Source organism: Arvicola amphibius, chromosome 1 (assembly GCF_903992535.2).
Source record: "Arvicola amphibius chromosome 1, mArvAmp1.2, whole genome shotgun sequence".
Classification (NCBI taxonomy): domain Eukaryota; kingdom Metazoa; phylum Chordata; class Mammalia; order Rodentia; family Cricetidae; genus Arvicola; species Arvicola amphibius.
Genome location: NC_052047.1, coordinates 151786219 through 151894641, shown reverse-complemented (window position 1 = coordinate 151894641; position 108423 = coordinate 151786219). Strand labels below are relative to the sequence as shown.

The window sequence follows — 108423 nt, the reverse complement described above, 5'->3', positions numbered from 1 at the left end:
AAACATTCTGCCTTGGAGAGAGGTTCATTGAGACTTAGGCTGGATAAAACAGAGCTTCTCAATCTGTGGGTCGAGAGCGCTGTGGGGACAAATGACTCATAGAAGTTACATGACAGCTTTTTCTTTTTTTAAAAGTTGGGTTCCTGCTTGTGTGTGCAGTGCTGAGTTTCTCACAGGTGACTTTATTTTTTATTTTTGGTTTTTCAAGACAGGGTTTCTCTGTGTTGCAGTCCTGGCTGTCCTGGAAGTCACTTTGTAGACCAGGCTGGCCTCGAACTCACTTAGATCCTCCTGCTGTATCCTTATTTGATTTGTACTTGGTTCCTTACCTGGGCAAAAGTAGATGTTTGTTCAGGACTTTCCTGAAATAATGTCTTACAGCAGTCACTGAGCTACAGTTGCAAAGCCACGATACATTTTGTTTATTTGTCTGTTTTGTTTTTTTGAGACAGGGTTTCGCTGTGTAGCCCCGGCTGTCTTCGAATTTAATATGTAGGCCAGGCTGACCTCAACTCAAGAGATATGCCTGTTTCTGCCTCCTGAGTGCTGGGATTAAAGGCATGTACCACTATACCTGCTAACAGCTTTTATTTTATTTTTTTAATAGAAAGTAAATATATTTGTCCATACCAAGAAATATGTAGTGCAAATAAATAACATTGCCATTGCATTTTTGCAAATTTTCTTAATATCTGTCTTAAAAGCTAGGCGTCATGGCACGTACTTTTAATCTCAGCACTCAGGAAGCAGAGGTAGGCAGATTGCCGAGTTCAAGCCCAGCATGGTCTAGAAAGCAAGTTCCAGACCAGTCAGGGCTACAATAGAGACCCTGTCTCAAACAAACAAACAACAACAAAATGATAGCTAGATTCTTACATCTGTTTCTGAGCTATTATGAGTTATTGCTTGGACTGAAGCATGCAAAGAAAACCCGATCTCACAGATAGGCAGCTGGATCATGAATGTTTCTTCCTCCACACCACACTTGGAGAGCTGTTCTAAGCTCTGAGGTTCCATCTACACACTTTTTAGTGAAGACATGATGGTCTGGCAATGCTCTGGATTTTTTGGTCAGATTAAATCTGAAGTAGAATATATATTAGTCAACAACACAGCTTTGGAACAGGTCAGTTGTTCATAACCTGAACACTCAATTTGGTGTACAAAGTAGGTTCCAGGACAATCAAAGTTGTTACATAGAAAAACTCCTATCTCAAAACAAACAAGGAAATAAAGCAGTCTTCAAATATTTGCTCAATGAATGCACCAAATGCATTTTGCCGTGTAGCTTTGGCTGTCCTGGACCTTTTGCTTTTCTATGCACTTTGTTTCAGCTTTCTTTAACAATTAACTATTTTTTAGTTTTTGTTTTATGAGACAGGGTTTACACACACAGTCCTGATTTTCCTAGAACTCACTATTTAACACTAGGGTAGCCTCGAACTCACAGATATGTCTGCCTCTGCCGGGCTTAAGGGGGTACGGCATCAAGCTAGGTCTATAGTAAGCTATCTTTTTGTTTGTTGGTAGGTTTGGTTTGGTTTGATTTTTCGGTAGAGTTTCTCTGTGTAGTCCTAGCTGTCCTGGAACTTGCTTTATGTAAGTGGGAAGTCTGAGCGCCAAATGCGCAGGCTTGAGGGGCGGGGCTTCGTGGATCCGTCCATGACGTTAGGCTTCATCAGAACCGCGGAAGTGGCTGGGACATATGGGCGGGACATCTGCAAGTGTTTCCGGAGAGGCTGCTGCCTGCCGATTTCGGGACTCTGAGCTCCAAACTTCTGCAGAAAATGTTTTATCACGTGAGTTGGACGCGGGATGGAGGAGAGGGCCGGGGCAGGAGGAGCCAGGAGACCGGGAAGGGCTGACTAGTCGCCCCTTATTCTCAATGCGGCTGACTGAGTCTCCATCCCACTTTGTCTGCAGATTTCCCTAGAGCACGAGATTCTGCTGCACCCACGCTACTTCGGTCCCAATTTACTTAACACGGTGAAGCAGAAGCTCTTCACCGAGGTGGAGGGGACCTGCACCGGGAAGTAAGTTTCGCTCTCACCTATCGTCTGCTGGATGCACGCACAATGACTCTAGCCTGGAACCCCTACCCAACTTCTCAACGGGCATGTCACTCATTCTGAGGAGCCCTTTCACCCATCCAGGCGCCCGTGGTAGCCAGTTTTTGCCTGCTTTGGGCCCTCTGCAGAGTTGGGTAACCAAATTTCCATCCTTTATGTGAGCTCAGATAGTTATGCAAATGTTTTTGGTTTTTGAGGTAGCTTCATTGTGTAGACCAGGCTGGCCTCCTCCGACTCAAGAGATCTGCCTGCCTCTCAGTGCTGGAATTAGAGGCTTGTGTCATCGCCACAGCTCGTTTGTATTTATTTATTATGTAGTGTTCTGCCTGCGTGCCAGAAAAGGGCACCAGATTCCATTGTAGATGGCTGTAAGCCACCATATGGTTGCTGGGAATTGAACTCTGAAGAGCTGAGCTCTTAACTGCCGAGCCATCTCTCCAGTCCATCCCTGTTTGTAGTTTTTTGAAACACCTGTCTCACCATGTTGTCTCAGCCTGGCCTCCGACCCTGACCAATTAGTGCTGAGATAATAGGGATATGTCAGCCTTCTTGAACATTTATTGTACAAATATGAGAGCATCATTTGCTCTTACACATACTGATCTTGGCCATTGAGCTCCCAGAGCAGAAGTTCCATCACACATACACAGACACACAGATTCATGCTGCTGATGGTTGTTAGAGGATCTTCACATACACAGACACACAGACTCATGCTGCTGATGGGTTGTTAGAGGATCTTCACACACAGTAGCTCTGCTGTTTCATTCCTCTCGCAGGTACGGCTTTGTAATTGCTGTCACCACCATCGACAATATTGGTGCTGGTGTGATCCAGCCAGGCCGAGGTTTTGTTCTTTATCCAGTTAAGTACAAGGCTATTGTTTTCCGGCCCTTTAAAGGTGAGGTGGTGGATGCTGTGGTCACTCAGGTTAACAAGGTAAGAGCATTCATAGATAGGTTGTGGGGTAGTCAGTCCCCAGTTCACTTACTGATTGTCTTAAATCTTTTGTTGTTGTTATTAAGATTTTTTTTTTTTTTTTTCGAGACAGGGTTTCTCTGTAGCTTTGGAGCCTGTCCTGGAACTAGCTCTTCCAGACCAGGCTGGCCTCAAACTCACAGAGATCCGCCTGCCTCTCCTGAGTGCTGGGATTAAAGGCGTGTGCCACCACTGCCTGGCGTTATTAAGATTTATTTATTGAGGCAGGGTTTCTCTAGAGCCTTGGCTTTCCTGCCGCTCACTTTGTAGACCAGGCTGGCCTTGAACTCAGCAATCCGCCTGCCTCCGCCTCTGCAGGTTTTAACCCGACGTGGGCTATAGGGCTATAGAGTTGAGACTCTGTCTCAGACAAAGTGGGAATCTGGGATATTGTTCAGTGGGCAAAGTGTTTCCTGTGCAAGCATGAGGACTTGAGTTCTGATCCCTGGTACCCTTGTAAATTCAGTCTTAGTAACATAAACCTGTAATCCTCCCTATTTGGGAGGCTGAGACAGGGATCACAAATTCAAGGCCTGCCTGGGCTATAAAGTAAATGCAAGGTTAGCTAGTTCAAATTAGTGATACCCTTAATGTTTATGTCTTAAACATAAAAGTTTTTGAAAGCTAAGGATTATAGCTTAGTGGTTTAGAGCACTGGTTGCTCTTCTAGAAGACCTGGGTTTGATTTCCACCACCCACATTATGGCTCACAATCTTCTGTAACTCTAATTCCACAGAATCCAACAACTTTTTCTCCCCTTCATGGGCACTGCAAGCAGGCAGAATATTCACACACATAAAAATAATGAAAAAATAAAAAACATGTAAAGATGTTGTGGAACATTTGTATACTGTGAAGATGCATTGCTGTGATTGGTGTAATAAAAAGCTGAATGGCCAAAAGGTAGGCAGGGAGGATAGGTGGGATTTCTGGGGAGAGAGAGGAAGAGGAGGAGGAGGAGGATGTAGGCAATCAAATTATGCCAGCCAGACACTAAGGAGACATGGAGGGAGTCGGACATACAGAACGAAAGAAAGGTAAAGAGTTATATGGTAAAATGTAGGTTAATAAAAATGAGTTAATTTAAGTCATAAGAGCTAGTTAAAAACAAGCCTAAGCGTCAAGGTCGTGGTGGTACACATCTTTCTTCCTTTCCTTTCTTCCTTTCCTTTCTTCCTTTCCTTTCTTCCTTTCTTTTCTTCCTTTCTCTCTCCTTCCTTCCTTCCTTCCTTCCTTCCTTCCTTCCTTCCTTCCTTCCTTCCTTCCTTCCTTCCTTTCTTTCTGTGCACACCTTAAATCCCAGCACTCAGGAGGCAGAATCAGGCAGAGGCACGCAGATCTCTGTGAGTTCAAGGCCAGCCTAGTCTAAAAGTGCATTCCAGACCAACCAGGACTGTTATACAGAGAAACTCTGTCTTGAAAAACAAAACAAGCTTAAGCTAAGACTAAGCTTTCATAATTAATAATAAGTGTCTGTGACATTATTTGGGAGCTGTCTGGCAGGACAGAAAAAGACTTGTTACATAAAGAAATGAAAGATTGCAGTGTGAAAGAGAAATGAAAATAAATGCTACAAATTCCTACGATGTTAGGAAACATGAATAATATGATTAGACATCAGCTAAAGGTGAGAAAATTAGTCCCTGAAAGCCTTTGAAGTGTGATCATTCATTTTCCTCCTAGGTTGGACTTTTCACAGAAATTGGGCCTATGTCTTGCTTCATCTCTAGACATGTAAGTCAGTATACTGGGTGGGGTCCAAGGAGACATAGTCCTGACTATCGTCTCTTGACAAAGCCATTTGAAGTGCTAATCTTCATGTTAATTTCCTTTTCCTTCTAGTCCATCCCATCGGAGATGGAGTTTGACCCGAACTCCAACCCACCTTGTTACAAGACAATGGATGAGGTGAGTGAGGGAAGAGAGTCGGACGCACTGAGATTGTGAGGTGAGTGAGGGAAGAGAGTAGGACGTGCTGAGACTGAGGTGAGTGAGGGAAGAGAGTCGGACGCGCTGAGACTGTGGGCCTGAGTACGCCTGAGTACATGGTTCTCCCTCCACAGGACATTGTGATTCAACAGGACGATGAGATCCGCCTGAAGATTGTGGGGACACGTGTGGACAAGAATGACATTGTGAGTCTCTTGCCTGACTTCTTGCCTTTACGGGGCAGGCCTGGAGCTATTTGGTTAATTTTATTTTTGAGGTAGTGTCTTGTTGATATAGCCCGAACTGGCCTGGAACTCATAATCCTCCTGCCTCAGCTTTTCAAATGGTTGGATTATAAATAAGTCAGTACTGTCATTCCCAACTGAGAGCTATTGGTTTCTTGTTTTCTTTCTTTCTTTTTTTTTTTTTAATTACTATTTCTGTGCTATTTTTCCCTGAAAAGGGGGATTGATGATAGCCTGAAGTGGGGGGCAGGTGGGTAGAAGATATTCTTGTGCCTTGGCCTCACCTCCCTTTTTACCGTTCTTCCTACAGTTTGCTATTGGCTCTCTGATGGACGATTACTTGGGTGAGTGTCTGACATGGGTTCTGGTTCTATTCTCTGAAGAAGGGGTGTACAGGAGAGGGGGCAACTGTAGGATTTAATGTCTCAAAGACGTGTAAGTTCTCATCCTATTCTTTTGGAAGTCCAAGACATATGTCCTTGGGGTGGGAAGTGGATGGTTTTGGCTGACAGAGAGCTTGGTGTCTAACTTATATGTTTTCCCTGATTTATCATAGGACTCGTGAGCTGAGTAAGGGAGCCTCCAGCCTTGTTTGGTCCTGATTTAGAGAATGTGACTTTCCTGCTTGGTACATTGTCTAGAGGTTCAGTCTGGCCACTGTTATGGAGGCAAAGAAGGTCTCTTGTCCACAGAAGGCTGTGGGTACTTCTTCCAGCTGAGCTGTGTTCTCAAGACTTTTTACTCTGTGTTCTAACCATAAAAGGTCTTTGGTTCTCATGGAATTGTTGTCTTCTCTTGGTCGGAATAAGAGCTTTAGTATTGTTGTTATTTATTTGCTTTAGAGATGGGTTCTCAAACCTGTGCTAACCTTGAACCACTGTGTATCCGAGGCTGTCTTTGAATTCCAGGTGTAAGGACTACAGGTGTACAAGATCATTACTGGCTTATTTTAAGGGCTGTGAATCCAGCTGCTCAAAGATTGCATCTTACATAATATGGTCCCAGTGTTGTGTTGAGGTTCAGAAATTAAAGAGCTGATGCTACTTGGTGTGGTGACTCATTTCTTCAATATCAGCTCTAGGGAGGCAGAGACAATCAGGTCAAGAAGAGTTCTAGGCCAGCTAAGGCTACACAGTGATACCTTGTCTCAATAATAACAACAATAACAATAAAAAAGTAAGTAAATTAATAGAGAGCTGAAGCATCCAGAATGAGGTCAGAACACGGCAAGAGAAAGGCACCACAATATGGTTCCCTTTTCCCTTTCCCTTGTCTATCACAACTCCTGGACCAAGGTTCTGTAGTTTCTTGCCACCCTTCATGTTCTGCTTTATATCTAAAATGTTCTTAATTGGAACTGGGCGTCTGTCCACTTTATATAGTGAGATTCTGCCTCAAAAGAAAACAAAACAACGGCTAGAGAGAAGGATCAGGGATTAAGGGCACCCTGCACCTACATGGCAGCTCTCAACTGTTTATACCTCTTGTTCCAGGGGATCTGACACCCTTAGACGTACATGCAGGCAAAACACCAATGTACATAAAATTAGAGTAAAAAAAAATTATTAGGGGCTGGAGAGATAGCTCAGTGGTTAAGAGCACTGACTGCTCTTCCAGAGGACCCCGGGTTCAATTCCCAGCACTCACTTGGCAGCTCACAACTATCTGGTTTTTTTTTTTTTTTTTTTTTTTTTTTTTGGTTTTTCGAGACAGGGTTTCTCTGTGGCTTTGGAGCCTGTCCTGGAACTAGCTCTTGTAGACCAGGCTGGTCTCGAACTCACAGAGATCCGCCTGCCTCTGCCTCCCGAGTGCTGGGATTAAAGGCGTGCGCCACCATCGCCCGGCAGCTCACAACTATCTGAAGATCCAGATGTAGGGGTTCTGACACCTTCACACCAATGCATATAAAATAAAGTTAAATAGACCATAAAAAATATTTTTAAAAAATTGTTAAACCAGGTGGTAGTAGCCAGGTGGCGGTAGCGCACGCCTTTAATCCCAGCACTTGGAAGGCAGAGGCAGGTGGATCTCTGAGTTCGAGGCCAACCTGGTCTACAAGAGCTAGCTCCAGGACAGGCTCCAAAGCTACAGAGAAACCCTGTCTCGAAAAACCAAAAAAGCAAAAGCAGGCTGTGGTGGTGCACATCTTTAATCCCAACAATCGGGAGGCAGAAACAGGTGGATCTCTGAGTTCAAAGCCAGCCTGGTCTACAGAGCAAGTGCCAGGCTCCAAAGGTACACAGAGAAACTGTGACTCAAAAAAAAAAAAACCCCAAACTATATGTGTGTGTATTAATTATTAAGACAGATGTTCTTTTTTAATATTTATTTATTATGTGTGCAATATTCTGTCTGTGTATATGTCTGCAGGCCAGAAGAGGGCACCAGACCTCATTACAGATGGTTGTGAGCCACCATGTGGTTGCCGGGAATTGAACTCAGGACCTTTGGAAGAGCAGGCAATGCTCTTAACCACCGAGCCATCTCTCCAGCCCCAAGACAGATGTTCTTATTTAAAATTTTTTTTTTCTTATTTTTTTTTTTCTTTTTTATTTAAAATTTTTATAGAATTGTAGGTTCATAGCCAAACAGTGGTGGTACACACCTTTAATCCCAGCACTTGGGAGGCAGAGGCAGGTCTCACTGTATAGTTCTGATTGGCTTGGAACTTGGAGATTTGCCTGTTTTTGTCTTCTGAGTGCTGAGATTAAAGGCATCTGCTACTGTGTCTGACTTTGATCAGTGCTAGGGAAGTCTAAAAGTTAGAATGTCAAATTGTTTTGTCATTTTAAATATTTTATTATCCATATATTTATGCATGTGTGTATGCAAGAGTGCAGGTGCCTGCAGCAAGGCCCAAGATGTAGGACTCCCCTGGAGCTGAAGTTGGAGGTGGTTGTGAACCACTGACATGCATGTTTGGGTAGAGTAGTAAGTGCCTTCTCCTGAGCCATTTCTGCACCCCATTGAAGTTAGCACCTCCTGAACTGACCCGGGAGAGTCATAAAGTGCTTTGTGCACAAGGATACAAATTCCTTCAACACATTATTTCACAATTCTATGATAGAGACTTACCTTGCTTTACAACCTGGTGAAACTGATCGGAGAGGTGAACTAATGTGTCTTAAGGGCACACAGCTAATGATATAATGTCTAAGGGCACACAGCTAATGATATAATGGAACTATGGATTTTTGGTCTTGAGATAGGATCTCACATTAGAACCCAGGCTGGCCTTGAACAGATTCTCTTGCCCATGCTCCAAAGGTTGTAATTACATAAATACACCACCATGCCTGGCAAGTGTTTAAAATAAAGCAATTTTTTTTTTCCTTTTGGTTTTTGGAGAAATGATTTCTCTTGTGTGGCCTTGGCTGTTCTTGAACTTACTCTGTAGACCAGGCTGATCCTGAACTCAGAGATCTGCCTGCCTTTGCCTCCCAAATGCTGGGATTAAAGGTGTTTGCTGCTGCTGCCAGCACCACCTGGTTGAAATAAAGCAATTTATTCTTTCCAGGGCTAGGTATTGGGGAGTGGGAAAATGCTTCGGTGCTGGGGACCATATTGGCAGGCCAATGACAGTGACTGAATGAATTCATCAAAGACCAGACTAATAGAAACGGAGGATTTAATGAGAGATGCCACCAAAGCTGGGGTGGGGGAAATCAAGGATTGCATCTGACACAATGTGTCCGTAATGTTAACTGGGGAGGGAGGGATGAAAAGCTCTTTACAGGGTTTAATGGAAATTTCTTAGGCCTGATCAGCTGGGACACCTACCTGTGGGGGCTCTTACTTGGTTAGGTGACACGATATAGCCCCGAGGACTGACTTACAGTACGGGATGCCTGCTTTTGGGACTGGTCATCTGTCTCAAGGGGAGGAATGTGCTATCAGAGGTCAGACTTGTGGAATACATCTGGTCATTAAAGGGTGGAATTCTCTATGATACCAGGATGCCCTAAGATAAAGTGTAGCCAGGGCTTGTTAAAGTTAATGGTTTCTCAGAAGGAGCAGGACCCTTACCCTGAGCTCAGACCCACTTTAATGCCAAGGTAGCTTTGTTCTGAGGACGGAATGGCTCAGCAGTGATCCATCCCAGATGGCATTCACAGTAGCCTACTCTTTTCCTATGGTAATGTGGATCTCATTGCTGCCATCCTGAGCTCTTGCTTCTACTCCAGTTGGGAGCATATATAGAGCTTCACTAGATATGATATTGCCCTGACAGGTTTGGGCCTTCCTCCTCCCTCTCCTGCCTTCAAGTTGTCAATAGTCGTTTAGACTTACAAATGTGAGCAGTATCGGCCAGCAGCCCAGCCCAGTGCTAATGAACTGATAAACTAAGGACTTCATAGATGGACAGACCCTTCGGTGTTCAAGCATGGAAACCACACTGCAAGTCAATGTAACTGGGAGAGACTCAGCAGGGTCAGTAGCTTAAGGTGGAGTTGCCATGGCAACCCCAGTTCCATCCATCTGGCTTTCACAGCTTGGTTCCAGAGGATTTTCTTTCCCAAGCAGCAGTATTGAGCCCTGAAAGGAAGAGGGGTGAGTGTGTCTGTCCAGGTTCTCATGCAGGAGTTTCTTCTAGAATTAAAAAACAAGGGACAGAGAGATGGCTCCGTGCTTAAGAGCTCTTGCTCTTGCACAGGACTTGAGTCAATCACCAACACCATGTTGCCTGCTCACGACACCTGTTACCATTTCCCTGGGATCTGACTCCTCTGGCTTCCTGGAGCACAGTCTCCACTCATGTGCACACATCTATACACAAAGAAAAATAGCGGTAAGTAAATCTTGGGGTTGGAGAGACGGCTCATCAGTTGAGAGTACTTGCTCTTCCAGCTTTGTTTGTTCTCAGCACTCACATGTTGACATAGCTCCAGTCCCAGGGATCTGATGCCCTCTTCTCACTTCCTCAGGTACCAGGTACACACATGGTGCACAGACATACATGCAGGCAAAACACTCATGAAAAAATAAAACTTAAATTTTTTAAAAAAATTCTTTAGTAAAGTGCTGAGGATGTAACTTAGTGGTAGAACATTTTTGTCTAGCAGATGCAAGTTTGATCACCTGAACTGCATTAAATAAATAAAATTTATTTTACTTTTTTTTTTTTTTTTTTTTGAGACAGGGTTTCTCTGTAGCTTTGGAGCCTGTCCTGGAACTAGCTCTTGTAGACCAGGCTGGCCTCGAACTCATAAAGATCCACCTGTCTCTGTTTCCCGAGTGCTGGGATTATTTTACTTTCTTGGGGCTCCTATATCTCAGGTGAGCCTTAAACTTGATATGTAGCTGAGGATAATACTGAACTTGTGATTCCCTCACTCTCGCCTCCCAAGTGCCAGCATTACAGGTGTGTATCACGTCGCCCAGTTTATGTCCCACAAGTAGTAGACAAGTACTTTACCAGGGCCTGAGACGATGGTGAAATAAGGAAAATAATTCATTGCCTGACGTCCTGAGTTCAATTTTTGGTCCCTCCTTGCTGTGATGGGAACCCAACTCCTGCAAGTTGTCCTCTGACTGGCAAGTGTATGCACACATAAAGATTCTTAAAAAAAAAAAAACCAAACTTTTCGTTTGTTTGTTTGTTTTTTGAAATAAGGCTTCTCTGTATAGCCTTGCCTGTCCTAGACTCACTTTGTAGACCTGGCTAGAATGGAACTCACAGAGATCCGCCTACCTCTGCCTCCAGGGTGCAGGGATTAATCACCACCACCCGGCAATTTCTTTTAAAAGTTCAGAAACTGGAATGGGGTGTGGTGGCACACACTTTTGATTCCAGCACTCCAGAGGCAGAAACAGGCCTATGAGTTTAAGGCCAGCCTGGTTTACACAGTGAATTCTAGGACAGACATGTACATAGTAACACCCTGTTTTAAAAAACCAATCCCCCCAATAAAAAAAACACTAATAAAGTTGGGTGTAAGGGCCAGTAGCTGAAATCCTAGCACACTTACAGTGAGAAGAGAGGTGAGACTGGCCACCCAGAAGCTTGGGACTAGTTAGCTTGGACTTCATCGCCTAGAAACAAGATCCTGCCTCAAAAGCAAGGTAGAAGAGGACCAAGTCTGGAAAGTAAACTGACCCCCATGTGCATGCACTCTGCCTTCCACTCACATACACAAGTTTTTAAAACTTCTACTGTTTTGGGATGAAATAAAATTTAACCTTTAACTTTGCTGGATGCTTTCTTTCATTAAAGTTTGGGAGAAAAACAGCAGGGCGGGCAAACTAAGTCTCTGCAGCTGCTGGGAGATGATGTTCAGGAAGAAGAAAGAGGGCTATACCGTTTTTAGAAAAAAGCTGGCTGGCTGGGTGTGGTGGCACACCTTTGACCCCCAGCCTGGGGGCAGGATAGAGGCAGGCAGAACTCTCTGAGTTCAAAGGAGGTCCAGGACAGCTAGGGCTACAATACAAAGAATCCCTGTCTCAAAAAACCACCCCCCACACTCAAAATCAAACAAACAAACAAAAGCAAAAACAAAAACCTGGACCTGGCAGTGGTGGCGCACGCCTTTAATCCCAGCACTCTGGAGGCAGAGGCAGGTGGATCTCTGAGTTCGAGGCCAGCCTGGTCTACAAGAGCTAGTTCCAGGACAGGCTCCAAAGCTACAGAGAAACCCTGTCTCGAACAAAACTGAAAACAAAAACAAAAACAAAAAAAACCTGGCTGGTTTAGCAATAGAGGTTTGCAAACTGCTGCGAATTCAGGGGTGGAAATGGTCTTCAGAGAAAGAGTGAGAGTGTCCGGAATGCCAGGACAATGACACAGAGATGGGGGGGGGGGGGGGAGGGAGGGAGGAAGGAGGAAGGAAGAGAGGGAGGAAGGGAGAGATTGGGTGTGGGAGAAATTACAATTACTGTGGGCTGGTTCAGCAGTGAAGACCAGTAAGTAGGCAACTGTCTCTGTTTTGAGAACGGATAAAGTTAACCTCCAACTCTTCCTTTACAGGTTTGAAATTGGTAATCCTGTCTCATCACCATTTCCTCTTTTACTTGGAGTGGGGTGGTTTGCTGGGTGAAATTCACTGTTTATCAATTGAGACTTGCTGACGAACCAAGTACGCGGAAACAAACCTATACGTTTTACTTTTGGGGGGACTTGTGAGAAGGATTGCTGGGGGACAGCATGGTCTACATAATGAGTTCCTGGCAAGGCGAAAGAGCATCGTAAGATCTTTTCCCAAAGGGAAGGGGGTGAAGGGTGGGGACATTGAAGAGAGAACACACAGGAACTGTCCCAGCAGGAGTTTAGGAAAGAGCTGTTAGCGCAGTGTATGAGTTGTAGCCTATAATATGGACGATAAGGCACGAGTCAGGAGAATGGGGACATGAGCCCAATGAGCAGAATCCAGGGATTATTGGAAGTGTCTGGCCCAGCCAAAGTACCATCTTTATTTTCATTTATTTATTTATTTCTGACTATCCTGGAACTCACGCTATGAAATAGGCTGGCTTTGAACTCACAGAGATCTGCCTATGGCTGCCTCCCAAGTGCTGGGATTAAAGGCGTGCGCCACCAAGGCCTGGCTGTACCCTCTTTGGGTTTTTCCTTCTCATGATGTTCCTCTGGGCTGGCTTCAGACTCACTGTGTAAATCAGACTGGCCTCAAACTCATAAAAATGCTCCTGCTTCTGCTTCCTCAGCGCTGAGATTGAAGATGTGTACCATCACACCCGGCCAGAAGTCTCTTCTGTCCACAGGGAACAGCGACTGTGAATCCCATCTGTTCCTGTAGCAGTTGCTGTTGGAGGTATTATTGGAGGGATGGAGGTATTATTGGAGGGATAATAGAGAGAGGAAAGCTAAGTCAGGCACCAAAAGCCTAAAGGTTTACTCTGATCCGAAAAAGTCTGCAATAGCAGGCTCAAGGCCCGGGACGAAGAAGGCTATCTCTCTGGGAACTATGTAAACCAGGGCACACTATCTAGTAGCCAACCAAGAGCTGTCGCTTTAAGAAGCGCCACCCACGTGACCAACGACGGCTTAGTGCCTTCAGCGCTCATTCACACTGACCAATCTTGAGGCGGGACGCCCATTGGTGGGCGGGAAACTCAGGAGGAGGCCACCGATTGGCTCCGCGTTTTGAGGGCGGAGTCTGGGCTCCGAGAGAGGGAATTAGCCCGAGCCGGTGAGTAGAAGCTGCCGCCGCCTCTTCGGCAGGCGCCCTCGCAGCGCCGGAGTCTGCAGGTGAGCAGGCCTTGCTGGGGTCCAGGGCTTCGCGTCCCGCGGTGGGCTGCTCACCAGCCTGGGAGCCGGCGGGGGCCGCCCTCTTCATCGAGCACGTGACACAAGTTCCGTAACCCTTGACCTTCCCACTCCACCCCACGCCCTCCGGATCTGGGATGAGGTAAGGTGGATTGGAGGATGCGCTACTCTGAGGTCCTAGGAGGTCGGCTCCCACGCTTTCTGGGCAGAGGGACTTGGAACTGAGGATGTGCAGGACAGGAGACTGAGGAGTGGGAGACCCTGGTCACAGACTGGACTTTGTGAGGTCCCAATAGGGGGACATAATAGAGTAACTCCCTCCTGGTTTTCCACATACCCAATACTGAGTGCTCCCATTTTAGAGATGGGAAAACTGAAGCATATTCATCCAGTGGTGCATCTAATTGTGGGACTCCAAATCCTTGGGCTACTAAGCCAGGCCTAGTTCAAACACAAGCCTGCTTCTTGTAAATATAGTATTCTGAGTTATTTTTCTACAAAGATTTGAGCCCCTGCCATTTAATTACTCAATGCCTACTGGTTGGCGTTGGACAATCCAGGTAATCTCTCTGAGATATGGCTTTTGTGACTTTGTGAAATGAACAAAATGTATACTGTATATATCTCATTGCTAGACATTAGATATATAGGTTAGAATGAGGTCATAGAGTGATGCTAGCTGGAAGCCACATTTATGTGCTTAAAAAAATAGCTGTGCTGGAGAGATGGCTCGGTGGTTAAGAGCACTGTCTGCTCTTCCCCAGGACCCGGGTTCAGTCCCCAGCACTCAGACACTGCAGCTCACAACTGTCTGTAACTCCAGCTTTAGGAAATCTGGCACCCTCACACAGACATATATGCAGGCAAAACACCAATATACATAAAAATAAATCTTTAAATGCCCGGAGTGGTGGTGTACACCTTTAATCCCAGTACTGGGGAGGCAAAGGCAGGCAGATCTCTATGAGTTTGAGGCCAGCCTGGTCTACAAGAGCTGCTTCCAGAACAGGCTCCAAAGATACAGAGGAAACCCTGACTCAAAGAGCCAACCAAACAGAAAAAGCAGTGAAGAATAACTGTTTTTTCTTTTTTTTCAGCAAGTGTTAATGAGGGCAGAGTATGTGCTGACATTGCTGCTGGATGCTTGGGCTGCAAAGGTGAGCATACAGACCATGGTCTTTGCTGGTGTGCAGCTCAGTCTGCTGGGGACCACATTCTGGCCCACAGCACCCCCTCATAAAGAGTGGGAATGATGGTAAAAAGCCATGTGTAGTGAGCTTGTAACCCAGCCCTGTGCAAGCCAAGGTGGGTGGCCTGCCAGCCTGCTAATCTGTGGGCCTCAGGTTCCAGGGAGAGACCCTGTCTCAAAAAACAAAGTGGGCAGCTCCTCAGGAGGAGTGATAACTAAGGTTGTCTTCTGGTGTGAACTCTGCAAACACATACCCACAAAGTTGTGAAACTGTGTAGATACAGACTGTTTAACGCTAAGGCTCTGCCACTGAGCTATATCTTCAACCTTCTTTTTAAATTTTTTTATATTTTTCTTGAGACAGGGTTTCTCTGTAACCCTGACTGTCCCTAGAATTTGTTCTGGCTGTGGACCAGGCTGGCCTCAAACTCAGAGATCTTCCTGCCTCTACCTCCTGAATGCTGGGATTAAAGGTGTGCACCATTACTTCAACTCCAGCCTTCCTTTTATTTTGAGATAGTCTGAGTTGTTTGGGTAACCTTGAACTCATTTCATAGTTATGGTGGACTTGGAACTATCCGTGCTCCTGCCTCAGAACTGCTTTAAGGACAAATGACGGGGATATTTACACAACCTGAGCAAGTGACATTTGAACATTGATGCGAAGGGAATAGGTGATGGATCACTCAGTTAAAGAGATTTAGGGAGGAGAACAAAGAAGGGGGAGTGACGCAAAGAAGAAACAGAATGGACTGAGGTCCTGAAATAAGCACATGAAAGGTAGTAGGATGTTTTGCAGACAGCCTGTGTGCAGCCTTTCCAGCTTGGGCCAGTTTTGTTCTTTTTTCCAAAAGCAACGGGGTCGGGTGGGGACTGGGAGGAGAGTGATGGGGGCTACATGCATTGCCCATTGGTTTTAGAGATGAAGAATGATGAATCTTTGCTGGAGTCCTGGGAGCTTGTCTGGGTGGATCATCTTGGACCTGGCCTTGTTGAGCCTCTAAACTCCCTGTTTGTGGATTGTAGAGCAAGAGGAGCAGGCACGGATGAGAGAGGGACTCTTAGAGATAATGGACAGGTTTTTTGTTGTTGTTGTTTGTTTTTTTTGTTTTTTTTTTTTTTCAAGACAGGGTTTCTCTGCAGCTTTTTTAGAGCCTGTCCTGGAACTAGCTCTTGTAGACCAGGCTGGCCTCGAACTCACAGAGATCCGCCTGCCTCTGCCTCCCGAGTGCTGGGATTAAAAGCGTGCGCCACCACCACCCGGCAATAATGGACAGTTTTTAACCCTTCCTTTTGTTTCCACTTCCAGCTCCACTGAGACCATGTCGGAGAGAGAAGAGCGGAGGTTTGTGGAGATCCCTCGGGAGTCAGTTCGACTCATGGCAGAGAGCACAGGGCTGGAGCTGAGTGACGAGGTGGCAGCTCTGTTGGCTGAAGATGTGTGCTACCGTCTCCGAGAGGCCACACAGGTGCTGCTTTCAGCTCTCCTCAGCCCTTCTCCCTTTGTTCTTCCCTGTCACCCCCTCCCACGCTGGCTGCTTCAACGAACATATTTTAGGTACCTTGTGTTTTGAGGTTAGGAGATAGTCTAGATCTTTTAAAGAGTCCTTATCTAAGCCAGGCAGTGATGGTGTATGTTAGACTAATTAGAATCATGTTTCAGGAGGCAGAAGCAGGTGGATTTCTGAGTTGGAAGTCACCTTGGTCTACAGAGTGAATTCCAGGACAGCCAGGGCTACACAGAGAAACACTGTCTTGAAAAACAAAAACAGAAGACAAATGAACAAAACGTTTTCTAGCCAGTTAGTCATCTAGAGAAGAAAACACTAGGGGCTGGAGAAATGGCTTAGTGGTTAAGAGCACTGACTGCTCTTCCAGAGGTCCTGAGTTCAATTCCCAGCAACCACATGGTGGCTCACAACCATCTGCAATGAGATCTGGCATCCTCTTCGGGCCTGCAGGCATACATGGAGTCAGAAAAGTGTATACATAATAAATAAATAAAATCTTAGAAAAAGAAAAAAAGAAAAGAAAACACTATCTGAGCACTTTCTTTTGGCACTTCTTTACAGTGTCCTGCCGCCTAGGCAGAGTGGATAGATAGCGACACTCTGCACAGGAGACACTAAGGCACACAGCTGGGTCGTGGTGAGAGAAAGTTTTGCAAAGGCTGAGCTGGAGAAACCAGACTTCCTGATTGCTGGTGTGGGGTCCTCTTTGTTCAATCTAAGGCATTTCCTTTGGGGGCTCCTGCACCTGCTCCCTGACTCTGGCTTCTGTTCATCTCCTCCCAGAATAGCTCTCAGTTCATGAAGCACACCAAGCGGAGGAAGCTGACAGTAGAGGATTTCAACAGGGCTCTCCGGTGGAGCAGTGTGGAGGTGAGTGGAGTACGGCCACAGAGGGCTCAGGTGGCCTGCGGCTACCTCACCCCTGTTGAGATCAGGGCTGGCAGTGTTGTGAGACATGGAGACAAACACACAGTGCAATAGGTCAGGTGCTGGACCCAGACCAAAGCAATGTGAGTTCTGAAAGAATGGAAAGGCCCCTGGGATCCTGGACAGTGGGGAATGATTCGTTAAAGAGACAGAGTTTGAGCCAGGCCTTAAAAGAGTGCTGAGGAAATTGAGCTTGAAGTACTCCAGAAATAAAAAGGCATGCTGGGTAAGGAAACAGCCCGAAGAAACATGGGGTATTAACCTGTGTTGGTGTAGTTCTGGGTAGAGTTGTTTGGCTGTGAGTGAGAGGGACTGACACCTTAGTAGGGTATAGAACCCTTACAGTTAAAAGAGGAAGGTAACATCCAGCCCTTGTACCTGGTGAGCTATAGGCAGCTCTGAACCCCAGGCTTCTCTATGTCCTGGGACCTAGGGACTGTCCTCCAGCATAGGCTTTCTGCCTCGATCAGGAGCGCCCCATCCTGGCCGGCTCTTGTTCCTTCACTGGATTGACTCTGGTTGCTAATCTTCTTTCTCCTCAGGCTGTGTGTGGCTATGGGTCCCAGGAGGCACTGCCCTTGCGCCCTGCAAGAGAGGGTGAGCTCTACTTTCCAGAAGACCGAGAAGTGAACCTCGTGGAGCTGGCATTGGCTACCAACATCCCCAAGGGCTGTGCAGAGACAGCAGTCAGAGGTGGCTGCTAGGGTCCTTCTTGGGCTTGGGACAGGAACTGGATGGTCTGAGTTGTGCTGATGGGCCAACTTTTAGGAAGGGTGGAATTTGGAGGGGCAGAATCCCAACTGACATCCATCTCTTTCCCCTAATTTTAGTTCATGTCTCCTATCTGGATGGCAAAGGAAACCTTGCACCTCAGGGATCAGGTAAATGGCAGTGTGGAGAATGGGCTGTCCTGAAGAACTCTGTAGGAGTGATGGGCATCTGTACCTTTTGGTCTGCATCTGCCAAGCATTTCCAGATGCCTGCCATGTTCTAAAGGAACACATGCGTTTGACCAGAGGCAGGACCCAGACCTATTAGCACCCATAATGTATGTTAGAGGCCAAGACAGAAGTCTGTGCTGTATTCTGAGGTTCCCAAGAAGTGCCTCACTTCCAGGGTACACTGAGCAGAGCTTCAGTGAGCCTGAGTCATACGCAGTCGCAATCGGAGCTTTAGAACTGAGCAGGAATCTGTGTGGCAGAGGGTGGGTGGGAGTAGATAGAGCTGAGACAAGTGGAGCCTGCCTAATCAGAGTGCACTGGGAACAGCTGGTGTGCCTGCACCTTCTGCTTGATTGGGTCCCATGTGGGTGGGGGTGGCAGGTTGAGGAAGCCTTGAGAAGGCTGTCCCTTCACCTGTGACCACTTCCTTCTTATCTCGTCACAGTGCCCAGCGCAGTGTCTTCACTGACAGATGACCTTCTCAAGTACTACCAGCAAGTCACACGGGCTGTCCTGGGGGACGATGCGCAGCTGACGAAGGTGAAACAGTGAAGGCGTAGAGTCAGAGTGTTAAGTCCCCATGACTGTCAGTTGTCTGGTTCCTGTCCTCTGTAGAGGAACTGCTTGCTGTGCTGGAACCCATGCTCTAGTGGCATGTGTCCTCTGTGTGATCCCCTGCTATGCCAGTCCTAACTCCTTCATGCTCTAGTAGAAACCGTTGTTCCCTGGGCAGTGGGCAGCAGAGCAGGTGCTTTTAATGATTGTATTCCCACACCTTCATTCCTGATTCCCATTTTTTGAAGTGTCTATTGATCTGGAGCCAAATGAGGCATTTTATTTATTTGTTTGTTTGTTTTTAATATTTATTTATTATGTATACAATATTCTGTCTGTGTGTATGCCTGCAGGCCAGAAGAGGGCACAAGACCTCATTACAGATGGTTGTGAGCCACCATGTGGTTGCCAGGAATTGAACTCAGGACCTTTGGAAGAGCAGGCAATGCTCTTAACCACTGAGCCATCTCTCCAGCCCTATTTTTGTTTTTTTTGAGGCAGGGTTTCTCTATATAACAGTCGTAACTGTCCTGGAACTAGCTCTTGTAGACCAGGCTGGTTTCTAACTAATGGAGATCTGCCTTCCTCTGCTCCCTGAGAACTGGGATTAAAGGCTCGCACCACCACTGCCCTGCTTTATTTATTTAATAATTATTTTATTTTGGTTTTTTGAGACAGGGTTTCTCTGTGTAACAAGTCTTCACTGTCCTGGAACTCTCTTTGTAGACCAGGCTGGCCTCGAACTCACAGAGATCCACCTGCCTCTATCTCCCTAGTGCTGAGACTAAAGGTGTTTGCCACCATGCCCGTCTAGGCATTTGTTTTTCTGGACTTGGTAAGAAAAGGAGAAGTTTAGGTCCATGTCAGGTGCCTCCAGGTGCCCATCCAGGCCTGCTCTCAAGCGTAGTTCCTGGACTGCTCCCTGAGCTGCTTCTTTAGCCTCTGGACATCCCCGGAGGCTTTTCTCTCTGGTCCACAGTCAGATGAGGGAGGGCTGTGGTTTGCCCAACCATGTGACTTTTCTGTGTGACACGATCCTCACCTTCACATCTGGCTGCTGCTATTTCACTTAAAAAACTAGAAACATTGTCACCATCCATTTCTGTCCTCAGAACTTGGCTCCTGGGCTAGCCATGCATTGATTAGCTTCATTGATTAGCATGTGCAAAGGCCTGGATTGGAAGTCCCAACATTGTTAGACAAATATCAGAAACAGGCATGGTGTCGTGGGCATGTAATCTCAGCACTGGTAGGAAGATTGCAAGTTTTAGGCCATGCTAATGGGTACTTTATAAGACCCTGTCTCAGTAGAGAACAAAGGGAAATAAAACCTTAGCTCTTGCTTTGTGTCTTGGTCACTCATGGATGGCATGCTTTCCCTTTTTCTATTAACAGATAGTATTGTTGTCTGTGTCAGTAGGTTTCCATAGGTTAAAACTGATGGAATCCCTGCATCGGGGATGCACCTTTAACATGATAACACGTGGTGTAGCGCTAACCCACCAGAATGGTGGCTCTCTTTTACTGGGGTGGTTCCTTTCAGGTCGCCCTCCAGGACCTGCAGACAAACTCCAAGATTGCTGCACTCCTGCCTTACTTTGTGTATGTGGTCAGTGGGGTAAGTGACCCGTTTTCAAATGAAGATGGCCCTGCAGTGCTTAGGGCTCATAGCAGATGCTGTCAGAATGGCAGGCTCCTGTCTCTCTGTGTCTTTCTAAGCCACCCGCTTTTACCAACAGGTCAAATCTGTAAGCCACGACCTGGAGCAGCTACACCGACTACTGCAGGTGGCACGGAGCTTGATACGGAACCCACACCTCTGCTTGGGGCCCTATGTCCGATCCCTGGTGGGGAGTGTGCTCTACTGCGTCTTGGAGCCACTGGCCGCCTCCATCAACCCTTTGAATGACCACTGGACTCTTCGGGATGGGGCTGCGCTTCTACTCAGCCACATCTTCTGGTAGCCACTGGGCTTGCAGTGAATAGAGGATGGGATGGCTTACAGAGTCAGTTGGGCTGTGGTAGGAAACTGAAGCCTCTGGCTTTGAGATCGAATGTTGAGTATAGACCCTTCCCTTAGAGCCCTAGCCGGCATATCATGGTCCAGTACAAATATACTAAGATATTCATCTTTTGTCCCTTGGATACTTAGTCAGTCAAACCTGGCAGCCTGTCCCAGAGTGCCCTACAAATGCTCAAGTCATTGTGTGCGGTACCTCATTTCCTTTCCTGACTATTGCTCCCACAGGACTCATGGGGACCTTGTAAGTGGCCTCTATCAGCAGATTCTGCTATCCCTGCAGAAGGTCCTGACAGACCCTGTTCGGCCTCTCTGTTCTCACTATGGGGCTGTGGTAGGGCTGCATGCTCTGGGCTGGAAGGTGAGGACCTGGCTTTTCTCACACATCTTTGACAGTTGCCATGTATGTTAAACAAATAGCATTCATGTATATTTTTATTGTAAAAGTGGTGTGTTTGATGCAGCTGTGTGTTGAGACCTTGCCTTGGGCCAGGTTTATCGTATACCTTAACTGTGTAAATGTGTCATCCTTTCAGAACTCCTGCTTGGTGGTCTCTATAGTATGCTCCTGTGTTTTTAATGAATTCCTGCTCATTCCCTAACACCATGTTAGGAAATACCCTCATTTTCTTTGTTTCTCTCTGCTTTTCTCTTTGGGTTTTTTGTTGGAGACAGTGCTTGTTTTGTTGCCCATATTGGCCTTCAGTTTGTGATCCTCCTGCCTCAAGCACCATGCTTTTTTTTTCCCCCTTGAGACAGGGTTTCTCTGTAGCTTTGGAGCCTGTCCTGGAACTAACTCTTGTAGACCAGGCTGGCCTCGAACTCACAGAGACCCGCCTGCCTCTGCCTCTGGAGTCTGGAGTGCTGGGATTAAAGGCATGCGCCACCACTGCCCGGCTTACAGCACCATACTTCTTGACCATGTCATATTTTCATATTTACTTTTTTTTTTTTAATCTCCTCAGTCTTTTAGGTGCTTTCATGGTTGCCCTAAGGAGAACCAACACACTTTATTTTTGCAGTGTTGGCTGTCAGATTCTGGGTCTTGTTTACAGTTTGCAGGTGTCCCCCATCTCCCTTCCCTCCACTCTTTTGTTGTTTCTTCCCAGTTTCTTGCTGTGGTGCTGCTTCAAGGGGGCTGTCCCTGTTGGTATATAGAAATACAGTTGAGCCGGGCGGTGGTGGCACCCGCCTTTAATCCCAGCACTCGGGAGGCAGAGGCAGGCGGATCTCTGAGTTCAAGGCCAGCCTGGTCTACAAGAGCTAGTTCCAGGACAGGTTCTAGAAACTACAGGGAAACCCTGTCTCAAAAAAACAAAAAACAAAACAAAACCAAAAAAAAAAAAAACAAAAAAAAAGAAATACAGTTGGTATGTGTGTGTTTTAAGATCAAGGACAGTTTTATTAGCGTTTAAAAGGAAAATATCCTAGGGCAGGCCAGCTGGAAATCTCAGATGCTTCCCAGATGTGGAAGATGAAGAAGAAAAAACATGCCTGGTTCATGCCCTTATACCCAGCACTCTCTGTGAGTTCAAGGCCAGCCTGGTCTAAAGGAGCAAGTTCCAAAATAGCCACGGCTATTTTTTTTTTTTTTTGGTTTTTCGAGACAGGGTTTCCCTGTAGTTTCTAGAGCCTGTCCTGGAACTAGCTCTTGTAGACCAGGCTGGCCTCGAACTCACAGAGATCCGCCTGCCTCTGCCTCCCGAGTGCTGGGATTAAAGGCGTGCGCCACCACCGCCCGGCAGCCACGGCTATTAATACAGAGAAATCCCCCCTTGAGCTAAACTGACAGTGGTAGGTAGTCACATGGTAAGGGAGGGGTTTTAGAGAATAAGGAAGTCCAAATGATCAGAAAAAGCATGTTCTAGCCAGCATTTCAAAATAATAGTGCTAGATACAAAACAAACAAACAAACAAACAAAAAGGTGTTTTGGCACCACCTTTAATCCCAGCAGAGGCAGGCAGGTCTTAAGGACTGCTTGGTTTATAGAAGCAAATCCAGGATAGCCAGGGCTACATAGAGAAACCCTTTCTTGTGGGGGGAAAATTAAAAAAAAGAAAAGAGGGAAAATTGCACCTTGGTCCCCAGAAAAGTGGGCAGACTCAACAAACCTCATGGTGAGGCAGCTCAAGACGGCCACTTTTTGTGTTTGATCTACCTACTTCCTTAAACTATCACTGCTGATTCTTTTTGGGTTTTGAGACAGTTTCTCATTTAACCCAGGCGGAACTTCATATGCGATCAGAGGATATGACTTGAAACTCCTAATCCTGCTTCTCCTTCTAGTCCTGGGATTACATTTACGTGCCGTTCTTTCTTCTCGTCCTTTTATTGTTGTGGTGGAGGGGCTATGTGTGGACATGGTAGGTGCTCTGTGCAGCTGACTCTTCCCTCGCCTTTCCTGGTCTCTGGGATCAAGCTTGGGTTTCCAGAGTCACACAGCAAGGACTTCTGCTTGGGTTTCCAGGATCACACAGCAAGGGCTTCTGCTTGGGTTTCCAGGATCACACAGCAAGGGCTTCTGCTTGGGTTTCCAGGGTCACACAGCAAGGGCTTCTGCTCTTTTTTTTCTTTTCTTTTCTTTTTTGCATGAATTTTGAAGCTGCGTGCTTCTACTCTGAATCGTATCTTTGGCCCTTATTTGTTTATTTATATTTAAAATTTGGTTTTGTTTTGTTTTGTTTTTCAAGACAAGGATTTCTCTGTAGCTTTGAACTCGCTCTGTAGACCAGGCTGTTCTGAAACTGAGAGCAATCCATCTGCTTTTGCCTCCTAAGTGTGTGGCTTAAAGTTGTGTGCCACATCTTGTTTGGTTTTCTTAAAACAAGGGTCTCAAGCTGACTTTGAACTTTGGTATATACATGTTTATATATAGAGAGAGGCTAGAGGTTTATGTCAGGTGTCTTTTACAAATTGTTGTCCACTTTAACTTTTTTTTTTTTTTTTTTTTTTGGTTTTTCGAGACAGGGTTTCTCTGTGGCTTTGGAGCCTGTACTTTAACTTTTTTAATGAGATGCAGGACGGTTTCTGTTATTGAAGCTGGAGCTCACCAACTTATTAGACAAGATGCCAGCAAGCCACAGAGCTAGAATTATAAATGTGCATGGCTGAGCCTAGTTTCTTTTTACATGGATGCTGTGAATCTGAACTCAGATCCTCATGCCGCCGTGGTAAACTTTTTACCAACTGAGCTATCTCCCCAGATCCATAGCCAGGAACTTTATTCCTCCCACCCCAAACTCCCCAAGTGCTAACATTAACAAGTGTGAACCAACATGCCCAACCTAGATTTTTATTAGTAAGATATCTTTACATTCATAGGATAAACTCAGTTTAGTCGTAATTTAAGAAGCAGAAGTTTTGCCAGGCAGTGGTGGTGCACTCCTTTAATCCCAACATTAGGAAGGCAGAGGCAGAGGCCTCAGAGTTCGAGGCCAGCCTGGTCTACAAAGTGAGTTGCAGGACAGCCAGGGCTACACAGAGAAACCCTTGTCTTGAAAAACCAAAGAAATAAAAGAGAAAGAAACAAAAGTTTCTATTGGTTTAAACTGAATTTTTATTTGCTGATTTATCCCAGGTTGGCCTTAGATTTGTTTTGTAGCTGAAGATAATCTTGAACCTTCTAAATGCTCCCATTTTAGGATTATAGGCATTTACCATCACACCTAGTTTATGGAGTGCTGGGATCAAACTTAGGGCTTAGAACATGTTAGTCAAGCACTCAACTAACGGAGCTACATTTTAGCTCCTTTTTTTTTTTTAATATTTATTTATTTATTATGTATACAATATTCTGTGGAGGGCACCAGACCCTATTACAGATGGTTGTGAGCCACCATGTGGTTGCTGGGAATTGAACTCAGGACCTTTGGAAGAGCAGGCAATGCTCTTAACCTCTGAGCCATCTCTCCAGTCTCCAGCCCATTTTTTTTTGTTTGTTTGTTTTTTTTTTGTTTTTGTTTTTTTTTTCCGAGACAGGGTTTCTCTGTATAATAGCCATAGCTGTCCTAGAACTAGCATTGTAGACCAGGCTGGCTTCAATCTCACAGAAATCGGCCTGCCTCTGCCTCCCAAGTGCTGGGACTAAAGGTATGTGCCACCACCCGGCCATTTTAGTTCCTTTTGAAAAAACTCTTAAGCCGGGCGGTGGTGGCACATGCTGTTAATCCCAGTACTCGGGAGGCAGAGGCAGGCGGATCTCTGAGTTCGAGGCTAGCCTGGTCTACAAGAGCTAGTTCCAGGACAGGCTCTAGAAACTACAGGGAAACCCTGTCTCAAAAAAAAAAAAAAAAAAAAACCTCTTTATTATTATGATTGCATAAGCGTATGATGTGTGTGTGTGGACATGTTTGCCATGTGTGGAAGTCAGAGGAGACCATGACTCTGTAGAGTCAGGTCCCTCTTTCAACTTTACCTGGTTTCAGGGTATTGAACTCAGGTCACTAGGTTTGTCCAGCAAATGCCTCGATGCGATGAAACATCCTGGTTGGCCCTTGATGCTTTTTTTTTTTAAACTATTATTGGCCTTTTTACAAAATTATTTTTTAAAAATATTTATGTGCATTGGTGTTTTGCCTGCATGTCTGTGTGAAGGCATTGCCCCTTGGAACTGGAATTGCAGTTGTGAGCTGCCATGTGGGTGCTGGGAATTGAACCCAGGTCCTCTGGAAGAGCAGCCAGTGCTCTTAATTGCTGAGTCATCTCTCCAGTCCCTTATTACTGGTTTTTCTAAATAGGATTTCCTAGCCTCATGAACTCAGAGACCTAATTGCTTCTTTTGCTCCTCCCAGCCCACCCCCTTGCAATTAAAGGCGTGAGCCACCATGCCTGCCTGTTTTTTATACAAAACGGATTTAAAGTGAAGCCCAGGCTGACCTCAAATTTGGAATCAGACTTATGAATGATAGGGTTACATACTTGCACCTCAAAATCTTGCTTTTTTTTTAATATGTGATTGAGATCACTTTTCTGAGTGTATATTTATGTCCGTAAATTTTGGCAAGATATTTCAGTGTCTTTCATAGTTATTTAAAATGTAATTCCAGCTGGGTGGTAGTGACACATACTTTTAGTCCCAGCATTTGGGAGGCAGAGGCCGGTGGATCTCTGTGAGTTCAAGGCCAGCCTGGTCTACAGAGTGAGTTTCAGGACTGGCTCCAAAGCTACAGAAACCCTGTCTCGAAGAAAAAAAAATTCTTGCTATTTGTGTCAATAACTTTTCCTACAAATTTAACAGGTAGGTGATCGGGATTTTCAAATGTTCATGCTCTGTGCATGAGTGATCGATGTCTACCTTACATGTCAAAGCCCATCTCAAATATCAATATTTTGTTTAGTCTTTGTTGCTTTCCCCCAGATAACTATTGTATTTAAAAGTGTATAATCAAAGCCATGTGTGGTAGTACACTGTATTAATCCCAGAGTTTGGGAAACTAAAGGGAATTCTCAGGAATTCAAGGCCCAGTCTGGGCTCCCAGCAAGGTCATTTCAACAAGGTCTCTTGATTGTTTTTGTGTGTGGCCTGAACTCCACTCCTGTTTCTCTAATAAGAACAGCACTTTCCTGCTGATTGTATTCACTAAGAATCACAATTTCTATGTTGTAATGATTTAATTATGTCTTACTATCCTACTGTAAATGCCAGTAATGAGTCTTTTTACATTGCCTGTGTTTTTATGTCTTTATCCTCATGCCTACCAAAAGCTTTTACATATCCCAGAGAAACGTTGGATATCCCAATGGGGAAATTGAGGACTGAGATAACAATCTGAGAGCATCTTTTGTGGGGAAGGACACTCAAGAGGGCATATGGAACGAGGTTGCTTACTGCGTTCCCTTTTCCCTTCTAGGCAGTAGAACGAGTCCTCTACCCACATCTACCCACTTACTGGACAAACTTGCAGGCCGTGCTGGATGACTATTCGGTATCTAATGCCCAGGTCAAAGCAGATGGGCACAAAGTCTATGGAGCTATTCTGGTGAGTGGTCAGCCCCAGCTACCCCTTACTACAGCTCAGCAGGTTTACTGGGATGCCTGCTGGCCCAGGTACCTTCTAGCTTTTTTTTTTTTTTTTTTTTTTTGACAGGTGGCCGTAGAGCGACTACTGAAGATGAAAGCCCAGGCAGCAGAGCCCATTCGCGGTGGCCTTGGCCGGAGAGGGTGCCATCGTGCCGAGGACCTGCCTTGGGACAGCCTTCTCCTAGAGTCTTCCCCGGGAGGCGGTGCCGAACCAGGCTTTGGGTCTGGTCTTCCCTTGCCGCCAGGAGGCGCCCGGTTAGAGGACCCTTCTTCCTTGACCCTGGCAGAAATCTACCGAGAGTTGTACGCTTTCTTCGGTGACAGCTTGGCCACACGCTTCGGCACTGGCCAGCCCGCGCCCACGGTCCCGCGCCCACCCGGAGACAAGAAGGAGCCAGTGGCCGCCCCGGACTCGGTGCGGAAAATGCCGCAGCTGACCGCTAGCGCGGTGGTCAGCCCGCAGGGAGACGAGAGCCCGCTCGGCGGGGGCCCCGCGACCGCCTCTGCCGCCTCGGAGAGCAGGCCGCTGCCGCGCGTGCACCGGGCGCGGGGCGCTCCTCGTCAGCAGGGTCCTGGCACCGGGACGCGCGACGTCTTCCAGAAGAGCCGCTTTGCGCCCCGCGGTGCCCCTCACTTCCGTTTTATCATCGCTGGGCGTCAGGCCGGGCGGCGCTGCCGCGGGCGTCTCTTCCAGACTGCTTTCCCCGCGCCCTACGGGCCCAGCCCGGCGTCCCGCTACGTGCAGAAGTTGCCCATGATCGGCCGCACCGGCCGCCCGGCCCGCCGCTGGGCGCTCTCGGACTATTCGCTGTACCTGCCCCTGTAAGGCTGCCGCCCCTTCAAGAATAAATCCTCCCCAGGAAGTGACGCGTTCGGGCTCGTGGGCGGGTCTTGGGCGGTTGGCTTCCTGGTGGCCCAGGCGCCATGGCGCTGCGCTGGTTGCAGCGCGTTGAGCTCGCGCTATTCGCTGCCGCCTTCCTGTGCGGGGCTGTGGCGGCTGCGGCACTGACCAGAACCCAGGTGCGGCAGCGGGGCGGGCTAGCCTTGGGTTGGAGCAGGCCGACGTCCGGGACTGGCCGCGGTAGCTCCACCGGTCTTAGGGGCTGAGAAGTCCCAAAGTTGTTTTCTTGCCAAAGGAGCTGGACATGGAGAGCGTCTTCCCGCCCAAGATGAGCCGTTTGTTAACTGCTGCATAAGCTTGCTTGGGTACTGAGACTGAGGCCGTCTTTGCATTTACCCAATGGAAACATTTTGCACCTCCCTCACTCCCCCCTTCCCAAAAAACGTAGTGTAGAGGCGTTCGAGGTCCCACATGATTCTAACGCGGTGTGTGAAATGAGGAAACGTAAATACCTACGTACATTTAAGGTCTACTACTGCTGGGCGGTCTTGGTAATAGAATACTTTGAGTCTCTGCAGGAGTCTAGGACACTACAGACTAGGAGAGCTGCTTGTTTAAGGGCACACAAGGTCAGGGTTTACTCCAGAATTTCTGCTCACAGGGAAGGCTGAAACTTGTGATTTCCCTTGGGTTTTTGTTTTTTGAGACAGGGTTTCTCTAGCTAGCCCTGGCCATCCTGGCACTCCCTCTAGACCAGCCTAGCCTTGAACTCAGATATCTACCTGCCTCGGCCTCCCTGTGCTGGGATTAAAGGCAGTGTGTCGCCACTGCCGGGATTCTCTTGGGTTCATTAGAACCCACTGAATTTTCTGATCCCTTCGGGGCCCTGCAGCCAGCAGATCTACATCAGTCTCTCCGTTTCTCCTAATTTGTGAACTAGCCCAGACATCTGGCAGTAACCTGCATCTCGGGGCACTAAACTGGAACGAAGGACTAAACAGCTTTCTCTCCACAGGGCTCCTTCGGTGGTAGCTGTCCCCTGTATGGTGTGGTTGCCCTCAATGGCTCCTCTCTGGCCTTGTCAAGTCCCTCAGCCCCCTCCCTCTGCTCCTTTGTAGCTGGGGCTTCAGGCCTTTTGGCCCTCTACTGCCTTCTGCTTCTCCTCTTCTGGGTGTACAGCAGCTGCATCGAGGATTCCCACAGGTGATTGCCCTACTGAGGACAAGGGGCTGAGGTGAGATGAGTTCCATCTAAGCCACACAGCTTGTTTTCTCTCCCTTAGAGGTTCTATAGGGCTCCGAATTGCTTTGGGCATCTCAGCTGTAGCCATCTTCCTCATCTTAGTGTCTGCCTGTATACTTCGATTTGGCACCCGTTCTCTCTGCAATTCCATCATCTCCTTGAACCATACAATTAGGTAATGGGAGAGGGAGGGAAACCTGGCAGGGACTATCTTCCCTCTGTATTTACGTTCCCATTTTATCCCCATCCTTTGGCCTTTACTCTAAGAACACAAATGTGTTTAGAGCGTTTTCCCTCTCTCTATCCTCACAGCTGCTCTGACGCCCAGAAAATCTCATGGATACCCCCTGGAACTGCTGTGCAGTTTTACGCCAACCTACGAAATGCTGAAGTGAGACAAAGAGATACTAAGATTAAATACCTAGCTCAATTATGGAGTGTTCCATGTAATATGTGCTTGGCTGTAATTGAGTCAAAAGCTCCAAGTATCCGCGGGCGTGTCACCTGATTCTCAATAGAGGATATTGAGTACTGGAGATGGCTTCCTCCTCATATTCCTCTTTTCTCTCACAGACCTCTTCTTGGGTGAATCTGGTGCTGTGGTGTCTGGTTTGGATGCTCCAGGTCGTGCAGTGCAAGTCTGAAGCCCCCCAGGCTCCAGAGAGGGGTGACCCAGAGTGGAGCTCCGAGACGGCCGCTCTTGTTGGGCACCGCCCATCTCACTCCTGAAGGATGTCCAGCGTGCTCTCTGCAGCCAGAACCTCCATGCCCAAGAGCTTTTAATCTTGTCTCAAATACAGCCCTGTTTATACTGAGAGCCTCCGTTTTCCCTCCAGGAGGGAAACATTAGAATAGATTCCCCCACACACACACCTTAACAATTTTTTTTGTACCAAAATAATATATATTACTTTTCTTCATCATGGTATAGAGTTCTTGATGTGAAAGAAAATAGATGGGAGAGAAGACAGAACGATGGTTTATCAGGCCCTTTAGAAGACAGATTTATTGGCTAGCAGTGAATCCTGGGTGCCTTTTCATTGTCCTGGGTTGGTTGTCTCCTCATCTCAAGGGTTTGCATCCTCATCTGAGAAGGGTAAGCCACTTTTCACAGGCTCCGATAGGCACCCACAGTGTTGTCAAAAAGTTGAGTGTTGGGGAAGTGTCCAGTTTTGTCCAAAAGGAAGTAGAAGCGTCGGCCTTTAATTTTCAGAGGCAACATGGCAGGAACTTCACCTCTATGGGCCATGCAGGAAACCTGGTTCAAGGGAACTGTGAAACGGGTCCCCAAGCCAAAGGGGGCATAAGTGGTGAGTGTCACCTGCTGCCCTCCTGCAAGGAGCATGACTGAACGCACAGATCGGAGAGAGTAGAGAAGACCAGCACCCAGGACCAAGGTTCCTGCAGGAGAAGCAAAGTAGGGTAAAGGATTATGCAGACCCCTATTAGAGCAACACATTGCTATAATGGCTCTAACAGAATTTTGTGTTTCTAACTCTAAACCTATCACTTAGACAAGCTAAGCAGTGGTAGTGCACAACTTTAATCTGAGCACTCAGAAGGCAGAGGCAGGAGGATCTGAGTTCGAGGCCAGCCTGTTCTACAGAGTGAGTTCCAGGACAGCCAGAGTTATACAGAAAAACCTTGTCTCAGGGAAAAAAGAAAATGGTCTTTCAACCCAACCCATGCTGGCTGCAAGCTTGCTATAATCCTAAGTTTGTGAACTTCCTGCCTCCACTGTCAAAATGCTAATATTACATCTGGGTGTACAGCTTATGCAGTGCTGGGTATTGAATCCAAGGCTCATGCCTTAGGCGAGCACTCTACAAATTGGGCCATACTGACGTTTTTATAGATGGCCAGCTCCGTCGTTAAAGGGAGAAAATGGGCCCATGACTTCAGTAGCCTGCTCACCCACCGCCAGGGGGAAGGACAGACCTTGGCTTATGGTGTGCAGGGCGGAGGTAGGGAGTTGGCAAGCAAAGCATTCACGGACTTTCATCACAACTACACTGGATATCCCGCTTACATTTTCGCTCATCCAGGATTGGGAACCCTTCATTGAGTTTTGTGCTCACAGCCCCACGACAACCTGAAGCCCATGCCCTTACCCATCGTGCCGCAACCAACAGCTAGCCCGTAGCGCCAGAGTGCGGAGCGCAGGTCGGTGTTGCCCTGGTTGGGGGCCTCCGCAGGACCTCGGATAAGAGGTCGGGACAAGGCTGTAACAGCCAGAGAGGTCCAGAAGATGCCCTGGCCGGCGCAGAATAGTCCAAGGGTGGCAAAGAAGCGACCCCGTTCATTTTGGAAGAGCAGCACATCTCGTGGGACCTCATTTTGCAAAGGCCGGTACACAGGCTGGGACCGCAGCAAGGAAAACAGCCCGCGGACACCCCGCCACCAAGGTGCCGCCATGGCGCGGCACTTCCATCCCCGGGGCGGGACTTCCTGTTACGACACATTCTCCCACCCCTTCCTGCAGTGAGGGAAAACAAGCCAGTAATAGGACACAGACTACAATATCACTCTTTATCTTAAAAAGTAAAGGGAATCTGGGGTTAAGTACACAGAGCACCTAAGTCCTTCGGGTAGTTTAGTGTCAGCTCTACAAAGTAAGCTTTGGCTTCCTGGCACCATGAGGCTCAATCTTCCGGAAGTCTTCTGTAAATCTTCCAGAAGGTAGGTGAGGAGGATGAGGCAGCCCTCCCTCAGTCACAGTTACAGGCTGGCCTCGGTGCTGCACAGGAGACGGCAGATGACAGCCAGACAATATTATCCATGGGCTATTTACAAGGGGGCTTTTCCTGTGATCATTTCATAAACGCTACTTCTGGAATCTCTCCCTTGGCCTGCAGAAAGAGAACAGGTTAAGTAGAGCCAGATAATCCCTTTCTCACCAGCTCATTTGACACTCCCCATTCCACACCCTGCTGTCCTGGAACTCTATATAGACCAGGTTGGCCCAATCGGCTACCTCTACCTCCCAAGTGCTGGGACTAATGACAAGCCCACCACACCCAGCCTTCATTTGACCCTTTTGAAAAGCTCAGAGATCCCTGGTTCTAGACACAAAATTCCCATACCCTACCTTGAGATGAGTGAAGGCCTGAGCAGATCTGGTGTAGTCCCAGTTATTGTCTTGAAGGCACCTGAAGTGAGATTAAAATAGGAAGCCACGTGAGATTCTGACTACTAAAGGGGGAAAAAGCCACTCTATACTATAATCTATGCCATGAAGAACTTCACCCAAGTTTTTCACTAAGTTTATACATTATTGCACCACTCATACAAATGAAGCATTAAAATGTCTAACAACAATGACCAAAATTTTATACTGGAATGGAAGGATTTACATAATTTAAAAACTAAGCTGCAGGATGGCAAGATGGTGCAGGCCTTTAATCCCACCATTCAGGAGGCAGAAGTAGGTGGGAATCACTGAGTTGGAGGCAATCCTGAGCTATACAATGACTTTTAGGCAGTCAAGGCACATAGCAAGACCCTGTCTCAAAACAAAACTGTTGCAGAACCATACATAAGAGGACTCTTGCTCCAGGTATGCACCTATAGTCGTAGCTCCCTTGGAATGATGAGGATCACTGCAGTCCATGACTTGGTAGAGTTAAAGCACAGCTTTGGTAACTTAATGAGACCTTGTCGCAAAATGAATGACAAGTAAAAAGAGGACTGGGTAGCAACAGCTCATGCCTTTAGCTACACCATTCTGGAGGAAGACGCAGGCAAGTATCTATGAGTTCAAGGCCAGACAAGTACATAGTGTAACCCTGTCTCAACAAAAAAGGCGGCCAGGAAAATTAGCTTGGTGGTAGAACGTCTAGCATTTATGAAGTCTGAAGTCTAGGTTTAATCCCTAATTTTGCTGTGGGGAGAAGGGAGCAATATGTAAGCGAGAGGGCAACAATTCATTCTTAATTTGTGCTTTGGATTTTTTTGTTTTTTGTTTTTTTTCGAGACAGGGTTTCTCTGTAGCTTTGGAGGCTGTCCTGGAACTAGCTCTTGTAGACCAGGCTGGCCTCAAACTCACAGAGATCCACCTGCCTCTGCCTCCCAAAAGTGCTGGGGCCCAGCTGCTTTGGAATTTTATAAATAATTTATGCAGAAGTTTTGGTGGAAATCTTTTTTGGCTGTTTCCTCTTGGTCCTTTCCATGTTCGGCACTCACTTCTGGGACCACTCGAGGTTCATGCCAGACTGGGTAGAGAATGCTTGCAACATTTCCTGTTGTTCTGGAGAGAGCGTGGGTACTGGACTGGAGGAAGGTGTGGGTGCAGGCATGGCGAAGGCTCTTTGGATTTCGTCAGGGCTGGCATTCCGCACAAATAATTCATCATTTATAATACATAACCTTGGGGACAAAGAACATCTTAAATAAATAAGACAAATAACCTCTCCCTTCTACACTGTCTCTGTTCTCAGATCTGGTTAATCCACATGGTGCCCATCTAATGTTACCTTTCATCATTTATGACTACAGACTAGGTATTTAGGAGGATTATTTCCCAAACACATTAGAATTATTATGATAGTTGTTACTCAAGCTTCATGAACTTCTTCATATTTATTGCTTTTCTACAATTCTGCTAACTCCCTGAGGAATAATTCTTTCCAATTATCTGAGACTGAGACTGATGCCCAACGTGATAAGCTGAGCACTTACCCTGAATTGCTGGCAGGAACAGCAATGAATGTTCTCGTGAAAGCACGTAGAGAATCTCGAGACTTCCCATCCACTGCAACGAGAACAGCAGCAATGGCTCCTTAGAATCATTCAAGCTTGATGTGTACAAAAGGTTCTCACATCATGGTCAGGTAAGGATGGTTATTGGGACACAGAAGAACAGAGGTGGATCAGGGACAGATCAGGGAGGACAGGAACAGGAAGTAAGTGAAACAACTTAGAAAGTCTTGACCCTGTGGCTTGGCAAAGGTATCTGAAGTCATTTCAGTTCCTAAAGCACCACTGTGCAAGAGTATTATGAACCTCGTCTGACAAAACAGAAGCAAAGAATGTTTCTGAGGTACTGTAACTTTGGTAGACCCACAGAATAAACACAGGGATGGAAATGGAGACCTGTCTGACTCTTCCATCTACATGGTCCTGGTCCCTAGGTTTTTGTCACACTGCATCTAAGACAGTAGGAGATAAGATCAAACCAAGATGGTCTGGTAAAACAGGAAGGTCAGAGAAGGAAAGGGATAAGAAGATAGCTGGGGAACTAAGGATCAGAAAAAGGTTCAGGACTCAAGATTTTTACCTTCTTTGAAGACTCCATTGACAGAGAAACACAGCAATGTGCTCTGAAAGAGAAAAAAGCACCTGAAGCAACGGAGGTTCCCAACCAGAGCTTGAGCCTCCTCACCCAAGGAGTGCTGAACCCATTCCCCACCCCAATTCCAGGCTTCTGTCAGGAGAATATGTGCTTACTGTTTGGGCACTTATGTCTACCACAAAGGAATTGGTATCATGTTGAGTTTTGGGTAACTCATTGAGGAAGGCAACAACGTTGAGACGTGTATGCTTTAATAGCCGGAACCGCAGGGCTGCAAGTAGAAGGAAGAGAAACCAAAGTTAGGGAACACCTGCCCTGGCTAGCTCTGTTGATTGTTTCTCATTTTGACTGCTCACACAATATACTTACTGGGATCTTTAAGCTTCTTCACATTTCTGCTGTCTTTGAAGTATTCAGATAAGTTGCTTCTGGAAAATAGGATTGGTCAGAACAGTACCTATATCTACCAAAAAACTCTGTGGTTCTAGGTTCTGACATGTGACACTCACCGGACAGAGTTCGGTGGAATGCTTAGTGAGCAACAGGCGCCATCATGGTAGGCATCTAGGAGACCCTGGCGGTCTCCTGAATCATAAATTGCATAGTACCTGTAAGGAAAGTGAAAGGAAGAGTCTGAGTTGTGTCTAAAACCAAAGCAACAAAGCAGTGAGCTATGCACAGGCCAGTCACTATCCCCAGCCCTAAGGGCCTCTGGGATACTCACTGCTGCAAGAAGTGCAGGACCAAACTCTTTAAATTTTCTGTTCCAAAATAGCTTCCCTGAAATCAAACAAGACATTAGGATCACAGAACCAGTATGCTTCCCACTCACGAGTTTATAATTCTATCCCCAATTCTGACCTTGCAGGGTGGTAGCATTGTGGGGGCTTCAACATCAAAGGCAATTGGAGGGGGTAACTCGTGGCCATCCTATGGAAACAGTGAATGTAACATGTGAAGCAGAAAAAAGAATTTGTTAGCACACAAAAGAGCTAAGAACAGAGTCAAAAGTCAATCATAAAACGGGATAAAGAGTGTGCAGGAATCTCATGTGAACTTTTCTAGGATGATGGCTATCACTGTCAGCATATTCTCAAAAGGGATCTACTCATTCACACTGGGAGTCAAAAAACAGAGTTTTTTGTTGTGCTTGTTAGAAGAGAACAAATTTTTTTGTTTTGTTTTTCTGTAGCTTTGGAGCCTGTCCTGGAACTAGCACTTGTAGATCAGGCTAGCCTTGAATTCACAGAGATCTGCCTACCTCTGACTCCCAGGTGCTGGGATTAAAGGCGTGCACCATCACCACCCGGCCCTTGTTAGCATTGTTAAACTTACCAGGCGTAATAACTTGGGAAATCGTTCGCGAATGGCGCTGTCAAGAACGGGACAGAAGTAAGTGACGCTTCAGAGCCATCATGCCTCCTGGGCTGCTCTAGGAGCAAATACACCAAAAACCCGAGGAACAGCCCATCCCACCCTTCTCATCGCCCACTCCTTCCCAGTCTGCACTTGGAGATAAGAACCCCCAATTCCCCTCCTCACAAGGGGTACCCCTCTGGATTGCCTTGAAGGCTGGCTGTCTCTTCTCACTACCTGATCCCGAGTGCCACGGGAAGAACACTCAGCCCAAGCTTTAAGCCTAGGGCTGCCTTCCCCACTTTGCCCCCCTTACCTTCCACCTACTCACCTGTGCAGCCCCGGGAGGAGGGAATAGGGTGGGAGCCCAGGGGCTCCGCTGCCTCAACAGGTATCCACCAGTTCTGCCAGGTCTGGCCTTGGCCAAGACCAGAACACACCACAAGTATGGCACAGGATGTTGGGGCAGGGAGATGAGCAAGACAGGGCTCAAGAGAAAAGAAGGCAAGAGAAGAGACCAAGGGAAAGGAGAAGAGAAAAGAGAAAGTAGGCAGGACAGGGCAAGGACAAGGGAGACATGGGGAGATAAGGAGAAAAAGCAAAGCAACAGAGATAGAACTGAAGGCAAAGGCACTTAGAAAAGAAAGGGGAAGGGAGAAAGACCTTCTGATACAGCCCTTTCCTTCAGCTGCCCCTTTCCTGTGGTTCCAAGGTAGAAATGAAGAACAAATCCTACTATAGTGGCTTGTAGTTGCTTGCTGTTGGCCAGGTCTCTGTCTGCTCCCTGGGTCCAGGTCTGAGCTAGGCGTGGGAAGTAAAGCAGCCACGGGGCCAGAAGACCTCCCTCAGAAGACATGAGGGTTTAGGCTCCTGCCGAGTTGAGGGGGGGTGAGGGTCTATGCCCCACCTCAGTTGGCCCCCAAGTTCTCTCCTGATGGCCCCTCTGCGACTGTGCCTGTCTTAGGTTGTTCCTTCCCTGAGGAATCTTACCCGTCTCTGGCTAACCAGCCATCCTCTGGGGCCAAGCAGGCTGATGTGAGGTATGCAAGTGAGGGAGGGGCAATGCCCCTGACAGGGTCATTTCTTTGTCTCCTTGGTAGCAGATGCCCCTGTGGCCTCCACGCCCAGCACCTGCCTTGGGATGCCCACACCTCCTGGCGGGGCCCCGGCTTAGGTCACATCTTAGGGAGCCCAGGTTCCTTCTCCAGAAGAGCCCAGCTCACAGCACTGGGCAAGAGAGACCAATAGCATGGTAGCAGCCTCCAAGAGGCATCAACCTCAGCACGAACAGGAAAGACCAGGCCACAGCCTTGAATAAGTCAATCTTGGAAAGAGTCCCTCTTGGCACAATGGCAAGAGGGAACATCAAAGGACAAACAAGGAAAGGTCCATCTCAGTAGGTAGTCCCAGTTAGAGAGGACTTTCTCACCCTGAGTATACTAGGCTTTTGGGTAAAGACAATCATATGGGTGGGATATAGATATGACACCCCCACATCAGAACAGAAAAGGGAGATGTCCTTCCTGGAACAACAGATAGGGAGAATCTAGAAAAGGCTGTGTTCAAGAAGGAAGAAAAAAGGCCAGAGAACAGTAGTTAGGTAAGAAGGAAAGAAAGGATATCTGGGACAAAGGTGGGAGACACAGAGAGGCAGAAAGGAGCACGTGATCCTCCTCCCAAAGGACAGGTGGTTCCAGCTCAAGGCTGCATGTTCTCCTGTAGACGGGCACTGGTCAGGGTGCATTAGCTCAGCCTCCAAGGGGGTGAAGGTCCCCAGGAGGGGAGACAGAGGCTACAACTGACCTGATATAGGTAGACTGGTCTCGGAAGTTATCACACATGGGGTTTCTGTCAAGCCACAGCTCTTCCAACTTCAGCCCTTTTATTTTGTCTAATTCCCGCTCAGACTTCAACTATGAAGGATAAGGGGAGGCAAAAGGGAAAAAAGAGACACTAGTAAGGATAGCAGCTGGATCTCCACACTCCCAACCTACCTAAGTTGTCTTTCTTGCCTTCCACCATGGCCAGCCAAACTCTTCTCACCCTCCACCATTGTAGCAATGAAGCCAGGGTCAGTGTGATGGCTCAGTGGGCACAAGTTCTTGCTGCACAAGCCTCACAACCCAAGTTCCAACCCAAGAACCCACAGTGGAAGAAGAGAACCAACTCCCAAAAGCTGTTCTCCGACTTCCACTCACTTATAATAACTAAGAATTAAAAATAAAAGCAACATGATGTTTTTGGTCCTCACTTGGTTTCCAGAGAGATTTAAGGTCTTTAGATTTGGCGCTTTCTGTACAATGCTGGACATATCATCCAGCTTGTATAGTTTGTTGTTGCTCAAGTTCAAAGACAATAGCTGTGAACAGAACAAAGTTTAGAAGTATTACCACACAGAGAGCAAGCACAACTCTGGTCCCTCACCCTACCCTATTTATCCCACTTTGCTTTACCTCAGGAATGTTTTCTTCAATGATCCGCAGGGTGACCATCATACAGTTTCTGCGGTTTAGGACAGCATCAACATTGTTGGCAACCAAATCTTCAATAAACACAAAGAAAAGTCTGAGAGGGCTTGCCAACCTCAGTGTTATAAAGACCGATTGTTCCCCCTCTCCATCTAGTCAGGACCACTACTGTCAGCCATACCTGGGTCTGAGCGGAGGCCCTTGAGGTCAAGTGCTTGCTGTGAGCCATCATATCGTTTGCTCATGACCAGCTAGAGGAAAGAAAATAGAGAAAGGGTTTAGTGCTCACTGAGGGAGATTTAAGGACTGCTGTACCACTTACGTTGGACTCACCTTGAGCTGCTCTATTTGTTCAGGCTTCAGTTCAAGCTGTACAGTGCGGGGTGGAGCAGAGGCGTTGATGATGATGGATATCTGAAGAGAACACAGACAGGCAAGAATATACTTGAAATAAGTCTATCCCCAGAAGAGTAATACTTACTCCTTTTTACCCAGTATATCAGCATCAACCTATCCCACACCCTCGGCCCTTTATCTAACACACCTTTCTGTTTTCTCGATCGTGAATCTTACAGTTGACAGCCTTTAATGCAGAAGCAGTACTGGCATCTTCCACAAAAAACTGGGCCCGTGTGTGTTCATAGTGAAACTAGAAGAAAGAAAAACAAGAACATTAGATTTGGAGTCCACAGGCCTTTGGCCAGCCTCCCAAGCCTGACCTTGCCTTACTTACCTCAACAGGGTTGAAAGGGACACTGCACTTGCTCTGAATCATGCTTAGGAGCCAAGCTTTGTCATACTTTTTGCCATAAGGAATCTGGAAGTGAGAGAGAATGACAGTACATTTCAGTTATCCTTCTCTATTTTCTGCCAAGACTGAAAAGATTTCTAGAGCTTTGGGAGCTCTAGAGACAGAAGTCATACTTAACATGGCATGCATGAGGCTCAGTGATAGAAGGCATGACACATGCTTATCTGCAGGAGGCTGGTAGAGCCCTTCTATCACAAAGTAATTGTTTTTGCTCTTAAAGAAAGGATCAGATGTGCTGGGCGTGCTGTCACACGCCTTCGATCCCAGCACTAAAAAGGCAGAGGCAGGTGGATCTGTGTGTTCGAGACCTGCCTGGTCTACAAAGTGACTTCCAGGACAGCCAGGACTGTTACAGAGAAACGCTATCTTGATTAATTCCGGAAAAAAAAAAAAAAAGTAAAAAAAGAAGAACCAGATTTTATGTAGGTTTCCATTTGAGATACAAAAAGTTCCTTAAAAAGTTCCATAGCCGGGCAGTGGTGGCACATGCCTTTAATCCCAGCACTCGGGAGGCAGAGGCAGGCGGATCTCTGTGAGTTCTAGACCAGCCTAGTCTACAAGAGCTAGATCCAGGACAGGCACCAAAGCCACAGAGAAACCCTGTCTAGAAAAACAAAAAATAAAAAACAAAACAAAAAAAAAATCCTTTCCATATACTTATTATTCCGGCAAGATACCTCAGACCCATGGCCACACATCAAATGTATTAATTGCCTTATCTGCCCCACAGAAACTCCAGTCACACAAGGCACTCTTAGCTTAAGTGTCTCTCTACCTCCTGACCCTCCTGAGCACTTAGCAGATTCCCCTCCCACTTGTCATTGTACCTATCCTCAACTCCCTTTTAGCCATCTTCTTTTTTTAAAAGACAAAGTATGCAGGCAAGTTTTTTTTAAAAAAGATTCATTCATTCATTCATTCATTCATTCATTCATTCATTCATTCAAGTGAGCACTGTTCTGCCTGCATTCCAGAAGAGGGCATCGGATCTCATTACACATGGTTGTGAGCCACAATGTGGTTGCTGGGAATTGAATTCAGGTTCTCTAGGAAGAGCAGCCAGTGCTCTTAACCTCTGAGCCATCTCTCCAGCCCCGTCCCTGTTCTTAAATATTCTTAAGAAACTCATTCCAAGAGGAAAGGGTGGATAAATGTGACACTTGATTGTGGAGTACACACTGGACTACATGGCTTTGAGGAGCTGGGGGCAAGTGTCAAACACCTTTACAAAGTCCAGTCCCATTTCCCAAATCATCTACTCTCCCAAGGTACTCACTGTAATCTTGAACCAGTTCTTGGTGGTCCCATCTTGGCTGGTCCCAGCCCCTCCTCTCTCTGGAGGAACTTTGTCTCTCCTTACAGTAATATGAATTCGATCTCGGTCATGCCAAGTATCCCCCTGACGGTTAGGCCGATTGGGATAGGGGTTGCTGTTGGGAAGCAGAATTAAATTAAATTAAATTCCATAAACACTAGGAAAGATGAACCTGACCTACTAATGAAAGACTACAGCTACTAAATTGGTTTAGTCAAGTATCACTTTACAAAGTGAGACAAGAAACAATAGGACTATATATTTCAGTGGGCCACTATTTAAAGCAGAACAATTAGTCACTTACTATCTTACTCGGGGGCCATCTTGGGGATCATTCATTGCCACATCTCCATCATCTTCCTCAAACCGGGAGGATCGTATACCAGAACCACCTCTTCCAGGCCGACGATTTCCCTCACACTTCCATCGGAAAGGGCCCCTGCCTTTCTTTCTTCTTTGAGGGAAACTAACACGGTCATCATGCTCTGGAATGGGAAACAGATACAGAAATTGGTAATACATCAGTGGTCTGCAGCCACTGTCTATACTCCTGAGAAAGACATACTGACTACAAAGACTACCTCCATACCTATGCGCTAGACAAGGTAAAAAACTTTCTGTAGGACGTCAACATAAAGAACAAGTTATTGGGGGGCTGGAGAGATGGCTCAGTGGTTAAGAGCGCTGCCTGCTCTTCCAAAGGTCCTGAGTTCAATTCCCAGCAACCACATGGTGGCTCACAACCATCTGTAATGGGGTCTGGTACCCTCTTCTGGCCTGCAGGCATACACACAGATAGAATATTGTATACATAATAAATAAATAAATAAAGAACAAGTTATTGGAAAATTGCAGGGCTAATGAAAAATAAAAGGGTCAGTAATGTACCTCAAGGGGCTAGAAAGATGACTCATACTTTGTTTTGCCCCCCCCCCCCCTTTTAAGACTTATTTATTATGTATATAGTGTTCTGCCTGCATGTATACCTGCAGGACAGAAGAGGGCACAAGATCTCATTACGGATGGTTGTGAGCCACCATGTGGATGCTAGGAATTGAACTCAGGACCTCTGGAGAAGCAGTCAGTGCTCTTAACCTCTGAGCCAGCTCTCTAGCCCCTGGTTTAGTTTCTTGATACAGGGCTTCTCTATGTAGCCCTGGCTATCCTTGAACTCAGAAATCCACCTCCCTCTGTTTCCCTGAGTGCACCCCCACCACCTGTCAAGATGACTTTTTTAAAAAATTTATTCTTTTCTCATTCAGTACATACCAACCATAGCTTTCCCTCCCTCCACTCTTCCCAGTTTCCTCCTCCCCAGCTCCTATATCTATATCAGAAGTGAGCAGGTCTTCCAGTGATGTTAAACAAACAGTATAAAAAGATACAGTAAGACAAGATACAAACTCTTATATTAAAATTTGACAAGTGCCGGGCAGTGGTGGCACACTCCTTTAATCCCAGCACTAGGGAGACAGAGGCAGGTGGATCTCTGAGTTTGAGGCCAACCTGGTCTTTAAGAGCTAGTTCCAGAACGGGCTCCAAAGCTACAGAGAAACCCTGTCTTGAAAAACAAAACAAACAAACAGACTTGACAAGGCAACCCAGGAGGAGGAAAAGGGTCCTAGAGCAGGCAAGACAGTCAGAAATACCCCATATCCCACTGTTAGGAGTCCCACAAAAACTCCAATCTAAACAACCACAACATGCACGTAGAGGACCTAGCACAGACCCATGCGGGCTTCATGATCACTGCTTCAGTCTCCATGAGCCCCTATGAGCCCTGCTTAGTTGATTCTATGGGCCGTGTTCTGGTGGTATCCTCATATCCTCTGGCTCCTACAATCCTTCCTCGTCCATGGGGTTCCTTGAGCTCTGCCTAATATTTGGGTGTGGGTCTCTACATCTGCTCCCACCAGCTGCTGGAGGAGTAATCTCTGATGACTACTGGGCTAGGCACCACATTTAAGAGCACTGCCCACTCTTCTAGAGGACCAGCTTTTTTTTTTTTTAAATATTTATTTATTTATTATGTATACAATATTCTTTCTGCGTGTATGCCTGAAGGGCAGAAAAGGGCACCAGACCCCATTACCGATGGTTGTGAGCCACATGTGGTTGCTGGGAATTGAACTCAGGACCTTTGGAAGAGCAGGCAATGCTCTTAACCACTGAGCCATCTCTCCAGCCCCCTAGAGGACCAGCTTTGATTCCCAGCACCCACACTACCATGCTCAGTTGTCCATAATGTCATTCCAGAGGCTGCCATAGGCACCCCACGCCAGGCCCTCACGTGGTATACAGATATACAAGCAGGCAAAACACTCATATACATTAAAAAAAAAAGTCAAAAAGGAAATAAATGTGGCTCAGTGGTAGAGTGCTTGCCTAGCACACTCAAGAACCTGGGTTTAATCCCTAGCATCGCTTCAAGACAGACAAACAACAACAAAAGAATTTTCCATTTGGGTATGGTAGAACATGTTTATTATACCAATAGCTGGGAGGAAGAAGCAGGAAATCAGGAATTCAAGATCATTTGCTCCTACATACCAAATTTAAGAGCAACCTAGGCTACATGAGATCCTGTCTTAAAACAAATTAAAGTTTAAAAAGGCATGGTGGATGGGAAATTCTCTCTACAAGTTCATATGAACAGCCTTCGAAATCAGTGGGTTAAAGGCTGAAGAGATGGCTCAATAATTAGAGTATCTGCTGTTGTTTTAGAGGAACCAAAACTGGTTCCTAGTACCCACATAGCTGCTCACAGCTGTGCTCTGTAACGTGGATACTGGGTATCAAAGTTGTTCCTCTGGAAGAGTAGCTCTAAAGTCATCTCTCCAGCCCAAGGTACATTCTTGACTCTTCAATATTCAATATCCCTACAGTTTTTCAGTAACTTGGTCCTGATGTTGATGTCCTATAAAAAGTTCTTTCCTCTGGCCAGGGCACAGGTGTCTGTATGGAGGTAACCTTTGTAGTTAGTTCCAGGAAATCCAATACCCTTTTCTGGGCTCTCCATGCACTAGACACATACATGCAGGCAAAATATGGAGATACAGAAAAATAAATCCTTAAAATAGTAACAAAAGGTGAATATATCACACATTATGTATATATACATCACATTATGTATATGGATAAAATTGTCAAAAAAAGCCATAAAGAAAAAAGTGAAGCAGAAACAAGTTCCTTTATGCAAACAAAAACAAAAAACATGGAAATGTAACCTGACACCTGGAAATGTAGCACAATTCATAAAAATCAGAGACAGAAGTTGGGGTTCCACTTGAAGGTCAGAAAAACAAAATACCCAGCCACTGGCTTTTACCTTTACCCCAGTCTGAAATTGTGATCTTGCCTCCAGGAATCTCAGAATGAGACTGCGTCTGAGAGCTGTCTCCTTTTGTCTTATATTCCACTCTGGTGCTGGGATTAAAGGTGTGCACCACTACCAACTGGTTTCTATGGCAAACTAGTGTGACTACTGAGATTAAAGGTGTGTGTCACCACTACCTGGTCTGGAAGGCTGACCATTATGGCTGCTTTACTCTCTGAATTTCAGGCAAGCTTTATTTATTAAAATAAAAGTCAAATAAAATATCAATACATGGATCTTTTGTCCAAACATAAAAATGGAAAAAATAAAAAAAAATGTACAAATATGACCTATTTAAAACCTCTTAATAATAACCACTACCTCCTTGCTCTTAAACTGTTACTCTGAATTTGGAAAATGCTAGTTTCTTTGAGCAGAAATGCCCTGCACCTCAAGGGACTTATAGATTTGGGGTCTGGTGATATTTCCATATCAGGGTCCTGGAATGTTCTCTAATACAAACCGTGTTTGAAGCAGAAGGATTTCAAGTTCCATATCAGTTAAGCTCCTGCTTTAAAAAGGAAAATAAGCTGGACATAGGGACATACAACTTTAATCCCAAGAGTTACAGAGGCAGGCAGATCTCTGAGTTTTCAAGGCCAGCCTGGTCTACACAGTTAGTTCCAGAACAACAGTCAGCTACACATTGAAACTGTCTCAAAATTTAAAAAAGAAAACAGGGAAAGGGAAGGTAAGTAAATAAAACCAAGTGTAGTAGTACACTGTTTTTAATGCAAGATGATCAGAGAGGTTCAAGTTCATTCTCTCAGATGTAGAGTTCAAGGCCAGACTGGGACTGAGACCCTGTCTGTCTGTCTCTCTCTCTCTCTGTCTACATGTATGTATTTATGTGTACACATACACAAAAGGAGGGCTGAGGGTACAGCTCAGAAGATAAAGTGCTTTACCTATCCTTCACACACAAAAAAAGATCACCAGACTGAGGCCTCAGCAGGAGAATTTGAAACTTCAAGTCAGTCTTGGCAACTTAGTGAAACCATCTCAAAAAAGATAACATCAAAAAAGGATGGGATGGGACTATAGCTCTGTGGAAGGGGATTGCCAGGCACAGTGCAAGGCCTTGTGTTCAACTCCTAGCACAAAATAAGTCTGTGAGGCAGGCATGGTGGCACATGGTTGCAATACCAAACTTGGGAAGTAGGCTCAGAAAGACTATGAGGCCAGCCTGGGATACTAAGGCTGACCCTATTAGGGATAATTAGCCTTTCCCAGGAATGACTCCCTAAATGGTTATTCAATCCCAAATGGTTAGCCTTAAAAATAAGTACATACATGTAACACAAAATGGACTCAGCAGGTTGTATGAATTTGGGGGAGGGGAGAGACATGGAAGTGATTGGAGGGAGATACACACACACACACTGATTTTTTGAGACAGGGTTTTTCTGTGTAGCTGTCATGGAATTCAGTCTGTAGACCAGGCTGGCCTCGAATTTACAGAGATTTGGCCAGTTGGTGGTGGCACTCACCTATAATCCCAGCACTCGGGAGGCAAAGGCAGGAGGATCTCTCTGAGTTCGAGGCCAGCCTATTCTACAAGAGGCAGTTTCAGGTCAAGATCCAAAGCTACATTGAAACACTGTCTCAGGAAAAACAAAAAAACAAAACAAAACACCCTTAGAGATCCACCTGCCTCTGCCTCCCAAGTGATGGAATCAAAGGCGTGCGCCACCACTATCCAGCATATAATTACATTTTAATTAAAATAAAGGTTCACTGGGCTAAGGATTTTTCAGGCCCTGGATAAATCAGCACCACACAAACACAAAAAGGCTCATAACTTCCAGAGAAATCTACCTAATGTCTAGCGTCCTGTAAACAAAGCCCCTCACCAAGTGACCCTAGTGAAAAGGAGTAAGATAAAGAAACAGTACAACTAAGGTTCATTGAATAATCTCCACTTCGGGCTGGAGAGATGGCTCAGAGGTTAAGAGCACTGACTGCTCTTCCAGAGGTCCTGAGTTCAATTCCCAGCAACCACATTGTGGCTCACAACCATCTATAATGAAATCTGGTGCCCTCTTCTCGCATGCAAGCATACGGGGAAGGAATGTTGTATACATAATAAATAAATAAATCTTTAAAAAAAAAAAAAAGAATAATCTCCACTTCGAGTCACTGTGTTCCAGGTCCTTGATAGAAAAGATCTCATTGGCACACACCACAAACTTGGGAAGACAGGTACACACATGAAAGAGGTAGAAAACAAAACCTTAGAGCTTAACTCACTGGGGTTAGCACAGCCAACTCGAGAGTCAAACCTCAGCTGTCATACTGTCCTCACCACCACGATGAATTAACAAGTCAGGGTAGTTGTTAGGACTAGAAAACTGGTAAACATTAAGGAGCAAGCTGCAAAACCGCCAGCCGGTGCACCAGAGCAGCCAGCCCACGAACAAGGCACTACTGACTCACATTTAAAAGAGTCGGGCCGCCAAACTGAATTGACAGGCATCAACTACCTTCGAAGTTCAAAGGAATCTTGTCACCCCACCCCTGAGCCACAGGTCCTCCAACGCCAGAATCTGGGCGAGTCTGGAGCCCCGGGCCCCCGGCGCCCCGTGCCCCCTGCCCGCGCGGCCACCAATGCCCGTGAACGCAGAGCTCCTCGCGGCCTCCCGCCCCCGGGCTTGCGGCCTAGGCCGGGGCCGCCCACTCCGGCCCACCGCGCCGCCTCCCGGCCCGAGGCCCCGCACTAACCGTTGTATGGCTTCCCTTCGTCCGCCATGGCACAGGCAGGTACAGAGGCGGACTCTGGCTCAGTACCTGACGCCACCAAACGCCCGGACGCCCTGGCGCTCAAGACAGAAGCTCTCCTACGACCGGCGCCACCGCATTTATCCGGCGAAGCACGTCGCGCGCCGCCGACGTCCCCAGGATGTGGGCGGTGCCGCGGGGCGGGAACGCGCTCTCCGCGCCTGCGCAGAAGCAGGGCGGCCTCGCGGGGGTGGGGCCAGGCCTTTCGAGGCCCGCCCACAGTCGGAGCTCCGGGCTCGTTGGTTTGCTGGCCGGCCCCGCCTTCCTGCTTCTCCACCGTGCCCGCTGCTATGTGGGTCTCCTTAGAGCCAAGCGGGTGGCTGTAGCCCTGAACTCAGAGCAGGGACGAGGGCCACACAGAATGGAGACCTGGCCTCAGTGGGAATAACGGCTCACAGTCCCTGCCGGTGAGATCCCGGCAGCTTGTAAATCGCAGCTGAACTTCTTGCCAGCCCAGGCCTAAGCCCTCCCAGCTTTCCTCGCCTCTACGATGGATTATGACGAAATAGAAAATGGAATGTAAGCTCCACCGAAGCAGGAACCTTAAGTAATGCACAGCTTTTCTTCCTGCAGCACTCCTAGCTCAGTATCTTGCCAAGCATAAAAACCCGTGTGAATTAAAATCTAGTTTCTTGTAGGTCCTTCACAAATTACCCGATCAAAAAGGACAGAATCAGGCCGCGAAGGATGGGCGCACAACTTAATCCTAATATTTGGGTGGCAGAGTTGAAGCCAGCCTGGTCTACATAGAACTTTCGGGAACAGCCAGAGCTATGTAGAGAGATCCTGCTTTTTTTTTAAAAAAAAAAAAAAAACAACTGGGCACGGTGGTGTAGGTCTTCAGTATTTGGGAGCTCAAGGCCAACATTGTCCACATAGCGAATATATGAACAGCCAAAGCTACATAGCAAGACCCTGTCTCAAAAAAAAAAAAAAAAAAAAAAAACCTGTCAGGGATATAGTGAGCATTGGACCTGTCATCATCCCTACTGGGTAGACCCCTCAGCTAGGTAGGCAGGGAAAGTCTCTAACAGTGACACCCCCCCCCCACCCCATCCTCCCTTGAGACAGGGTTTCTCCGGATATTCAGGGGATCCACCCGCCTGTCTCCAGAGCACTAGGATTAAAAGTGTGCCACCACTGGCTAGTGTGATTACAATTTTTAAATAGCAAACCCAAGAACTCTTATAGGAAATAACCTTTAGGCTGGGAGGTGGTGGCTTTATGCCTTTAATGCCTCTGAGGGAGGCAGAGGCAGGTGGACCTCTGTGAGTTCAAGGCCTTCATTGTGGCTAGGACACACTCTATGTTGGCCTGAAGTTCCTGGATCCAGATGCTGCTGAGGGGAGGTGGTTAAGCAGATGGGACAGTAGTAGGCATGGAACAATGACTTCAATACTAATCAGTTCGGACAAAACAGCTCATTAGCCTCCCTTGAGGGTCTGTGTTAGGTGGGTCGCCTCCATTTTCCAGTGACTGGTTTGTATTTGCTGAGGGTCTTAGAAGGTGCCAAAAGCTGGGGACAAGTTCTCTTCTGCTTCCAGCATCAGAGGTCCTGCTTCACTTAGTTCAAGTGATTTGAGAATACAGATGAAAACCGGCCCCAACACTGCTTGAGATGGTCCTGGAAGTTGCCACCCAATGATGAATCCATTTGGCTCCAGTTCAAAGGAAAATTCTTCTAATGAAGTGTTGTTGTATTTGCTCCCTTTCTAGGAGGAAGTTGTGGGTAAAGAGCCCCAAAAGTACCTTGCTTATCCATGGGGCCCTTCAGAGCCACCAACTCTACCCTACTGGTTCTGGTATCGGGCACGACCCCACCCAGAAATGACAACGTCACTAGTGAGGCTGACAGTCTTGTAATTGGGAGGAAACAGGCTGCAGCACATTTGGCAGATTGAGAGTCACCAGTAGCCAAAGTCAGGTTTGTGCAGGCAACTGAAGGGCTCAGAGCCCCCTCACTTCACATGGTGAATAGAGGGAGGCAGTCAAGTTCTAACCTGATGGTAAAATTGGTCCCTGGGATAGTTTTGTCTCCTTGCCTCATTCTCAAGGAGGCAAGGAGGGGCATCATCTCCCCTTGCTGCCAAAGTTATCTTTGGGGGAGGCTGGTAAGGTTTTATAAAAATCTCCTTGTGGAGACAACCTCCTCCACTGGCCCCTAGCTGGCTTCTGCTTCCAGCCACTTCACAGCAGAGTCCAAATCCAGAACCAGTGTGTTTCAAGGGCCTGAGGGTAGGACAGAGTGGCCAGAGACAAGGGCGGGAAACAGGGACACTGGCCATTCTTAGCAGTTCCAAGGAAATGGCCTTTCTCCCAACCACCCTACACAGGCTCAATGGCAACAGTGGCCACCTGCCCTCCCAGGAGGGTCCCAAACCCTCCATGGAGTGCCTCAGAGTGAGTGAGGGTTCAGGCAAGGAAGACCACAAAGATGATGAAGAAGACAATGAGGATGAGGAAGATTTTGACCATGAGCCACCGATTGGAGGTAACTGACTGGAAGTACTTGAGGATCTCTGAATGGGCGGCCTCAACATCCAACTGGGCTCCAAGCACGTTCTCATCGATCCTGGAAACAGCCAGGAGAGAAAACAACATTGGATTAAAAAGAAAGCTGAGGTCATCTATTTACTGCTATGGAAAGGTGATCACAATGCATAGAAATAAAGTGTTTCATGTCATGTGATCTTTTGTGTACAAGTATGAGTATATACAAGATTTTTAGGGTAGTAGACCATGCTTGGCTCTAGTCTGAAACCTTTCTGTCAGTTATTATCTTAAGATTGAGTTATTTAACCAAAGTCTTATTTTCCACATCTGAAAAATGAGATTGCCATAAACAACCCTACCTCCTTTCATGAGGTTTCAATTTTCAGTGAGTTAAATATGAGATGCACCCTAATCTATATGAGTACCTAAAATATCTTTTGTGTGTGTGTGTGTGTATGTGTGTGGTTTTTCAAGATAGGGTTTCTCTGTGTAGCTTTGGAGCCTGTCTTGGAACTTGCTCTGTAGACCAGGCCGGCCTCAAACTCAAAGATCCACCTGAGTGCTGGGATTAAAGGCATGTGCCATCACCACCCGACATAAAATACGTAATTTTTAATCTAGCATTTGCTGATTTTTTTCCAGGTAATGAAAATTTATTACATTTTTTTGTTTTGTTTAGTTTTTTAGCATTTTCAGGACAGGGTTTCTCTGTGTAGCCCTGGCTGTCCTGGAACTCATCATGTAGACCAGACCTGCCTCTGTGTTCCAAGTGCTGGGATTAAATATGTGTGCCACCACACCAGTGAACACTGTTATAAAAGGGGGTAAAGTTCAGACCACTACAGTAAGAAAATTCTGGTTGGGGGATGGGAACAACTTAATATAGACAGCAACTCAAAGAATAATACAAACCTTACATCCAGAGAGCAGTGTCTCTAGGGAACAAGTCCTCAGGGGAAGGATGATTTTGAAAACTTACTGAAGAAAACAAAACCTTCCCCGGACAATCTATGTGAACAATCCTAAAACCCAAATATTGTGGCTGGGCAGATAGCTCAGTAGGAAAAGTGCTTGCTTGGCAACCAAGAGGACCTGAATTTGGATCCCAGTATCCATATAACAAGCTGGCTTTACCTTGTCTATACCCACAATACAGTGGGTGGGTGGAGAAAATAGGAAAAAGTTGGGTTTCGTTGACTACTTGAAAAAACCCAAGTTTCAGGCTAAGGGAGAGAGCCCCTACCTCGAAGAACAGAGTAATAGGGGACATCTGACGCTTTCCTTTAGCCTACAGCACACATGCAAGTTCTAGGGCAGGCTCCAAAGCTACACAGAGAAACCCTGTCTGTTTCAGATGTTTCAGACACCCTGCCTACCTAGAAAGCATGGTGATCTACTAGGACTGCACTGCCTGCTGACATAAAACCTATTTTAACTCATGCAACTACATTCTGTCATGTGTAAAATAATCTCATGGCAAATTATTCAAAACATAACCCCATCAGTAAGCAACGTATGATGAAACACACCCTAGATTTTGCAGAGGGAAGTCCTTGACCTAGAACCCTCTAGGAGCTGAGTATGGCCCAGCTGGGTCCTAGCAATCTGGCTAGAAATGGAAAAGAGCTGGACAGAGGGCTGCAAGCTTAAAGTCCTGAAAAGACAAGCAAAAGGATTAAGCTCACCTCAGCATCTCAATTCAGAAACCTGAATTGTGGTTCTTTTTTATGTTGGAGAGGCTAAAATATCAGGTTCACGGCTGTTGGCAATAGTTACTTTATTTTGCTTTTTGAGATAGGTTCTGAATAGCCTTGGGTCCTAGACCTTATTACATAAACCAGGCTAGCCTCAAACTCAAGAGAGATCCACCTCTGAGTACTTGAGAGAATAAAGGCATATGCCACCATGCATAGCCTTACTCTCCTTTTTTTTCTTTTTACCAGTAATGCATCTCTTTTTTAATTGATATTTATTGAGTTCTACATTTTTCTCTGCTCCCCTCCCTGCCTCTCCCCTCCCCGCTTCAATTCTTCCACAAGGTCCCCATGCTCCCAATTTACTCAGGAGATCTTGTCTTTTTCTACTTTCTACTTCCCATGTAGATTATATCTATGTAAATCTTTCTTAGTGTCTGCTCTTTCTCTCCTTCCTTCCTTCCTTCCTCTCTCCCTCCCTCCCTCCTTCCTTTTTTTGGTTTTTTAAAACAGGGTTTCTCTGTGTAACAGCCCTGGCTACCCTGGAACTCATTTTGTATACCAGGCTGGCCTCATTCTCACAGAGATCTGCCTGCCCCTGCCTCTCAGAATGCTGGAACTAAAGGAGTGCACCACCACCCTAACTACATTTTTTAATGTAGCTTATTTGTTATCTCACAATGAATAAAGCTCATAATGGCTTTAAAGTTCTGAATGGCTTTGCTTAACAAAAATGGATCAACCTTATACATGCAATCTTGTATATAAAAGATTATAGAGGCTGGAAAGATGGCTCAGTGGGTAGAGTACCTGTCTGAGGACCTGACTTCCTTGGGAAGTCCACATGATAGGAGAAACAACTCCACAGTCGCTGTGCTACTTATGCACCTAAACACACCTGCACACACAATCATGCTGGGTTTTTGTTATTTTTGAGAAAAGGTCTCACTGTATAGCCCTGGCTGACCTGGAACTCACTATATACACACACAAAGATCTACCTTCTCCAGAATGCTGGAATAAAGGCATGTGACCATACCTGGTGGGAAAAAAATGTTGTTTTTTATTTTGTTTTTCAGTTAAAAAGGTGTCACAAATAAGGCCAGGAAGGGGTGGTAGGACATGACTTTTAACCTCAGCATTTGGGAGGCAGAGGCAGTTACTCAGTTCCATGCCAGTCAGGGCTACATAATGAGACTATGTCTCATCAAAAAAAAAAAAAAAAAAAAAAAAAAAAAAAAAAAAAAAAAAAAAAAAAAAGACTAAACAAAAAGCAATGGGAAGCAGAGAGCAGGTTGTTGAAAAACCTTCACAATCAAGTACACGTGATCTGTCTCCAGGTAGAGGGTGTTTTGGTTTGTTGTTGTTGTTGTTGTTGCTGTGAGGCAGGGTTTCTCTGTAACAGTCCTGGCTGTCCTGGAATTCGCTCTGTAGACCAGGCTGGCCTTGAACTCATAGAGATCCACCTGCCTCTGCCTCTGGAGTGCTAGGATTAAAGGCGTGTGCTGCCATCACCCAGTTTTGATTGATCTTTAAAACTTATTCCTTTTCATGTGCATTGGTATTGCCAGCATGTAAGCCTGTGTGACAGTGTCTGATTCCCTGAAACTGGAGTTATAGACAGCTGTGAGCTGTCATGTGGGTGCTGGAGATTGAACCAAGGTCCTCTAGTGCTTTTAACCTCTGAGCCATTTCTACAGTCTGGTGCTCCTTCCTGACTATACTGCCTTGTGAAGAAAAAAGGCTGCATTCCTTGTGGTGTCCTATAGCCTGGTTGTCTGTTGGCCTTGTTACTGTTCTTACAAAAAAGAAAAACTTTTGGTTCTCCAATGTTAACTTAGAAAATCAAATACAGGTTCCAGTGACCCCTGCTTAAATTATTTTGTATGGGATACATGAAAGGAGGTGCTATGTATCTTCTGTTGTATTAGAAAATATTTAATGTCAGACTGCCTTTATATCAGGGAACACAGATATCGGATATAGTACCCCACCTCCTTTGGGTTATAAGATCAAACCCAGGACATGTACATGCTAGTCAGTGCTCTACCACTGAATTACATACTCAGTCACTGTTCGTAGCTTTTTTTCCTCTTGAATTAAAAATTCCAGGCAAGAGCCTATGAGATGGCTCAGCAGGTAAGGATGCTTGCCATAAAGCCTGATGGCCTAAGTTTGATCCCTGAAACCCACACCGTAAAAGGAGAGAACCGGTTCCCATATCATGTTGGTCTTAGACCTCCACATGAGGGCTATGACACATGCACACCAACATATATACATACACACAAAATAAATGTAAAAGAGCCAGGTGGTTGTGGCGCATGCCTTTAATCCCAGCATTCGGGAGGCAAAGGCTCTGTGAGTTTGAGGCCAGCCTGGTCTACAGAGTGAGCTCCAGGACTAAATCCATAGCTACTGAGAAACACTGTCTCAAAAAAACAAAAGCACAGGAAACCCTCTTGCACCCTGTTCTGATGTCCATCTCTAGCTGGGTGACACCTTGAGACTTTTCAACATAATGACCAAACCAACTTTGTGACTGTAATTTCCCCTTCCTGAGAAACTTAACCAGATTCTTTTTAAAAATTTTTTTCTAAGATTTATTTACTATGTATACAGTGTTCTGTCTGCATACTAGAAGAGGGCACCAATCTCATTATAGTGACTGTGAGTCACCATGTGGTTGCTGGGAACTGAACTCAGGACCTCTGGAAGAACAGCCAGCGCTCTTAACCTCTGAGTCATCTCTTCAGTCCCCACACCAGATTCCTTTAAGTTCACTATCCTTATGACTGGTGGGTTGTTTTTTGCAAAGGCGGCTGGTCCAGAAGTACACAGCTGAGGCTAACTGATGGTTGTGTCTTTGTCTCCTAGGATTACAATCCATATAGGTTCTCTTTATTGTTGTTTTTAATTTCTACAATGACTTTGATATTTATATTTATTTATTTATTTATTATGTATACAATATTCTGTCTGTGTGTATGCCTTCAGGCCAGAAGAGGGCACCAGACCTCATTACAGATGGTTGTGAGCCACCATGTGGTTGCTGGGAATTGAACGCAGGACCTTTGGAAGAGCAGGCAGTGCTCTTAACCTCTGAGCCATCTCTCCAGCCCCCGATATTTATATTTCTTAAACATTTGCTTTCATTCTCTCTCTCTCTCTCTCTCTCTCTCTCTCTCTCCCTCCCTCTTTGGGTTTTTTTTTTTTTTTTTTGGTTTTCAAGACAGGGTTTCTTTGTGTAGCTTTGGAGCCTTTCCTGGAACTTGTTCTGTAGACCAGGCTGGCCTTGAACTCACAGAGATCTGCCTGCTCCAGCCTGAGTGCTGGGACTAAAGACGTGGGCCACTACTTTTTCAAAGAGGTATGTGGATAAGAAGAACATGTTTGATTTTGGCTTCTTTCCTCCACTCCTCCCTTCCTTCCCTTCCAGTTCCTTATAGCACAAGGGCTGGATGTAGTGCTTTATCATTCATCCATTTGTCAGCTCTTGTTTCTGACATGTGCATGGGTGTGTGTGTGTGTGTGTGTGTAAAATCTGTGTAGCACATGCACGCCTGGTACCTGTAGAGGCAAAAAGAGGGTGTGCTAGGTCCTCTGGAACTGGTATCACAAGTGGTTGTAAGATACCATGTGGGAATTTAGACTCAAACCCAGGTCCTCTGGAGGAGCAGTCAGTGCTGTTTACCACTGAGCCATCTCTCCAGTCACCAGCTTTTAATTCTTTTTGAGACTGAGTTTTATGAAGTTGTCAAAGCAGGCTGGCCTCAAACTCACAATCTTTCCAACCTTAGCCCTCCTGAGTACCAGAATTATAAGTACAAGCAACGAAACCTGACTTTCTTGCTGCATTCTGGAACAAAACTCCTAAAAAAAGTTGTTTATCCTTTTTGCTTACCCCTTTCTTCTGTGGTACCAAGAACTGAATCCACAAGCCTACTAAACCACAGGCAAGTAAGCACTCTGTTATTGTGGACATCCTTAGTTTGTTCTTTGGAACTGGGTCTTAAAATATAGCCCAGACCATGGCCTTGAACTTCCTATGGAACTAATGACCTTTAAACAACTGTCCTCTGCCTCCACCTCCCATGCGCACCACACCAGTCTCCTCACATTTTATTTAACATTTTTTACTTTATTACTTTTTAATATTTATTTTATTTTTACTCCTTTAATCTATGACTGTCTGTACTCTATCTCTTTAAAGACTTTACCTTTTTAAAGCATTGACTTTATGACTCTCTATACTTTTTTCTTCTCTCTTCCAAGCCTACGTACATTTATCCAACACTGACCCATTTATAGGTCTTTTATGTCTGAATCTGTCCTACTGTGTATCTGTAATTCTTTACTGTCCAGGAGCACTTCTTAAAATGCTAAGTGCTTCTTAAAAACTTAAGCTGCTGCGTCATTAATCAGTGTAACATGTTAGTGCCTGCTTACCCGCCCAGTCCAACATGGCGGAGCTGCTTGCGCCTCTGAGCCATGTGCACTGCCCCACTTGTAGGCACACAGCCAGTCCAAGCCACCATTAAGCAAGCTGCAGCAGTCTGCTCACAAACCACACTCAAATGCTCTGTGGCTGGACCTCCAGCCTCAATGAGCCAGAGGTCACGCTGGCAGCACAACCCAGAAAGTGGGCATTTTAGAACTGCGTGGCTTTTTGCTATGGCTGAGTCAGGAAAACCTCTCTTAAAGAAGCTGTGGCACGCTGCCAGCAAACAGCAAAGAGCTATGTTAAACTCTGTATTTTTATGTCTAGAATTTCTTTTCAAACTCTCTCAGTTTTTACATCAATACAACCACGTTGGAGTACCAATTGTTGCAAGGAGGGCTGCTTATTTGTCCTGGCCGCTCAGCCCTGAAATAATCACACAGAAATTGTATAATTAAAACATTGCTTATCCCATTAGCTCTAGTTTCTTATTGGCTAATTCTTACATCTTAATTTAACACATTTCTATTAATCTGTGTATTGCTACGTGGCAGTGGCTTACCAGGTAAAATTCCCAGAGTCTGTCTCCGGTGGATCCATGGTGTCTCTAACGTTTTATTCCTTTTTTTCTTTTTTTAAATATTTATTATGTATACAATATTCTGTCTGTGTGTATGTCTGCAGGCCAGAAAAGGGCACCAGACCTCATTACAGATGGTTGTGAGCCACCATGTGGTTGCCGGGAATTGAACTCAGGACCTTTGGAAGAGCAGGCAATGCTCTTAACCTCTGAGCCATCTCTCCAGCCCCCCGTTTTATTCTTAATTATATGTATTTGTCTGTGGAGGTATTAGATCACCTACAGCTAGAGTTATAGGTGGTTGTAAGTCACTTGATATGAAGGCTACAACCAAACTTGGGTTCTCTGGAAGGGCAGTGAGTGCTCTTAAAGCACTGAGTAATCTCTTCTGCCTCAGATTTGTTGTGTATATGCATGTGAATGGATATGTGTGCATGTGTGTGCACCCAGATGCCAGAACAGTCAGGTATCCTGTTCTGTCAGGCTCTAATTTTCCTGCGAAGAACCTGAGCCTTGCTGCTTTAGCTAGGCTGACTAACCAGTGAGCCCCTTCCATCTGTCTCAGCTCTCCACCTTGCCAATGCTGGAATTTCATGAAATTAAGTCAGGAAGGTGGCACTTGTCTATTATCCTAACATTGAAGAGATGGAGTCAAGGCCAGTCTCAGTTACATAGGAACTACTATACAGTGAATTTAAAGCTAGCCTGAGATAAGATATGAGAGCCTGTCTCAAACAAACAGGCATAAAAATTCACTATTTGAAATTTGAAATTTCTTGGCTTAACAATAGAATGAAGATAACATTGAAAACATGTTTTTTTTTTTGTTTGTTTTTTTGAGACAAGATTTCACCATTAGATCTCACTGGCCTGGAACTTGCTATGTAAACCAGGCCAGCCTCAAATGCAGATATCTAGGAATTGGAGAGATAGCTTAACAATTAAGAGCACTTGCTACTTTTGCAGAGGACCTAAGTTCAATTACCAGTACCCACATGGTGTTTTACAATCAGAAAACTCCAGTTTCCAAGGTTCTGATGGCTTCTTCTGACCTCTGTGGGCACCAGGCACACACATGGCACATATACAAATGCAAGTAAAACACTCATATACATAAAATAAAAAAATAAATCTAAAACCACCAAACCAAAATGACAACAAAACTCAAGAGATCTGCCCGCCTCTACATCTAAAGTACTGAGATTAAAGGCATATGCTACAATACCCGTTCTCATATAATTAAGTTTTTCTAAAGTTAGACTTCTTCACTTGTTTAATGTGTGCTTTCCATGTTTGTATATCACTTGTATGCCTGATGCCTGCGGAGGCCAGGGGAGGGCACTGAATCCCCTTGAACTAGAGTTAAATATGGTTGTGTAACACCATGTGGGTACTAGAAATTGAACCCAAGTCCTCTGGAGAAGGAACAAGTGTTCTTAACTGCTGAGCCATCTCTTGTAATTTTTGAAATAGAGCTTGACTACACTTGTAGAGCTGGCCTTGCACTCCTGAGCTCAAACAATGCTCAAGAATAAAGACTGCATACTGTGCTCCCTTCTTAGCTGGTTTTTTTTTATTACCATGGGGGGGGGGGCACAGAAACAGAAGCAGAAGACAACTCTGTGGTGCTGGTCTCTCGTTTCTCCTTTACCTGACTGCAGTGATCAAACTGATGTCACTAGGCTTGTGTAGAAAGTTCCTATACCCGCTGGGCCAGCTAGTTGGCTCCACCAGTTGCTTTCTTTCCTTCTGTCTACGATTCTGAAGACCGATCCTAAGCCTTCATGTACGGTAGGCAAACACTTTATAACCAGGCTGTACTTCCAGGCCCTCAGTAATTTTTTTTAAAGATTTACTTATTAAGTATACACTGTTCTGCCTGCATTTCAGAAGCAGGCACCAGATCTCATAGATGGTTGTGAGCCACCATGTGGTTGCTGGGAATTGAACTCAGGTCCTCTAGGAAGAGCAGCCAGTGCTCTTAACCTCTGAGCCATCTCTCCAGCCCCTCTTTTTTCTTTTTTAAAAAGGGTCTCTTGCTGGGTGATGGTGGCTCATACCTTTGATTCCATCTCTTGGGAAACAGAGGCAGGCAGATAGAACTCTGTGAGTTGAAGGCCAGCCTGGTCTACAAAGTGAGTTCCAGGACAGCTAGGATTGTTACACAAAGAAACTCTGTCTTCAAAAAAAAAAAAAAAAATTGTTGGGCAGTGGTGGTGCATGCCTTCCATCCCAGCACTCGGGAGGCAGAAGCAGGTTGATCTCTGTGAGTTCGAGGCCAGCCTGGTCTACAGGTTTTTCCAAGATTGGCTTTAAAGCTACGCAGAGAAAAACTGTCTTAGAAAATAAAAGACAAAATTTAAAAAGGGTCTCTCTATGTAGCCCTCCCAGACTGTCTTGGAATTCACTATGTAAACCAGGCTGGCCTCAAACTCATAGGGATCTGCCTGCTTCTGTTTCCAGGACGCTGGGATTAAAAGTGTGCATCACCACATCAGGACCTCTTATTAAGTGATTAGAAGCTGGTGAATTAGGACTCATGGGGGTTAAGGATTCACTCACTCTTCCAAAGACCCCCAAGCTGTACCTGGGAATTTCAAGATGCTAATCCCTGGAGAAGAGAAAGCTCCACTATATGGGGTGAGAGTGGCTCACCTCTGAATAGTTTCCTCCTGTTCTTTAACCATGTGTGCCAACTGCTGAAAAATGGAACCCAGCTCAACGATTGTAGACTCAATGTTCTGCATGGTGTCTGCCCGACTCTGGATGTAGGAATCCTTCAGAAGAAAAAAGCACCATGAACTAGGGCCTGAGTTTTTAAGACCTTTCCACCATGTTACATTCCAAACACTCCAGAACAGAAGACAACAGAGGAGCTGATCCTCTAGATTTCAGAGCCTGGGTACCTGCTCGTCAATGAGTTGAAGTTGCTGGCTTGTTCTAGAGTCCAACATGTCGATGGCCACGTCCCTGGAGGCTTGAGACTCTGCTCCCAAAACTATGGGACCACCCCCTGGAGAAGAAACAGGACACGGCACATTTTAATGATTAAAGGCAGGTTCAGGGTCTGCCATGGTAACACATGACTTTAATCTCTGCACTCCTGAGGCTAAGGCAAAAGGATCTGAGTTTGAGTCTGATCTACATAGCGAGTTCCAGGACAGCCAAGACTACACAGAAAGACCCTACCTCACAACAACAACAAAAAACAATTCAAGGGGCTGGAGAAACGGCTCAGCAGTTAAGAGCCCTGGCTGTTCTTTAAGAGGTCCTGAGGAACCAGATGGTGGCTCACAGCCATCTGTAATAGATCTGGCTCCCTCTTCTGGCCTGCAGGCATATATGCAGGCAGAACACTGTATGCATAATAAATAAATCTTACCAAAAAAAAGCAAGCAATTCAAGTGGAGAATAGTGGCATATGCCTGTTATACTAGCAATAGGGATGCTACCACAGCCAGGACTTAGCTAATAGGCTTCCCATATTGCTTCTGACTTACCAAGGTGGTTGGGGGCAAGAGGCAGGGCCGACACTGGTGCCCGGGAGAACTGTTCCCGACGGTTCCTCTGTTGTTTTAGGTTCTGATGTTGGGGGGAAATGCAAAGGTCCTGAGTCTCTCTGGAAAGTGGGTATGTTGACCCCATGACTCGGGGTAACTTGTCCCTTCCCCTTTTCCACTTGGGTCCATATCACAGATTCCTCCCACCTATAGATCCCACTTACCTCAGTCCTCACTTCTAAAACTGATTTGAAGTCATTGGACATGGAAGCCAGTTTTGACTATAAAAAGCAAGAACAAATGGGTCATTCAAAGAAGGTACTTTGTTATCCCCTTCCTCACTTCTTCCATCCCCAGGGTCTCACCTGCAATGAAACTACAATGGTGTTGGAATGCGTCTGCAGATGCCGGCCACTCTGGCTACCCTTGGCCCTCACAAAATCTTGAAGTTGAGCAATTTGTTTGTTGAGGCTATTGATATCCTGGTAAGAAACCAGAAGAAGAGTATTAAGCAAGAAGTCTTCAGTCATTGACCCCATCTGTGTTACCCCTGGCAGAAAGGACAAGATAAAACCTACTAGTGAAGTGTCTAGTCAGATCAGAAGGTGGCACTAGGACTGTTCAAAGACTGTTCATTCCTTGCAGAAAAAGGAAGTTGATGGTCTCACCATTTGTAAGTGAATGATTTATCTGCCCTCCACCTTTCTGCTATACTTTACGTTGTGAGGGCATAGAACCCTTACAAAGGCCAAAATCTTGTACCTATAGTATGCTGACAGAGTACTTGAATAAAACCCAAGAAAAGGCAAGAATCACCCTACTTTCCTAGAAGTATCAAAGAAGCAAATTTTTACAGAGAATGTCTAATACTGCAAAAGACTTGCTGTGATTTATTCAAAATCACATACAGTGAGTTCATATCACAGCCAATGTGTCACCCACATTCCATTCTCCACAGTGAGGGCAGAGAAAACCCACCCCAACATACTATTACCCAGGGAGGTATCAGAAAGGCGGAGGTGGAAGGCATCAGGAATAGAGTATGAGAGTCAGCAAGACGGCTCAATAGACAAAAGAGCTTGCTGCTATGCCTGGCAACCTGAAGTCAACCCCAGGGACCCATACAAGGGAAAGAGATAACCAACTCTACATGCAGGCCATGACACTCAGATACCACCCCCCCAAAACCACAAACAAATATAATTTTAGAATTTTTAAAGTGAGTATGAGAAATTTAAAGACAAAATTCAGGCATTTCTAGAGGCTTTCTAAGTAGGCCCAACCACACACCTCTCTATAACCCTGGACTCACATTCACTGATGACAGGTCTACCTTTCTAGAGTTTCTGACCAAATGTACTTTTTGTTTGCCATAACAGCTCCTTCCTTTGGCTTCTAGCTTGGGTGAAGTACTATTTCCCAAGCAGAAACTCAAACTGAAAGCTTCTGATCACCCAGATTTCCTTAGTCTACCTACATACCATCAAAAAATATAAGCTAAAATACACTCGACAAATGAGATCACCTGACCAGAACCATAATCTACTAAGTGCTTATTGTGTACTCAGTACTGTGTCAACTATAACGAGAGGCTGGGGGCTGTAGGGCAGCAAACACAGACCCTGGATTTCTTCCCTGCACCCAAACAAAAAAATAAAAAAGCAACAACAAAAAGTCCATTAACTGCTTTTTATTTATTTACTGTTAAGCATCTTACAACGTTCTCTCTTAAATCAGCATAGAAAACTTTTCTACTCCTGGGTGGTGATGGCACACGCCCTTAATCCCAGCACTAGGGAGGCAGAAGCAGGCGGATCTCTGTGAGTTTGAGTCCAGCCTGAAACAAGCAAAAACAAAAACAAAAACAAAAACAAAAAAAAAAGAAAGAAAGAAAAAAAGAAAAAGAAAAGTTTTCTACTTAATACTCAATCAATCCCCTCAAAGTCACATCCCCTCCCTGTCCTTTTCCATTTTAGTAAATGGCACCACCATTCATCAGATGCTCAGCCGGTCACTGTGTTTTTATTTAAAATTCCACCAGAGGTAGGTGAATTGCAATGAATTTAAGGTCAGCCTAAGTAATAGAACGAGACTCTATCTTAAACTACAAATGGGTTCTAGAGTTGGCTCAGTGGTTAAGAGCACTTGTTACTCTTATACAGGACAGGCTCAACTTCCAACACCCATGTTAGCTCAAAACCATCTGTAACTGCAGTTCTAGGCTATTCAATGTCCTCTTCTGGCCTCCAAAGGCATCAAGCACACACATGGTACAAACAGATACATGTACACAAAACACTTATAAACATTATTTAAAATGTTTTTAAGCAGGCTAGAGGTACATGCCTTCAATCATGACACTTGGGAGGCAGAAGTAGTTCTATGAGTTCAAAGCCAGCCTGGTCTACACAGTGAGACCCTGCCTCAATAAATATAATAATAATAATAATAATAATAATAATAATAATAATAATAGTAACAACCCGAGTAACACCTCTATCCTCTTTTTCTTCAAATCCACATGGAACCATCAATTGCTTACAATGAACCCAAATGATTCCAATTTAAACTGTTTTATTTTCCAGTATATATTCTACATCTATCCACATTATCTTCTTTTCTACCTCATATATCCTAACAATCTTCTCTACTCGAAAAACCTCCAATAGCCTTTTTAATGACTGCCTTCTTTCTAGTCTGCCTTCCTATAATCTACTGCCTAAATAGTGGCTCGTATGATCTTCAAAACCAAATCCAAATAAATACATAAAAATAAAGAATATAAAAAAAAAAAAACAGGGCTGGAGAGATGGCTCAGCGGTTAAGAGCATTGCCTGTTCTTCCAAAGGTCCTGAGTTCAATTCCCAGCAACCACATGGTGGCTCACAACCATCTGTAATGAGGTCTGGTGCCCTCTTCTGGCCTGTACGCACACATGGGGACAGAATATTGTATACATAATAAATAAATAAATAAATAAATAAATAAATAAATAAAAAACACAGAACACAAAAAAGCAAATCCAGGGTATTGTCATCCCTCTGCTTGAAAATCTCCCAAGAGCTCATCACTCAACTTAGAATACAACCTTCATGTTTTATGCAGGCCCTCTGTCTGGCCACTGTCTACTTCTCTAGCTGTATTCTGCCCCTGAGGTATGCGGCCCACACTTGAGACCTTTCCTTCTGCTATGCCCATTTTCTGCACTGCATTCCCACTTTCTGGAATGCACTCTCACCAGATCATCAGATGAGCTCCTTTTCCTCACTATTCAGACACAGCTCAAATACTACTTCTTCAGCCAACCAACCCGAAATATTCTGTTTTGAAAATCCATTGTCAGCAACTGACAAAAGCAAACAAATGGGCAGTCGGTGGGGTGTACACCTTTAATTTCAGCAATCGGGAGGCAGAGGCAGATGATCTCTGCGTTTAATTAAGACCAACCTGGTCTACAAAGCAGGCAGATCTTTGAATTTGAGGCCAGCCTGTACTACAGATCGAATTCCAGGACAGTCAGGGCTACACAGAGAAACCCTGTCTTGAACCTCTCTCCCTCAAAAAAGAAAACAAGCAAACAAAATTATCCTCATAAAATCTGTGGGGCAGATATTACTTTTTTCTTTCTTTCCTTTTTTTTTTTTTGGAGCCTGTCCTGGAACTTGCTCTGCAGACCAGGCTAGCCTCGAACTAACCGAGATCCGCCTGCTTCTGCTCCCAAGTGCTGGGATTAAAGGCATGTGCCACCACTGCCCAGGTTTGGGGCAGGTACTTTTATTATCTCTAACTTACTGATAAGACAGTGGCAACTCAGAATTTAGGAGCTCACATATGGTCACAACCTAAGTGGGTGACAAAGCAACTTCAGGTTTTTCAGAAACCAGTGAGATAGTTCTTAAGCGGTTAATAACCCCAACAGCAACCCAAGACTCTTTCACCAGCATAGCACCTCTTAAATGCATTTGCTCTCTGACCTCTGCCACCATATTTGTACTATATAGTCATACCAACTGCCTCCTTAGCCTCTACCCCACCCCATCCATGTTTCAGATCAGACTCTATATGTTGCCCCGACACATGATTCTACACTTGGTTATCGAGGTCCATAACGCTCTTACAAATAGCCACTCAAACAACCAATTTCTTGCTGGCTACTCATTTAGGCAACCAACAGTCAGGGCTGATACTATTATATAAGCACTTGTAATATACCTGTGAACAAGCAGAAAGAAAAATCCTGGACAGGCAGGTGATACATGGTAAAATCCCTGTGCTTGGGAGGCTAAGACAGGAGAATCACAAATTAAACAGCAGCATGTAGTAGCCAGGCATGGTATATGCCTTTAATTGCAGCACTTAAGAGGCAAAGACAGGTGGATCTCTAAGTTCGAGGCTAACCTAGTCTAAAGAGAAAGTTCCAAGACAGCCAGGGATATATAGAGAAATCCTATCTTCAAACAAACAAACAAAAATACACGCCTGGAAGTCTTGAAAACAAAGAACCTGTTCCTGGGGTATCTGAAAATCTTTTGTCTCCCCTCCCACTCTTTTTCTTCTATTGGAAAAGTTGAAAGGATGGAGGGAATGAAGACAAATAAACATAAGGAAATTATAGACAATGGACTTGCTGCTTCTTCTTTAAAATGTTTTATTTGTTTGTTTGTTTGTTTATTTATTTATTTATTTATTTATTTATCATGTATACAATATTCTGTCTGTGTGTATGCCTGCAGGCCAGAAGAGGGCACCAGACCCCATTACAGATGGTTGTGAGCCACCATGTGGTTGCTGGGAATTGAACTCAGGACCTTTGGAAGAGCTGGCAATGCTCTTAACCTCTGAGCCATCTCTCCAGCCCCCTTCTTCTTCTTCTTTTTTTTTTTTTTTTTTTTTTTGAGACAAGATCTTTCTGTATAACTCTGTCTGTCCTAGTCCTGGAGCTCACTATGTAGATCAGGCTGGCCTTGAACTCAGAGATTCCCTACCTCTGCCTCCTGAGTGTTGCGATTAAAGGTACGTGCCACCACCATCCTCTGGCTGACCTCTCCCTTTTCTAATCAACACCTCTACATACAGACCCCTCAGACTGTTTGTTAGGTCCTTCTACTACCTCTACCTAGCTCTGAATCCAGCTCACATTTCATATCCTCTGTCAATCTTTCCCAGCATCCTGGTTCATTCGTCTTTTTGTAGAATCTTTTCTGTACTATCACCTACCCATTTTAAGTGCAGGCCCTTATGCTGTGTAACTCTTAAGAACAGTGAGCCTTTGAAGAAAAGCATCTTGCTTCCCATCTGTTCCATCAGCATCTAGAACAGTGCTTTATAAATGCTAGATGAAGTGTCTACTGACTCAATGGAGGAGCAGGGTGTTTAGACACAGGTCTAGATACTTACCCTAGGGATTCATGGCGATGGAAAATGATGGAAGTAATCTAATTAGAATGCTGGGCTCTCCTGACGGCTAGCAGCTCACCTGTTTGATGATGTATGTTAGCTCCTCAATTTCTACTGCTTTATCATCAAAGAGGGACTTGCGCTTTGCCACTGCAGAGACAGACGAGGTGTTACAACAGGTAAGGGTAATAACAAGGCTCAGAGGGCTAGGAATACAGTTCAGTGGTAGAGGCCTTGCTTTAAGGCCTGGTTTAAAATCCCCAGCACCACAGGAAAAACAAAACCTCCATGAGCCTCACTTCCTAGTACGGTTTCACTGTCCCACTCCCACCTAGGAAAGATCTACCAAACACTCACAGATTGTTAGCTTCTCCAGCTTGGCAAATGTATTGCTGAGATCTTTCCCAATGCGCCTGTAAAGGATCATCAGGGAAAAAGCTGTGGTGAAGGGCAGGAGGTAGGCTCTTTCCATAAGCCCCAACACAACCAACCCCACTCAGCCAAATCAACACAGGCAAATTGACTTCTCAGCCACTGTATCACCCTACCACAAAGCCTCTCTTAACTCACTTGGCCATAAGGGTAAATTCACTGCGTTGTCTGGCAGCACGGAGAGCTGGTTTATTTGTTTGGATTCCATTCTGAAAGGTAATGTCAAAAAGTGACTGCTGTAGTTCCCTTCACGATTCACCACTCCCTCACAATCCCACTAAACACTCTAGTGCTGTTGGCATCAGACAATCTATAAATTTATGAAGGGGTTATAGCCAAGAAAAAAAGTTTTTTCATGAATGAGAAGGCTTAGAGTTTAAAATTAATGAACTGTTGCTAGCTACAGAAGAACAGGGCTATGTAGTAGAAAAATTCAAATATGAGCAAGGAGATTTAAATAAACAGTTTCGCTGTGCTGTGGAACAACGTAACATAGAAGTAGATGCAGGTTTAAATCTTGACTCATCGTTTGTGGTATTCAGAACAAGTTAAACTACTCTTAATCTCTACTGAAGACAATTCTTCCACTCTTACTGGTAATATTCGACAATCTAAGATCTGTAAAGTAAATTTAGATAACTAGCAGATAAAACGTAAGCATTAGTTGGGCTCACACCTGTCTTTCCACTCCGGGTCCTTACCTGACGGCTCTGCAGCGACTTACAGGCGGACAGGAACTCCTGGGTCCGATCCCGGCAGGACATGGTGTCGGGAGGGGAAGGGACCAGGGCCACCGGGGTGGACAAAGGAGCGATGTCGCTGCTGCTACTGATAGCAGTTGCAGGGGACAGAACCTGTGTCTTTGAGAGACCCAGGTAGACACCCTGATCCGTGTTCTTAGATCCGTAGCGTTTCCGCGGGATCATTGAGTCGCATAACCTCGGACTGTTGTGGAGAGGAGAACGTCATTCTCCAGACAGCCTCTTTCCCCAAACTCTTCCCTAAACTAGCAAATCCTCAGGCCCTTTCCCGTATTTGACAGACTTTCGAGCCCAAGGCCACCCGTAGATCCTGCAGCCCGGCCACGGCGAGAAGGGTCAGCTTCCTCCAGGCCCAAGGCTAGCTCCTCAGATTCTCCTTCCAACTTGGCTCTGACGGCCAAAGCACCGGCCGGTGGCCCTAAAGTCGAGAAAATAGCCAGAGCCTGGTCCTGCGGCCCTGAGCCTATAGCCAGACCTTTGCAGTTGGCCCAGATCCTAATCGTGCCCTCTGGTTTACGTGTTTTCCTTCACCCCCTCACGGGAAACCGGCAACCGACCTCCAGAGGTGGACACACTAGGGTGGGCGGAGGGGGGGGGGAACCTCTTAAGTGTTTATTTAAAACAGGAAGTCCCACCTCCATCAAAGTTCCGCCTGTTGGAAGACTGCAGCCACTGATTGGACAGGGCCAACGTCTTTCTCAACAAGGCCTTTTCTGATTGGATAGCGAGGTATGCGCTTTCGCGGAGCCGCCAGCAGGACTTGCCCCTGGCTCCCTTCTTTGCCCCCTCCCCCACCGTCAAGCCGCTGCCCCTGAGCTGAGACGACCGACAAAGACTGGACTCACATTTGAGCGAAGCCCTACCTCCTTTGCTGCCTACCGCCGCCGCCACTGCCACTCTACCCAGGCCGTCGCCGCCTCCTCGCCGGACTTGCAATCCGCCGAAATCGGACCCAAGAGCAGGAGCCGCCACGTCACCCACGCGTAACCCCACCCCCGTGACGTGCCACCGCGCCACGCCCATTTTTCTAAGCCCGGAAACAGGAAGAACACACCCCTGCCCCTGCGAGCTCACCTCCGCTTTCTCATTGGCTAGGTTGCCGCCGAGGCCCCGCCCCTGAGGCGCAGAAACAGATCCCAAGGGGCTGAGCCAGAGGCGCCTTAAAGAACCCACGGTTCCTGCACCTACAAAGCTGGAAGCTGAGGCTTAAGTGCTTTCGGCAGATCCACAATATTAGTTTTATTCTCTGGATGTTGAGGAGGACGAGAACAGGGTTGGAGTCAGCCCTTTTCTGGTTCCTTGTGGCTTCCCTCACGTTTGCGCTCCTGGATCTGACTGTCCTGCTTTTGAGTCTGTTCTGAGGGCCTCTTGCTTGACCCCCGACGGCTGAACATGGATAGCCTGCGCCACAGCACGGTGATCAGAAGACTTTCGTTAGATCTTTGTTTGCGGCGGCCTGTGTTGTCCAAATCGCCTCCGATGCCTGCAAAGGCCACGAAGCCACTTTGCTCAAGTTCTGCTCTTATATTTTTGATTGTGAGCATCGCCTTTAACGGCTGAGCCATCTCTCCAACCCCCAGTTCTGATCTCTCTACTCCAGCCTCTTGGGGCAGCCCTTTCTTAGTTACTTCCCATTCCCATTCCCCCTCCCGCGATCCATTTGTGAGTCTGGTCCTACCTTCCCTGCCTTCCTCGTTCCCGTCCTCTCTTGCTTGGTCATCAGAGGTCTGACGGTCCTTGTCTTGACAGCAGCCCATGGCCCCGAGAGGCGCAGGACTCTGCCACCCTCCCCAACCTGCTTAACTCTGGGCCTAGCTTTTGTGACGTCAGGTCTCCCACAGCCCGGGTAAGGGAGCCCCTCCCACGCAGAAGCCACCTCTCCTTTCTCCCATCACAAAAGGTTCAGGATCTGTGTGTGTTGGACTGTTTATTAACAAAATGAGCAAGGGCCTTCAAGGACTGGTGGATCCAGGCCGCTTCTTTTTCTTTCTTCTTGTTTGGAGCATCCCTTGTGTCTGATCCAAATCGGGGAGCTTCCGCTTGGCAGCTGCCTCCAAAGATGCCCAAAGTTCATCTGTCTCTGTGTCTTCTGGGGGCACCATGTTGGGCTCTTGAGGTTCTTGGGGCTCATCCTGATGAGCGAGAAGGAAACTCAAGAATCAGTGTCAAGGGAGTAGACTGGCAGAAAGATAATGCCTCTGGACACCAATACTTTGATCCAGAAGCCAAAGCTATTGTGTTCTGGAGTACCCCACCCTGGCGATAAGCCTATAAAGGCTTGAACATCCCTCAGGGAAATTAAGTTACAGTAAAGAGACAGCCGTGGTCTATGTTTAAGCTGCCTCCCATTCTCTCCACCGAGAATCCCTTGCCATCATGCCTTTGGCTCCCACATTCCTACACCTAAGTAGTTGCTCACCTCCCAGTTATCCCTGCCTGACAGGAGGAGGCAGTTCAGTTGAGACTTGAGATAAACCTGTAAAATAAAAGGGGTCTTGAGTCCAGACAAGCTGAGACAGAAACCTGAACGTGGGGCCCAGGGAGCAGGAGAGGCTCCAGAAAAAGACGTCAGAGGGAGTGACTGCCGGAAGGCTGGGCTCACCTTATGCTCTATCCCACGTGGATTTCGGATCCTGTGTATCCTCAAGACTCTGTCCAAGCCACAGGAGGCTAATAGGGGCTTAGAAGGGTGGCACTGCAGCCCACGGACACTGCCTGCCAACCCCTTCAGACAGCCCAGTAGACGCCCTGGAGAAGGTGGAGGCATCAGTGCTAATTGCCTAGCTGATGGACATCTAATTAGCTACTGTTCAAACCACCTATGTTTCAGTACTTAATCCTCAAAATACCCTAGAAACAGGAGTTACCAGTGATATTCCAATTTTACTGGTAAGGAAACAAAGACACAGGGAGCAAATAAGTAGTCCAAAGTCAGTTTTTGGTAAGACCAGAACTTGAACCCAGGGAAGGAATGGGGCAGTGTCAGGGCTCAGTGACCCGACCCGCCCCGACCCTGTACTACCTTTCTGTTTGCCCCTCCCCCATCTCAAGCAACCCACTGTCAACTCACCTTGCCGAAAATCAATTTCTGCTAGCTGCCCATGAGTGTTTCCTACGATGACAGAACTATGAAGGAGATCAGACAGGGGTTCAGCACAACTTCTGGAGTCATTCCAGATTCCCTCCCCTCAATACTCACTTGCCCTCAGGAGTAAGGGTCATGGCTGTCAGGGGGTACTCTCCATAGGTGGCCTCTAGGACTGGCCGGCGCTGAGGAGAAACTGGATCATAGACACGGACCTAGAAGAAGACTGTGGTATCACCAGAGTATCCTTACCTACACTGGCCCCCATTATCTTCATATTTAGCATCCTCCTTCTAAAGACTGCTTACTATTTAATTTTCTTTTTTTCAAGACAGGATTTTTCTGTGTAGCTCTTGCTGTCCTGAAACTTGCTCTGTAGACCAGGTTGGCCTCAAACTCACAGAGATCCACCCGCATCTGCCTCCTGAGAGCTGGGATTAAAGGAGTGCCTGGCAAGACTGCTTACTATTTCTAAGCCCCTCAGAGAAACTTCCTCATTTGAGGTATGTCCCTCATCTCATCTCAGAATGTTGGGGCAAGAACTGCTTAGGAGCATGAGCACAGGCTGAGGGAAGGTGTCTATGTCTGAGAATATGTAAACATTGTGTCTCTTGTATGCGTGTCTGATGGTAGCAGAGAAACAGAAAAGCAAGCTGGACCGAAGCTAGAGGGGTGGAAAGCTTAGCCTTACCAAGGGAGGGGTGGGGAGCTCTTCATATGTTATGAACAAAGGACTACTATCTAAATTAGACTTTAACATGAAGGACTATACAAATGGCAAATAGTGACCCAACCTGCTCGAGTCAAATGAAGTAAGTCACAAAAGATCCCTAGCCAAAAGCTGACACCAGAAAGGCGTCCTCAAAGTATATTAGACACATGAATATTGCTGTTGCTTTTTCTTTTATTCTTTGGCTCTTTATGTAATCTTGGGGGCCTGCTACCCAGCTCCCAAATAAACCATATACATGAAGTCTTTTTCTTACTTATGAATGCCTGACTTTAACTTAGCTTGTTTCTATCCAGCTTTCCTTAAATTATCCTATCTACCTTTTGCCTCGGGGCTTAGACTTTTCTCTTTCTTCTGTACATCTTACTTTCACTCTTCCTCTGTGGCTGGGTATGTGACTGGCCCCTAGAATCCTCCTCTCCTTGTTCTTACTTCTTCTTCCTCTTTTTTTCTCCTAGGTTTCTCCTTCTATTTAAACTCTCTGCCTTCCAGCCCCACCTATCCTTTCTCCTGCCTCGCTGTTGGCTATTCAGCTCTTTATTAGACCATCAGGTGCTTTAGACAGGCAAAGGATCACAGCTTCACAAAGTTAAACAAATGTAACATAAACAAATGCAATACATGTTTGCACCATTATATAAATGTTCCAAAGCATAAACAATATTTACAACACATGAGGACTACAAAGTTATTCTATGACCAGAATATGCTCAATCTTGTCAGATCTCATGAGCCTGGTTAGTAGTAGATGGGAGGACTATATAATTGTTTTGACAGCCAACCTGATATCTATCCATGATATCTGTTCCCTATGGAACCTAGTGTGAAAGGAATACTCCCTTTGCTTTCCCCTCTAGGTAGGAGAAATAGAAAGTCATAGTTCAAGAAATTCTATCCTAGAATGCAGTAAAGGGAAAGTCATTGGTTCATCCATGGGCTTGACCAGCTGAGGAAATATGAGCTCCTTTGAGAGCCCAGGAGAGAAGACAGTGAGATACCATAGGAACCTATTCTGCTAGGAGACAGTTTTTTCTAGAAAGTTGTTTCAATCCAGGAATAGGCAAAAGAGTCTCACCTGGTGGTACCCTGTGCATGTGACAAGCTTCTGTGACCCAGGGAGGAACTGTATATCCTGGTCCCAAATAGGAACCCGTAGATCCAGCCAATCATTCCGCACCTGGTGTGACAAGATAAGATACAGAAGACAAGATAAGCCTGGCCTGCTCCTTCAGTCCTCCATCCCACGAAAGCCCAAATAAGCCCCAATCGCAGTCAGTGGCCTCCACTTCCTCCAACTTCAAACAAAGCATCCCCCTGTCCCTCATCACTTACATTCTTGGCCCTGAACACTGGCTGCTCAGACCTCTGTAGGTCCCATACTTTCAAAGCATTCTCTTTCCCACATGTGGCAACCACATGAGTATGTGCTGGGTCTTGGCGCATCCTACACACCCCAGGACCCACCTTCAGTTCCAAGAGCTGAAAAGAATTAAAGGCAAGTCAGTCCCAGAGTCCTTAGCCCTTAATCTTCTGCCCACCAAATTTCCCATTAGACCCCTACACCCTGGCTCCCACTCTCTCAAACCACTAGGGCAGGTGAACCTTACTGGGTCAGGTGATGCTTCCTTGTCATCATCACACCAGACTCTAAGGATCCCAGAATCCACACATGTAATCAGGGTGCTACAATCAGAGAAAGGAACACTGAGATTTTAAAACGTGTAAACCAGGTTTAGTGGATCATACCTACCTGTAAAGAGCATGGGAAGGGGGGGCGCACCAGGAATTCAAAGTCAGCCTGAACTACTTATAGAATTCAAGGCCATCCTAGCTATATGAGACCCTGTCTCAAAGACAAACAAACACAAACACAAACCAAACAAAAATAACATATAAATCAAGAACCCCAAACCTTTTCTCAGGCTCTGGACAGCCTGAACCTATGTTCTTCCTCACATCTGCCTACTTAGATTTTAGCTCTATATTGCTTGCCTGGGCTGTGGCAAACAGCATCTCTAATGCTCCTCACTCCTACAGGCTCAGAGCTTGGTCCATGGCACTTCCCATACAAAACCCAACATATTCTCCATTACCTATGAAATAAAATCTCAACTTAGTACAAAAGCCCTTTCCATTTAATCTCAACCAAATACAAAGCCAAACCTAAATGTATAAAAAATGCTTCCTTGACTTCAACCTCCAAACGCTATGTGTCCTATGTATAAAGCCTTTTAGTCTCTTAACACTTAGTCTCTGCTCAGTGTCTGCTTTCTAGAATGTTCTTATCGCTTGTCTGTCAAGATTACCTTGTAGGTCAAGACCTAGTTCAAAACTCTACCCTCTGCATGTTCTTTCTGGAGCTCACCTATTGAATCACTAATGCAGCCTTCTCTCCGAGCTAGAGAAGCTGCACCTACATAACTAAAGATAACTAACCTAACCTACGGGAATCTTCCTTCCCAGTCATCTCTTTGGTAGTTTCATTATCTTGTTGGTTTTTGTCAATCACTACTTAAAAGCATGCTCGAAAGCATGAGAATACTTGCACAGAACATTATAAAGGAGCCAGGACAAAAACTGTTGATGCAAACTTTATGAAGGCACATATTTTACCCAGACCCTTGGACTTTTCCTTGATATCTGGCATTCAGTAGCTTTCCAATAAATGTATGTTATAGTAATGAATGAAAGCAAGAACACGGCTTGCAATCACCCATAGGCCTGTATCATCTAAGGGTTTAACTTCAGCATTCAGTTCACCCAGTTCCTGTGACCTGAGCTAGGGTATGCTCCTTACCCATCGGCCTGGGCGAGACCTCGGAATATGCCGTCCCCGCCTGGGCAGTGTTTCTGCCTCTGGAATGTACCTTCCTCGGCGTTAAAGTGCTTCACAGTCCTGTCCGCGCAGCCCACCAAGATCTGCCAACAGAGAAGGCAAGGATGGGAGAAGAGCAGGGCTGCTGGGCCCGTCTCCTTGCTCAGGCCGGACAAGTGGTCACTCACCTGGGTCTCGCCACCCGCTCCCCAGCACAGAGCATTCACCGCCTCCTCCCGCCTCGGCTGTCCGGACGGCGTGAAGTTTGACGCATGTTTCCGCTGAAGGTTCACCCCTGAGGGACGAGGACGTCAGTCACGCTGGGGTGACAAGCGACTTCTAGACTTTCGGACGAACAACTTAAACACTCACCTTTCAGGATCCCCGTCTCGGTGCCGACCCACACATGGTTTCCTAGCGCAGAGGTGGCCGCCATCGCAGAGCAGCCGATGACTCGACTTCCGGCGCGCCACCACCTGCATCATCAGGGGGCGCAGACACGGAACCAGTCGCGCTCTGTTGCTCTCTGTCGCTCTGTCTCTGTCTCTCTCTCCCTCTCTCTCCCTTCCTCCCTCCCTCCCTCTCCCCCTTTCTCTCCCCCTCTCCTAAGCCTCACCCTTATATTCTTTTTTTGGCTTTTCGAGATAGGTTTTCTCTGTGGCTTTAGAGCCTGTCCTGGAACCAGGCTGGCCTCAAACTCACAGAGATCCACCTGCCTCTGCCTCCTGAGTGCTGGGTTTAAAGGCGTGCACCACCACCGCCCGGCTTCCCCACCCCTTGTTAAAGGCCTTTCATCTCAGCACTCCAGAAGCAGTCAGAGGCAGGTGGAACTCTGGGTTACTGGCCAGCTAGGGCTACACAGTGAGACCCTGTCTCAAAAAACAAGCAAGCAAACGAACGAACAAAAGAAAACAGACCGCTCCAGGACAGGTTCCAAAAAAGCTGCAGAGAAACCCTGTCTCGAAAAACCAAAAAAAGAAAAAAAAGAAAAAAAAAAAAAAGAAAAAAGAAAACAGACCGCAAGAAACAAAGTGCGGGGCAGCGCTCATGTCATTAACCCTAGGACTTCGCAACCTCTGTGGATTATAGCTCAGGTCCGCTTTTTTTTTTTTTTTTCCCCAGGTAAACCATGAACCCACTTTGTAATCTAGGCGGACCTTGATTTTATAGTCCTGAGTCAGCCTCACAGTAGCTGGGGATTACAGACTGGTTTCAAACAGGCTCAGTTTGAACAGCGCCATTCTGGAAGCCGAAAAGTAGGGACCGCAAAACACTGCCAACCCCACCTTGTTTTAGCTTTACGGAAAAAACAAAAACCGAACAAACGGAAAACTACAAACAGGATAATCTTGTTATGGAGAACTGAAAAGTAAGGATCATTTTGCGTTGTTAGTGAAAAGCATCCTTTCTGAACTGCAATGCTGGGTGGGTGGAGCCTGCTCTCATAGGTCTCTCTGTTTTGGCTTATGTTCCGCACTATTAAAAGAATTTCAGAAGTGATTCATTCTTTTCTTCTTTCCTTTCTCCCTTCCTTTTTTTCTTTCTGCTTTTGCTTTTGTTTTGTTTTTCAAGACAGGGTTTTTCTGTGTAGCCCTGGCTGTCCTAGAACTCACTCTGTAGGTCAAACTGGTCTCAAATTCATAGATATTCGCCTGCTTCTGCCTCCCAGTGCTAGGATTAAAGGCATGTGCCACCACCGCCTGGCGCGGTGACTTCATTCTGACCATAAATGAAAACTAAATATTTCAAGGTTTCTCTGTAGCTTTGGAGCCTGTCCTGGAACTTGTTCTGTAGACCAGGTTGGCCTCGAACTCACCAAGATCTGCCCAGGCTTTAGTGAACCCACTTTGCAGACCAGGCTGGCCTTTTGAACTCACAGGTCTTTTTCTGCTTCCCAAGTGTTTGGGATTAAAGGCTGGCTCCACCACTGCCCGATATGTGACTTCATTCTTGACTATAAATGGAAACTAAAGATGGAAAGTGAAACTGTCAATCCGTTTAGGTCAGTTTTGAAAAGTAGAGACAACATCGTTTTATTTGTTCACATTGAGACTCCATAATAGAAAAAATAAAAAATGCTCTACTTTGGAAAACACAAATTTGCAAAGTTAATATGAAACATCTCTCTAAGTCAAGTGTGATAGAACACACCTTTAATTCCAATACTCAAAAGGCTGAACCAGTCTGGGCTACAGAGGGAGGACTGAAACTGAGACCCGTCTCAAGACAAAGATGTGTGCATTTGCTTGGAGTGGTGGCTCAGAGGTTAAGTGCACTGGCTGCTCTTCCAGAGGTCCTGAGTTCAATTCCCAGCAACCACATGGTGGCTCACAACCATCTGTAATGAGATCTGGTGTCCTCTTCTGGCATGCAGGCATAAATGCAGAAAAAACTGTATAAATAAGTAATCTTAAAAAATAAGACTAAAGCAAAAAAAAAAAAAAGGTAAATCATTAAAAGTAAAAGTGTGTGTGTGAGAGGTTCTCACAAATATATACTGCAAAGCTTTAAATTAAGAAACCCTGAGCAGGGCAGTAGTGATGCAAGCCTTTAATCCCAGCACTCAAGAGGCAGAGACAGGTCAATCTCTATGAGTTTGAAGCCAGCCTGCTCTACAAGAACTTGTCATAGGACAGGCACCAAAAATACAGAGAATCCCTGTTTTGAAAAAAAGAACAGAACAGAACCCGGGAACCATTAGTGCACGTGTGGCAGGAAGCCCTTGCTTGAGTGGGAAGAACAACCTGGGTATGAATTCTGACAGCCAGATGACAGAGCTGAAATACAACTGCAGTTTCTTTGGTGTGCTTTATCTGTTTCCCATTGTTTTGAATTTGCTGTGTAGCCAAAGATGATAGTGACTGGGATTGCATGACATCAGATCCTACCAGTAATCTCACATCCAACTCCTTGCTGCTAGAAATCAACCATTCTGGTCTTGTCTCCAACTACTTTTTTATGCATATTGTTTTGCCTGCATTTATTTCTTGAACTACAAGTTCGTTGAATAAGGACAGATGGTTCGTGAAATGCTGGAAGCTATTGTTTATGAAAGATAACATTTTTCATTCCTCTAATCAAGTTTGCTCCATTGGCAATATGATCACATGGGCAGAAGAGCGACAGGCTGGAGCCAATGATTAGAAACGCGGTTTACCCCTGCAAACAGATTCTGGGCATTTTCCCAGTAACCTGTGCATATGGACTTAGACCCTATCCACCATCTTAATTCAAATTTGGCTTTAATCTGTGGCAGTGGTTTTGTTGATTGGGGGAGTTTAATAGATTCATTTGTGCCTTTGTGCTAGTGCTACAGCTACATGATAGGGTATGTCCATTCTGTTTAGCAGCTGGTATTTCAAATGATCCAGAGGACATGAAACCTAGGACTCTACAACCCCTTCAAGCAACTGGTATTGGCAGACAAGTTTTCAGTTAAGGACTTGGGGACTATAACAGCATAGGAAACTGGTGTGGCAAGCTTGATAACTCACAAATTTCAGGGTACAGTGGAAAACCCAGTTCCCAGAAAACCTCCCATCAAAAACCCACCAGCACATTAACTAGCAATGCTTTAAAAACTTTTGATTCCTAGAAACCATGCAACTTTCAAGGGAGATGGGTAAAATTGATCCTCAGCAATGTGATCCAAACATGGAAAGCATCAACGAAAACCTCATAGACCTAACACACCAAGTCCTCAAATGCTAGTAGATGGGGCTTCATTGTATCACTTTTAGGCAAGCATGGCCATCAGAAGTTCAGTGTTCAATACCAAAGACCTTCATATAAATGGTAACTGCCATTTCCCACTACTGCAACTTTTTGGTTTATCTATAGCTTTGGAGCCTGTCCTGGACTAAGCTGACCTGCTCTTGCCTGGGATTAAAGGCATGTCCTACTTACTGACCCAGGTCAGGTGGTGGTACATTCTATTACCCATGAGGGAAAGTCCTAGTATAGAGCTAATAGTAGGACAGCCAATGCAATAAAAAAAAATTTACAGGACAAAAGTATGACATTTCAAAAAAGCCACATGCTACCAGGCCTTCCTAGAATCCACCCAAACAACCTTTATCCTGCCAAACAGATGAACCAAACAACAAATGACAAAGAAACAATTTTATTAAGAGAATGAATGAGACACAGCTCCAAATTATCGAGGTAATAGAGTTCTTTGTTCTTGGAGATCTGCATTCCTGTAAAAGTTTTAATTAAGTTAATGCAGCATGTTAAATGCACCCACACGGACAACCCTCTGCTATCCACATACCCCTTGCCTAACCAAAACTCCAACCTGCCCATACTCAATACTAATCATCTACCTACCATTCACAGGTTCCTCATTCCTTCTTCAGACCTGGGAAAAGACAAGCCACCTCTTATCTCTTATCGCCTGACAATTCTTTCCTCTTTATAAAAACGCAATCCCTCAGACAGTTCCTTCTGGAACAAATCTTCCTCTTTTCCCCCAGCCAGCCCCAGTGGGTTCACCTTTTCAGGCTCTGGCGCTAGGACAGGAAGTAAGACACGTGACAGTTTCTTCATGGGGAGACTAGTTCAGCATGCCTTACACACCCATGCTTTCTCACCTCATTCCAGTGGAGTGAAGATGTTCAATTTCCCTGCAAGACAGAGCAGTGAATAAGGCCATTATCCTTACTGCTTGTAATTAAATCCTTTATAGAATTCATGCACTAACTCAAAAATAGTTCTAACAATTGATCCAGGGTGATCTCACAACTCAGAAAATACCTTTCTCCACAGTTATCAGACTGGGGCGGTATTCAACTCATCACTGGTGAGCAGGAATTCACTAGATCAAAGCATCACACTGATACCCAATTTATACACAAATAGCATTACAAAAGCATTTACCTGGCAAAGTTGGTTCCTCAGCTCTAGGGCAGACACCAGATCTGAAACAAGATAGTCAATGTTTAAAACATATAATAAATTGTCTTGATGTAACCCATTTTTCTGTGATAAAAATCAGATTTCCAAGTCTCAACAGCAACCATCAGCCGAACGAGATTCTATGAAAGTCATCATATGAAGCTCATCAAGTGCCTTTAGGAACTTGAAACCCAATGTCACATGTATGAACACTGTACTTACCTCTGAACCAGCAAGGATGCTACTGCTAACAGAACCTGTGGAAAAAGAGCAAACTGTTCGATGAAAGGCTTGATTTACTTACAGCCACACCCACACTCTACTATTCAGTTTCTCAGGTGTTCATATGTTTTCATTGGCAGTCATAGTGAGCTAGTTGATTCATCATAGAAACTGCCTACATACACCCTATCCAAATAAAAAAAAAGTCTGCTAACCTCTGAATGTGCTGGTAATTGGTGGCATACAGCAATTATCTTCTCCTAAATAAAGAAAGCTAATTAGCTAAAATTCCAGAAATTGTTAACACCCATCTTAGTCTTTTTCTGAGACAGGGTTTCTGTGTAGCCCCAGAACGCAAGAGATCCTCTTGCCTCCTCAGTGCTGGGCTCAGGAAGCACAGTACCACCAGGCCTAGTTATCCTACTATTCCTGACAGCCAGGAATATGCTATATAAATCGTGCTCATTGCTCCTCTCTGGCTCTTATGAAACCAATTCTGTCAGTCACCACACTAGCAAAATATTCAGCCCTGCTTAATTTTGATTATCTGTACTTAAGTATCTATGAGAAATAAGGAGGCAAACTGAACTATCTACGACTAAAGGAGGGCGACAAACCCAGTCTAAACATGTTCCGCTCCAGAAATATGAAAATGAACTCACCTTTAGACGAGCCATCAGGACAACCTGGAAGAGAGTAGCATGCAGTTATTTTCAACCACCAGGACGGACCAGGCCTTCTTCACCACCCCCAACTGCCATCAGAACTCTAACATGCTATTAATTCAACCTTCACAGAGCCATCAGTGCATTGATTCAAATCATCTGACAGTAACTTGGCTTTTAATGAATGAGCTTATTAATTTAACATGGTGTCCTTTAAAAAGCAGAACACACGAGCAGCTAAGAGGACTGCGCTGCATCGACGTTTCCCCATTATTGTAGACTCTCCAGCTATGGGAGTCGCAGCCTCATTTGGGCTATTACCTGTATTCATCCTGGGAAGTCGTCTGCATTCCTTAGAATACTGCCACAGGATGCTGTACAGAGGAAATCCAAATTACTTAATTTAGTTATTCATAGCTACCCCAGTACCCCCACCACCCTCTTCAGCCCACTTTTCAGCAGAGAGATGACATCACTACAATTCAGGCATATGCTTGTCATTTACACTCATCATTAAGTGGTTATCTAGACGTGCTCCCTCTTCGCGCGCATGAACCATGAACACCCACCTGAACTGCCAGCAAAACGCTCTAGTTGTAAGGTCAATCTAGCATGGTCCCAAAGTGTCAACTCCGCTTTTATTACCATATCTGAGCAAGAGAAAATGGAAACGAAAACACTTCAGTAACAGACTTCCCTCTAAACCAAACCCAGCTATCTGCTGCAGACTTGTGCTACTCAGAGATTTTTCTGTTTTCTCCACTGCACCATCAGAAAGAGAGAGTTCAGCTTTTATATCATCCCGGTAACACATTTACCACCTACAGCCACTAAAAACTAGTTAAGCGATCTAAGTACTTACTCTTAAAAAGGACGCACACTTCCATGTTCCCGCACGCAATCATCCCAAATCTGGAACGAATTAGCATTTGGTTATTTCTACACCTCCGTTTAAGAGAAATCTGGGTGGGGGCAAAAAGGCTTTAGGTACTGGGCCAGCCTCCTCAGAATTACTTATCCTCATGGAAATCAGTACAGGTCTGTGAAAAGGAAATCATCATCGGGGATGGCCCTGCACCGCCGCCACCATTTTGTCCTTCACAAAGTCCTGCTGTTCCAAGGTCCTAAAGACCCCTAAACGTAACTACCCTCCCAGACAGAATCACGTCTGGGAAGCGCTATGTTCACGCGGGGTTTTAAAGCAACAAAAACAGTCAGAAATACTTGCTTCTTAAGGAAAAGCCACGCGTGGTTCACGCCTTTAATCAAAACAAAGGCAGGCAGATTTCTGCGAGATCGTCACCAGCCGTGGATACAGCGTGTTTTTAAAAAAAAAACAAAAACCAAAAAAACCAAAAACAACCCACCACATAAAACAGCACTTACCTGTCGCACGGAAAAATGAGACCGAAAAGGACAACGGACGACACTTAAATATCATTTCGCAGAGGACCACGGGATTTGGAGGCGGGACCAGCAGGGACGCATGCGCCCACGGAAATGCTTGCGAGCAGGGGGAATTGTGGGTAGAGAGTTCCACCAAAGGCGCGTGAAGAGCGCTCCGCCTCGAATTTGTGGCGCGAAAGTGGCGCAGGCGCTGTAGGGGAGTGCGGCGTCACGCCCTCGGCGCAGCGGCGAGGTGGTTCCAACCCACTGCAGATGAAACGTCATCGCTGGAGGTTGGCTTCGTGACCGCTGCTGTCTGACTGCGTTACGGTCTCCGGTCCCCAGCCTTTTACTTGATTCCTTGCCCTCACTCACGCTAAAGCCGCCAGTAGATCCATCTCTATGGATCCCGAACCTAAAGAACACTCCACCGGCGGCGTCGCGGTTCCCCGCCAGCCGCCCGGCGCGCACACGGGGCCTGATGTCCAGGTTGTCAGCGCAGGGGGCGACTCAGGTACTGGGCTCCTGGCTGAGCTCGGCTGTAGACCTCTTGCATGGAGCCTTTTAGAGAAACGAAGTCAGTCCTCGATGCCCCGCGTCATTCTGGAGACAGATTGATCTTGGCCCGAATTGAAGTAGGCCCAACACTAGGTGCCATTTGTGGAGCATGTTGCATGTTTTTGTTCTTAACAGTGCTGTATATTAAACCTGAGGCTATGTGCATGTGTAGACAAGTGCTCTACTACTGAGTCTGACACCTCTCCACCCAAATGGGCTTACCGTTTTAAGCATCCTATATTGTCTGTCCACAATACCAAGAGGCAGGGACATCGGACATCGACATCCCTCATTTACATATGGGTGGTCTTAGATATGAGAGCTCTGGAGGAGGTTCTTAAATTTACCAGTTGTCTAGGTCACAGTTAGCTATAGACTGGCATCACATCATTACTCTTTTTTTTTTTTTTTTTTTTTCCGAGATAGGTTTTCTCAGTAGCTTTGGAGCCTGCCCTGGAACTTGCTCTGTAGCTCAGGCCGACCTCGAACTCAAGTGCTGGGGTTAAAGGCGTGCGGCACCACCGCCCAGCACCATTAGTCATTTATAGCAAACATCTATGTGCCTAAGCTTTTGTTGTCAACACTTATTACTATCTTGCTAATTGTTCTTCTGCATGACCTCATTTAATAATCCTGCTATTCGAGTTGGAAGGTGTTAAGGTTAAGTCATAGATGAGGAACCTGAGGCCTAAAGAGATTAAGTAGTTTGCTGGATGTTATCCAGATAAGCAATATTGGTTCCAAGGTATAAACCCAGACAGCCTGATTCCAAAATCAGAACTGGTTACTCTTGTAGAAGATGTTGGTACGATTCCCAGCTCACAGCCATTGGCAATTCGAGTTTCAGGAGATCTAATGCCATTTCTGACCTCTAAGGTCACCTGGCACACATGCACTACTCATACTTGCATGCAGGCAAGACACTCATATACCTAAATTAAATGAATTTAAAATTTAGTAAAAAAAAAAATGCTGGACATTTTGGCCTTTAATCCCAGCACTGTGGAGGCAAGGACAGGCAGAGTTTGAGACCAGCATGCTCTACATAATGAGTTCCAGGCCAGCCAGGGTTACATAGTTGAAACCCTGTCTTGAAAAACGCCTCCCCCCAAAAAAAAAGTCACTGAAGGGAGAAGTGGCTCAGTGGTTAAGAGCCCGTACTCACTCGTCTAAAGTACTTGTGTTTGGTCCCAGCACCCATGTCAAGTGACTCACAACCACCTATAATTCCAGTTCCAGTGGATCCAACTGGTCTCTGAGGGTACCATATTCATGTGCACACACATACCTACACACAACTGAAACAATACTTTTTTTTGGGATAGGGTTTCTACATAGCCCTGGCTGTCCTAGAACTCACTATGCAAACCAAACTGGCCTTGAACTTTAAGAGAACTTTTCTGCTTTTCCTTCTCAAGTGCTGAGATTGAAGGTGTGCACCACAATGCCAGGCTCATAAATATATATAATTTTTTTTAAAGGAACAGTTTGAGAGTACACTTCAAGGGGCAATAGGCCTATGGAAATTACCATACTTGTGTAAATTTTATCTTACTGCTTTTGCATTTAGTTCTATTTGCAAGGTAATTTTGGGAGCAAGCAAATACACAATCATAACTAAATTTTTGGGCCTGCTTATCTTTCTTGTGCCCCTGTTCGCTGAAAAAAGGATAGTCTTTTTCCTAGTTCTCACATGAAAGCTTAATACCTCAAATAAGCTCTTATGTTTACTAGCAGGTCAGAACCATTTATTTAAATATATTATTTTGTTTTATGAATATGAGTGTTTTGCCTGCATACATGAATGTGCATTACATGTGTGCCTAGTACCCACAGAGACCAGAAGAGGGCATTGGACCCCTGAAACTGGAGTCAAGAATGGTTGTAAATTGCCCCGTGGATGCCGGCAACTGAACCCAGGTCCTCTGCAAGAGCAACAAATGCTTTTAACCTTTTAATTCTGAGCCATCTCTCCAACCCCCAGTAAATTTTTATTTGTTTTATACTTATTTATTTTATGTCTGTGAGTGTTTTCTCTACAGGCATACCATATGTGTGCCTGGTGCCCAAGGAGGCTAGGAGAGGGTGGTACCATGGCATATGGCTAGCTTCCCCCTCCCCTTTTCTTTCTTTTGACCTGACTAGGGTAGCCTTCGTCTCCCACTCCCCACTACAAACAATTTTATATGAGTGTGTTGCCTGCATGTATGTCTGTGCACCATGTGCATGCAGTGCCCATAGAGACCAGATGAGGTCCTTGGATCCTCTGAGGCTGGAATTAACAGATGGTTGTACTCGCTATTTAGGTGCTGTCAATTGAACCAGGGTCCTAGTCACGCAGTTGGTTCTCTTAACCATTGAACAATTTCTTTCCTTCCTTCCTTCCTTCCTTCCTTCCTTCCTTCCTTCCTTCCTTTCTTTTCTATTTTTTGGTTCTGGAGTATTTAGAACAGGGGTTGAAGTGATGGCTCAGCAGTTAAAATCAAATGCTGTTCCTGTAGAGGATCCAGGTTGTGTTGCTTACAACCACCTGTAACTTCAGCTCCAGGGAACATAGCTCCCTTTTCTGGGCTTCCTGGCACTTGTACATATATACGGCATATATTTACACAGACTTAACATAAGTTAAATAAAAAGAAAAGAAAAACAAACCAAAACAGAATCCCATTTTCCAGATGAGAGAAGTGAATATTTTATTAAGTTACCCCAAATCATTACCTGGCCCCGGGAGCAGAACTGTTACTTAGTTACTCTGATTTCTATTTTTGACCAATTAAGGAAAATGATGCAGATTTTGGGAATATATCAGCTTGAGTGCATTGATGAAAAGCAGGCCCACCTTCACTGGAGATATCTATTCTAGAAGTAAATATTTGTAATCTTTTATTGTCTACTGATTTGGATATTTTATTTTATTTTTGGTTTTCCGAGACAGGGTTTCTCTGTGTAATAGTCCTGGCTGTCCTAGAATTAGCTCTGTAGACCAGGCTGGCCTCAAATTCACAAAGAACCTCCTGCCTCTGCCTCCTCCAAGTGCTGCAATGAAAGGCTTGCGCCATGATTGGTTGGGCATTTTGTGATTGCTATATTTGAAAGGGAATCTGGCGCAGCAGGGGCTCCCGTTCAGACTCTGAATGAGGAATGAGGTAGAAACCACACCCAAACATGTTTTCACAGAGAGATTCCTTATTAAGCAGGGGCTGGAGAGATGTCTCAGTGGTTAAGAGCATTGCCTGCTCTTCCAAAGGTCCTGAGTTCAATTCCCGGCAACCACATGGTGGCTCACAACCATCTATAATGAGGTCTGGTGCCCTCTTCTGGCCTGCAGGCACACATGGGGACAGAATATTGTATACATAATAAATAAATAAATATTTTTTTAAAAAAATCAGGGAAGAAAAATTAAAGTGGCTGCTTTCTGACTGAGGCAGAAAAACAGCAGCAAATGACCTTGCTTGCAGGTGTCATTCTTAAGAGACAAAGAGAAAGTCTTTGTTAGAATGCTGTGGTAAAGGAGCTAGGGTACAGGGGAAAGGGAGCAGGGACAAAGGAATGCCTCTGAGTGGAGGGGGACAGACATGGCACATAAGCTTATGGCAGTTTATAAAGGTAAAGGAGGAACCCTGTATTAGGATGAGGTCTTTAGTTTTAATTAGGCATGCTAAGGAAATATTAGACCTTAGTGGCTAGCTGAACGGGGAGAAGGGCAAGGCCTGCCAGAACCATATGCTTGAGTGGACTAGTGTCCCTTCAATATTGCCTTGTCAGTTCTTAGCCTCTACCTTCTAAGTACTGCGATTATAGTTTGTTTGTTTGTTTGTTGTTGGGTTTTTTTTGTTTGTTTTTCAAGACAGGGTTTCTTTGTGTACCTTTGGAGCCTGTCCTGGAACTCACTCTGTAGACTAGGCTAGTTTTAAACTCACGGAGATCTGCTGGGGATTAAAGGCGTTTGCCACCATTGCCCGACTAGGGTTTTATGAGATAGTGAGATTCAAACCCAGGACTTTTTTTTTTTTTTTTTTTTGGTTTTTCGAGACAGGGTTTCTCTGTAGCTTTGGAGCCTGCCCTGGAACTAGCTCTTGTAGACCAGGCTGGTCTCGAACTCACAGAGATCCGCCTGCCTCTGCCTCCCGAGTGCTGGGATTAAAGGCGTGCGCCACCGCCGCCCGGCAGGACTTTTTTTTTTTTCTTCTTCTTTTTTGAGACAGGGTTTCTCTGTATAACATCTCTGCCTGTACTGGAACATGCTTTGTAGACCAGGCTGGCCTCAAACTCACAGACATTCACCTGCCTCTGTCTCCTGAATGCTGGGATTACAGGCACACACCACCACTGCCTGACCAAAACCAGGATCTTTTTGTGTGCTAAGCCTTCTACTAACTGAGCTACATCTCCAGCCAGCCCCCTAGTGTTTTGTGTTTTGATTTTAACCACAAATGGTCACACTGCAGTTTCTTCCCTTCTAGCCCATTTTTACTTTGTAGCTAGGGTGTTCAATTCCCAGCACCCATATGGCAGCTAACAACCGTCTGTAATTTCAGTTCCAGGGAATCTGATGCACTCTTCTGGTCTCTAAGGACACCAGACATGCCCATGGTGCACAGACATACATGCAAACAAAACATCCTTACATGAAAATAAAACCTTTTTAAAAATTTGTTTAAGTTCCTGTCTCAATTCCCAATCCTTCAGTGGCTCTCCACTGTCGTTAGGGCACAGTTCACTTTGATGGCTACTGCTGTAAAAACACCGCTTCTTTACCAATTGGTTTCTGCCCTAGTTTGCTTTCTGTTGTTGTTATAAAGCACTCTAACAAAAAGCAATTTAGGAGAGAGAGAGGTTTATTATAGCTTACAGTTTCAGGTTACAGTCTGTTATTACCAGAAAGTCAGGATAAACCTCAAAAAGTCAAGAATAAAAATAAACAAATGCATACATGGTCACCTGCTTGTTTGCTTGTACTCAGCTCAACCTCTTTGAGACAGCATGGGACCCCTACAGAATGAAGGATGCCATATACACAGGCTTTGTCTTCCTATGTCTGTTAGTTTAATTAAGACATTCCCCCACAGACATGGCTACAGGTCAACCCAATATAGTTAATCCCTCATTGGGATTCTTTCTAGGTGATTCTGTGTTATGTCAAGTTGCTAATTAAAGTTGACCATCTGTTTCTTTTTAAAACGCATCTTTATTGCAATTATTTTGTGTGTATGAATGAGCCCACATGTGCAGGTATGCCACAGTACATAGGTAAAGGTCAGAAGGCAGCTTTCAGGAGTTGTTTCTCTCTTACTGCATCGGTCCCAGAGATAAAACAGAGGTCATCTCTGTGTTATGTGAGTCCTAGGGACTAACCACCAGGCTTCAGAAGCAAGTGCCTTTACTTGCTGAGCTATCTCACCAATTCCCTCCCCTGAGCCTGACCCACCATTGCTACTAGCCACAAAATTCCTGATTTAATCTTATGCAGGTGAATCATTTTCCTATTACCTAGCAGGGTATAAGGCACAAATAGAATTCAATATGAAATTATTAGTTTATTGCTTCAGCTGCATAGACCGTAGCTAGATGGAGACAGATGATGCCTCATAGGTACATACATGCTAGGCGGTGCTTAACCACTAAGCTCTACAGATGTGTATACATATTTTGGTTTTGAGAGCTTGGGCTGGCTTTGAATTATTACTCCTCCTGCTTCAATCTGCCTCTATATATTTTTTTTTACTGATCTTTTTTCAGTTCAATTGACCCCCCCCCTCCCATCACTGGTTATGAATCAAATGAGCTTGCTGTTAGAGTGTTTGGTCAAAGAACAACCCTGCCCCCACCTGGTAGCAAGGGCACTGCCTCCCTGTAGTGAAGAAATGTGCAAATGACTAGAGCTTCTCTTGGTACTGGGAGACCCAGGGGAAAAAGTTCTCTGTTCATCTGTCAGTCTTAGTTTGTTCTAGGGATCCAGCACAGGGACTTGAACATGCTGAATACACACTGTACCACTGAGCTATACCCCTAACACTATGCATTTTAGTTTTTTTTTAAAGATTTATTTATTATGTATACAGTGTTCTGTCTGCATGTATGCCTACAGGCCAGAAGAGGACACCAGATCTCATTATAGATGGTTGTGAGCTACCATGTAGTTACTGGGAATTGAACTCAGGACATCTGGAAGAGCAGTTAGTGCTCTTAACCTCTGAGTAATCTCTCCAGACCTTCTTTTGTTTTATATTTTTGTTTTTTTGAGACAGGATTTCTCTGTATAGCCCCATTTGTCCTGGAACTTGCTTTGTAGACCAGGCTGGCCTCAAACTCACAGATATCTGCATGTATCTACCTCCCTAATGCTGATATTAAAGGCATGTGCTGTATTTATTTATTTAATCATTTTTTGTGTGTTTACTTACTTATTCATGTAAGCCATGTAGCAAGTGTAGAGTTCAGAAGACCATTTTTGAGAGTCAGTTCTCTCCTCCCACCATATGAGTCAGCTCAAACTCAGGTCATACTTGACAGCGGAGGTTACGCAAGATTATCTTACCAGCCCCTAATTTAATTTTATTTGTTTCCTATGGTTCTGAGAATTGAACACAGGCCTTATGTGTGCTTGGCAAGTGCTCCTACTACTGAACTTTACCCCAGTCTAATTAATAGACAGGAAAATTAATTAATTTAAAAATTTATCTTATGTGTATGCGTGTTTTTTGCCTGCATGTATGTCTGTACATCATGTGTGTACAGTGCCCTTGGAGGCCAGAAGTGGCATAGGAACCCCTGGAACTGGAATTAGACTTTTTTTTTCCCATGTTCTGCTTCCATTTCATTTATTGTTCTGATGGTCAAAGCACATCAGGTGGCCAGGCAGAAGGCATGGGCACTGGGAAGTATGGATAAATTACAGATTGTTCTTAGCTGCCTGTGGGTGCTGGGAATTGAACTCTGGTTTTATGGAAGAACAGTCAGTGCTTTTTTGTTGTTGTTGTTGTTTATTTATTTATTATGTATACAGTGTTCTGCCAGCAATGTGTCCTTGCAGGCCAGAAGAGGGCACCAGATCTCATTACATGTGCTTGTGAACCACCACGTGGTCAAACTCAGGAAGGTTTGGATCTTGTGATCTTCCTGCCTCAGGCTTCCAAAGGGCTAGGATTACAGATGAGCATTGTGTTGGCTTGACCCAGTGAGCCATCTGGTTGGACTGAGATGCTGTGTTTCTAGGAGCATTACATTGAACCGTCTCAAGGAGTGTTCCTGCTTGTACAGCCCGCAAACCTTGAGCTTTCGTGCTGGGTATAACTCTGCCTTGAACCCTTCTTATCTGGCATGCCCAGGGCAAGGTAGACCTCTTATCATCTGTGAGCACTGGCATGAGAACCTTAACCTCTACCCACTTTGCCTCTTCCTAGGAGCTGGTGTGTAGGCTTTTCTCTAGTGAGGCTGGGGAGGATCTTGGGGAATTCGAAAGGGCAATGGCAGGTAATGAGACTTTTCACACCCCTTTCTCTCTACTGTTCAGATCTTGGTGTCTGCTTTCTTGCAAATCTATAGCAATCGTGGCTACTAGCCTAGGTGGGAGAGGGAGAAAGGACCTGTTTTCTTCAGCTCCTCTCTGAAAATAACCCAGCTGGCTGTGGTAAAGAACAGGAAGTTCCTGAGAGTGCTGGCACCTCCTAGTGTGGATGTCCAGTTGTCCCTGCTGTGAAGCCCACCTGCCCCTTTTACCTTTCCTCTTTCTAAGGAGGGGTAGTGGGGGGTGGGTGGGGTGGGGTGGTGGTGGTGGTATGGGATTTGGGAAGCTGTCAGAGTGTGAGCTGCCTCCAGGGCCTAGCACAGTCAAAAATGGTGTAGGAAGCCTGGCACACCGGAGGGCTTGATACGTACTGCAAGGTATCGTCATGTACATTCAAATTGCCTGAATGCCTTTGGAATGCTTATTCCAGCCCCATTAGTCTCTTCTGGATGTCTGATTCCCAGTGCCAACATTCTCTCACTAGTAACTAGGGTAGAATAAGAAAGGTAGTGTCCACTTCAACTGCAGTTCTCTCCTCAGATTAATTTTAAATAGGGAGAAGAACGGATTAAAGTTAATTCTATGCAATTAATGAACAAGGATTGGGATTGGGGTGGGTGCTCAGTAAATAGTTGCTGCCTGAGGAATTTAATTCTGGGTTTTGAAAGTTGCTTGGAAGTAAGCCCCGAGGAGAAATCCAGGACCTGAGCTAAATTCGGAGTCTCAGAAGACCTGGTGTGGGGAAAACAGAAGTGGGATGCAGTTGCCTCTGCGTGCCAGGGTCTGGGTGAAGTTGGGGAGACCGGGTGTTAGCCTGAGCCCTGCCTGGGGCGAAGGGATGATGGTGTGTGGATGAAGGCTGGTGCCATCCTGTGAGAGGAGAGGATAGAGACCTCTCAGGGAGCGGTGCCTGAAGGTCGGAGGAGGGGCTTTGGAACTTGGTCAGGACAAATTGGAGTTTGTTATCCTAAAAGTGACTGACTCGTCCTCAGCTTCCCAGACTCTGACTGGAAGAAGCACTAGGGATCGAAGTTCAAGCAGCAGGCTGCACACTTTGTAGCTTCTGGAGACTATTGTCTCTGCATCCCTTTAAGGGGTGGGCCGGGGCGGAGCTCCCGAGTCACTTCCCGGCAGAAGCAGTTAAGAAAGCTGAGCCACGGGACATTTCTCCGTACTCGGAGGTCCAGGCAGGGTTTGAGCCGCTCACTGACCACAGGCCGTGTCGTGTCACTGGTTCTGCAGGCACCATGAGCCAGGATACCGAAGTAGACATGAAGGAGGTGGAGCTGAACGAGCTAGAACCGGAGAAGCAGCCTATGAATGCAGCGGCCGGGGCGGCGGCCGGGGAGAAGAATGGCCTGGTGAAGATCAAGGTGGCTGAAGACGAGGCGGAGGCCGGGACCAAGTTCACGGGCTTGTCTAAGGAGGAGCTGCTGAAGGTAGCCGGCAGCCCGGGCTGGGTGCGCACCCGCTGGGCGCTGCTCCTGCTCTTCTGGCTCGGCTGGCTGGGCATGCTGGCGGGCGCCGTGGTCATCATCGTTCGGGCGCCGCGCTGCCGGGAACTGCCGGTACAGAGGTGGTGGCACGAGGGCGCCCTCTATCGTGTCGGCAACCTTCAGGCCTTCGTAGGCCCGAACGCTGGAGGCATAGCTGGTGAGTGGGGGGCACACCGTCATTCCTTTCCCCTTGTGCCTCTCATTTAACCGGGCCATCTACTGCCCTCTTCCTTCCTCCTCACCCTCTCTAGACGACCTCAGTTGTTCTCCACTGCTCCGTTTTCTAGGACCACTCCCTGACAATCACTCCTTCCTTTCTTTCAAAAAAACACCCCCCCCAAAAAAAAAAAAAAAAAAACCCCGGTCCTCCTACTTCTTCCTAAGGGTGGCTGACTCAGCACATCCACTTTCTCCTCCCTGAACCACGAGGCGCCTGAGCCAGTTCAAACCAGTTTCTGAAGTAATGTGCAAGGCTCCTTGCGTCAGCTACTTTGTCTTGTGATCCAGCCCCCTCTGAGGGAGTGGGAAAGTGGTGGAGAGAATGAGGAGGCCTGAGGCTTCTCATGCCTCACTGTTTAACTCATCCTTCTCCTCCTCGCAGGTCTGAAGAAGCATCTGGAGTACTTGAGCACCCTGAAGGTGAAGGGCGTGGTGCTGGGCCCAATTCACAAGAACCAGATGGATGAAGTCAATGAAACAGACTTGAAACAAATTGACCCCACTTTAGGCTCCCAGGAAGATTTTAAAGACTTTCTGCAATCTGCCAAGAAGAAGAGTAGGTCTTGCCAAGAAACCAGGAAGGGTTTGGCATTCTGGTTGAGAAGCAGGACAGAGTCTTTGGTTTACTCCTAACTGGTTCAGAGTTTTTCTAGGGCAGGCTCCAGGGAGATATGTTACGATTCACACTGAACAATATGGTTTCATGTCTCTTTTTGGCTGGATGATTTTTATTTATCTAGTAGTTTTGGTTTTGAGGTAGGGTCTCACTATGTAATTCTGGTTAGTTGACCTGGCCGGATGTAAGTTGACAGAACTCTACTGGTTCCCGGTGCTAGGTTTAAGTGTGCCACCATGACTGGCTAAAATCAATGACTTTTAAATTTATAAAATGAGTCCTTTGTGAGTAAGAGATTAACTGTTGTTTTATAATTCAATATAGAGGGCTGAGAATGTAGCTCAGTTGGTAAAAGTGCTTGCCTAGTATCCATAAAGCCCTGAGTTTGATTCCTCAGAAGAATGGAAAACAGATATACAAGTGTCTACCTGTAATCCCAACACTTGGGAAGTAGATGCAGGTGGTTATCCCACCAGATACAAACCATACATAGGTGCACTTAGTAGCCTTCTGTGAGGTTCCTTGTTTTCCCTTGTTACCCCTCAAAATTTCTCTCCACTGATTGTTGTTCTAGGCATTCACATCATTTTAGACCTGACTCCCAACTACCGGGGCCAGAATTCATGGTTCCTTCCTGCTCAGGCTGACGTTGTAGCCGCCAAAGTGAAGGTGAGTTTTGTGGTTGGTGGCAGACTGTGTGGATTCATTCACAGCAAGCCTTGTGTGCACTTAGCGTGGCTCTCACAGGCAAGGAGGTTACTTCCTCCCATACATAGCCTAAAGGATAGGCCCACAGTACACAGTGTTTTTTTCTTGTTTCTTTTCTGACTGCTCTTTGTGTGTGTGTGTGTGTGTGTTTCCTTTACTCTAGGAGCAAGGTTGTGCCAGGAAGGGAATTTCTCAGATGTTAGTCTGGAAGTCTGACTTTTCTTTTTGTCGTAGGAAGTCTTTTCTTTCTCTGTGGGAATCCTGATCTGACTGCTTTCCCAGTTTTTGTTTGATATGTTTGGAATGGAGCCCAGTCTGGAATTATAAGCACTAGGGTCTTACTATGTATCTGGGACCATGCCAAGTATTTATTATTTAAGAAAAAAATTTAACTCTCCTATGAGTTTTTAAATAAGATTTGTGTTTCATGGGTATGAGTGTTTTATCTGCATGTATGTATGTATGTATGCGCACCATGTGCCCAAGAAGCCAGAAGAGGGTGATGTATCCCCCTGCAGCTGAAGTTACAGGCAATTGTGAGCTGCCATGTGGGTGCTAGGAAGTGATCTTGGGTCCCCCATAAGAGCAGCAAGTACTCTTAACCACTGAGCCATCTCTTTAGCCCCCATCCCAAGTATTTTCTAGCTTTTGAAAATGTTCCTTTGTAACACCACAAAACACTGTTGTTGCTGGTCTGCGGATGAGGACGCTGTTCCAAATTTGAAGTTTTAATGAGTCTTTTCTAACCTGCCTTTCCTTGTGGTAGTGGTTTAAATTGTACAGCCACCAGGTTGGGGAAAAGCTTCTAGTGTCACCCTAGCTTCTGGTGCCTAGGTTTAGGACACTGGCTCGTCCAGCATGGATATAACAAAAGTAGAGGGAGATGCTGACACTTGACTGTCAGCTGTGTCTCTGAGGGAGGACTTTGGATTCCCAGCATGTAGGTGGGACGCCTATAATCATCCAGTTTGGCTCTTGCCAGTTGTTGGGAGAATTGTGTTTTAGAACATTGTTGCTGAGGATGACCTTGAACTCCAGTCCTCTTGTCTTCCAAAGGAAATTCAAAGTACTGGAGAAAGCCTGTAGTCATAGCTGTCAGAAGTTAAGACAGCCTCAGTTAGGTAGTGAGTTGGAGACAGGTTTTAAACCAAAAAGAAAATGTTTTCAGATGGTAGCCTCGGATGAAGATGGAGAGCAGATGAGAAGGGAAGAAAGGGAACATGGGGATGTGGTTTTATGCTCAGTGCCAGTTTAAACCAGGGCTTAAACCTTCAGGCCTGGGCCTGTTCTGAAGAGCTGGCTTTTTTTCAGATGTCTTAACAGACCTCAGGCTGTGTTTTGAATGTCAAACTTTTTATTCTTGGCCTTGCTCCCACCAGCTCTTGTGGGCGAGCACACTCTAGGCCTCAGGAAACTGGAAAGGAGTAAGTACATTTGCCCTAGGCATTTTAGATCCTGTCTCTGCTTCCATTTTAATCTGTTTCCTGATTATGATCTTGGCAATATATTCTTGCTTCTCTGACCTGTTTCTTCATCTCCAATTTGAGGGTATTTTCATTCTACATGCCAAGTGTTAGGTGTCAGAGCTATGCATACTTATTTTCTCTTGGGTCTTTTTTGTAGCTGTTAAAAGTGAAGCTATCTATTTTTGCCAAAGGCAAGAATAGAGAATAGAAAAATGCTATTATATACTAAGAGCATACCAAGGGCTTAACATTTGAAAAGAGAGAGGGTGAACCCCTATTTTGTAGAAATCTCAGGGAAATTTGAGGTAGGTGAGAACTTATTTGTGTATTAATCTTTCCTCTATTCTTTTGTTCCCTGTAGGAAGCTCTGAGTTCTTGGTTGCAGGATGGGGTTTATGGGTTCCAAGTTCGGGATGTGGGAAATCTGACGGTGAGTGTCTTTTCCATGTTGAGAGCAAAGCTTTGGTGAGAAGAGTGGGTCTCAGCCAGGGCTAGGAGATGTTCCCTGTTCTGATTCTGATTCTGGGTTTTTTTTTTTTTTTTTTTTTTTTGTGCTAGGATGCATCCTCACACTTGGCAGAGTGGCAGAATATTACCAAGAGCTTCAGTGAGGATAGGTAGGTACCTGACAGCCCTGCCTGCCTGAGCCCACTGTGAGAGCCCCTTGGAGTGCTAAGCCCTTAGAGTTTTCTGGTCACTTTTATTCTTTATCTCTGCCATTTGCTAATGATTCTCCTGCCCTGGTTTGTGCAGACTCCTGATTGCAGGGACTGACTCCTCTGACCTCCAGCAAATCCTGAGCATACTCAAATCCACCAGTGACCTGCTGTTGACTAGCTCATATCTGTCAAGTTCCAGTTTTACTGGGGAGCATACAGAATCACTAGTTACTCAGTATTTGAATGCCACCGGCAGTCGCTGGTGCGGCTGGAGTGTGAGTACAGTGCTGATGGGTGTGGGGGAGGTGGAAGGTGGTGGTGTGGGGTGGGGGTCCTCACAGGCATGTCTTCCTCCAGGTGTCTCAGGCAGGACTCCTGACAGCTTCCATACCGGCTCAGCTCCTCCGACTCTACCAGTTGCTGCTCTTCACTCTGCCAGGGACCCCTGTTTTCAGCTATGGGGATGAGATTGGCTTGAAGGCAGCTGCTGGTCCTGGACAGGTACCACTTGTTTTCTGCCAAGCACAGTGTGGAAATAGTGTTTGTTTGTGTATCACATCTTGCCATCTGTGGATAATAGCCCTGAGGTGAAACTTTTTTAAATTCCAATTGTTTGTCATCCTGTGAGCTATGTGGCAAGTGTTTATGTTTTAAACAGGGCTTTCCTGTTGTCATATTCACTGTATATACTGGGCTGTCTTCAGGAGCTATGTAGTGTATTCTCTTGGAGTGGAACTTAGCCGGAAATACATCTGTGCATGCATGTGTGTGTGTGTGTGTGTGTGTGTGTGTGTGTGTGTGTGTGTGTGGTGTAGGTACATGCGCAGAGGTCAGAGTACAGCTTGGTGGAATAAGTTCTTGCCTTTAGCCTTTAAGTAGGTTCTGGGCATCAAACTCAGGTTTGCATGGCAAGTGGTTTTACCCACTGAGCCATCTCGCCAGACTCCAAGAACCTATTTTTAAAGGTAATATTATCAGAATGACAGCCAATGTTTTGTTGGACAGTGGTACTCTGCACCCATTTGATAGACTCTGAGCTCTCTGGGAACTCATGGTTTATCAAGAGTCCACACAAGCAGAGAGATACAAGATGTGGGTCCCATGATAGGGTGCTGCCACAAAGGCGTCTGCCTGCAGAACAACATACAGAACGGTGAAATGAAAACAGGGGATGGGGGCTGGAGAGCTGGTTCAGTTCCCGGCAACCACATGGCAGCTCAACTGTCTGTAGCTCTAGCTCCAGGGGATCTGACTCCTTCACACCATCGCACATAAAATAAATTAAAAATAAAACAAAATAGGGAATGGGAGTGTACCCACCTCTCTTTAAAGACCCACACTTTCTGTTCATTAGTCTGCAGAGGCCCCATTAATGCCATGGAATGAATCCAGCCTCCCACAGACATCAGAACCCATAAGCCCCGACATGACAGTGAAGGTAAGCAGTTTAGGCCTGACCCTCATGGTGGGCAGGTGGCTTACAGATGTCCAGTAGAGCCAGCCCTTCACTCCTTCCTTCTGTGTCTTTCATTTTCAGGGTCAGAATGAAGACCCTGGCTCCATCCTGGCCCAGTTCAAGCGGCTGAGTCACCTTCGGGGTAAGGAGCGCTCTCTGTTGCATGGTGACTTCCATGCACTAGCCTCCTCATCTGGCCTCTTCTCCTACATCCGCCACTGGGACCAGAATGAGCGTTACCTGATAGTACTCAACTTTCAGGATGTGAGCCTGTCAGCCAGGCTAGAGGCTTCTAACCTCCCTGCTGGCATAAGTCTGCCAGCCAGTGCTAACCTGTTGGTTAGTACCAACAGTACCCGGCTAAGCCAAGAGGAGGGCACATCTCTGAAGCTGGAAAACCTGAGCCTGAATCCTCATGAGGGCTTGCTCTTGAATTTCCCCTATGTTGCTTGACCATACCTGTCCAGGACCTACTACCTTCCTGTCCTCTTCCCTTGCCTTTTGAATTCAAGTTTTTCTCTCCTTGTTTTTTTGTTTTTTTTTTTTTTTTGTTAACTTTTGCAAATTACATATGAATTCTCACACTGGGTGTTTTTGCCTTCAAATAAAAGTCACCCTCCCTGATGAGGTTGTGTCTTCCCTTTATCCCTCATCAAAGCAGGACTTTACCCTGTTCTCTCTTGGCTTACCCTCCCCACCCCTCTCCCCTCCATAGTCTCGGTCTGGTGTATATGTGTTGCTTTTATTGAGTAATGAATAAGGCTGCTTTTGTCCTATAGCAGGGCAGAATAGAGCTAGGTGGGGTAACTAAGCTGAATGTGGGGAGAAAGTAGGTGGAGCTAGGGAGAAGCCATGTAGCCACACTGGACACTGGACAGAACCTTGCTGGTAGGCCACAACCACGCGGTGATACACAGATTAATAGAAATGGGTTAATGTAAGAGCTAGCTAGAAATAGGCTTAGGCTATTGGCCAAACAATATTGCAATTAATATAGTTTCTATGTGTTTATTTCGGGGCTGGGGCTGGAAAATGAACTAGCAGCCTCAGACTACATCGGCCAGTTCTATATAGCTGCTCCAGCTCTTGAATTTTTTTGGAGGGGGCTGGTTTTGAAACAAGGTTTCTCTGTGTAACACTGGCTGTCCTGGAACTTGCTCTGTAGACCAGGTCTCTAACCCTGGTTTTCAGCTCTCACATTTAGCTAGTTTGTCTCTTCAAGGACTGAGTGGGGGTGGGGTGAACTGAAGACTGCACAGTGCGAGGGCCTGGGGCTTCTAGCAGAGAACAGAATACAGAAGTCCCTTTTCTGTTCAGTGGTGAGGCTTTTACCCAGTGAGTACAGGACTCTGCTCCCCAGCAGCTCACCCTGCTCCAGAAGAAGTCAACAGGACAAAACCGTCACTTCTTTAGGGTATGTAGTCTCTGGTGTGCAAATGGAGTAGAAATAAAGAATACACATTTATATGATTGATAAGGTGATGAGTGATAAAAAAAAATGGCTCTGGAGAGATGACTCAGGTTAAGAGCACTAGTTGCTTTTGCAGAAGACCCAGGTTCATTTCCCAGCACCTATGTGGTAGCTAGGATCAACACCCATTTCTGGCTTTGCGGGCACCAGACATGCATGTGATTTATATACATATGTGCAGACAAAGCACATATAAATAAGCAGGAAAAGTGAAACTGGAAAGGTATTTTTAGGAGCAGGAGGTTTGGGGTTGAGTTTGGAGGAAGTCCATCCCACCATGGAGGTGAACTTCTAACCCACGGCCAACCAAAGTGTGCATGTGACCCAATCCAAAGTCATAAATAGTAGGTTACACTTGTTACATTACAATATCAAAGGTTAGACATATCCAGCAGGTCTGGGAAGCTTTTGGGTATCTGAATATCTGAATGGGAACAATTGGTACTTGAGTAAAGGAGTAAGAAATGGAGGATATTCGGCAAGGGGTGGGCAGATGACCAAAGGCTTCACAAGGCAGTCACAAGGGTTCAAAGTTTGGTAGACCATGCAGGGGCTCTAGTCTCAGACCTTGGGACTGCTCTTCAGCAGCAGATGGAAGCCAGTGGTCCCATGAGCTCCCTCGGGTGGGATGTATGCTAGGGTGAGTTAGAGCACTTTCATTAGCAAAAGGGTAGACAACCAGCTAAAGGAAGAGGTGCATGGGTAGGGCCGGAGAGTGTGGGGAGCCTGGTTTCCCATATCTTCCCTGAGGACTCAATGCCTGCTTGCGGGAAATCCTAACAAGGAAGCAGGAAACTCACTTGAGCCTTTGGTGACCAGAGTTTTGGCTTTCTTAGATTTCAGGGGAGCTAAGAGTGACCTTGAACTCCTGATCCTGCCTCTACAGAATTGCAGGCAGGCTTCACTTTGATTTGTTTCTGTTTTTTTGGTTTTTTTTGTTTTTGAGGCAATATCTATTAATGTAGTCCAGACTGTCTTCAAACTCCATAGCAATCCTGCCTCGGTCTTCTGAGTGCTGGCATTACAGACATGTATCACCATGCCTGTTTCCTGTTTCCCTAGAGCGCAATCACAGATTGACTCATAATAACTAACCTTCAGTCTCCAGCCCCTCCCAAGGCTCTGGACATACACTTCAGAATCCATTTCCTGTATGTTAAACTTTGGCAGCCTGGCTGATATCCCCAAAGACAACTCCCAAGACAGGACATTCCAGAAGCCTAGAAATTCTTACCTAGAGCTGAGAACAAAGGCCAGACTTGAGGGCAAGTGTCATTTTTGAACTGTCCATCGGGTCAGAGGGAGTGGAGTAGGAGTTGGAGGGCCTGGGGCAGAATGTTTTGACTGGTTTTAACAGGCTTGATGTTACGTAATTAGTTGGGGAGCAGGGAGGGTGGGGAGGCTGGTTTGGGACTGTAACCAAGGATATATGATGGAGGAGGTTGTCGAGTGATTGCATCTTGCATTATTTTACAGGTCAGTCCACATATTTAGTGTTGGTCTCTCTTAGGTGGACCCCATAGGACTTGGGGTTAACTTTGGCCTTCAAAGCCTTAGGAACGACACGCTAGATATTTTGACTCTCCTAGCCTTGGGGAAAAGAACACATTGGGCACTGTGCAGGCATCCTTTACCAACAGGCTGGGGCTTGGGGTGGCCTGGGCCTCTGAGGGTACTCTGGTGTAGAGGACAGACCCAAGAAATTAAAATAACTAGGACCTAGCACCCTTGTCTTTATCTTCTTACTCAGTGACAGAGCCTGAGGCCTTTGAGAGAGTAGTACACACTGACTCCTCTTAAGACATACCAACCTTTCTCTTAGCTCCCAGTTCTCCCCTGGCTTTTATCTATTCTGGACTCCTTCCTGAGGCTCTCCACCCCTTCCCTCTGTCTTCTATCCTAGGGTCCTCAAGATATTCCATTTCTCTTTGCCCACTTCTTTACCGACTACCTTTTTTACTCTGCAGTAAGGTCTCATTGTGTAGCCCTGGCTGATCCGAACCTCACAGAGATCCTCCTGCCTCTGCCTCCCAAATGGAACCATGAAGCCCAGCCCTCATGGGCTGTCTTTTGAAGTATTATGGTATGTGCTACGGCAGTGTACTGGCTGATTTTGTGTGTCAACTTGACACAAGCTAGAGTCATCAGAGAAGGAGCCTCAGTTGAGGAAATGTTTCCATGAAATCTACTTATAAGACATTTTAAGTTAGTGATCAATGGGGGAGGGCCCAACCCATGGTGGGTGGGACAATCCCTGGGCTGGTGGTCCTGGGTTCTATAAGGAAGCAGGCTGAGCAAGGCAGGGGAAGCAAGCTGGTAAGTAGCACTTCTCCATGGCCTCTGCATCAGTTCCTGCCTCCAGTATCCTGCCCTGTTTGAGTTCCTGTTCTGACTTCCTGCAGTGATGAACCACAATGTGGAAGTGTAAGCAAATAAACCCTTTCCTCCCCAGATTGCTTTTTGGTTATGGTGTTTGGTCACAGTAATACAAACTATAACCAAGACAGGAAGTTTACTATGGATTTTCTGCTTATTTAATTCCCCATCCCCCCCCACCCCCCCCCACACAGGGTTTCTCTGTGTAGCTTTGGAGCCTGTCCTGGAACTCGCTCTGTAGACCAAGCTGGCCTCCAACTCACAGATATTCACTTGTCTCTGCCTTCTGAGTGCTGGGATTAAAGGCATTTGTCAACACTGCCCGGCTAATTTTTTTTTTTAAATGTATGTACTCTATGGGCTGGAGAGATAACTTAGCAAGTAAGAGCACTTTCTGCTCCTGAAGAAGACTTGGGTTTTAGCATCGAAATGGTGGTTTAACCATAGTTCCCGATCCAGGCGATCCAATCTTCTGACCTCTACAGGCACCAGGCACACATGCAGTGTATAATACATACATGTAGATAAAGCATTCATACACATAACGAAAAATATTTATTTATTATGTATACAATATTCTGTCTGTATGTCTGCGTACAGGCCAGAAGAGGGCACCAGACCCCATTACAGATGGTTGTGAGCCATCATGTGGTTGCTGGGAATTGAACTCAGGACCTTTGGAAGAACAGCCAATGCTCTTAACCTCTGAGCCATCTCTCCAGCCCATAAATAAATCTTTTTAAAAAGTTTATCTTCTTTGTTGTTGGTGAGATGGCCCATCAGTTCAGCGCTAGCTACTATAATAGAGGATCCAGGTGTGATTCTCAGCATGTGTAACTCTTCTGGCTTCCATGGGCACCAGGTATACATGTGGATAGACACATACAGCCAAAATGGCATACACATAAAAAAGCAACAAACTAAACAAAACAAAATGAGACCTAGTTTTGCTCCTTACAGCTACCATGATGCAGGGAAGCCTCAGAAACTGAGTTTGTCTGGAAGGGTCCTGGCAACACTCTGCCTCCAGACTTCCATGTTGTGGGAAAACAAGTGGGAACTCGGTCCCCTGAAATCTGCAAGCTCTGGACCCTGACACGTGCAATCATCTTGAAAGCTAAGCAAGGCCTGGCCTGGTTCTTATTGTCTGGGAGGCTACCTGGGAATACCAAAGTACTGTAAGACTGTAAGTGTCAAAAATGAAAAAAGTATATAGTATCTCCTGCCTGTAATCCAGCATTCCAGAGGCAGGGGGAGGTGGATCTACATATGTATGTCAGAGGACAACTTTGAAGAGTCTATTCTCTTTCCACCATGCGGGTTTCAGGAATTGAACTCAAGTTATCAGGATGAACAGTAAGCACCTTTGCCTGCTGATCCATCTCCTTGGCCAGTGATTAAAAATAAATTACCTTGTGGAGGCAAATGCTCTAACACTGGGCTACATCCTCAGTCCTTGGATAGAAAAAAACTTAAAACTTTCATGGTTGCCTTAGTGGGGTGAACAGGCTGTAAGGGGAAATGGGCAGGTTGGGCCGTCAAGTTGTTTAGGGGAGACGAGAATGAGAGGCAGGAAGGTGAGCAATGCCCTGGTGGCATTGTCGGTTTAGGTTCAGAAGGAGCTGCAGGTGGAAGTTTCCATCGGGAGAGTCTACAACTCAGCACAGGGCAAGATCTAGAAACACTTGGGGCGGAAATGGGGGTATGACACTAGTGTGAAGGAAGAAGGGAGAGGTCGGAGCCAGGGGTTGACCGTATCTATAGGATGGACAGTGGAAGGGACCCTAACAGAGGAAGAATAGAAGCAAACTGAGCACCAGGTGTGGAGATAAGGAGGCAAAAAGGTGCCAGGTCAGTGTCAGATAGAACAGGTGGACTTCAGATTGGTGGCAAGGGTATTACTGTGGTCCACAGGGCGTCATCTTCTCTGGAGTCTCCAGGGGAGAGTGGAAAAGTGAAGTTTTCTCAATGTATGTGTTTCTAGATAGTATTAGTTGGAGTACCTGGTTGTCCTGAGAACTAAAAGAACTTATTGGAAGGCAATCAGGAAATGCCAGAAGAAAGTAGGATCAGAGTCGGGAAATGGGCAGGAAGCAAGCGCCAAGAAGCAGGAAGTTTGATTGTCTTTTGACTGGAACTGCCTGGGATGCTGCCACAGGGGATGTACTGCCAAGGTGCCTGTGGCTGGGCACAAAAGCACAACGCACAAAGGCATAGCCTCCCTGGGTGGAGTGTGGGTGGTGCTGGAGTTCACAGTGTGCTCAGCTTGAATGGCCCTGGTATGTCCTGAGGCTCAGGACTAAGGTGGTTATTGTTTTTTAAGTGTTCTCTATTTTTTTTTTTAAAAAATAAAATCAGGGCTGGAGAGATAACTCAGCCATAAAACAAGACAGGTATCTTCCACATACCTGTAACTCCAGCTTTAAGAAGAGAGTAGAGAGGAGGATTACTGGGGCTTGTTGACAAGAAAGTATTAGCTCCAGGTTCAGGGAGAGACACTGCCTCAAAGGAATAGTTGGCGAGTGATAGAGGAGGGTACCCAAAGCCCTCTTTCAGCCTGCACAGATAAGTAAATATTTTTAAAACTTAAATCAGGGTCAGTGAGATGACTCAGTTGGCAAAGGTGCCTGCTACTGAGCCTGATGACCTGAGTTTAATCCGCAGGACCCACAGAGTGGAAGGGAGAACTGACTCCTGCAAGTTGTCCTTTGAGCTCCATGTGTCCCCTATAAGTAAATGTAAAAAGTAAAAACAAAACAAAGCAAACAAACCAAGAAAGCTTTTTTTTTTTTTGGTTTTTCCAGATTGACTTTCTCTGTGTAATAGCTCTGACTGTCCTGGAACTCAATTTGTAGACCAGACTGGTCTTGAACTCACAGAGATCCACTTGCCTCTGCCTCCCGAGTGCTGGGATTGAAGGTATGCACCACCACCACCTGGTCTATTCTTTGTATTTTATGTGCAAAAACCACATTATGGTAGGCACATATTGATTTGCAAGAACAGTTATTGAGAAGCAAAACTACAGAAGCCAAAAGGCAAGATTAGGAAGTACATTTAGGGACTTTTCCTGGATCTAGGAGCTACAGACCAGGTCTTTGATGGAGTAAGTCTTTCTTCCTGTTGGGGCCTCCATGAGGAGTGCTAAGGTGTCAGTCCTGTTACACCAGATTCCCTGGAACTGGTTTTTTTTTTTTTTTTTTTTTTTGGTTTTTTGAGACAGGGTTTCTCTGCAGCTTTTTTTAGAGCCTGTCCTGGAACTAGCTCTTGTAGACCAGGCTGGCCTCGAACTCACAGAGATCCGCCTGCCTCTGCCTCCCGAGTGCTGGGATTAATGGAACTGGTATTATACTCAGTTCTAAGCAGCCATGTGGGTGCTGGGAATCCAACCCTGGTCCTCTGCAAGAACAGCAAATGCTTTTTTGTTTGTTTATTTGTTTATTTTTTTGTTGTTGTTCAAGACAGGGTTTCTCTCTATAGCCCTGGCTGTCCTGGAACTAGCTCTATATACCAGGCTGTCCACCTGCCTCTGCTTCCTGAGTACTGGGGTTAAAGGTGTGCACGGCTGCCACTGCTATCGCCACCACCACCGCCACCACCCAATTCAGCTCTACAACAAATACTCTTAAGTGCCGAGCCATCTTTCCATTCCCTTGTTTTTTTCAGGTTAAGTCTCATGTGGCTCAGGCTGGCTGACCTCAGATTTGCTATATAGTCCAGGCTGGATTTGAATTTTTTTCTTTTTCTTTCAGAATGTATGTTGGTTTAGGGCAGATGTTGGTTCTGTCCTTCCACCAAAGGGTCCTGGGGGTTGGATTCAACTCAGGCCATCAGACTTGCTAGCAAGTACCTTGACCTGACAAGTCACCTTGATGCCTCCCCTCCCCCCAAAAAATCCATTTATGTAGGGGCTGGAGACATGACTCAGCTGGTAAGAGCACTTGTGGCTCTTGCAGGGTGTTATGTAGGGGCTGGAGACATGACTCAGCAGGTAAGAGCACTCGTGGCTCTTGCAGGGTGTTGTGATTATGGCGCCAGTCAGTACCTTGGTGGGTGAGGGACACAGGCAGGAGACAAATGAGCCATGCAGACAGAGCTTGAGTGTGGAGTTTATTGAGAGAAGGGTAAAGGGGAGGGAAGGGGGGGGGGCAAAGACCTGCTTGCCTCTTCAGAAGAGCAGGGTGTGACACATTGTGCCAGGTTCCCATGGGGCAGGGCCTAGGTGTGCCTGGATTCTAATACAGGGGACCTGGATTTGGTTCTCAGCACCTACATGGTGGCTCACACCCATCTGTGACTCCATTTCCAGAGGAAGTAATACCTTGCCTCTGTTGGCATCAGACATGGGTTGGGCTTCCTTTGCTCCCCTTCCCTCCCTTCCCCTCCCCTCCCCTCCCCTGCCCTCCTCTTCCATCCTCTCCCTTTTTCTCCTCTCACTCCCCTCCTTTCCCTTCAAGATCAGTCTTTCAGACCTTGAATCATTCCTCTCCCTTCTTCCTCCACTTGTCCTCCTTTCTAGCCCCAAGGATCAGCACTAGGGCCAGTTGGTGTTGAGCCAATGTTGTACCTCTGAACTGTGCCTCAGCCCTCACCTGCCTTTGTTTATCTGGCTCTGCCTTTAACTGTTGGTAACAAACCAAAATTAAAACCAAAACAAAAAACTCTAAGCCAACAATAAAATCTCACAGTTCCCCCGCCAAAGAAACCTAAAATCTTCCATTGTATAACCTTTGTATTTGGGAGACTGAGACAGAGGGATTGCCACAAGTTCTAGTCCAGTCTGGACTATACAGTGAGATGCTGTCTTAGAAAACCAAAACCCCAAACTGAAATAGAACCAAACAAAACACTTTAGCCTGAGCAAGAAGGCACACTATCTTGTTCTGTAGCAGAAATAAAAGCAGGTTCTTTTCTGCATCATACAACATCCTTGTGGATGTTATTTCTAACAGGAGTCTTGTCAGGCAGCCGGATTTAAAAAGCTGTGCTTTGTCCCAAGAAAGTAACCTTTAACTTAAAAAGCTTCTGATTCTGATTGCCTGTCTTATTTAATAATGTGTTGCCTTGGCAATACCATTTAAATTCTCATCTCTGTTTTCTAGAAGGTATAAATACCTGTGAATTTTCTTTGTTAAGCCAGAGGGGGAACATCTGTATATCCCTCCTTTCCCAAGTGCATGAGGTAAAATCAACTGAAGGTCTGAAAGAGATTCTCCCTCCCTCCCATTCTCCCTTCACCCCTCCTTTTCCCTTTTTCTTTCTTCCTTCCTTCCTTCCTTCCTTCCTTCCTTCCTTCCTTCCTTCCTTTCTTTCTTCCTTGGTTTTTTGATTTTTTTTGGGACAGGGTTTCTCTGTGAAACAATCCTGGCTGTCCTGGAACTCACTCTGTAGGCCAGACTGTCCTCGAACTCACCGAGATCTGCCTGCCTCCACCTCCCAAATGCTGGAACTAAAGACATGCGCCACCACTGCTCAGCTTTTTTGATGTTTTGAGCCAGAGCCTCACTATGTCCTTATAGCTGGCCTCACACTTCAGAGACCCATCTGACTCTGCCTCCCAAATTCTGGGATTAAAGGCGTGCCTGGCATCTGGAAACTTCTTAACCAAACAAGGAGTTTGAAAATCTGATGTTTGTCTTCTTGCTGTTGGCTTGTTTGGAGACAGGATAGTCCTAGACTGTTGAGAATGTTATTCAGTGTTATATAACTTTCTCTGGGGAGGCTATTTCTATTCACCTTAGCTAGAACAACAACAACAGACTAAAGAAAGTTTCTACCCAAGGTTAGCTTGCTTGGTGACCAATGAGCCCACTGGTCCTCTGGAACCCAGGTCCTCTGAAAGGATCACCCACTGCTCTGAGCACTGAGCCGTCTCTCCAGCCCTGGTGGTGCAGCATTTTGCCTGGTGCTACCCTTCTGCACTGGGTAGCAAGAAGAGGAACCTGGAGGTCCTAGTGGATTGCAGGAGCTGAGCGTCTCTGTCAGTCTTCTCGGGTGGCTGTCTGTGGGGACCATCTTAAAGGACTGTGCCTAATAAGCTAACACCTTGACTTTAGACTTGCCGTGGATATCAGCCCTGTTATTCTGAGTCACCCAGTGTGTGGCTCTTAGAGAAGTCACCCATGAACCGCTTCTCATGTAAGTTTTTCAGTAATTCCTTATCAAAAGACTTTTTAGACTTCTTGTACCATAATTGTCATTAAAAATAGTGTAAATTATGACCTGGTAGATATAGATATGTGTGTGTTTTCATGTATGTATGTATGTATGTATGTATGTATGTATACAGTGTTCTGCCTGCATATATGCTTGCAGGCCAAAAGAGGGCAACAGATCTCATTACTGATGGTTGTGAGCCACCATGTGGTTGCTGGGAATTGAACTCAGGACCATTTGGAAGAGCAGGCAGTGCTCTTAACCATTGAGCCATCTCTCCAGCCCGATGTGTGTGTGTGTGTTTTTCTTTGTTTTTCAAGACAGGATTTCTCTGTGTAACAGCCCCGGTTGTCCTAGAACTCACTATGTAGATCAGGCTGGCCTTGAACTCACAGAGATCCTCCTGCCTCTGTCTCCCAAGTGCTGGGATTAAAGATGTGCACCACCACCACCCCATGTGTTTTTCTCTTTGTAAGTTCAAAAGGAGGTTCAGCAGATAAAGTTAAAGGTGCTTGCCACTAAGCCCAGTAGCCTGAGTTTGATCTCTAGAAGGAGAGAACTGACTCCCCAAAACTGTCTTCTGATGTCTACATGTGCTCTGTGGCCCTCATGTACACATGGTGTGCACACATACATGATAAATAAATATAGCAAAAAACCCTGAGACAAAAGCTTCAAAGAGTACTGTTTACTCCTGTATGCCACACTGTGCAAATGTATCCTAAACTGCTGCGTTTAGAGAACATTCTGGAGTCTCAAGGGCAGATCAGTGGCAAAGTGCCTCCTAGCATACACAAGATCATGACCCAGAGAGGTGGCTCAGTGGTGAAACACACTGGCTGTTCCTCCAGTGGAGCTGGGTTCAATTCACCGCATCCACGCGGTGGCTCACAACTATCTGTAACTCCAGTTCCAGGGGATTCAGCGCTCTCTTCTGGCTTCTGTGGACACCAGGCACATGTACATACATGCAGACAAAACACCCATTCAAATAAAATATTTAAAGGGTATTGCTAATCATGACTTGCACATGGGGCTACAATCCACATTTGGAAGTTTGTCTTAAGACCAAGCCTCTCAAGGGTGGAGGCCCTGTCATTATTTCTTCAGGTTTAATCCCTCTACTTTCCCAGGAAGGCGATGAAAGCTCAGAAACATACAGAAGGTCATCCAGCCCGTAAGAGGAGTCAATGCTGAGACAAAGCCTTGGTTAGGCTCCACCTTCCTGGCTTGGTTCTGCCATGACCAATCTGGTTCCAAGAAAGCAGCACTCTGTGCCAGGAGAGATGGTTCGGTTAAGAGCACCTGCTGTGCATTAAGAGGGTCAGAGTTCAGATTTCAGCACTCAGGCAATAAACCAGGTGTTCTGTAAACTGGAACTCCAGCTCTGGGGTGTCTGACATCCGATTTTGGCCTCTTTGAGCGCGCGCGCGCGCACACACACACACACACACACACACACACACACACACACACACTAAGTAAATCTTAAAAAAAGAAAGCATCTTGTCCAAGGGTGGACCTCTATTCACATCACCCCTAGCAGATGTCTCTCTGGATATATATTGTTGTCTGGAAGCAAAACATCTTCCTTGTTTTTTTTTAATCTTTTTTAAAAAAGATTTTTATTTATTATGTATACAGGGTTCTTCCTGCATGTATCCTGCAGTACAGAAGAAGACACCAGATCTTATTACAGATGGTTGTGAGCCACCATGTGGTTGCTGGGAATTGAACTCAGGACCTCTGGAAGAGCAGCCAGTGTTCTTTACCTCTGAGTCATCTCTCCAGCCCATATCTTCCTTGTTTGTATTGAAGTCTGGTCCCCCCTTAGTGGACTCCAATGAAAAGCAGCTGGATCAAGAGAATGCTAACTTTAAAAATAGGATACCAGAAAGTGGGGCCTGGTTGGAGCAAGTATTCATTGGGTGTTGTCTTTGAAGGATGTCCCTTGTGTGAACATTTCTTAGTGAGCATCTTTGCCTACCATGCCCTCTCTGCCATGATCTCTCACTAGAGGCACAGAAGTGTGCAGCCAAGTGACCATGGACTGAGGCCACTGTCTTCCTTCTTTCTTGTTTCTTTCAGTGACAACCAAGACATCAGGTAACCAGGCTCCTTCAAGGTAGAGACTGTCTACAGTGGGCATGGTGGAATGGCACTAGAGGTGAGGTGAGTGTAGAGAGAGCTATAGAAAGACAAGATCCAGCCTCTCTAGGACCCACACATAACAAACCCACTTGGGGACAGATTTTCAGGGAGTACCAGAGAGGAAGAGGAGGAGGGTGCATGTATTTGTATGTGTGTGAGCACATGTGTATGTCTTAGTTACTTTCCTATTTCTATGAAGAGACATCATAACCAAAGCTTATAAAAGGAAATATTTATTGTGGCTCATGGATTCAGAGGGTTACAGTCCATGATCCTCATGGCAGGGAGCATGGCAGCAGGCAGGCAGGCAGGCAGTGGAGCAGTAGCTGAGAAATTACTCCCTAATTTACAGGCACTAGGAAGAGAGCGAGAAAGAGAGTGAGAGAAAAAAAGAGAGAGAGAGAGAGAGAGAGAGAGAGAGAGAGAGAGAGAGAGAGAGAGAGAGAGAGAGAGAGCGCTAACTGGGAATAGAACTGGCTTTTGAAACTTCAAAGCCCGCCCCCCCATGACACACCTCCTCTTAAAAGGCCACACCTCCTAATTCTTCTGAAACAGTTCCACCAAATATGGACCAAGCATTTAAATATATGAGCCTATGGGGGGCATTCTCATTTAAACCACCACCGTATGTATACATTCATGTGTGCACGTGTACATGGAAGCCAAAGGTACATGGAACATCTCCTTTTATCACTCTACCTTAATTTTAGCTTTTGGAGATAGGGTCTTAGTGTGTAGCCCTGGCTGACCTGGAACTTGCACTGTAGATCAGGGTGGCCTACAACTCATGCAGATCAGCCGGCTTCTGCCTGAGTGCTGGGGTTAAAGGCAGCCACCGCCATGCTGGACTTCTGCCTTTTTTTTTTGCCATTCTGGCTAGCCTGGCTGATTAGAGAGTTCTCCCATCCCCAGTATCTGCCCTCCAGTACTGGGATTACAGGTGTGCCAGACTTCTATGTAGGTGCTAGGAATCCAAAACGGTGATCCTTACAGTTGTGTAACAAGTACTCTGCCCACTGAACCATCTCCCCAGTCCTCTCATTGTCCCTTAGTGGCCGTTTTCCTGCTTATCCCGACACATCACCTTTCTTCTCTTCCAAGTCATTCTCCCAGCCATCTATCTCCGCAGTGTCTTCCACTGCTCCTGCGTTCCGGGTCCTCTCTGATCAGCTCTCCATCCTCCAGGCTGAAAGCTGATGCCTACTGAGGTGCCCTGAGCCCCAGTGTGTGAGTTAAGTGCTGTTTTTTTTTTCTTTCTGGATCCTGAAGGAAGCATAGGTGATCTTGAAGCAAGGCAGAATAAAAGTCCAAGTAGAGGAACTGGAAAGAGTAAAGACATGAAGGAGTGAGTCTAAAGCCTGCTTCAAAGAACAGGAGAATCGCAGAATCTGTAGGAGGGCTCATTCACCCATGAGACTGAATGTGAAGGCCTTTGTCTAAGAGGCATGCTTTGGTTTTTGGAGATAAAGGTCTCATTTTGCATCCTGGGTTTGCCTGGAACTCTTAGCCCAAGCTGGCCTCAAACTTGAGATACTCCTGCCTCAGCTTCCCAATTTGAGATTACATGTGCCTAGCTTTGGGTTAGCTCCCCCCACCCCCACAAGACAAGGTCTTATATAGCTCAGGACTTAAACTACTGATCCTCCTGCTTCTACCTCTTGAATGCTGGGATTATCCTAGGAAATCTCTCTCTCTCTCTCTCTCTCTCTCTCTCTCTCTCTCTCTCTCTCTCTCTCTCTCTCTCTCTCTCTCTCTCTCTGTGTGTGTGTGATTTTTTTTTAGAAAGATGTATTTATTTTTTATTTGATTTGGATGAGTTTTGCCTGCATGTGTGCAAATGTGCGTGCTGCCATTTTTATTCCTGGTGCCCGTGGAGATCAAGAGCTGCTGTTAAGCATGGTTGTGAGCCACCATGGGAAATGAACTTGGGTCCTCTGCAAGAGCAACAAATGTTTTTAACCACTGAACCATCTCTTTAGTCCCTGACTTTTAAAAGGCCTAAAAATGAGGGTTGGGGCTAGAGAGATAGTTCAGAGGCTTATAGCACTGGCTGCCCTTGCAGAGGACCCAGGTTCAGTTCCCAGCATCCACATAGTACTAGAAACCACTCATAACTCCAGTTTCAGGGGAATTTGGTAGCTCTCTTTTGACCTCCACGGGCACCAGGCACAAAGATGGCACACACATACATTTGCATACATGCAGGCAAATATTCATACACATAAAATAAATAAATCTATAAAACTATCGAAAACCACAATAGTATTTTGTGACATATGAAAATTGTGTCAGATTCAAATAAAGTTTTATTGGTATACAGCCATTCTTATTTGCTGTATTATATTATTTATGGCTGCCTTCAACTGCAGTGACAGAGATGATGTAATACACTAGCGCTGAT

At 45.8% G+C, this 108423-nt stretch overlaps 9 protein-coding genes and 7 non-coding genes across 22 annotated transcripts; 4 read left to right on the top strand and 12 right to left on the bottom strand.

Moving 5' to 3' along the window:
* The first annotated feature begins 1672 nt into the window (after window positions 1–1672).
* Window positions 1673–6004, top strand: Polr2g (RNA polymerase II subunit G). Its single transcript, XM_038337424.1, has 8 exons — window positions 1673–1799; window positions 1924–2033; window positions 2849–3008; window positions 4732–4782; window positions 4891–4956; window positions 5112–5183; window positions 5533–5566; window positions 5779–6004. The coding sequence occupies exons 1-8, from the start codon at window positions 1788–1790 to the stop codon at window positions 5790–5792; spliced, it is 519 nt and encodes a 172-aa protein (XP_038193352.1). The 5' UTR covers window positions 1673–1787; the 3' UTR covers window positions 5793–6004.
* A 6077-nt stretch (window positions 6005–12081) lies between these two features.
* Window positions 12082–27469, top strand: Taf6l (TATA-box binding protein associated factor 6 like). Of its 4 annotated transcripts, none has more exons than XM_038323095.1 (13): window positions 12082–12295; window positions 12882–12988; window positions 14541–14600; window positions 15942–16101; window positions 16927–17013; window positions 17613–17763; window positions 17901–17951; window positions 18457–18551; window positions 20110–20184; window positions 20306–20526; window positions 20815–20947; window positions 26437–26565; window positions 26674–27469. In XM_038323095.1, the coding sequence occupies exons 3-13, from the start codon at window positions 14584–14586 to the stop codon at window positions 27430–27432; spliced, it is 1878 nt and encodes a 625-aa protein (XP_038179023.1). In that variant the 5' UTR covers window positions 12082–12295; window positions 12882–12988; window positions 14541–14583; the 3' UTR covers window positions 27433–27469. The 4 variants fall into 4 exon arrangements, with proteins under 4 accessions (XP_038179023.1, XP_038179033.1, XP_038179049.1 ...); XM_038323105.1 differs by having other exon boundaries at window positions 12089–12122; XM_038323121.1 differs by having other exon boundaries at window positions 12105–12186.
* A 1-nt stretch (window position 27470) lies between these two features.
* Window positions 27471–29609, top strand: Tmem179b (transmembrane protein 179B). Its single transcript, XM_038323152.2, has 5 exons — window positions 27471–27626; window positions 28463–28650; window positions 28730–28864; window positions 29002–29080; window positions 29263–29609. Exons 1-5 carry the CDS (start codon window positions 27531–27533, stop codon window positions 29416–29418), a joined length of 654 nt encoding a protein of 217 aa, XP_038179080.1. The 5' UTR covers window positions 27471–27530; the 3' UTR covers window positions 29419–29609.
* A 59-nt stretch (window positions 29610–29668) lies between these two features.
* Window positions 29669–31165, bottom strand: Tmem223 (transmembrane protein 223). The gene is made up of 2 exons (XM_038323164.2): window positions 30801–31165; window positions 29669–30090 (listed from the first exon to the last, which is right to left on the bottom strand). The coding sequence occupies exons 1-2, from the start codon at window positions 31102–31104 to the stop codon at window positions 29798–29800; spliced, it is 597 nt and encodes a 198-aa protein (XP_038179092.1). The 5' UTR covers window positions 31105–31165; the 3' UTR covers window positions 29669–29797.
* Window positions 31166–31204: 39 nt separating this feature from the next.
* Nxf1 (nuclear RNA export factor 1) lies at window positions 31205–46221 on the bottom strand. Of its 2 annotated transcripts, none has more exons than XM_038323139.2 (21): window positions 46027–46221; window positions 40234–40414; window positions 39891–40044; window positions 38537–38620; window positions 38348–38452; window positions 38137–38217; window positions 37985–38054; window positions 37789–37877; window positions 37587–37694; window positions 37139–37248; window positions 35315–35351; window positions 34841–34909; window positions 34704–34759; window positions 34489–34587; window positions 34349–34404; window positions 34135–34250; window positions 33965–34007; window positions 33367–33439; window positions 32872–33054; window positions 31778–31838; window positions 31205–31538 (listed from the first exon to the last, which is right to left on the bottom strand). In XM_038323139.2, the coding sequence occupies exons 1-21, from the start codon at window positions 46052–46054 to the stop codon at window positions 31500–31502; spliced, it is 1842 nt and encodes a 613-aa protein (XP_038179067.1). In that variant the 5' UTR covers window positions 46055–46221; the 3' UTR covers window positions 31205–31499. The 2 variants fall into 2 exon arrangements, with proteins under 2 accessions (XP_038179067.1, XP_038179058.1); XM_038323130.1 differs by having other exon boundaries at window positions 34349–34407; window positions 46027–46220.
* Window positions 46222–47926: 1705 nt separating this feature from the next.
* On the bottom strand, window positions 47927–66385 carry Stx5 (syntaxin 5). 3 transcript variants are annotated; one of them, XM_038336819.1, is made up of 11 exons: window positions 66245–66385; window positions 65322–65565; window positions 64759–64829; window positions 64546–64601; window positions 64268–64338; window positions 59157–59273; window positions 59016–59072; window positions 58792–58873; window positions 58198–58304; window positions 57947–58068; window positions 47927–48655 (listed from the first exon to the last, which is right to left on the bottom strand). In XM_038336819.1, the coding sequence occupies exons 2-11, from the start codon at window positions 65544–65546 to the stop codon at window positions 48496–48498; spliced, it is 1068 nt and encodes a 355-aa protein (XP_038192747.1). In that variant the 5' UTR covers window positions 65547–65565; window positions 66245–66385; the 3' UTR covers window positions 47927–48495. The 3 variants fall into 3 exon arrangements, with proteins under 3 accessions (XP_038192747.1, XP_038192754.1, XP_041911380.1); XM_038336826.1 differs by lacking the exon at window positions 66245–66385 and adding an exon at window positions 65939–65950; XM_042055446.1 differs by lacking the exon at window positions 66245–66385 and having other exon boundaries at window positions 65322–65988.
* A 254-nt stretch (window positions 66386–66639) lies between these two features.
* LOC119815063 (testis-expressed protein 54-like) lies at window positions 66640–67201 on the bottom strand. Its single transcript, XM_038331241.1, has 2 exons — window positions 67060–67201; window positions 66640–66864 (listed from the first exon to the last, which is right to left on the bottom strand). The coding sequence occupies exons 1-2, from the start codon at window positions 67136–67138 to the stop codon at window positions 66662–66664; spliced, it is 282 nt and encodes a 93-aa protein (XP_038187169.1). The 5' UTR covers window positions 67139–67201; the 3' UTR covers window positions 66640–66661.
* A 90-nt stretch (window positions 67202–67291) lies between these two features.
* On the bottom strand, window positions 67292–72465 carry Wdr74 (WD repeat domain 74). Its single transcript, XM_038331226.1, has 11 exons — window positions 72384–72465; window positions 72200–72306; window positions 71994–72115; window positions 70804–70879; window positions 70529–70675; window positions 70272–70373; window positions 68581–68681; window positions 68452–68507; window positions 67984–68129; window positions 67801–67857; window positions 67292–67513 (listed from the first exon to the last, which is right to left on the bottom strand). Exons 1-11 carry the CDS (start codon window positions 72445–72447, stop codon window positions 67334–67336), a joined length of 1158 nt encoding a protein of 385 aa, XP_038187154.1. The 5' UTR covers window positions 72448–72465; the 3' UTR covers window positions 67292–67333.
* Window positions 72466–76438: 3973 nt separating this feature from the next.
* LOC119806072 lies at window positions 76439–76564 on the bottom strand. Its single transcript, XR_005284110.1, has one exon. It is a non-coding gene; the product is annotated as a small nucleolar RNA SNORD22 (small nucleolar RNA).
* A 185-nt stretch (window positions 76565–76749) lies between these two features.
* On the bottom strand, window positions 76750–76817 carry LOC119806069. The gene has a single exon (XR_005284108.1). It is a non-coding gene; the product is annotated as a small nucleolar RNA SNORD31 (small nucleolar RNA).
* A 181-nt stretch (window positions 76818–76998) lies between these two features.
* On the bottom strand, window positions 76999–77067 carry LOC119806068. Its single transcript, XR_005284107.1, has one exon. It is a non-coding gene; the product is annotated as a small nucleolar RNA SNORD30 (small nucleolar RNA).
* Window positions 77068–77236: 169 nt separating this feature from the next.
* On the bottom strand, window positions 77237–77300 carry LOC119806064. The gene has a single exon (XR_005284103.1). It is a non-coding gene; the product is annotated as a small nucleolar RNA SNORD29 (small nucleolar RNA).
* A 584-nt stretch (window positions 77301–77884) lies between these two features.
* Window positions 77885–77958, bottom strand: LOC119806065. Its single transcript, XR_005284104.1, has one exon. It is a non-coding gene; the product is annotated as a small nucleolar RNA SNORD28 (small nucleolar RNA).
* A 286-nt stretch (window positions 77959–78244) lies between these two features.
* On the bottom strand, window positions 78245–78313 carry LOC119806066. The gene has a single exon (XR_005284105.1). It is a non-coding gene; the product is annotated as a small nucleolar RNA SNORD27 (small nucleolar RNA).
* A 214-nt stretch (window positions 78314–78527) lies between these two features.
* LOC119806067 lies at window positions 78528–78603 on the bottom strand. The gene has a single exon (XR_005284106.1). It is a non-coding gene; the product is annotated as a small nucleolar RNA SNORD26 (small nucleolar RNA).
* Window positions 78604–79444: 841 nt separating this feature from the next.
* Slc3a2 (solute carrier family 3 member 2) lies at window positions 79445–94492 on the top strand. The gene is made up of 10 exons (XM_038315330.2): window positions 79445–79694; window positions 88491–88901; window positions 89346–89519; window positions 90154–90248; window positions 92115–92183; window positions 92312–92370; window positions 92507–92687; window positions 92770–92913; window positions 93767–93850; window positions 93950–94492. The coding sequence occupies exons 1-10, from the start codon at window positions 79583–79585 to the stop codon at window positions 94319–94321; spliced, it is 1701 nt and encodes a 566-aa protein (XP_038171258.1). The 5' UTR covers window positions 79445–79582; the 3' UTR covers window positions 94322–94492.
* The last annotated feature ends 13931 nt before the right edge of the window (window positions 94493–108423 follow it).

Coding starts and splice junctions, on each gene's coding strand:
- Polr2g (XM_038337424.1), top strand. Junction 2,034..2,848: donor GAGGGGACCTGCACCGGGAA/GTAAGTTTCGCT, acceptor TTCCTCTCGCAG/GTACGGCTTTGTAATTGCTG. Junction 4,783..4,890: donor CTTGCTTCATCTCTAGACAT/GTAAGTCAGTAT, acceptor TTTTCCTTCTAG/TCCATCCCATCGGAGATGGA.
- Taf6l (XM_038323095.1), top strand. Junction 17,014..17,612: donor TCCGGTGGAGCAGTGTGGAG/GTGAGTGGAGTA, acceptor CTTTCTCCTCAG/GCTGTGTGTGGCTATGGGTC. Junction 20,527..20,814: donor CTACTCAGCCACATCTTCTG/GTAGCCACTGGG, acceptor TTGCTCCCACAG/GACTCATGGGGACCTTGTAA.
- Tmem179b (XM_038323152.2), top strand. CDS start 27,531: ATGGCGCTGCGCTGGTTGCAGCGCGTTGAGCTCGCGCTATTCGCTGCC. Junction 28,865..29,001: donor TCCTTGAACCATACAATTAG/GTAATGGGAGAG, acceptor CTATCCTCACAG/CTGCTCTGACGCCCAGAAAA. Junction 29,081..29,262: donor CCAACCTACGAAATGCTGAA/GTGAGACAAAGA, acceptor TTTCTCTCACAG/ACCTCTTCTTGGGTGAATCT.
- Tmem223 (XM_038323164.2), bottom strand. CDS start 31,104: ATGGCGGCACCTTGGTGGCGGGGTGTCCGCGGGCTGTTTTCCTTGCTG. Junction 30,091..30,800: donor TGTTGGTTGCGGCACGATGG/GTAAGGGCATGG, acceptor CTTCTCCTGCAG/GAACCTTGGTCCTGGGTGCT.
- Nxf1 (XM_038323130.1), bottom strand. CDS start 46,054: ATGGCGGACGAAGGGAAGCCATACAACG. Junction 40,415..46,026: donor CGAAGGGAAGCCATACAACG/GTTAGTGCGGGG, acceptor TTCCCATTCCAG/AGCATGATGACCGTGTTAGT. Junction 37,695..37,788: donor TTGAAGAAAACATTCCTGAG/GTAAAGCAAAGT, acceptor TTCTGTTCACAG/CTATTGTCTTTGAACTTGAG.
- Stx5 (XM_038336819.1), bottom strand. CDS start 65,546: ATGATCCCGCGGAAACGCTACGGATCTAAGAACACGGATCAGGGTGTC. Junction 64,339..64,545: donor GCTGGAGAAGCTAACAATCT/GTGAGTGTTTGG, acceptor CTGTCTCTGCAG/TGGCAAAGCGCAAGTCCCTC. Junction 48,656..57,946: donor CAGGAGGAAACTATTCAGAG/GTGAGCCACTCT, acceptor GGCTGTTTCCAG/GATCGATGAGAACGTGCTTG.
- LOC119815063 (XM_038331241.1), bottom strand. CDS start 67,138: ATGGGCTGCTGTCAAGACAAGGACCGTCAGACCTCTGATGACCAAGCA. Junction 66,865..67,059: donor GAACGAGGAAGGCAGGGAAG/GTAGGACCAGAC, acceptor TGGCCTTTGCAG/GCATCGGAGGCGATTTGGAC.
- Wdr74 (XM_038331226.1), bottom strand. CDS start 72,447: ATGGCGGCCACCTCTGCGCTAGGAAACCATGTGTGGGTCGGCACCGAG. Junction 70,880..71,993: donor GGTCTCGCCCAGGCCGATGG/GTAAGGAGCATA, acceptor CTCTGATTGTAG/CACCCTGATTACATGTGTGG. Junction 68,130..68,451: donor AGAAATTGATTTTCGGCAAG/GTGAGTTGACAG, acceptor CACCTTCTCCAG/GGCGTCTACTGGGCTGTCTG.
- Slc3a2 (XM_038315330.2), top strand. CDS start 79,583: ATGGATCCCGAACCTAAAGAACACTCCACCGGCGGCGTCGCGGTTCCC. Junction 88,902..89,345: donor GAACGCTGGAGGCATAGCTG/GTGAGTGGGGGG, acceptor TCCTCCTCGCAG/GTCTGAAGAAGCATCTGGAG. Junction 93,851..93,949: donor GCCCCGACATGACAGTGAAG/GTAAGCAGTTTA, acceptor TTTCATTTTCAG/GGTCAGAATGAAGACCCTGG.